Source organism: Liolophura sinensis, chromosome 8 (genome assembly GCF_032854445.1).
Source record: "Liolophura sinensis isolate JHLJ2023 chromosome 8, CUHK_Ljap_v2, whole genome shotgun sequence".
NCBI classification, from domain to species: Eukaryota; Metazoa; Mollusca; class Polyplacophora; order Chitonida; family Chitonidae; genus Liolophura; species Liolophura sinensis.
In genome coordinates this window covers 7,245,420-7,381,543 of record NC_088302.1, presented here as the reverse complement: position 1 = coordinate 7,381,543, position 136,124 = coordinate 7,245,420, and the positions used below count along the sequence as shown (strand labels likewise).

The following is a 136,124-nucleotide window of genomic DNA, read 5'->3' as shown; positions in this document are numbered from 1 at the left end:
ATCTGAGGGGGTATAGTCCCTGAATGTTCAGGCAGCCTGATAATACCTGCCCATCTGAGAGCAGTTAAGACAGTACCGGCCAACTAGACAGCCCTGGACTACAGTTATCACTGCCCATCTCTTGGATAATTACTCCAGGCTGGAATCTCTAATTCACAGCAGGCCAGTCAGTCTATATCAATTTAACAGCCTCCCTAGTCCAGGCTTGCCTTCAGTTCTACACTTCCTACTTTTATTACCCCTTCCAATCAGTCCAGAGAGGCGGGTGGCCTAGATGGCCGGTGGCCAAGGTGATGGAACCATCCTTTACTGGCATACTCTCTAACCATACTGTTGGTGATGGAAGAGAGCCTTTTCCACCACAATCTGCTGAAATTTATTTTACTTTTTGATTTGGCCCCATTAGTAAAATGACAAGTTTTCTTCATTTAGCTCAAGTGTAAGTTACTTTGAAAATCATGATTTCCCTTGAAATCAGCTGATAGCTGAACATTCTCATCTTGGAATATCACATGTACAGCACACAATGGAACATATTTTTGCTCAAATACTAACACTGTTAAAGGTTTTGATACTCTTTCAAAAGGGAGGAACCATAACTTGCTATCAACCCTCAATGGTTCCTGTTCAGACAATTTACATAGAAGAATATTGTTCCAGCTGTGCTACATGATTTTATGACAAGAATAATATTATTTGTTGGTATTCTAACCCTACATGAGTGCTCACAAGCCAGCATGGCGCAATGACCCAAGAGCCTCAAAACCAATGCAGTCGCTGAGAGTTCAAGTCCAGTTAATGTTGGCTGTCTGCAAGCAGCCTGAAGATGGTCATGGGTTTCCCTCGTGCTCTACCCGGTTTCTGACCACAATGTCAGCCGCCATCGTGTAAGTGAAATATTCTTGAGTACAGCGTACAAACACCGATCAAATCCAATCTAAGACTATCTGTACCTGTGTTTAGTAAGCCTCATCAGTGGGAACACCAACTATTTTGTGCAGTCTGGTTTGTCATGTGCAGTACATGTACATAACAACCACTGGTAAAATGACATAGTCCACAGTACTTTGTATAGTATACTGATAACCAAGGTACAGTACATGTACAGTATGTCATGCTTACAGCGGACAGTGCCCACCGATTTGATACAGGATTTCATAAAATAGCCAGATCTGACAGAAAGTCCTAAAAATATTACAAACTGTACCCAAGACTGGTCATGTGTGAAACTACTGAAGTCTAAGTATGTTTTACATAAATTGGTTTCTTGGGGGATGGAGTGATACCTATCACTTCTGACCATGACCTATACACAGTCTGTGGACGTCCTACACACACCTGTACTAAGTCCAGTGATAGTTACGCACTATATCACATGTGCACAGGCCAGCTTATCCCTACCACCATGACCAACAGCTGATTAAATGTACCATCAAGCTCCCCAAGCTATACACAGCCACACTGTATACATGTCCAAGGTACATGTACATAGGACATGGTCTCTGGACAACACATGTTCATTTCACACATGCATTTATAAGCTATGGACAACCATGTGAGCTTTCAATGTGCATGTTACAAACCTTGACAATACGTCCTCTTCACACAAGCCTCAAGACTTGCTAATGTCAACATTTTTTAAAACTAGCATGCCTTAACATTTACACACAATTATAAACTGAGATGGAGTTATGCTAGATCAGATTGACAAACATTTGCAAATGACAATAAATTTACATAAATTTAAATAAATTGCAAAACTGATGAACATTATGTATGTATGGTTTGAAATTTCACTCCTAATTTACACAGAGCTGTCATCATTGTGCATGCATCTTTCGTTTTTCAATTTTTATCTGACATTATGAACGTGAATTCCCGCTGGAGTTGAGTGCTTTTAAAACAATGAAATGCATACAATGTCACGAACATTTATTACTTAATTGATTCAGCTGCTTAATTAGTAAACCATAAAATTAGAATGGTGCATGCAATCTACATTATAGCCTTCCTGAGCATATGCATCACTAGGTATATTTACTTCTTTGAGCGACAGTAGACATTAATGAATATTAACAAGGAACATTCAGATGCAAAAAAATGCCGCTTCATAGCATTAACAAACCATTTAAATGCTCTTTTTTCATTAAGGTAAATGTACATCAAGCATGTCGATTTGGTCAAGGCAAACTTTTGAATCTTCACAATTTGTTGGCATTCATCTATTGCACAAATGATCCACATAATCTGAACTGGAGAACTTGCTGCAAAAAACCTGAAACTAGACATTTCACTGATGACGGTAAGTTGCAACTGAGAGTCCTAACTTGAAATTTATCGATGGACAAGTACAATTGATGGTTTCACACTATAAAGCATACTAGCGGTATGTCTCATTATGTACAAGCTGTTATAACGTGTGACTTCAGATTTATGACTTTGAGTGACTTTTTAGTGAAATGGGGGCCAGACGTTAACACTCATGCAGATGCAGTTCATGCTGAAAACTACAGGAAAACAAATCAAGAGTACATGAATAATGTATATCATCAATTACTGCTGCTCAGTAGGAGCCCAGATATGATGATCTCAAGTATGTAGGTATGCAAGGCAAAAAAAGACAGCTGTATGCCTAATACACATACATCAGCACAGGTATCCTGTGATAAGCAGTCTTACACAAAACATCAGCCCATATACAGTGTAGTGCATAATGAGCTGTGTTAAGTAAAACATTACTTCATTTAAACTTTAATATGCAAATTTAAAGCAAAACATTACCCCATGTAGAATGTTACTGTATTAAGCAGTGTTAAGCCAAACGTCACCCCACAATGTTCATTTAGTGTGTAATTGGCAGAGCTGTGCACTAAGTGGAAACAACATCACTTCTATGTCAGACTAATGAGGGATGACGGATGTGGGTAACAGTTCATTCCATACAAATTTTGACAAGACATGTACGTGTAGGTGAATGATATGTTCAACATCATCATTCAATTTTTGTCAAATTTATCAAAAATTTTCTTTCCAAACTTAACACTGTTCAATGCAGCAAGTAGGTCATATATATTTAGTATAAAATCATGAAAATATATACATATGAGATAGATCTAGGTACTGAAGATTAACCTGAGGATATACATTGTTCTTTTACCTTGATGTGCTAGGTTTGTATTGCTGACAAAGAGTCACATGTTTTTCTCACAGGAGCCATGCTGTTTCCATACCCGGCTTCGTTAGTACATCCACATCTTATGAGGCTAATCAAGCCATATCACACTGTTGCTGCTGAACTCATCCTTCCTGTCCATGTCACATTAGCTGAGGAAGTGCGAGTAAAATCCACACCACAGCACTTGACACTTGGTCAACTGACCGGGAAGAACAACCACACAATACACTGGTATGTCCACTAAGTCAGCCTGGACATTGTGTGCAACTAGGACTGCATGTAGGTGGAGACCACAGAGATGTAGTTCACACTTTACCAGACTGGGCACTAGAGATGTAACAGCTATGTGAGCTCAGCTGTAGAGATAACACTCATGAGCAGAGTTCAGTATTGTGAGAGATGAAGATAGCTGTACTACACAACAGAGACTGACAGGGCTGCCAGCTGCCAGATCCCACAGTACTGGCCTGCTTGGCTGGCTGTAGGCTTGTGATACTGCCCACTGATGTGACCTCCTTATGGCAGCAAAATGAGTATCTGACTGAGTCTCTCAGGCAGTGGAAGAGGGCTGGCTGGCTGTACAGTCAGTCACACAGGCTCACTGTAACTGTGACCCAGCTCAGGCAGTAGCGCTCACAAAGCAGTCTTCTAGCCCTTGCCATCTCTCCCTTCAACCATCATAATATAACAGCAGGTCTTGCACTTTGCCTTACACAGAGGGGCGAGCTAAGTCTGACAGAAAGGTAAATAAGAGCTGCAGCGCGGCATGGCCACAGCTGGCAGGTTAGCTGTGTGCCGAACACAAAAATATGTCACAGTCTATGTGGCAAACAGCATTTGCATAAAATTTGTAATGCTGAGGACAAAAAGGAGAGAAAACGAGTTTAAAAAATGGATCGTTGCTTCATGAAGACAGGGTGGAAATGGAAGAAAAATGTGTGCAAGAAGAATAAATATCAATAGCCTGAGTGCATTGCAGAGTGCATGCAGCACACAATCAACATAAAAGTCTTCTGAAGAATAAAGGCAGTGTGTAAGCCTTTTGTTAGTATGTCTATGGCAACAGGGAAACATTTTGGTTCTTTAACATACTACCACTAGTATACAAACTGGTATATGCATAAATGAACAGATGTTTCAATGCTGAAGTTTCAAAAAATTAACTTAAGATGTTATTATATAAAAACAGACAAAAATAATAATTGAAATAAGCATCCTTTCAAAACCTGCCTTGCAAGAAAATGGCAATAGAATACTCTTAAGGTCAAAATTTAATAGCTTGTGAAATGTTTCAAACTGAAATGGCAACAAAAATTTTTTTGGTATCTTGTCAATCATTAGTATGATGCCGTGATCCATCGTCAGAAAGTTCACTAATGAATAATCATCAGAAAGTTCACTAATGAATAATCATCAGAAAGTTCACTAATGAATAATCATCAGTTATTGCTTTTCTAAAACTACTGTCTGTGTCCTTTGAACAAACACCAATTATATGAAATTCTGCAATTTTAATCATCTTTTCATCATTTTTCTACATTAGCCATGAGATCATCTAATTGATTTACTTGTATGACACAAAATGAACAATTCTCTTTACCCGATGAGCAAAATTTTTTTAGAATACTTCTATGATGAAAACGTTCTTTTTTTCTCTTAAAATTTCATCTTCAGAATGTTCTTTCTTTGTTACAGGATACTGATTAACGTTTTAGATTCCACAAATGATCAATTTCTTTACTTTTTTTACAATGTTAACTTCAAAATTGGAGACTAATATGTTAACATTTTTCTTATTAGATTCTGTGAAATATTGTTTGACATGCTACAATTAGACATTACAAGTATATATGTATATAAGCATAAGTCATCTGTGCTTCTTCATTTAAAATGACCCAAACTTCAAACCCACAAATGCTCAATACAAAACACATTAACCTTTGGTCATTGCTGTTCATGCAAGCATCACCAGTTGTATTGCTTAACTGCCTCACACCCTTGTTTTCTCAACCTATCCCCATAAGGCCTTGAACACATTGCATAATCTGATTATTAAGGTAAACACTGGTGAGACAACAGTGATTATGTCCCTGTGATAATACCAGCCAGCAGGTTAAGTGGGATCACCCTGAGGTATAGAGGGATAAGTATTGATACAGCCACTGCTGGCCAACATCATGATCCACAAATAATACCCAGTCACAGTAAACAAGCCCAGCACCCAATACTGACTGACCACTGGGCAGATACAGAGACTGTGACCAGTATAGCTATCAAATGAGGAAGCCTCAGAAGTAGTTACACAATCAGATCAGAGGCTAGGAATCTGGGGGATTGCCCCTGGGTGTTCTACAGGCTGCTCCAGGACAAAGACAGAAGCAATCAAGTGACAATAAAACTCAATGTGCCCTCAAATGAGTAAATGGGGAGAGCTTGATGCTAAATCCTAGGACTAAGCTTTGACACAATTAAACACTATGGTTATAGGGTCAGTAAAGTTTCTGCTCTTCTAGCAAATAAAACTCATGATTATTTTTTCAAGTGAGTCCTTGGGGCTTCATCTTGTTGGGTAACAGGTGCCATGTTAAGGGCAGTTGATCATTCAAAGCTCCTGGCATTAACTATTACCTGGAGGTCCATGCATGCCCAGAGCAATTACTTGCTCATGCATCTAAGAAAACCAAAACTTTACACACTCTGAAATCAATCTTGTTAATTTCTGTTTTTATGTAAATCATGAAGGCTTTCACTACACACATCATCATTACATGTAGGATGTGAAACACTGAATAAGCCCATGCTGTTCAGGGGGTATTATATCATTCAGAAAAAATAAGCGTTTGCCTGTTACAGTAAGAGAATCAGCAAAATTCAGTGAAAACAAAAACCCTCTGAAACATTCACTAAACATATCACAGACTTTCCACTAGGCCTCACAGATCAGGTCCTTAATAATCAATCAGATACAGCACATGCTGAATACAAAGCCAAGACTTTGATCTTTTCAAAATTATGTTTGTCCATTTCACAAAGATATTCAGGTACAACTCCATACTTGATATATGATTTCCAACAGATTCACATAAAATAAAAACTAAAAATTGTTTTCCCATTTCTGATTACTAATTACCTTGGAAAAATAGATTCAAGTGTTTCATATCCTTTATTAAAGTTGTTTACATGGAATCCTAGAAATCTAGACTTCTTTGCATTAAAACCTTCACTTGGATCAACTGTCTTGTGGTACTATAATTGAACAAGATTCTGATACATTTCCATAAAGCAAATATACAAGAATATATGCAAAATATACATCAACATGAATTCACTGAATCAATGGGTGTCTGCAGAGAACACCAATCATCAGACTTCTAACATTGATTGTAAGTCTAGCAGTCAGAGGGTACATGTACCGCTTAGTAATGTGCAAGAAGCTATAGCATCAACACTGAAGAATCTTTCGTTGTTAAGCAGAATATGTGGAAGATGGCATGTGGTTTTCGTTGAGCTATTGGTTACTAAGCAAATGTCAGGGTTCCCTTGGTAGTTGTTTAACAGTTACCTTACCAATGTTACTGTATACCAGGGCAAATTTGTGAAAAAAACTTCCTCACCCAGAGATGCCACAATTCACACAAGAACAATCTTTTACCCAAGAGGCTCGCTCAACAATGACAAACAGGATGGGCCCTGCTAGTTAATGTCACAGATTTACTTAAAGGATAGATTGCTCCCTAAAAAGTGTTAACAAGACGGCTAGTAAACAATGATTAGCAGAACAATAATAATGGCAAGGACAACATGGCACCCAAAAATGAGGAAACACAAATATCAAGGAACCTCTTTAACGGATTCCACAAATGCAGAAGTATACTATTTCAATGTTCGTCTCTGCAGAGATAAAGATACCTAGCAGTTAAGGAAACAATTTGTGGACTGTACCTACCACTATAATGTATTCAAATACAGCAAAATTATTGAGGACCATAACTGCAGGAGTAATAAAATGCTTCAACAGCCAAAGTACTAAAAGTACTGTAGTTACATGTTTAATCTCTACCTGCTCAGGATGACCACCTTTTATAAATCATGTTTCATTACTTTAATAGACAAGTGCAAGTATGAAATTTGCTCCTTGTCAAGAATGACAAGTGATTTTTGAGAGCCTTTTTTCTTCCCTGCTGTAAGCAACAGCCCACCCATGGTGATCATGTTGACAAGGTGAATCACTGTGACATGCTTGTTTACATATAATGATAATTCACAGGCCCACACATAATTACTGTATGGGCTACTGTCACTATAATGTCTCAGTTCACCTTGAGCAAGAAAATTTAATTTTCATGTAATTAGAATAGCTTTCCGTACAAAAAAAAATTTCATATCTGTTTTACATCTTTTTTCACCTAAAAATTCATGTTCATTTAGCGGTCATTCACACATAGGATAATCTGCATTGTGAATACATTATAGTGTATCCCTAATTGAAATGTCACCAGATATGGCTTCCAACAGACTGATTTCATGGCCTAAAGTTGTTAAATGATCCACAGAGATTGACAACATACGCCCAGATGACGCCATATAAAAAAACAAAGGGAGACACCTGACCAGTCAACTGTAAAAGCCTGTGAAGCCTTTGGGAGCGTGCTTACAAGTCACTCCTAATAAGCCTCACTTTGATGATAGGATGTCAGATTGTTATGTTCATGTTGTAAGGCAACCTATAGATTTATTGCTTTATGAAACATAATTTGAATTATTCATTATTTTTATCTTTGTGTAGTTTGTATATATGAGCCAAAAGATATACAGAGAGATTGATAATGACTGTTATTCCAGATAGTGCTGTCTGTTGAGTTGTTAAGGACTGAAATCTGACACCTATAACATTCATTACCACAGCAAAATAGTACACAATACAACTTTTATCTGGGAAAAATAAAAAGCTGAATAGAAAAGTGTTCATCAATATTTGTAATCACCAGTTGTAAGTCATTTATTTCACACTGTGTTATTTTGTTGGGGAAACTGCCTGGCTTAAGTGTATAAGAGGTTGACCCCTGCAAAAAAATTCTCCGAAATTCTGGCTCAACTTGATATTATGGGGATTTTAGCTATTTTTGTACATTTACTAAGAACGACCCATTTAAATCAGATTGTCCTCAGCCTGATACAATGTGATGAATCAGAACACAGTAACACTGCACCTTTTCCTTCCTTGTGCCCCCTACATGTAGGGAAGTTATATATTACTTATCTGTACTGTCTCTCATAATGAATTTGCGTGCGGGCATCAGGTTTTATTTTAAGGTTTCATGCATAAAATACACCCGAACCTGTGATAGAGCTACCTGTCCGGGGTGATGACCTATCCGGCTAGGTTATCATCACATCTACACGTAACCCTTCTACATGTACACAACACACCACACTACATCTAGACATACACACAGGCAGGTATTCATCACAGAGGATGTATTGTTCACCAATCTGACCTAGTTAACTCCAAACAAAGCCAGAAAATATTGCTGCAGTGAAAGCGATACTAGACACGGGTGTGAACAAATTATTCCAATATCAGAGCATCTGCTTCAATCAACAGGTAAATAAGCTATATTAGCCAGTTGACATATTAAACTTGCTCCATTGCATCTGTCTGTCTGCTTTCAGGTTGTTGGCAATTAAGGCCTAGCTTTAGGGTAGCCACATCTTTATGTGCAGACAACAATATATAGCTTCATATACAAGATAACTTTGACATGTGTTGGCAAAGGATCTTTTTTCTTTTTTTTTCAGGATTAGCATGGAGCTAATTTAGATTAGTGAGTTAATACTTTTGTATGTTTGAGGTTTCACAAAAACCCACAGTAAAAAATCAGTAGTATATATATATATATATATTATAAAAAAGAATGCACTACACACAACTCAAGCAAACCTTATGTACTGAAGTCACTGTATGTTTTGCTGGAGTGTCACTGCCTCCAACAAAATCAGAAATTTAATGCTACTTTACTGAAGACTGGTTGTACCAGTATTAATCTCATACAACATACTGAAGACTGGTTGTACCAGTATTAATCGCATACAACATACTGAAGACTGGTTGTACCAGTATTAATCGCATACAACATACTGAAGACTGGTTGTACCAGTATTAATCTCATACAACATGGGAATACACATGCGTATAGATATATGCACATCATTTGGGGATTTGTGTATTGTTGGAAATAGATTAGAAATAGAACCAATTTTTCGAAAATCATATAATCATTTCATCTACCATAATTCCTCAACATTTTCAGGTATGACAGAGCAACTTTCAGTATGATTTATTTACCTTTTTTTACACACATTCTTTTTAGAAATTTCTGACAATAAGCAGTGTCAAATTAATCACTGAAACTGTGAATTTCACTTCTTTAGCTATTTAATGGTATAAAAGGTGATATTTTCAAAAGGTACAGGTGGTGTGCCCTACATGGACACAGGACAACTGTTTTATGTGTATACAATTATTTGATTTATTTATTTGATTGGTGCTTTACGCCGTACTCAAGAGTATTTCACTTATACAACGGCAGCCAGCATTTTAGTGGGTGGAAACCGGGCAGAGCCACGGGGAAACCCACAACCATCCGCAGGTTGCTGACAGACCTTCCCACATACGACTGGAAAGGAAGCCAGCATGAGTTGGACTTGAACTCACAGCGACTGGATTGTATTCATACGAGAAATGTTAAGAGAGATACATGTTTTAAGCCATGTCAATGTCTTAGAACATAGTTTATAGATTAATCTTAATTACTGATGGTTCTGAATATGTTGTATATGTATGTTGTTTGACAAGGATTAATTTAAGCCTTTTATTGTTGTGTAAAGTTTGGTAAAAAAAGCAAATTTGAAGATATCTGAGGATCCAGGAGACTCCTAAACAGAGCAAATCGTGACAAAAATCATCTTATCAAATATAGTTCATTAACTTCCCAGTTAGGGTTGAAGAAGTTGATTTCATGCCTTGTATCCATTCAAGGAAGCATTACCACTTTGAAGCTATATACTGCACACATACTGTAACAAACTTCAGTTTTGAAGTTTATCCTGATTTCCCATCTATATATCCACACAGACACTACCACTTACAGCTGTTTCCAATCTTCGCCTTGTAGTTTTTTTTTTATTCTCTTGGTGTTAAAATCCATACTTAAGAAAACAGATAGGTACAGTATGTCAGCCATTAGTTGAACATACGTGTTCATGAATGCATTTTAACTGAGATTCAAGCCAAGACACATTCATGACGTTGATAGTAACTAGCAGGTGTTTTCAAAGCTATCTTTTTCTCATCTTAGTACAGAAAGGTAAACAAGCTAAGGGACACTGCCTCTTAATTTCCCACATAACTGGTGCATGCTACGTAACAAAAAATTTCTTCCTAGTTCTAGCATTTATTTGGCCCATTACTCCTATCTTTTCTGGCATGCAGTATATATCAGTTATGAACAGAATCAAAGGGTATTTTACATACATGAAGTAACCATGCAGCCCTGTTATTCATCTCACAGGAAATGCGCCATGAAACAGCTGGTATATGCCATATAACAAGCTTAACACTTATAAATCTCAGAAAATAATTACTCTATCCTTAAATATTTCTAAGCAAATTATGTCTGTACTCCTAAAAAAAAAAAAACATCCGAATTGTGAAAAAGGGTTGAAGAACTTAAGCAAAAAACAGAAGTCATAATCTCTTAACTCAACTGCCTTACATCTAAATTCCATACACATGCTGTCAAAACCAACATCAGACAAGATATCCAAATTTTAAACATCATGATACTATGTAATGTAAACTGTTGGGTCAGGGGTTATGGCATGGAGGTCACAGTCTAGATAAGTATGTATACCCTGTCTCACAGGTTATGGTTATGTGCCGACAGGCCTGGCTTCAAACCCTCTTACCCCTACAAGGTAGTGTTTATACACTGGACTGACTGATTGAGCTGATTAATCGGTGTTAAGACATGTACTCCATCAACTTATAGCCATGACATTGTGACTGTGTTTATAGGGGAGAGTTTTAGGGCTTTTTTTTTTAAAACACAGACAAACCACTTCATCTACAAATTTGGCTAAACAGAGAGGTTTTCTTGACACTCTACCTAACCTCCAAAGGGACAATCTGGTCCATTGACAAATTGTTGAGGAGGTCCAGATTGTGGGTAGGGTGTAAGTCAAGCCTCTTTAACTCCTCATTCCTGAGGTCAGACAGGGCTGCGCCCCTCAGCTGAGCCCCTGGGCAGCCCGGGAGAGGTGTGGGATCAGTGTCCACCACTCCTGACTCTGCATACAAAACCTGGCCTAACCAAGACACATCAGCCACCTAGCTTAACTTCTCCCTGACAGAAACCTGTACAGTTTCTCACTTTAAAAGTTTGTTTAAGCAATCATTCTCACTTTTCCAGATTTGGAGCCATAGAAAGAAAAACACCAGCCTTTAATTTTAGCACATAGGATGGGATGGTTCTCTTGAAACCTGAGGGCTAAGGTGTTTAGTGCCTCAGCAGTGGTCACACCTCATCTACCCTCCTCCCACTTCTGTCACCAGGGCAATGCACTTAATGGTCTCTTTCTGGTGGTGTGAAGTAGAGATAAAACAGATAAGAACTTGTCCCATCCTGTCAGCCAGGCTTTAGGTATATACCTATACCCTGGGCAAGCCCAAATGAATTACACTTGAAGGTCTGGTAAATGACTTGACATGTACAGTTTGTCGGCATACAATACATCTTTGACATCATAACTTTATAAATATTGTTATTCAAATGTTTTAATTAAACTTAATACATGACCAAATTTAGGAAGCTCTGACACAAAACTCCATATTATATGTAGAAAAACATTAGAGTGGACAAGCTGTCCATTATACATACATTATTAATTGGATTTGTGATTAAAACTGTGATCAAGAATTTGTCAGTTCATTACAGAGGCCAGGTATATGTGTGGAGTAACCAGAGTGCCTGGAGTAAACCACCACCCCTGGGCAGCTAGCAGACAAACCTCCTAACCTGACCTCTTGTTTGAATCCAGCGAGATCTGGATACAAACTGACAAACTTAACAGTGAAGGGAGTGACAGTCGCAATAAACTGTATCAGCCGCTGATGATATATGTACATTTACGTACTAAAATCAAAGAAATATAATAAACATGTAAATACATAACAATCACACCTTACCTGCATGTGAACACAACGTAGCCGTTTACCTGGTCATGATATCCTACTGATGATATCACACACATGTAGTATCCTCGCAGTCACAATTTGTCACATATATTCATGAATATGAAAGCTACACACCTCTGACACATCCTCAGCTCTAGTCACATGTTAGAGAAATACAATATTGAACCGTGACACGTATTTCGTAACTTCTCAGTATGGCTTATCAACTCCTGACTGTGTCCCCATTCAATCCCCACAATTCTCTCCTATGACAGTGCAGCTAACAAGGATAAGGTCTATATCCTGCATTCGTTCTTACCCCCACGTACTCTGACTGCTGCCTCAAAGATCATCTTTTTAACACTTACACCAGCCCACTCAGCTAGGATATATAAATAGGTCAAACAGGTATTTACTGATGATGGATCAGCTTATAGAGGTCCGTTTACAATAAACTACACACCATCTGCATATAGTTCATAAAGAGAGTAAAATTTCCTTTTCCATAACATTTATCACAAGTATAAGAGGAAGAGGGATCTATTACACAAAACAGCTACCTACACCTGTAACAAAGGTTAAGAGGTTTAAATGCACCTCAGTCAGCTTATACCTCAAGATTCAGGATGATGAGTGACATGAAAGATCTCTATCTATTCAAATGTACCAGTATCTATGTTTACACCTTTCTTATTCATGTGGTATCCAATCTTTTTTTAACAACTGTCCCTATGATAACAATTAGATTCAAATTGATGATTTCTAATTAATCAATACATTTCAGATTTACAGCTTACAATACAAAAAGTGTAATAAAATGTAACACAAACATTTTCTTTCCAGGCATATACTTTGTTTCCTACCAACTAAAAAGAGAATTGTCAACATTCTACTTCAATCTTTAAATCTGATAATCTGAACACGTTTGCTTGAATTATCAAATTGCCTTGCTACAACAAATTTCCCACATGGGATAAAAAAGTGCACTTAATGTTGAAAACAGCGTAGCTCTAGATAGTGATCAAGTTTTATGATTCCCAGCTCATTATCGGCGTGTAGCTATCTACTTAGTGAAGGGCTGGCTCCATTTCAAGGAGTTATTGAGGAAGTTAATGAGGATTACTACCGCAATGGCACCATTCTGAGAATCCTGGCGTAAACACAACTGTCGCTGTCTCCACAGACAGTTCCTTCATAGGTCATGTGCATGTCAACTAGAAATGTAAAGATCAGCAGGGTCTTATACAAAAGTGCCACCACCCTGGTCACCAAGTACATGTCTATTAATTTGTGCATACATAAAATATGTACAGGTCAGAGAAATAATCGTCTATGAAATATTAATGATTATTTTTAAAAATTATTTTCTTTATATGAGGAAATGTTGATAATATTTTATAAATGTTGATAAATGTTAAATAATATTTTAATAATAAGTGCGTGGAAATTCCGTTTAATTCCACAAAAATAAATTTACTGGATACAAGACATTTCTTTCATATTTTGGCACTCAAGTTTAGAACTGTTTTATTCCCTTGGAGTAAAAAAAATTCTAAAATATATACTGATATATATATTTCATTTAAGAGTTTTCTTTGCTTTTGAGAGACTTTCAAAGGCACGTTTTCAATGGCAGTCTGACTTCAACCTCGGGCCTTAAAGTCTTTCCCTTCCCAGCATTCATCAAATTTAATTTTGAGTCATGAAACACCCACCCGCACAGGTATAAAGATAAAAGCTTTAAGATGCATCTGGAAAAATCCCTGGCATTCAATAATGACAGACATGTTTGATATTGAATTGTAAACATGGAGGGATATTTCTTAAATCATGATTATACAGGGCCATACTAAGTCATGACAATTTCCTAAACATGGTAGCACTTGGTTATCTGAAATATCTGGAAGTTTACTCTGAGTGTCACAAACCCACACAGCTCAGTTTGATAATGGCAACCTGTTTATCATATAACCATTCTACCTCATGTTTGGCTTATAGTGCATCACCTCAGTATGTACTTCTGTCATGGTAGACTAATATACCTTCTGTGATTGGTGGCTTTGTTTGAAATTTAAAGCCACTGTCAACTCTTTTTGATTGCCATGTTTCATACGCGAGGTAGGGAGTGAGTGCTTGGGGTTTTAATGCCGTACTTAGCAATTTTTCAGTCATGTAACGACTAAAGAGTCCTTAGGGTGCATGTACGTATAATGTGCCTCCTTGTTGGAGGACGGATTTCCACCACTCTTATATCTAGTGCTGCTTCACTGAGATGGCTTACCGAAGACAAGTAAGTCTTAGGCGTGACCCAACCCAGGATTGACCCTGGATCTATCGTTCCTGAAGCGGACGCTCTACCAACTGTGCTATCGGGGTGTGTCATTTCATACTTGAAACAAACAGGTTTTTTTTATGTGCTTCTGGCCAGTACTATATGCATCCACCACCAAAATACAAAAAGAACGCAGAAGGCCACACTCAAGGTTTTTTCCCCTTAGGCAATTGCCATCATTGTAAGGGATGAGGAAACCAGAGTGACCTGGGTGAAATAATGACCTTTCGCAAAGTACTGCAAGTTAACTTGCAGTTTACAGACTAGCAACCACAGTGGTGAAAGACAAGTGGCCATCCTCCAATGAACCCAAGACTGTGCTTATAGCCACATGAGTGCCACCAACCACACAGTGTCAGGAAGGCCCCAGGAACAAGGGGGAAAGAAAGTAAATCTTTTTGGTACTGATATCCACAACCTACTTTCTAGTCACCTGTCAGGTAATGATACATCTTAACTCACTAACGACCGCCATTTCCTCAATAAACGGTACTGGAAGATCCAATTTTAATTTACCTTTCTTTCACAAAAAGTTAGCAACTTGTTTCCAAGTACTTGGATAACACAGGTGTATAAAAATATGATTTGTTTTTTCTCACTAACTGCAAACTCACCTAATACATAATAGTAGGCAGAATGTTCAGTTCCCGGTCAGATGAACAGTCCAAGAGTCTACATGTATGTGCAAGTGCAATCTCAAACTTTACAACATCTAGTTGCAATTCAAATGTATGTATCTGGGTTATTAAACTGACCTACTTCCTGGTTACTGTATGGATTTGATCTCTTCTGAGGACAAAACACTCTGTTTAAAACACTTCTGTTTTAATCAGATTGCTTTAATTCATGCACATCAAAATGTCAAAACAATTATTAATAAGTTGTAAAATACAGGCACAGGGCAGAAAAATTTTCAAAGAAACCTATGCAATATATCATAAGCACCTGACTAGATATCCTGCAAAAACAGGTCAATCATACCCACACGCACACATCCAGGGTGCAACATGAGTGTGACCAAACACTTTTCTAAAGAGATGTGATATCAGGCGGTAAAGTGTCACTAAGCAAATAAGTACAGACATGTTAAGGTACATGCCTGCAGATGTATGGATTGGGATCCGACAAGTACAAACATAATAATAGTCTATGCCATTCGAAGGAGGCTCTTGAATAAAAAGTTTATTTTTGTGGCATAAGGATGTTTAAAGGTAAGACTGAATTTGTGGGCGTCTGACACATCATTCAGAAAAGTTGCTGGCATATTAGATTATGATAATATTAATAAATCTCAGATTTAAGCAGATTTTAAAGGCAAAAGCTATCACCCGTGTATAAATCATGTATAAATGTAAACATTTTACAATATCTTTTTGATATCCAAAAGCTACTTTTAGTGCCCTGAATAAATGAAACTTTGATGATAAAAAATAACATATTTTAGGTTTGGTCCATTCCAACTCTTAGCAGAAATGAAGAATATTCATGTCTGGAACAGTCTGATACCCTCATACAAAGTCACCAATTAATGTCAGCATGATAAGACAACAAGAATTAGCTTACTATTGCTATATCCACAAACTTCCTGTACATACTAATCTAACACAACATACATCATACTTAAATAGAGATCCCCAAATCTACATACGTTATGACTCAAGCATAACGTGGGTTACTTGTCACTTGAGCTGCAGTGAAAGATGAAAATCCACAGCCATAAACAAGATGAATATCTTGAATCCCCAAAACTGCCTGTTTACAGTTATACAAAGCAAAGTGCACGGCCTTGGAATGGGCGTTGCCTTGTTAGACAATAGAGTTTAAGAAATGGTCGCATGTATAAATTGTTTGTGTAATATGTAGGAGACAGATTCCAGAACCATGGCCCTGATAAGGGACTTATCGCCCAATTTCGTCTGCCGATAGGGGACATACCGTCTTAGCCAGCTTCTGCAGTCTTCAACCTGAAGACAGGCCTGTTCTCTCCCTCTAACACAGGCCATGTGGCTGCCCGCCAGACAGTATGTTAATTTCCCAAGTCATAACCCCTGATAACTCTTTAAGATCAAAAAGAACGAGTGATGTATGCCGTGACTAATCATATACCTCCTGTGTTACGCTATACATGTATAAAGTACAGACTGAAGACTAAATAATATACAATTTAAACTGCTAAATTAAGTGTCACAGCTAGTTGACTTTTAAACTGAAACTTTAAAACTCTAACTGATCCATCTTTCCCCTCCAATGTAACAGATCTAAGGTAACTGCATAACTAGTGAGGTTTCAACCTTTTAATATACAAGATCTTGAAAATCTGCCTCTGAAAAAAACATCTGCACTCATTTTTCTAAATTCTGACATGACAAATAAAGTTTCTGTTACTAGAGTCAACAGACGGAAAACATGACAATCTGAATAGCATAAACATCTATGTGTTTTATAAAGCTGTCCGAAAGTATAGATTATTAACATGTGAAAAGACTGAACATTTACGGTAAAGTCTACATTTATAATGGGGAAACAGCAAGAAAGTCGTCGCCATTTTATAACTGTTACATACTCAATATTCTGTGTTACTGGTATTCTACGTACTTGGAATTTTAATACAACCCTACAAGAAAATGTCCTTAGATTTACCACAGTTGTCTCCAAATCAAACATAACAATCAGAACAACAAGGAAGCAGAAACAATGTGGTTTTAGACTTCGATCTCAAAACAATGGTGTAAATTGGAGTTTCAAATTGCCTGACCCTAAAACTCGGGACTGGGACATTTCTTTTGCATGTGTGAACATACTGATCACCAGGAGCCGGATTTACAAAGCAGTCAAAAAATGCACCTGCGTAACTTCCATGGCAACAAATATTGAACAGATATGTTACCATGGTAAATGCTTTTGGCACAACGTTGCGGCAGCTTTGTAAAATGGGCCCCATGACCATGAACAGAACACCAACTGACTAAATGACAATTTACTATAAGCCATTTTACCAAGCTTCAAATCCAGGAACTTGCATAACATCACAACTATACGCAATAGGATCTTGGGAAGCCTGAAGTTGGTGATCACCTAAAGCAGGAAGTCAGGGAACCAAAACAGAAATCTGTGCTATATGTTTCAAGTTGACACTCTCTATGACATAGTACACTGTGAGAGAAGTGTCTCAGTTGACACCTGTGGTGATGGTTGGTTGACAGGCCATGCAGTTCCATCATTTGTCTGGTATTCAGATACCCATGAACTCTGCACAACAGGCTACACTGTGTGTTTGGTTACACAGATAAACCATCATACTGAAGTGAAGACATGCCATCCTCAACACTGCATGCTGGGAACCACATGTCCTCTCCTGATATACATATAAGTGACTTACTGCGAGTGGCAGATGAAGATGAAGATATGTGTGACAAAGACAATGACTTGTGCCAGAACATATTGGCAGATGTGAGGACATGCAGACATAGACAGATCTAGTACCATGTACCAAGGTTAGCAAAAAGAAAAAAAAAACGCAACAGAAAAATAAAAAAACTGAGAATGAAGTTGTTTCCATCACAGCTGAAACTAAAGTTCCAGCTGATGTGACACTTTGTCACCATGCAGCCACATGGTCCTGGTATCTAGTACTTAACTGAAGTACTGAATAATATAGAAGACTACAGCATAGTATTGCTAATAGCGAGAGCAGCCACGACAGTGTAACAGCTGGGAAATGGTCACCATAACCAGTGAAATCAGAACTACAATTTACTTGCATGTATAATGACAAAAGAAAATAAGACACATAAGTCTGAAGGTCTGTAAAGATATCAGACTGTCTTCTACTGCAGAGCCAAACAGTTCCAGTTTGTCTTGTCTGTTCTAGGAATGAAATATTATAACATCGTGTGTTCAGATCAAAATATCAGTCTGCAGTATTAAAAGGAATGATCCATACCTACCATCCTAAGGCAGCAGATCAATGTATTCCATTGTGCGTCAAGCATGTCCAAAAAACAACAATACCTAACAACAATTTTAAAATTATTTAGCATACATTTGTGGTTCATCTTTACCGCAATAAAAATAAAAATTAATGTATATGTAATTTGCAAAGCACATTTATTTTAAAAATAAATTACTATTTCACAAAAGAAACGAAGAATCTGGTAAAAACCAAGATTAATTATCTTTTAACAAAATAAACTTTACCATGTAGACTTTACATGTCTTGCAGCAAGAATGCCTTTCAGACATATTATAGTTTATTTAAGAATTTAAGACATCAAGGACCTGTATTATTTAAACATTTTCAAGTCTTAGAGTCTTATCAGATTGGCCACCTAGGCAGAGGGGTTATTTGACAAAGAACACTTGTGGACTGATATCAGAGATAAGCATGGGATCACCCCAAGGAGGCAACCTCACAAACACCAGCTACCCTTACCTCAGTTACCAGTCCTACAGTTTCCAACATGCACACACTTTGAGGGCTTCACTTGAGCCTGGCGGGTGCTTGTCTCAGCTCATGGCCTTAGTGCAGCGTTTATAAGTAAACCTATATATGTATAATATCCCAAAACCATTCAGGGAGACAACTTGATTGACCTGCATTCAAGATGTTATCAGGTTTTAAACCTACGCCAGTGAATGAGGGTGGCCCTGAGTCCATGCTGACTAACAGTAGCCTACCACAATCCAGTATAAAAGACTACAGTGCTGAGTGTAAAACCAGAGCAGCAACAACAGATCTCTTCTTTGCCCTTCATCAGAGATATGCATACTTGCAGTTTCTTACCCTGGCCTCTTTTATATTTTCTAGACTGTGGTAAAACAGCCCTGGGTTCTGGTTTCCTCCCACCATAATGCTGGCCACCGTCATATAAGTGAAATATTCTTGAGCACAGTGTAAAACATCCATCAAATAAATAAATAAATAAAACAGCCCTGGTTGATTACCTCACTACACTGCAACAGACGTAAATACAGTTTTAACACACATTTCATTTCTCTCAACTCAGTGAAAGGCACATAAGATCTTGTCCAACATTCCTGCCTAAAGGATTGACATTCAAAAGGGCAATCAGACAGCATGGACACCAGTTCACCAGCATGTGGACAACATCAAGCTGCAATTGGACACCACAGGCCTTGGTCTTCTGACAAGATACTGATATTAACGAGTGATTGTGTCCTATATCCTCTAGAGAACCCTGCCAAAGCACAAAACCAGTAGCACTGACATCTTTATCAATGTCTGTCCCATTGTTGATAAGAATGATGAATGGGTTCCACAATATCTTTAATATGGGTCATACTACATATACAGCCTAGCTTTCAGCAAGTCCTTAAATCCTGCCCCTATACTCACTTCCAATAAGTGTAACTGATATACTGTAAAGATCATAGTAACAATATGACTTATATGCAAATGTAATTCTGTTCACTAGTGAAACAAAGAGAAAGCCAGAAGTCATCATAAGAAACTCTATTTTCTGTAAAATTCTTCTTTAGATGGTTACATGGTCCATAAGGAGATCTTTTTTTTAAACAAACTTTTTTTTATATAACCTAGGGATGGTTTCATGAAGCTCACTTAGTTAAGTTTGCCCTTAAATACCACGATGATGTATGTTGTAGAGACATAAAGTGCACTTAGCTATTAGTGCTACTTACCACTAAGTATGCTTCATGAAACTGGCCCCAGACCACTTTTGAATAATGAAGCATTATTGGGTTTGAAAAACCAACTAACTAGTGACAGGTACATGTAAAATAATTTGATAAGAAGACTCACATTTCATGTATAAAAGTGATGAAAAAGTTTCTCCTTCATGCATGCATGTATTGACTAATGTACTTTATTCGCATCCACTGTTGTGCATGGAATACAACAATGCTATATCTTGAACTTCATAACCCACAATAATACAGTACTCATGAAATATCTTGTCACAGGAATCAATTAAACAAAGTGATATATCTGGAAACACTGTATACTACAGTATAATCTGATTAAGTTTATTCTTCAACCATTTCACATGTTTACAAGATGTTTATTGAAGCATCTTCTGAAGACATTCTTCTTTGTAGACTGGTAAAATTACACTTTTTGTGAAGCCCTTAAATTGGCTAACCTCACCAATGTCATTTTGCTTCCAAAATCAAATAAAAAATGTGCATAAATAGCACTAAAGGTTGAGGAATTAGGGTACCGACAAAACATTTCATGCAAAACGGTAGCAGTTTTCTTGAACTTCTACAAGGACTAAGTCTTAAGTTAAGTCTAATTCCATTCAGGTATAATTAAATATCTGTTAATCACTGAGGGCAACATGGCCATCTGGCAGTAAAACACACCCTCACTCACCATATTAAACACAAGACACTGGCATTCTGAATCTTTGTTGGCATCCTATAAGCCACATTCGCTCAGCCATTCTTCATTCTTGATCAGTTTTTATCAGTCTGTCAACATTTGCACCACATGACTCGAGGGAGAACATTTTTATGAACAAAGAGATATGGAGTGGTGAGATCTGGACAATACCCAGCTGGGGATGCAAATCTTTGGGGGACAATAACTGCCGATGGGGAACAAGGGATCAGGCCAGGCTACTTGACACAGCCAATACCAAAACCTGAATCCTAACCTCAATTAACAGCCCTGAGCATTGTGACAGCACCATGCCAAGACAAAATTTGATTTCTAGGAGCTCTGGACAACGTTTTGACCCCACCCACATGCAACAGACCTGGAGAAGGCAATACTGGGTATCCTATAAAGACATGGTGCTGTGCTCACAACCAGGGCCCCAATCTGTGAGGTTAGAGGGTTATCCTGTCTACAAAAGGAGCCTCGATTAATGAGTATAGCTGTGATTTCGTACATTAATCCAAAGCACTGTATTAGGTTCTTTGTCCTTCGGAATAAGCCTTATGAATGCCCTAAATTGTGTATTGGAGTGTTTGGCAATTACAAAACAGTGATTTCAACATGAAACTATATGTATATATACAATAAAACTATATGTATATGTATATATACAATAAAAGACTTAAAAAACCAGAGCAGCAATGACAATAGCTGGAAAATGGCCTTACGTAACCAGCTAAACAGGGTCAATTTACATCAGTTAGGGTTTCATTCAACAATTCATGTAACAGCTTACATAGTTACATGCATCCATCTTTGTTTAGTATGTCCAGGCAAGTTACAGAAGGTCACTTGTTACTTCAAAGAAGCAAAAGCATCTTTTAGAGAGAGTCACATACCCTCTGAAAAATCAGAAAGCTCTACATGAGTCCAATTCCACAAAGCTGTTTCTGACTTTGGTCAAAATTTAAAATCTCATCACAATGCTTAGTTTTTAGTACTAGAAGTTGAAATTTTGACACATTAATCTGAAGATAACATTTATGAGGTAGTCAAAATATTAATTTGTAGGGTCTAAAAACAGCCTCGAAAATTGAATTTCAAATGTTGGCATAGGTCACAAATTGCATTGTGGAATTGACCCTCAGGTCCATGTTGAATTAACACAAAAGCGAAAGGCTCTTCGCCAGTCTTCAACAAGTAAATGAACAAGAAAATTTGACCACTGTTCCAAAAAAACTGAAAACTAGAGCTACAAGCCATTTTGCATATATGACCCCAAGTCGCCAGGCTCATTCAGGTTATGAAAATAACAAATATTTAAAATATTTATATCAATATTTTTGGGACATTTCAGAAATAACCCAGATAACTGAAATTTCTAACAGATGTTTACCAATGTGTTCAAATAATTACCCCAGATAAACAATGTATATGTGCCTGTACTACACATGTATGAAGCACAAATGGGATATTTATGTAAGATAATACATGTATAATTGATCTTGTGTCAACTTAAACCTGACCCCAGGATCACAAAGCAATCTTAGACTTAAGTCAAAATTTTATATCACTTTAAAATTGTTATTCCTTATGGACCAATGTCAAAATATTGCTTCACAGAGTAAATTTGTGTACAGTTATTGTACAACAAATTGCAGCTAAAATAACATAAAGGAGCATACGAAATTCAATGAATGAAAAATAAGTAAATACCAGTACTGTAGAATCCTTCAAAATTCTGACAAAATAGTAGACTATATCTGGTATGATTCCAAATTCATCAACCAGAAAAATCTGTGTGAAGGCGATACAGTGGTGATATCTTTGAAAGTTGTCAGAAAGAACACTACAAATAATAACAAGGGTATCAGAATACATGCATGTTTACCATAAAACTGCATGTACATCATCTCACAGCCAAGTTACAGCGAACATACACATGCATCACGCATACAAGGGGCTGCATGTCAATCTCTGCTCCAGGAAGACTGTTTTGAAATTCCCGTGGGCTGTGACAAATATTATTGGAGGTTATAAACCCACAGAATATGGTGTTTATGGCAGAAGTAATGGTTCTCATGATGTAACAGACAGCATGGCACCTCGTCTGACCGCTTCTCAACATACCCAATGCAGCTTGATACATCCAATTGGAAAAAATAACATTGCGTGAAAGGTCTCATAGCCCATAAATCAAAACTTGGTTTGACCTTTCCACTTTCTGCAGCCTTACAGTTACAGTGTAATCTGCTGGTTATCTGAGAGGTTAATACAGTTGTGTTCTGCACGAAAACATCCCTGTAACACTTGATCCGCCTTGCTGTACTCCTATTAATTCACATCAACGGTTGAAGTGGCCCAGATCTCTTGTTATTGGAACATAATACATAGCATTTTCACCAATCTCCCTTAAAATGTCAAAACACCTTCTCATTTATCTTTCGTCTCACATCATCAAATTCAAGCATCATTTAACCTGTGAGGAACATCACACCATGATAAAGTGGGTCTGATTTGTACTAACTGGGTAACAGCATAAACATTCTGAACACATTCCTCAGAAATTCCATACTGAAAGATAGGAGTTTTCCTTATCTTGATCCGAAGCTCTTGATTTGTTTGAAGATGCTTTAAAGCAATATGTACTACATATGCTGCAAATGTATTGCAAAAGAAATCACACCTGAGTATTTAAGACTACAATGAAACATATAATGGTGGGAGGAAACAACATTTTTTAGATAAGACCTTAGTCGTTATGACCAAACAACATAAACTAAACCCCCTCTGAGGTTTGCATGTGCAAAACAACTTGTCTTACTTCTAAAAATATTGAAACTTGTTAGGGATGACTGACAAAAAAATACAGAGGAATTTAGGTCATCAACTTAAGATACACTCTCACAACCCTCACAAGCCCATATCGCATATCTCAGTTAAGAACCATTTTGTTATGCCACATTAGAGAAGTTGGCATTTTTCCGCAGTTACATAAGATACTTATGTGTTAGATGTATAGCTATGTTCAGTTACTTCTTGGTCTAGTCGAGTTGCACTGTTCAGATAATGAGTAAAGAAAAACTTGCGAAACTTACGTAAATTACGATCATGAGTGAGTCAATGGTGCTTTCTCAGAAATTTAACTAAAATGCTACAAGAGACCTAGCTCTTCCCCCCAAGACTTACTACCAAAATTAAGAATCTACAAAAGGAGGCTCAAAGTGTGTTAACTTCTACTTTAGCTTTTAGCTTTAGATAAACAATGACATTCTGCTATAATTTTAGGCAGCAAAACAAGCTAATGTCAAGTCAAGAGTTTACCACTTCAAAATCAGCTTAACAGCATGACACCAGGTTTGAAAAAAAGAAAGACAACAGCGACACTGCATGTATCATAATGCTTCCTCAAAATGGATCAAGAACAAGAACTGCACAGCGAACCCATGCAGGGTCAATTACTTAAACCCTCACTGATCTTCCCTAAAGCCAATACAAGCAGCTGTTTCACTACAAAATACCTACAGAAAAACAGCAGTTAAATATGAAAGACCCAATTATTAAGAGGTCTCTATCTTAAATTTGATGGGACTTGGGAATTAAGACCAGCTGCTTTGTGAAGAAAATTTAGTCTTGAAACAAACATAACACCTCCACAAACTGGACTCAATTACTGTGCTAAATAAAGACAGAAGAAAACACGTAAGGAAATAAGGCATGTTGTTATTCTAAGACACAGCATCAGTTTTCTCCAAGGTAACCTCTAAATGAGCCACCTGTCATCCAAAAAAAAAAAAAAGAGAAAAAAACCCCCAAACAAACAGAAGGTGGCCAGGCAAAACAGCATGACGTTCACTAGCTGCTAGGTTATTGCCGATTTAGAAATCTGCTTATGGCAACAGCTGTAAATCACACTGGCAAACGCAAATCAGTTATAATGTCTTCCATGCTAGTTGCTAAAATCATTACATTCAGATGACAAGCAATAACAATATCTAAGCTCTCATCAATCTCTTTATACTAACGCATATCATGGAACCACAAATTTCTTAAGCATCAGAGCCCTGACAGTAAAAAACATTGTCAGAAAGGATCATTAGGCTTGAGTAGCAATCTAGGTTAGATGGCACTGACTGGATGTAACCGAATTTATCACATTTATTGTCCTTAATATAGTGGAGTAGATAAGGTCTTACATCTGATCTCCATGGTCATTTGTGGTCCTCTATTTCCATCCTATGCAATGCCAAGTATCTATACCTCATGGAGTTCAAATAACAATATTAGACATTAGCCATTAATTAAATAATCACATTAGGCAACAAGTTGGTAATATGCTGCAAACTCGCACTGATTCTGTCTCCTGCAGAACAAACTGTTTTACTACATATGGTTCCAATTTCCACACACATCTTGTTGTCTAGAGAGGCCAATAAATCTACATGACCAAGGTTCTAAGTGATAAAAACTGACAGCATGAAGCAACAGAATATCAGATAGAATCAAAGTTGGTGCAGAAACTCTCCAGGATGTTAAAGAGCCCAATTAAAGTGCTGGTTCTAAGAGAGACGATAGATGACAGATGCGTTGAGGTTTCTCTAAGATTGCCTCACTGGCAGTATGCTGGACAAGGTACTATGGGTTTTATCAAAGTCAACTGACTTGTACTTCTGTCATCAGAAAACATCCATACTCCCATGACAGAGTACTCCAGAAACAGCTTCCACAAGGTCATGTTTTGCGCTCACATAGGCCATCACTGAACATTAACCTTAACTCTATCAATGGTTATTATCTTGTAACACAATATCATAATGAAATATCTCGCCTAAAGGCTGGTTATTTTATACCTACAGTGATTATTTTTGCTGAAATATGCCACAAAACACTGGCAGGCGCTACAAAAGATCCCTGTTTCTGAACAGTTCTCCCACAATTAGATGTGAAACGTTCCTTTTTTTTTTTTTATTGTATCACGATGTGCATCAAACAAGTTTTTGGGAAGTATTTGTATGTTCAGTTTTTGCATACTGCGCTCCAAATTTGAATAAAATAAGGCTGAAGAAATACAAGGAAGGGAAATATTCAAAAATGAAATTCCCTCAAAACGACTGCAAATAAAGGTCCTTTTTTTTTTACTTTGAGGTAATCGCAGTATGACACATTTTGAGAATAAAAAGTAATTTTTAACAAACAATTCCTGTGAATGGTAGCCCAGGAAATCATCCGAGTCCATCAATGTCTATCAACCTTTCCTTCATAAGTACAGGTGAAATATTCTACAGAAGAAAGTGCTATGATCAGTCCAAACCCCAAAAGTAGTTGCAGTGCCTGACACATGACATTGGTGATATTCTAACTGTTGAAATAACATTTCCCTAGAAAACCTTTAATCTCTTTGGACAAGAAACAAACAAACCTTGTCCGAAACACCTACTTTATCTCCAGGGTTTTCCACCCCATCTGTCCTGACTCGTGCTGTCTTGAATACCAACTATGTTATTTAAGCTCAGACTGTACACATGTCATTGTTGCTCAACCTATAATGGTGAGAGTATAGCCCATTAAGGTGTTGTTTGGGTCTGTGAGTAAGGATAACAGCATCCAGGTAAGGTATTTATCCAGGTATCACGAGAAAGCTCTGTAAAGCATTGAGTCTCATTAGAATAACACACAAATCATGCTATCCTATCTACCGACATGCACCAAACTCTATGTCATGGGCTCCTGTGTTTTTTTTATTCCCTCATGTCAAGAAGAGCTACTGTTTGTCTTGGGTTACCCACTAGCTTGACTAGTAAATTACATGGTAATCTTATATGATGCTTTGAGCTGTTCGCCTTGCACACAAGGTTAGCGTATTTTCTTACACACTAATTTAGTCCTAGCAGAAATATTTTTTTGGAGAGTAAGACGATCTCAAGCTAGTTCTTTATAAACATCCCAAACATCCAAACTGTAGCTCACTCAAATACAGACCATACACATGCATCTGTGTTTGTATTAAAGCCCTCAACCAAAGCGCAACTAGAGTTTTAACAATTAATATTAATAATATAAAAAAATCAAAAATAGAATAAAATCAAAAGGGCCTTGTGTAAAAATACATTTAAATATACATGTTCTACTTCTGTTACTGCATCAGACAAACTGCTTGAATGAACACAATTCATGCAACACACTAAACTGACAGGCTCACAGTTTTGTCGCATCACAGCCACATTAACTGCTTTCAGTGTAATTTGGATGGTTAACTCAAAAAAGTTACCCCAGGTATTCATTAATACTCAAGCATGTTATGTTAACAGTCAGGCGCTACAGTATAACTACAGTAGGATCTGATAAACACCAACAAAAATTGCCAAACAACTTTCTTGAAGTTACTGTGGGGACAGGTTATGGTAACATGGTTAAGATACATTGCACTCGCCTTCAAATCATCCAATGAGTTGTTTAATCCCATACTACCCTAATTCCTCAACCTTTTCGTATATGAAAAAACAACTTTCAGTGCTACTTATGCACATTATTAATTTGATTTTTGAGACAAAACTACATTGGTTGGGTTCGCCAATTTCAGGGCTTCACAGAAAGTATAATTTTATCAGTCTAGACAGACTAATGCCTTCTGAATATGTTTGAACAAACACCTTGCAAACAACCAAAATTGTTGAAGAATTACATCAAGACAGAATTTTCAAGATTCAATCCAGTGCTTCCAATTTGTTCTCAGGATGGCAAGCAGTAGTCACATCCGCTCCATGCCACTCCCTTGGGGGTATTCTGGACCCTCCACTCTCCATCTCTTATAAAACTGTCTCCAGCTAAGCTTGTCACCAGTTAGCACTCAGCCATTGTGGCCATTTGTTTCTGTCAGCAGCCCTTGTCTAATATATCAGCTATAATAAATGTACCAGTTTCAAATGTGTGCTTTGTCAGTCAGCCATCAGCCATTTAGTCTTTAACCTTAAAGATCCAGCTGATGATATACCATGATGTATGAGAAACACATGTACAGGACAGTCAATTACTTACTGATATATCTTAAATAAACCACAAAACACATGTCTAGGCAACACTAAATAACACAAATGTCCCCAGTTTTGAGAAGTGCATACATGTTAGCAGGGTTTATATAACAGCATGATAAAAATGCATCTGTATGTAAATTTACAATTAAAGGCATACAAATCAGAATCAAACAAAACATCTGGATTTAACAGTCCACCTGAAACCCTGACCTAATATTTACTTGTAACGTAAAAATTATTGTAATACCAGAAAAGGCAATCTTAAGATGCAAGAGATCATGATATAGCGACCACCATGAAAATGTGGGAGGTCTGTGAAAATTATACACAGAGATCACCAAATTTATTGTGAGAAACTGACAAGCTCTGCTTAAGCCAGACATTTAACATTTTCCGAATCAGTGGATCCAATGTCACGCAAACCATAAACACCCCACTACTGTTTCAATAGGGATCTTGGCTAAGAAGTTAAATGCTACCAGCTCCACTAATAAGATTTAAGTTTGATGCTCCCCAAACTATCCAAATCCTCTTCACAAAGGCCATTAAAATCTAATAAGGAGATTGAAATCACTCGTCATCAGACTTCCTGTATTTTCCTCACAGAACTTTGAAGTCAACCCTGTGTGGTCCTTGTATCTTAACACTAGGACTATGGTTTGGCTCTGAGTCAGGCTAGAATGCTAACGCAGCACAAAAACTTAGGGGCCTATCACCAATGCAGTCCAAGTTCAAATCCAGTTCAGGCTGGCTTCCTCTCATGTATGTACATGAGAAGGTCTAAAAGAAACCCCTCGGGCTCTGATCATCTTGAGCTGAAACTTAATTGTTCTGGGTCTATCAACATCAAATTTTATTTCAACGCTTAATCTGTATCACCACAAAGTAGTCTTCAGTTAAACTGCATTGTATGTTATCGACCACATCTTTATCTTTCCCATTAACTTTACACTCAAGCAAAGTAAAGATAACAGATGAGCACCAGGTGCATGACACGATGCCTAGCTGCTAACCCTGTAGATCAGAATTTCAGCACTCATCAGTCCCACCACTCTAACACGATCCAGCACAAACCCCCAGGGAGGGATTTACACAGGGATTAGGGGCTTAACTCTGGGTATATTTTGAATACTTGCTAGATAAGTTTTCGATGCACCTGTCCACCTGTCTTGAGAACCACAATGAAAAATACCTGAAAAACTCTAACAGTTACTTTTTTTTTTACAGGTTTTAATCATGTCTGTCTTCTTGTCTTGACAGTCATTATATCAAAACCCTTTTACTGCCCCCTGTTTTAAACATGTCCTCGTCGCGATATGGCCAAAATATTGCCAATGTGGGCTTAAGCCATAATCATTCATTCAATTATTCATTCTTAAAGTTATTTAATAAATGTGCCTTTTGTTATGTCAAACTCATGTACAACATGGGAATATCACAAAATGTGAAATCTAGCTGTCAATATTTCATCATGCAAATATTAAACTAAACTTTAATGTTTCCATGGAAAACCTGTTTATGCATGTGTCTTAGCTGCGACTGTCTTTGCCCAATTCCAGTAACTATATGTACAATTATGTTATGTTATCAGCACCAAGTCCAAGATTGCTGTGAAGCAATCCTCTCATCCCAATGGCTGTAAGAAAAGTCAATGACCAATGAAATCTTTCGACCATTCAGAGGGACACGTGTCACATGTGCCGTCCTCACTCAGTATAATCTGACTTTGCAGTGAAAGGCTAAGACCGGCAATTCATCAAAGCAACCCTCTTCAGCTTTAGTGCCATGTCCAGTAATGAAAGCTTTGCGGGCCTAAGTAGACGTACTTTTTTTAGGCCGTAATATCGGAAGTAGATCTAACATCGTATATGTCATCGCATTTTGTCAGACTATCAATATACATGCACATAAAGCTGGAGGAGAAGTTTTAAGTGCTTCCTGGTATCCTAGGTGTAAGTCCTGGTACATTTAACTTGAATCAGACACAACTGTATCAAATTTAAGCAAACAAAAAAATTCATTCTAAATTAATAAACTTAAAATATAAGAATGAACAGCATACCTGTACAATCATCTCCTGCACAATGTTGGCATCAGTTGATCTTGCACCTTTGCTTCCTGTCTTTATATGTTAACTAATGCTGGAAAGAAATAAAAACAGTCTTATATATGTTATGTCAGAAATCCATGTAATACCATACCCCACCATTTCTTTCTGAAAATTGAAAAAAATGTATAATTTTCTAGTTTGCGCAGGGAACAGCAGGCATGATATCCAGTTTAAAGGTAGGAATCTCTATCCCAACTGCTATTTCAACAATTACACATTCTAGTATCAAAGTTTTACAATATTCAATGACGCTCTGGATAGATCAACCCTCAAAGCAAAGTATTGACAGAATGTGGAGAATGTTTCAATATGTAATACACCGACTGTCCTTGAAAAAGAGCACATTAATTTTTATATCTTCTGATATTTCAGCCCACAGATTTAAATATCTCACATGCTAAATAAAATTAAGGGTCCACGCTAGTTCCTAGCAGGAAACCTCTTGAAATCGTTCGGATTATTATTACTATTATTATTAATGAACTCGTAAAATTGCAATATCTTGAAAACTATAAAAGGTAGAAAAACCAAAGTTTGGAGTCTTAATAAGGAACATATGAAGCAACTTTTGACGTTTTGTGCTGTTTCACCAGTCACATGATTTAGCGGCCATTTTGAATTTTATTGATAAGCTAACCAATGAAACTGGCTCAAAAGCAGGTCAATTTTTACAACTGTTTAACATCATAAAGGAAATACACTATCTGGTGTTCCTTGACATTACGGTTATAAATCTGCAAGAATTATATTTGTACTTTGTGTTGTTTTTATGTTATGACTAAAAAAAACACCAAAAATTGGACAAAATCATCCTACGTAAATAACACGGGAGCTTTGTGTGAGACTGCATGAAACCATTGACTGCAGTTTACTGTCGGAGTGGGTGTCAGCTCTGCAACAATGTATTCTTTCTGTCTTCCGCTCTGGGGCACCAACTTCACAACAATGTATTCTTTCACGGCCTCCGTGGTCTTTTGGTTAGCACACTAGCACAGCGTAATAACCCAGGAGCCTCTCACCAATGCGGTTGCTGTGAGTTCAAGTCCAGCTCATGCTGGTTTCCTCTCTGGCCATACGTGGGAAGGTCTGTCAGCAACTTGCGGATGGTCATGGGTTTTGCCCGGGCTCTGCTGAGTTTCCTCCCACCTTAATGCTGGCTGCCATCGTAGAAGTGAAATATTCTTAAGTAAGGCATAAAACACCAGTTAAATAAATAAGCAAATGTATTCTTTCTGTCTTTTGTCCTTGGGTATCAGCAGATCAAAGCCGCCTAATCTCTATTCCAGTCTTCAGTAGTTTGCCAATTGTAAATGAGGCTTGGCAGTGTCGGGTTAAAATCCAGTATATTCCCTGACATTTTTTTAGTGTTTTCTACCATTAGACAACAGCTTTAATTATACCCAAGAACAGTTTACGACCATGGCCAGCATCATGGTGGAAAGAAACAGAGCAGATCTCGGAGGGAAAACCTACGCATTGGAGGGCGACCATCTCCAGGTTGCTGGCAGACCTCCCCACATATGGCCAGGGAGGAAGCCAGCAAGAGCTGGACTTGAACTCACAGCGACCACATTGGTGAGAGGCCCCTGGGTCATTGTGCCATCCTGGCCACCTCGGCCCCTGGCTACATCTACATCATCATTCAACATTAGGCTATAATTCATCAGTTTATCACATCATTAAGTGAATTAAGAAGACAAATTTTCTCAAATAAAATTATTTAATTACATTAGTGTTCCGTACCCAATATCAAGAATTTTTTCAAACTATCATAGCAGTTAAGTATTGCGAATGAATCATACATAATTGGGTTTGGTCCTAATTAAGCGAAATTCATGTAACTTTATAAATTTTATTTGATTGATTTGTAACCCAGTAGTCAATAATTTTTTCATTTATGCATGAGTTACCACAACAAACCACCACCCATCACCAGCCAACATTTCATGAATTATAATAATGCAGCCAAACCACCATCAACCGGATTTGGGAGCGTGTGAGAGTACTGGTCAATGGTCAATACACTGTGCACTGAAGAACAAAGCTTCATCTGAATGATGTATTTGATTTATTTGCATTTAACTCAATCCTCAACAATATTTCATTCATGCACTGGAAGCTGTGGACCAAAAGAATAATATACAGGAACAATACTGAACAGTGCTGTTATTATAGCAGCTGTGTGGGTGACAAAGATCATGGAACTGTTTCCTCTTCATGAAACTTTTATGAAATCAGTCAAAGCATCAAAAATTTAATATTCCTGATGTATTCTGGGCAGATTTATGAGATTGGAATAGAAGATAACTTCTGAAGAAAAGTTTTGAATTCTGGGATATTGTCAGATCCCCATGTTAATACACAGGTACAAGTAGTCCATGAGCTGGTAATAAAAACATGATGGTGTAGTCCTGCTGAACGAATAATACATACATTCTACACATCAGCAATAAACCTCATAAAGCTGGTCCATTTGACTGAAAAATGATCTTTGTCATCATGCAACTTGCTGTCATACGTAAAAGGAGATATATGCTAGTCCAAAAGAGAGTAATTGGATATAACTTTGATTCTACATCTGCCTATGACACCTGTGGTAAGATGTGTGACCCCCTCGGACAAGCCCAGCATGAGGGGCACGTAAAGGAACAGTCTGACTCTCTACTGACAGCTCTCCCCAACTGGCAACCACAACTTAATTTTCCCTAATTAACTCCAGGGTGGCTTGAATTTTTTGAAACACTTTAGCTTAGAAGAGAGTCTGCCATCATTTACTTCGAAATATGATTTGAAGTAACAACTTTTTGGTGTAATTCGTAAAAAGCACATATCTATTTTCAAAATGTGTTTAAACCATGTTCATACAAACAGCCCTTTTATCATGAAAGACATTTTGTGAATAAGATACCCAACAGGATTATACAAACATTCTACCAGAACGCCAGAACAAGAAATCAAACTACATGTACATGTACATTTGTGTATAATTAAAAGCCGCCTTATTGTTGCAAATTTAGTGAAAGCTAACCTAGACACACATCAACAGAAATGTTGTTAAAATAGCATATGTACATGCCCAGATGTTTGATAAATCTGAGTGTTTATGTAGGATGGAGTTTGAAGACTGTGATAATAATCAAGCTGCGTTGTGTGTGATGCCTTTAAGGACAGGAAGGCGGGAGGCCTCTATGGCTGAGTGGGTATAATGCTGGAGCTGCAGGAGGGCTCAGGCAAAAGCAGTCCCTGTGAGCTGTAAACCACTAAGTCCAGCTCATGCTGGCTTCCTCTCCAGTTGTAATGTGAGGAAGTGTGGCAGCAACCTGCAGATGGTTGTGGGTTTCCCTTGGGCACTTTCCAATTTCCTCCCACCATAACACAATAAAACACCAATGAAATAAATAAATAAATTAAACTACAGAAAGACTACTGCTTTACAGAGCACAGATGCATTAAAGCAGTGATATACTCAGGGCTGAAGTTCAAAGCTGCATGTGCAGGTGAATGTATCATTATTTCAATAACACCTTGATAAAATAGGACAAGGCCGACAGAGGAGATCAAAGAACAACTCACACCTGGCCACATCATCCCCGTTTCTTGCTGAAGTCACAAAAGCATTAAAATGTACACTGTTAACATAAGATTCATGCAGATGTAGTAAGGATATTCTAAGGGTTCGTTTAATTTCATGCAAATATAATTAAGTCATTTATGAAGCAATATCCCCTGTATTTCCACATGAATGCCTCCCTTTAAGTCCTTGATACCTCCCAGCCCATTTGGTCTAGCATGTAATTTCCAAGAGGCTTAAATGTCAACAAAATTTGCGGATTATTTCCTCTCCAGCAGGCCTGGCTGTAACCTTGTCAGACATTATGTTGTAGGTGGTGAAGAGAACTTGGGAGGATGTGAGGCTGGAGCCTGGTGAAGGAGTCTGGGTAAAGACAGGAGAACTATTAAAGTCATCCCAATAAGCCTGACACAGCAGCACAGAGACAGTAAAGGGAGTATCCAGCAGGGTGGGGTGAAGAGAGACAAGCCATATATGTCTCCCTCATGAATAATTACAGTCAAGAGTTGGAAAAGAACAGGTCATAAAACTGTGCAACGAACAGAAAGTGATCAGTTTTTATTAGTGTCCTATGACAATTGTGATCTTAACATACAAAACCATGTGTGTGTATTCAAGGGAGAGTGCAGGTATCAGCTAGATGGGTATGTACATGTTTAGGCCTGTGAACACAACTTCACACTTTCACATGTTACTACACATTGCATGTTAATACACGTCACATGTTGATACACATCACATGCTTCTGCCAATACTTATTCATGCAGATACTGCATGTTCTTGTTGCTGTTTAACTGTCATATAAATGACCAATGGTGAATACTACATGTGACACTCAGCCGAAAGCTGAAAACAAAATTTCTGTGAATCACAAATGTTTGCTAGTGCCAGAAATCAGGCAGATGAAGCAAAAATTATGTATAAATAAACACAAACTTACATGTATACTGTTCCAAATAGCGCTAATAAACTGAAAAGGGTTTTTGGGACAGGGACATTAAGGCCTCATCTGAGACAAGCATTAATAATAACAGCATTCATTAAATCTGTTTTGAAAACTACTGTAAATTATCATGTTGTGCATAAAATAATAGAGAAAAAAATCGACAGCCTTTCATAGAATCATACTGCTTGTACAAAAACAAATCTTACAATCTTTGGGCTGTGTAAAATCAATTATGCCGCTGCTGAAGTCGTAAATTCACACAGGAAGTAGAAGACACGATCCTTTTGAAATGTCAACAGAACAATTCCTTGTTAATCTTGAGTTAACCTCTGATTCCTTGTTTGTACTCTCTGAACAAGTGTCCAGCTTAGGGTCCTCCCAAACACTGACATATCAAACCGGATGAGATCCTTAATGCTGGACAGTACATTGACAACAGGTTTGTATCTTCTGGGCTTCAGTCCTTGCGTCTCTGGATACTAGTATTGGTTGGTTTATCTACTGTCTAAATTTGGCCCAATTTCTTAACCATTTTGCAATACAGATTAAGGTTCTGTAATATGAATTACACAGCGATAAGGGTTGTACAAAAATATGTAGTATCCATCAATAGGAATAACAAAACACAGCACAATATTAACAATTTCTTTCATTTAACAATTTGGCCTGTATAATTTATCCTTCCATGCCTTTTTGAATTTGGAAAACACACAATGTCAGCAGACACCAAATCAGAATACTGAAAAAGGCAAAAAAAGTCCCCTAAATGCATTACAAACCCAAATAGGAAAACAAAGGCAATACATAGGCCTACACTTGCTCCTTCCGATTGGACCCAATAATTAAGGTGAAATTTCAGTGCATGAGAATGGTTCATAATGAATGGTGTTATATATATGTATGCTGCCTTGTGCAGATAAAAGATAAATAGCATTTAAAACAATAGGGCTCTAATCAGCCTTTCACTGTACGTTTCACAGGCCAGTGTACATAGTGTATGTGATAATAATGACATGATCTGCAGATCTGCCACCAGGACAACCTACCATACATTAGGTTACCTCATACATGTAAGCATCGCCTAACGATGGTATATGTATCTAGATATATTTATACAGACTGTTAGACAGACACAGACTAAAGGTTATGGTAACACAAACAATGCAGTATCTCTATGAAATGACTATGCTGAAATGCTATAACACTTTGACATTCAGCAAAGTTGTTACTGGTGGTGGTTTTTTTTTTTGGGCCAAAATAAATGTTTACACACTGCCCAAGTCCTAGACTATAGGTGGCTGAGGATAAAATTAAATACAAAAGTTTTCTCTTACAAATGTTTGTTAATGTATTATTTATTCTTAATATTACTTTCCTGATACACATTTTATAAAGTCCTGACAGTGCATAGGTAACAACTGATTCAAGTGATTCTGGCCAAAGGCTTAATAAACCTGCTCTACATACATGTACATATGTCCATTAAAGGACTGTATACTTCATCTACTGTATGATGGTGTATTTCAGTCAACCTTAAGAGTTCACAGAAAACACCATATACATTTACATTGTTGCAAAGTTTCAGGTTTCTGTGAACTCTTTTTTGACCATTATAAATTCCATGAACAGGACTTCTAGCAGCACAGAAATCCTACAGGCTTTAACAGCTTATCAAAAATTAACTCTCAAAAATAATATGTTGCTTCAATGTGTTTTATTTACTGATCTGACGTTTAACTCCATACAGTGAAGAATAATTAAATAATAGAGCAGCAGTGAGGCCGGTTTACGTGTGAAGGAAACCATAATTCAACATTTTCACAGGATTGCAAGGTGTTTAATCAAGCATAGCCTCAAGGCATTATTCTGTGTTGACTGATCAAATTATACTTTTTGTAACTCCCTGAAACTGGTCAATCCAACCAATGCAGTTTAGTTTCCAAAATGTGTATAAATTGCATTGAAAGTTGCTCTTTCATATGCCAAAGGGTTGAGGAATTAGGGTAGACTACAAACCTTTGGATATTGACATAATTCCCATGTGTAATACACACATGTACATTTCCATATATGCAAAGCGAGCTCAATCAAGACCTATGCCATGATGGAGAACCTTCGTGCATAACCACATGAATGGCCTTATGAGTCCTTTCGCCAGTTAATTAAGTTATTTTTGCTGCTTAGACGCCCAAACTTACCAGGAGGGGGATTACCAGGAGTAATCTAGGGACTGAAAGATTGCATAAGATCTTCCAGGATTCTTTCATGACCTGGCCTGGTTCTATTAACGTGCTCTGTATCTCCATTTAACCACAGCTGGCAGATACAGTAAATGTTTAATATATTGTATTCGTGCAACTCTTAATTGGTAACTGATCCCTTCTTGTAAAATCAATCCTTGGATTTCTCAGAATAAGAACTTTGCCTTATGTGTCAGCTATATATACAGCAGGGAACATAAATTTGAACTAGAGTGCAGATACCTGTTTCATCCTTCACAGGAAACAAGGCAATGCCATTGAGGCAATAATGACAAGGGCTACGTCAATGTAAACCATTGCCCTCCAGATACTACATCTGGCATGCGGGAGGCTCTAGAGATAATAAGCACTAGAGTATACACCCAATAGGAGAATAAAACAATTCTCTAAACTAAACATCCGTTGCGCAATGGAAGTCTTAGTATCAGAAAAATGTGCTCAGTTGTGAACATCCACTGAACAGGTTCATCTAAATAAAGGATGCATATTAAATTTGTTTTTTTACAGAAAATAAGTCACTTTAATTTATGTCTGATACTTAAAACTTTCCTCGGTCTGAAATAACAACCATTTTAATGGCACCATGACCAATGTTGTCTGTATTATTATGTTTCACGTATATTTTGCTGTCCTTCCCCAGTGTATAATTCCTTTAAACAGGATGCATTCATCCTGCACACAGTTTCAAATTGCCATGTCCATCATGATCGAAAAAATAATCATTAGCAGGACCAGGTGTAGAAAATAATGGGTTTTTTTTCTTGCCATTTTAAACTAGCCAGACCACCAAGACCTGTCTTGTTAGTGCAAATCCAACAAATGCACAGGACCGCCTGCAGCAAGTCAACAATTAATGCTGATCTGGAAATGTACCAGTAGTAAACCAGTACTTAATCAGTATTACATCTGTGTGGAAACGAGCCAACTATTCCACCATCTTGAAGTTATTCCCCTTTGGTTTTAGCACGTACATGTAGCCATTATCTTACATAACCCATTACCGGAAGGAAGGAAACATCCTCTTTGATTGCCAAGTGGCTCTCTATAAATACTGAGTGCACTACACCACCAGGATTCGGTTGAGAAAAACGAATCCACTTTGTGAATTAGAAAAATGATCATCAATTGCAGGCATGACAGGGCAAAGCTTTACATAGAGCAGGGTGTGTAATGTTATCCTGCCGAAGACGCCTCATCTTAATGATTCTGATCGCTATCATGACCCAGAATACAGGTTTGAATGGATTGCACTTAGTCCCCTTGTTACCTCATTATCGGTGCTGGACAAAAAAACCAGTACACTTATCGTGTACTGCTAAGGAGAAGACGTCATACAAACCAGACATCCTTTTCCTCTAATTATTCACATCACACTAAGCATAAACTTTAATAATTGAATCAATTAATTTTAATTTAGCAAAATATGTACCGAGAAATTCGAGAACGCATGATACGTATGATAAAATTTTTCACAGCTTGACCCATAGAAATTATAATGTGTGAAAAAAGGTCATGTCTTCAAGCAGACTGTCCTGTGTAAACCATTCAATCTATTCCAGTTGCAATCAGGCATGCATGTACATATGTTCATCCAAACTGAAAACATGTAGACATCTACATGCACATGCACATGTTTGTAGTTTCATACCACACAAAAACAAAATCAGCTTTTGAAATGGTAGGAAAGATCTCTTCATCATCAGCGCATTCGTTGGTTAACTCACTTAGAAGTGATTGAATAATTTTGGACATTTCAGAGATCAAAGGGTAATTGAAAGAATGTAATCATTATGCTCCTGTACAGATTCACAATAATGTTTCAAAAATAGAACTGTTTATATTGAAAGTATTGAACTTCACTTCCACGATCTGCGTGAATGAATGAAACCTTTATTTAAAGAGGGTAGCTCTTTTAAATTTAACAATTTGCTCTTCCCAGAGGCTCTCCATAACAATACATGAACATTAAACAAGTGCAACCAGTATATATAATTCCATTTTTTAAAAGCAAGAAAACAGTCAATAATACATCACTACATATACGAGCTTATATGAATTTACTGGTTGAAATAATTTTTCAAATAACGTGACTTAAAAAGCAAAAGTGATGGCGCTAAACATGCTTTTGGTGAATCAAGCACCTTTCTTACCTTTGTCTTACCTTTGATAGGGAACATGTTAAAATCTGCTCAAAAAGTTGACACATTTTGATGGCAGCTGATTAAGGGTAATTGCCCGCTGAAGAGAAACAGGCATCTTAAGCCTCTAGCACTCTCCATTTTAACACAAAAAAAAGAGAGGAAATTGAACTAAATTTCCGCCATCACCTTTTGCAAACATGTCTTCGCTTTTTTTTTTTTTTTTAATCTGAACAATTAGAGGTCAACACTGGATACAGGGTGGAAACATGCCAACCTGGAGCAGTGCCTGACATCTATATATTTATTCAAGAGCTAACAACCTGAACATTAAGACCTGCTCAATGAAAGCCTAAATAGCACTGTCATTATTTACCAGTAATACCCATTATCCAAGTCCACATTATGAAAAGTGTTTACTCATAACGTTTATAAACAAACTTTTTAATCTACTGATTCAGTAAGAACTTATCTATTAGACTCTTTCTTTATTCTGGATGAGTTTTCTTGATACAATGTTACTTGTGCTAGGTTAATGATTTTCATCTGTTAAACACATATAGACAGGTTCCAAGACAAATATCAAATATTTGTCTTAGGATACAATTAAAATCAGAGCTAACTTTGGTGACCTTAAATTCGTGAGAATTGGGTCATCTACAGACATAAACATTCATCCTCTGTCAACGTTTTTTTTCTTGAGCAAAAAAACAGGAAAACAGAAATATATTTTAGCAATTACTTGAGATTTGTATACTGGTTTTAGGTTTTGCTTCACTAACCCTAAAGATGAATTCCTTTATCATGGAGACAAGCATTAAGTATATAAAGGCAACAGCGTCACATATAAATGAAAGTTTTCCCTTACAAATGCACATACTTTTATATATGTGCACTTTTATCACGTTACTAAAATGTTGTTTGGAGATGAATTTGCCAGCAGTTCTGTAAGCTGAGGAATTGCCCCTTCTATCTGATTTAACTCATTACACTATTGGTATATGTACACTTTGTTTTGACATATTTTATGTCAACCAAATGTTTAAAATAAATTACCCTTTTACTTAAAAAATGCAGTCCTCTAGAGCCATTTCATAACATTTGCAATCATTCTGCAGGTGTAACTTTTATTTATTTATGTATCTGATCGGTGTTTTACGCAGTTCTCAAGAATATTTCAGTTATATGACGGCGGCCAGTATTAAGGTGGGAGGAAACCGGGAAGAGCCCATGGGAAACTCACGACCATCCACAGGTTGCTGGCAGACCTTCCCACGTACGTGTTACTTTTATATGAGCTGACAAGTACATGTAGAGCTAACCCAGTGAAACAAAGTGTGTGCGTGTGAAAAGCTGTCATCTGCAGTATTAAAGAGAAGAGCATCAAGCTTCATTACTCACAAGAAAAGGCCTAGAGAAAAACGTCTGCGATAACATCAACACCAACTTCTAACCTCATCAGTGAGATGTCATCTGCTTTACCACGTTACAAAAACTTGAAAATGTCACTTTGCGTTAAGTGCATAAGTCCCTTTATGAAAGGATACTGACAATAATGAAAGGTTCAAATGAAACTGCTCACAAACTTACATAATCTATAATGATGATGAAAAACAAAAACAAAGAAAAAACAAACACAATAGTGTAATTTAAGGCTAAAAACAAAGAAAAGACAAAACATAAACCCTCATCTATAAGTATCTTACAGGTACTTCTACACAGGCACAGTTAAACATGTCATTTGTGTCAAAGTCAGTACAACATTTATAAACATACATGTATTTTGTGCTAAATTTCACACTACAGCTGCATGTACATTCACAGCATAACAAACATCCTTCTTGTATAAATGTCCGCCAGGACTAAAAGGGATTATGCCTCATTTCCAAATTCCAAATTAAATCTCACAGAACAAATCCAATAAAGGCAGACTGTACACAGCGTTCTGCATGCTGTAGAATGATTAGATGAAATCTCATAGTAGATATACCTCAGTTTCCCAAAAGAATTCCCCTGACATTGCCTGTCCTGGGCATCACAAATGAACAGGAATTGAATCTATGTGCATTTCAATTAAATTAAGTGACTCTGGTTGATCACTTCCAGGGAGAACCGACTGGAACAGAATCTGATGAGATGCATCTAGGAAGCTGATAATGCGTGGAGGATATACAAGTCCCACAAACGAGACTGTGGAAGCTCCTTGTCTTAGTCATGGCATATCCCATGTTAACACACTATTTCCTCTTGCGATTGTGGGAGGGAGTTAATATATAAAATGCTTGGTTTTTATTTCTCAATATTCAGTTTGGGATGTGTCCAAACAAATTAAAGTACAAAAAAGGCTGACTAAGCTTTCTTCTTGGGGCATAGAGATGGGTTTGAACTACAGTATAAAATTTATGAAAACTGATTAACGAAGTCTTGTGAAAGACTGTGTAGTAAGAGGAGACATGGATCCGGCCTGAGATTGTAAACTACCTGTAACACTAATGATAAGGTCTTGTATACACTCTGTAATTTTTAAAGTTGTCCACAGTCTCCAACAACTTATCTTCTCTCAGTTCTCTTTCTTCTTCATGTCCCACTTACAAACTGCTTAATTGCCCTAGTAATGCTTCATATTTATGCTAACTGTAGATCCAATTACACAACGGCAAGTTTTATACACCAGTCTTATATAATGCATGTATACCAACAGAAACAAAGTTCCATGTAATTTCATCAATTAAAATGAAAATGACAGCATGATATATTTATGTATTTGATAGTTGTTTAATGTCATACTTAATTAAGTATATCCACTCACAAAACAGATGTCAGTTTACGAGTGGATGAAATTGGTATACCTGAAATAAACCACTCGCCTTTGGAAAACTTTACCACATGTGAAATGAAGATGTATGCACAACATATCAGTGGAGAACAAGTGATTGTCCTGTGTGCGTCAACCACTAATTGTCATCCCAGTGAATAACGAGAGAGAGGAAATTGACAACTTCCGTGCCCAAGATCGGGTTTGAACCCACACCCGTACCATTAATGGAGAGACAAGTTCTGGCATTCACAGTTTTCATAAAACAAGACTTAAGTGTTTTTGCATGTAAATGTTGAAAATAACAGACTAATGTAACAACACTTTAACATTTGTGGGGTACCCTAGGGTGAACACTCATAGCAACCCACCATAGTCTTAGTGAACTTTCTATGTGTCATGTCAGACTATCAGTGTTGCCACACATGTTGATGTAAGCTATACCTAGGCTATGTAAAAGGTTAAACAGGCTTTTCCCTTTGATATTTTCCCTGTGTGTCATATACCTACTGTGACAAAACACTGGGGCACTTCCATTTACCTAGTTCCTGGAGAGGGTTTATATGTACATCCTTGTGGTAGTCAGATGTTTTCGTATGTGCCATTAAAATCATTTAGTTTTTCAAAAAAGCAACACTCTTTCAAGATGCACATAAATGTATCATAATTTCTTTAAGACAGTAAAATATAGTAGAATGTGTTTTTGTACATACCTAACTATTAAAACTTAATAAAAGACTGGAAAATTATTATCTGAATTATTATCTGAACCTTGAGGGCCATATATGATGTTAAAGTCACTTTCAATGTCCAGTTTCTTCCACCCATACAAAACTATGCTGACTATAATTACATATGACAAACATTCTAACCAATGGCACAGCTTACAATACACCATACAAAACACTCACTAAAGACGTCAAGTAAATAATGGTTGCATGTGTACATATGTACTGGACAAGCTTACACACTCATACATTTACTGGACAAGCTTACACATACATACATGTACTAGACAAGCTCACACACAGATACAAGTACTGGACAAGCTCACACACAGATACACGTACTGGACAAGCTCACACACACATACACGTACTTGACAAGCTTACACACAGATACATGTACTGGACAAGTTTACACACATATACATGTACTGGACAAGCTCACACACAGATACATGTACTTGACAAGCTCACACACAGATACACGTACTGGACAAGCTTACACACACATACATGTAATGGACAAGCTCACACACAGATACATGTACTGGACAAGCTTACACACACATACATGACACTTAACAGTATCCTACTTGAAATACGATGTAGAGTCAAGTATATGTACTTAACAATGCACAGTAACATGCCTACAGGTACCATATTCTTTAACACCTCTTGTTATGTATACATGTTTGTATCAGTTTTGGAAATCTATTGAGAGGTTTTATGTTACAGGGAGACTAAGTTTCCTTCTTGTCATAACCTGAATATCCTGCACATGTAAGCTGGATGTATATGGAGGGACATTACCATGCATTCAATCAGGGACCGCGCACATTTCAACTGCATGTATTGATCATCTACATTTCTCAACATGCATACATGTGACATATGTACCAGAACTGACAAGCAAACAATATAATCAATTCAATCTGTGCATTTTGCAAGCTGCAAAGCCACTGTGCTAGGCTATGGTATAAATCTATATTCTCCCCTGTGTTTAATTTGGACAGCCGCTTGGGTCCTTTCTTGACAGCAATCTCGAAAGAATGAATTACTCAGACCTTCCATTACTCAGCGACCATCCACAGGTTGCTGCAGACTTTAATTCCCATGTCCTATTGCAGACCAAAAGGGAAAGTCTATGCAAAAGCAGAAACTTTTCTCCACTGCACCAACAGCTCGAAACTTAAGTCAAAACACAAACAGGACACATGAATGGCAATTAAAACTAGCTCATTTTGACTTGCCAAGGTGCCCCTGCCAGCCTGCATGTCCCACCTTGAAGCTGTAACAGTGTTTACATGTAATTCAAACAGAAGAACCTGCATCCTTGCTTGTGTGTGCATGTGAGCAGCCTGTATAACTCCCGGTTTGAATCACACATTTCCTACATGTCTGCCGGCACAAGCAAAGAAAGGACACGGAATTGACCGGGATAATCCCATGCTAGGCCCCACATTACTTTGGCAAATCCTTACGGAACAGGAGAATTGTTTGGGACCAGCCCTGCACGGTGTTGCGCCACCCCTGAAGCCTGAGTCTATAGACTTAAAAGCCCAGTCAATATTATACAGACATTTCCTTGCAACTTTGTTCTTTATGAAACTGCAGCGGGGGAAACAACCCCACATGGACAGGCTGCCAATGCGGCTTAAATGCATGCCCTGTCGAGATTTTTCTCCTTGTCTTCCCCAACACGAAGTTTTCATTCCAAGGAATCATAAACAAATCTCTAATTTTCCATTATAGCCTCGTTCTACAAACAGAAATGCCCCAGTTCAAACACTTCAGCAGAAGAAGGATCTACTGTTGAAGCCAAATGGCCACATGATCCCGGCTTCCAGTTTACAACAGTCTTGTATCAAAATCTATAGAAAGCTTACACATACAGACCTGTATAGATTACATAACCACCCACAATCTTTACTGTGCACATTTTACGTCTTTGGGGCCGAGTTCCACACAGTTATTGTTGGTTATATAGGTTTATTGTTACCATGGCAACACATGGTATTTATGTACACTTGGGTTTTTATGTTGTACTTAACACGCTTTCAGTCATATGATGAACACATGGTTGTTAATGACATGATTATACCGAGGTCAAATTAGGCTACATTTAGGAACAGGTACCAGATCTCCACATATAGTCCACAACAACAAAATATAAATCTAACAAAAGCAAAAAGACAACAATGACAAAATATTAAAATTTCTTACATGTATCTGCTCATATTTGTGGGTAATATGTAGATTATTACGTATACCTGTAAATTACATCTCTTGGCTCAGAGTACCCAGGACATGAAGTAAAGTCATGCCTATCTTTTTTCAGCTGAAACAATTCTCTTAAACTGAATAAAACCAATATATTTAACCAATACAACACTCATGAGTTAATAAGGAACTGCATCAGGAAATGAAACATGAATACCTGAATGCCAGTCATCCCTGTGTCTCGCACAAATACATGTATTTCCTGTCAAATCTATATTTGCGACTCTGACAATTTTGTTGCTGTCATTCCAGAAAGCATCACCCCGCCTATACCTACATGTTGTGGATGTTTTCATTGGGAGAGGACAACACACGTGTCGCCAGAGTTCACCCATAACAGTTTGTATTGGGATTTGCACGGCAGATCCTGACAGAACGTTTGCATATTTTATCTGTCATTTCTCTGTCTGACTTTGCTGACCTTGAACTGGTTCAATACTTTCACCTAGAAAGAATCTCTTTGCATTGAAGAACATCTCAAAGTGGGCCAAACTTGTCTATTGAGCATTACACTGTTTCCCACTAATAGCATATTTGAGGACCTTCTCACGTACGCTTTCACCAGGGTATATATATATACTCTATGTAAGCATATCCAACGGCCCAACATTTTAGACTGTGGGCTTCAAATGCCCATCTTTGGATTCCACAAACTACAAAGACACATAACACAGACAAGTCATATTTTACAAGATCATATGGTGATTGAAACATGAATATGCATGGCACTTTTATGGTAAAAAAGAAGCTAACTTAAAAATGACCATCTCTTTGGCATTATTTAATGCCACACTAGAACAGACCAAGCACTCTGTACACCTGAAAAATGATGCCGGAAGTCAAAGCTACAGGGTGACAATTCCCACAAAATTTCATTGCCTGACTTGATACCAGAACTGCCTGATTAAATTTCATAGTCAGCATCTCAGGAAGATTTCAAAATGTATGCATCTCAAATTATCTATTGAGCAGAATAACATGATTTTTTTGTTTTTTTGACATTTCAGTTAATTCATTTTCCACTTGCATATACATGTATTTTACATTCTCTTACAATTTTAGGTCATTTTGTCTTTACACTGGAATGTCTTCTACAATTCACCTTGGCCATAACCATTAGTCTTTTCACACAGTAGTCAGTAAGCGGAACACATGGGCACGAATTAGGGTGCAAATAGCATGTGGGTATAGAATGTGTCCTTGTTGTTGAGTCATCGTGCTTGACTTTTGCTCCCATAATCCAGGTGAGACCCCTAGAAGAGGGCTTGATGGCTGTGGACAGGCTTTGAGTGTTGATCTCGTTATGACCAGGTGTGACCAGGTACAGCTCCAAGGTGATCAAATGGTGGAGTTTGACCAGCCTTACCTGGAGATAAGACTAGACACACATCACCAAGGTTTTCGCCGCCGGTAATCTGTTTGGTCAGCCTCAGGCCTTACGTCTGCTTGAACAGGTATTACCCCAAGGGGACAAGACAACGCCAACAAGTCAATGACGTGTATAGGACCATGACTGTTCCAGGAGAACAACAAGAGTGGACAGATGCAGGATGATGGACATCCCGCTTTGTAGATTGCCATGTGTCATAGTGCCTGGCGCCAATTTATTAACCAAGCCACTTCTGTCCAAATTTAAGACCTTATCACCAATGCTTAGTTTTTTGTACCAAAAATTTGAAATTTTGAAATTTTGAGATAATACATAATATCTAGTAAAACTAATTTGAAATTATATAGAGCAAAACCAAGCTCTAAAATGTTATCACAAATTTTGATTTTTAATCAGATATAGCTTTGTGGAATCTGTCCTGGTTCTGCAAATCATGGTAGTTCTACAGGAGAGACCACTGGCGGCAAGCAACCACACTTAATCGTCATTGCAGCATTTTTGAACCTTGCCCAACAATATCAATAAAAGAAAAAATACTTTACTGCCAACATGTTAATTATGGTATCTCTTCCATCATATTTTGTTCTGACGTGCACGCAACCTGCCACTGAAACTATAGATCTTAAAACGTCAATGGTTAAAACAGGCTTAAACCCAATGATCATCACATCTTGATTGGTGTGTCATGCCGTACTCAAGAATTGTCCACATCTACATACATGACAAGGGGTCAGCTTTATGGGTTGAGGAAATGGTATTCATCTTCATAATCATCCTATTTATTCGGTACATTTGTAATTCAACATGCCCTTTTCTTACGAACAGTGTAAAGATAATTCAATATAATTAAAAAAAAACCTGATTAAAACAAACTTTCTGAATGACACCTACATGGAAGTGTGATAAAAGTTCCAAGATAATGAATTTTAAGATGAACTGATCATATTTCTGAGAACAGAAAGCTCTCTGAAACTTTTAGAAGAAATCTTGAAGTTTTCCAAAACAGAATCTTTTGCCCCAATATGGAGAAAGCACAAATGCTAACAATTTGTTAAATTTCCTGCAACATAGTAACACGAACAAGTTTTAAGATCAGGAAAAGGTTTTGTACATATAAAGAAGAACTATACAGACAAAGGAAGTGTGGTAAATTTAGACTTTATGAAACATCACTTCAAATATTTTCACAGTGATCTGCAAACACATAGCCGGTGGAGCATTCCACTGTCTCGCTTTTTTTCTCCGAAAAAATCGACAAGATAATCGTCTTATAAACAGTTTCTCGCACAAAAATCAATTTTTCCCCTGTGGCAAGGATAACATAATCCGAGGAATGCAACGAGATCCATCCGCTCTGTTCCTTGTAAAAAGCTGCAGATGCCACAGAGTTATGTTGCCTTAGTTGCAATGGACAGTACAGAAAACACATCATCCAATAAGAAAGGCCGGACACATAAGAAGATACGCACGGGATAAGTAGCTTAAGGAGTAGGTGTAAACAAGCTTATTTCAGGTGATCGATGGAAAGAATTGCAGACACATACCTGTGCTGCCAGTTCAGTCAACAACACGGAACAACACTTCAGAAATTTGCACCCAGAATACCATTCCATCTTCACAGGCATAGATTTTACAGTACGTACCACCAGAAGGCCGTGTAATTATATAACATTTGGTGAACAGGCTTTGTGAAGTTGACTGTTTGTCAACTAAGCTGCAGATAATCATAATTGTTTGTGAATAAAGATCTCTCTTTAGGGTAGCACAGTTTGTTCCCAATGGGATATGCTGATGATGCATCACACTGCCAGATGTGACATTAATCAGAAATTTGAGTAATTCTATAAACCGTGCTATACCCCAAGAATCGTAACCTGAATAGAGTTCTGAACTAAAAAATACCTCTTACATTTTTGAAAGAATGGCCTCGCTGTCTTTTGAAACAGCAAAAAAAATCAGCTTACTGAGGCTCAGAATTAAATTCTGATGAGGGATTGTAGTGTAGAGTCTAGAAGTCCCACGTGGATAGCGGAACATGTTTATATAGGGGGGCCTCCGTGGCTCAGTCGGTTAGCGCGCTAGCGCAGTGTAGTGACCCAGGAGTCTCTCACCAATGCGGTCGCTGTGAGTTCAAGTCCAGCTCATGCTGGCTTCCTCTCCGGCCGTACGTGGGAAGGTCTTGCAGCAACCTGCGGATGGTCGCGTGTTTCCCCCGGGCTCTGCCCGGTTTCCTCCCACCATAATGCTGGCCGCTGTCGTATAAGTGAAATATTCTTGAGTACGGCGTAAAACACCAATCAAAAAATGTTTATACAGTATTGGACTCTTCCAATCTAATTCTTCAGTCAATGTTTTGGAATTGTGCCATTACCTTATATTTAAGTTTAACAACTGAAAGCCAAATAAAGATTTGCAAATGCTTTCAAACTTTCATGACGCTTCTGGTCAGTCAAATTGATTTTAAGCACTATAACAAATTATTCATAGCCTGGAAGATTACACTGAAATTTTCTTTTCATGTATCATACAATGAAACATTATACAGAAACAAAAACTTGACTACTGAAATCTTGAATACTGTTGAGGCAATTTTCTATACAGTAAGCTGAAATGACAAACCAAATAAAAGTTAGAAAGCCACATAGATCAAAATCTTTGTGTTTGAAAACATTACAACAATCAAATAATCCTCTAAAGTTACACAAAAAATGGTCACACAGGAGTGCTTAGCACGTGTGTGATGGATAGACTTGGCATTTTCTGAAAGCCTAAGCCAACAAAGACAGGACGGTGTGAGTAAACTAGTAGAGAGACCATTAATTAGTGCTTCTGTCCAGCCCTAGGCGGCCTCTTCAATGGTAAAGCCTTGGTCAACCTGTTGTCAGTCTCTTCAAACAACTGATCCAATTTACACCAATCTTTGTGTAAATCCAGGCTTAATCCCTGTGCCAAACATCTGTGGTGACTGACTCGAGGTGGTCATGGGGGCTCACTGTTATCAGCTCTGGGGGATGAGACACTGGTCGTCATTCCGGCCTGGGTCACATGCCAGACTCACTTGACTTGTCTCCGTTTTCTGACGGCAACCAGAGACACGTCCAATTCTACCTTTAGGGAACTTAATCCATTGTCCGATATCTCCAGGTGTAGAGTATTTGAAAGAAATGGAGGGCATGTGGACACATCAGAAGAAATAGTTCCTTTCACATTTACATGTAAGGTGAAATAAACCAGAATCATGCAACGGCATGTACTTCTGGTGATCCAAACTTAATCACCATGTTCATAAATGGTGTTCATGAAATGTTCTTTATACATGTACTGCAATGTACTACAAACAAAAGTTGAACACACATACACATTTATACCCATGCGCTTAATGATGTTTAAATGCATGTAAGCTTACAGTGCACCAATAACCCATTATCACTGAAACGAAAGACAAAAGAATTCTGAGATTAAGTTGATTACAGGCCAATTTGAAATGCATTGCATGAGTATGGTTGACTGTGTACAATGTTTTAAAGTGTGTCATACTGAACAGATGCACTCAGCAATATTTTGTTTATCTATTCTTGATCATTTCTGACAAGTTTTAATCAGAGTATGACTATATATAAAAGGGGTTGGTTTATTTATTTATTTATCTGATTGGTGTTTTATGCTGCCAAATACATGCAAATCTCATTTTCAAAGGACGAATACAAAAACTGGATATCAGGACACTCTGGGAATGACACTTCCTTATCACTGCAGACAGAAGTCATTATCATTCAGCACATTTTATAATGTCCTTCATCATTAAGACTGGAAATATGCCATATAACCCATTCACAAACTTCTGTTCAGAAAAATGCTAAAACCTTGGATCATTTTAGCACACAATGGTGTAAGATTGTAATCTATAAAGGCAATTAATTAGCCTGCAGCATACATAGAGGAGGCTGAATGAAAGAAAAACAATCAGCACGTGGTTTATCAGTTTTTGCATATGTACTGACACTGGTAAAAGGCATGTAATTCAAGGCAGAGGTAAAAATAACCTGAAAGCATTTAAAGTTTGCATACTGTATGCATGTAAACTAAGTATATTTACATACATGTGCACATACTGGTTCACAGATACCATCAGGTCATATGCAAAGGCACAGCTGAGCAATTTTGTAAATATTTTTTCAAAGACAGAATCCCAAATTCTGAAAAGGAAGCTGCCTGAAAAGCTTTGGACCTAGACCAAATAAGCCAGAAATCATTAAGACCTGACCTTTCAAAACTGAAGGACGTATGGCAACTGCTCATGTCCAAGTTGCAAATTTTGAATGATTATGTTTTGAGGTTTGTTTGGGAGGTAGGTTACCCTAATACTTCTCATTTTTGAGACAGATATTAGTAGTGTTGAAAGTAAAATATTATATTTCTTTACCAGCCTTTTGGAAAAGTAAAAATATGAGTAAATGTATGTTGTTCATTATATGGTCTTACCATGTGAGAGAGAAAAAAACAGCAACTCAGTATTCCTGCCACAATTACATATATATTGGCTAAAATGAGCAGACCAGGTGTCCCTAAAAATAGGAAGAAATAGGGCAATTAATGTTCTCTTGGAAAATAGTTATATTTTAGGACATTGATTTGTCTCTAAAAATGCATTTTTGGGGTAATATTTGAGGTGAATTACTGTACATTTTAAGACTGTTAGACTGACAAACAATATGTCACAAGCTGGACAAAGAAATTTAATCCAGGTGAATCGTTGCCAAGGTATCAGGAAGATCCTTGCTGCACTTTAAAGTCCTAGCTCTGTGAGATCACAATTACAATTGCATGCAGGAACAACTACAACAATTAATATGGTAACAACTACCTTATTTCTGAGTCAGCAAGGGAAACGATATTTAGAAAAGTTTAAATTCCTGGTGTAATGACAACAAATATATACATGTATGTATGCATGTTAGCAAGATGAGCACATAAATTCACACTGTGCATGTCATATCCAGAACACTTTAAACAATTTAAGTACACATTCCCTTTGAGTAAGTGACGTTTCTAGTCTGATGAAGATGTGACAAGGAACATGTAGCAAGGCGGGTGAATCATGCTGCAAGCAAGCTAGTTAATTGCAAGATCATGTGAGACACATTGACGTGATATACTTCGAGACAGATCGTGTTCAAAAAGTTGTTGAACAGAAATACAAAGATAACACTGTGACATCCCTGGGTGAATACATGTACATGTAATCACAACCTCATCAGTAAGGGAAACACTTTGACAAGTTAAAACCTTCCAAGGTCACAGTTTCTAAAAGTCACAGCTCAAGGTCACTACAGGTTACTGGAAAATAGGAAAAGTGAGAGAAATATGAGGTGTGAAAGGTGATGCCCAATGGGTGTACAAAATGGTGACTTATCACTTCAGTGATCCAGCACATGTTTTATTATCAGGCACCAGGAGATAAGACACCCAGCAAGTTGTAAAAAGCTTGTTAAATTCCCACTTTTCCCCTTGACAAGTGGATTTGATTAGGAGCCTCTTGGGTGGGAAGAGACTACGTGGGGAGAGATCTGGGTGTTCCTCAGGACAAACCTTACCTTTTAGCCTCACCTCTGAATGTGTTGATGGTAAGCTAACCCTCTAACAAGATTGTACAGACATAAATACTGCAGTTTCAGACTGGTGGGAACAGCTGAGAACCTAACTGATAGAACCCAAGGTTAACTAGATCACTGACACATCAGCGTTTCTTACTCATTATAAATGTATACTGTCCTCACACAGAACACGAACATCATACACCCAACTTGTCTACAAGTGAAAAAAAAATCACTTGCCCCATTCAAATGAATGTTTTTAGTCAACTTTGTTGCATAATGCCAAAGACACCTAACATTGCAAAGAAAATCAACCCAAGGTAACAGCAATTTTATTCTGTGTTTTATGGGTGAGCTGACAATTAAAAAACATCCAGATGGAATAAAAAGTACAATTACATGTTCATGTACATCAGTCTGACCAACCTCCAGGAAGTTCTTACCGTTGGTACTAACAACCTCCAGGAAGTTCTTACCAATGGTACTAACAACCTCCAGGAAGTTCTTACCGTTGGTACTAACAACCTCCAGGAAGTTCTTACCGTTGGTACTAACAACCTCCAGGAAGTTCTTACCAATGGTACTAACAACCTCCAGGAAGTTCTTACCGTTGGTACTAACAACCTCCAGGAAGTTCTTACCAATGGTAATAACAACCTCCAGGAAGTTCTTACCACTGGTACTAACAACCTCCAGGAAGTTCTTACCAAAGGTACTAACAACAGCCAGGAAGTTCTTACCATTGGTACTAACAACCTCCAGGAAGTTCTTACCATTGGTACTAACAACCTCCAGGAAGTTCTTACCATTGGTACTAACAACCTCCAGGAAGTTCTTACCATTGGTACTAACAACCTCCAGGAAGTTTTTACCATTGGCACTAACACCCTCGTCAAACATAATAACACTATGACCCTTGGAGTAGTGTTACGTCTTATACCAAAATTGCCATCCAACCAGAACTATAGCATTTGTGGTACATTGAAGTTCTACATTCATGGGCCTTTCAAACAAGAAATGACTAAATAATGCTCACGAAAAGTACATAATACATTCTAATTCTTCAACCTTTTCAACTGCCACCATTATTTTGAATCATTCCGAGAGAACTATGGGGCGTAGAGAAACAATTTACAATGTAATGAAGCTTACATGCATCTTCAGTGACACAAACAAATCCTCATTTTATCGTCATTTATACAACAATTATCTGCATAAATTCCACTGAAAAGAAGAGGTCGAAAAGGTTGAAGACTGACGGCAACAAGAATTCCACTAAATAATGCTAAGCTGGTGTTCAAAAAACTGAAACACATTACGCCATACCTACTGGTGCCCAATTTGAACCTAACAAACATCATCAAAAAATTATGTACATGTAAGAATCAGTTGTAAATATCATGTCAGCACAGAAGTGTTGCCCCGACAGCACAAACCACACATTTATTAACCCATATATTAAACAAACGTGTTCAGTAACTTATCACAGCAAAGACATGTACAGTCCCATTGGGATTCCATTCACTGCAATGAAATAGTGAAAAGAAACAATACAGTCTACAAAATCTATGCAAAGGTTCAGGATTTGAAATCATTTAATGAAAGAAACTGCCATCCCCTTCAAAATCAAATGTAAACATTGATGACAATGCATTTACGTCAAAGAGATAACTTGAATGTTTACCATGTTAAATATTCATTGTTACGTCTGCATCAGAGAGAACATTCACCTATATCACCAGTAGGCAGTTGGCTTAACGAGATAAACTTCATCAAACACCAAGAATTTCAAAAACATGTGGTTTACCTGAATCACAAAACAGTTCACCCTTTTCCAGTGAACAACCTGCACACACATGTACACTAAACATGTACCACTTTACATGCGTGTGAATGTGAATGACTAAACCTGTCTTTATTCCAACTTACGGCAAATTTAGACTAGTAATTGGATGCTGACAAACTGAAACAAATTAGATTTGTGTGCCAGTGTGCTGTTTTCCAAACAGCCCACCTTGCCTAAGGCGTGAACTTGTCTGCTGACCTGGCAGTGTGAGAAACACATATGAGATCTGTGCACACACTCACATATACAGTACTGCAGGTCTACAGACAACAAATAAGGTACAGATATCACTACACTTATTTTATGTGTGTCACAAGGTAAAGATAAGGCAAACACATCTCATAACCTTAAATTATCCACAGCTTAATTTCTAAAGCCTCCTCTCAATCTCCCCCCCCCCCCCCCCCCCCGCAGGTAAACCATTTGATGAGGTCCAATCAACAAGTTTTGCCTGAGTCTGATACTCCGACCTTTCCCTCACCTGTCTATCACTTTCATACCCACAGTGAACATAAACTTGCCTAGAGGGTTAAAAATGAATTAATTCGTTTGTATCTGTACATCTGAACTAATGAAACTCACACACTGAAATGTACACCTAAACTGTAATGCACATGTAGGTTCAAGTCTATGTATATTGTATTCAACTCTATTAGCATGCAGGTGTGTGATTAGATTTGTCCTCTGTGGTCGGAACATTATGTGTAATAGGTCAGTAATGTAGATATTTATATGGACACACTATGGACACTTCCTTGTAAATGGCATACATGCAATAGAGATCATAATTAAACAATCAAATCATTGGTGCATATAAACCATTTACATTTAAATAAATGTCATAAAAGTCGGCTATAAAGTCTTCACAAATATATAATTAACACAATCACATACTACATGCGATGAATTCCAAGAATATACAGTGTAATAGAAATGTTCTTATAATAAAATGCCTTAAAGGAAATTTCAATATAAAAATCAGAAAGCAGAATTCCACATTTAACCCATACTGCCATGATACAAACACCTGTAAAGGGCTTTCAAAGCATAAACTGGCGCGGGTGCCAATTACAAGGACGCGGCAAAAGCAAATTCAACTCATGACTTCTTCCTACAAACACAATGCAGCATAAGCTTCAAAGTGGTCAGATTTGCTTAAAGCCAATTTTGTGGACAAAGGCATCTGTACGGTGGGGCATTGGACTGTTGACAGAGGGGCACTTACTTGACTTCAGAGAGCTGACTTCAGGTAGGCAGATACCGCAACACTGTTTGTTCTGTTATGATAATCCCAAATCCCAGTTAGTACAGTCCTGATATCAAACTACAGGTCAGCAGCATGCACAGCCAGGCTGGAGACTGCCCTCATACAAGTCCGGAAAGAATGCACGTACTCTGGTATGAAACTGTCCACTACGTCCGAAGGGACATATAAGTAAACACCAATACGACAAGACGTCTTCCCTAAATGGTTATGTCCCCTGTTCATATTATAATACACCATGAATCCCATCAACTTCTGGGTCACGTATCTATAGTTATTATCTATGCCAAATCAAGAAATACCACGTTCATGAGCCATCCATAGAAATCCGGCCAATTATCAAAGGCTTTTGACACAAGGCTTTTACTCAGCCCTGTCAAGGGTCAGAAATGGTGAATCAGTGGAGTATATAGGAGACTGGCCAGGAAGTTTAAAGGCTATTACAATAGCTACTGCGGAGTCCAGATGCATTTGGAAAAGGTCACTCTGACTATATCTCAACCTACCTATCCAGATTTCTTAGAGAACTGTTTAACAATGGCCTAGCAAGTATTACAGACAGCTGTGGAAGGCGAAGACTCGTCTAAGAGAAGAAGATCCCCGTTGATTATCTGCTGTATTTATTGCCTGGCAAGCAACATTGGCTCTCTCACAGTTGGCAAACACAAACTGTCAATACAAAATGGGAGAAGGCTTAAGACGGCCCCCCTGGACAACGACAACACTAAATGGCTTAAAGATACCTTGATGCCGCTCTCCTCAACTAATCTAACTAAGCGATTCTGCACCACGCTGCTGGGTAGCCAGACACCCTCACCTGGGTGTTATCCCTCAGCCCCTGTCCCCATGCTAGACCACATCCTTATCCATAGTCCTACATGCAGATCAGCAAACCACCTTTGTTAGCTAACGGCTTTGTAATTACCCCAAAATTACACTGGCGCTGCTGGTCATTATCAACGTTTAGTCTAGTAGAAAGTGGAATGATAGTAGCTACTATTTCCATGCTGGAATTCAAACATGAGGAGTTTGGTGCAAACAATCTTACAGTCTCCAGTACTGCAAACACTCAGTCATTTTAATTACACTTCAAAGACATTCACGCCAGCTTAAATGCTACACACTTTCACGCAGATGGCCAAGGACTTAAGTACATACATAATATCTGAATTTACATTACTTTCCCTGACAAAGATCCATGCATACAGCAGCCATAAAGGTTTTAAACAGAGAAAAGTGCCCTTCTGGAAACATGCCAGTCTTCCACTCTCCATCCCTTCACATCTTCATTCTCCATCAATTATAGACGCCTGTACCTCTATAATATATACATGTACACATATGTTCATTATGTGGTACATTCACCCTGTATATATCTGGACTTTCCTGTCACAAGTTTACTGAATACTGAACATAGTGTCAATAAGAAATACTGATCATCAACAACTTGCACAGTGGCTGAGTCGCTCTACCTTGAAAAGACTTTCAATATTATAGAGAGAGACAGATGGCCAAGTTTCAGGTTTGAACTCACAACAAGAGAATGTATATATATACACTATGTATGTGCCAACAGATTGTTTGCTCTGATCGGGGGTCTCATACATTTTGTGCAAATTCTGATATGGACTGATATGGAACGTGACTGGTTTAAATATAAGAATATATACATGTATATGTACAGCAGCACAAGGAACATCACTAGCTTGTCACACATGTGCACGACGATTACAGATGTACAACTGAACAAAGATGTTCGTAAGAACAAGTTACTTGTCCAAGTATAAAGCTGGGATTTGAAAAACAAAGAGATCAAAGTCAACTACAGACAACAGACTGGGAGAATAAATTGATTTGGTCTTACCTCTGTACCGAGAGGTTTTCAGACATCCAATCAATACCAGCGTACCCCATGATTGTTTGGAGAGATGAGACTTAAGACAGTGTCGGGAATGTGCAGGTAGAGGCATGTAAACCTCTACCGGTTCACATGTACTAGTCTCCTCCACCCCTGATGCCCAAAGAGGGTACATGTATATATCTGTGCAGTATGGACTGACCAGAACTTGTACTCCTAAGTCATAGAGCATAAAGCGGACTTAAAAAAAAGCCTGGTAATATTGAACTGGTTGTGGTGAAATTTGCGCAGCTTTCCATACTGTCATTTGGCTTGACTGTGTACATTTATATGTATTGATGCTGACAAAGCTGCTGTTGTATGCACAAATTAAAAGCAAGCCTTCAACCCTCGCAAAAATACATTACAGAAGTTATATAACAACCCTTAATTCCACCAGCCAAAAACGACTGGCGAAAGTCATTGAAATATTTGGAGACCTACATTTTATAGCTGCTAGCAGTTACATCCATATACTCATGCATGAAGACCATTTATCATACCAAGCCAACAAAACATAGCTTCGAAATATGCCTACTGAAAAATCTTAACCTTATTTATAGGATTTCATGTTGACAGTTGTAGTGTCATTTGCATGTAGATCTCTTCTTATTTATATGTTGATGAAAGTGGGCAAAGCTCTTGGCTCAGTATCAGGCAACTCTCTCTTATAATGGTTAAACCAAGCCCTAGCTGTTTTTTGCAAGATTACTTCATGCTGGTTTAGAATAATTATTTAATTGAGCCTGACTGTGCTGGTTAATCACAATTTCCTCTGGCATGTCTAGTAAAAAAAAAAAACAGGAAAAAGAAAGGAAAAAACCCAAACTAATTTTCCAAATGTACATACATGTGTCTACACCTGAAGACACCCAAATTGTAGATATTAGCCATACCAAGCGTAACAAATATTATTATATGAAAAAAGATGGGTTTTTTTTCTTCATATCCTCTGCAATGGAGGTGGTAAATCATTTACATTTCCTAATTCCTCGACCTTTTTGCATATGAATGCAACTTTCAGTGCAATTTATGCACACATTTATTTTGATTTTGGAGACAAAACTACATTGGTTTGATTTGCTAATTTCAGAACTTCACAAAAAGTATAATTTTATCAGTCTGCACACATATATATATTATCTGTATCTGCATAGTCCTGGACATCATTTCCTGCCTACATCTGCCCAGTGTCTGCCTGCCCACCTCTCCCTGCATGTACAACATCCAGGTGTGGGGAACATGTCCACTGACTTATGTGTATCATGTAAGCTACTAAACATGATCTGTTGGTTTTGGCAACTGTTTACAACTTGGCCACTTACTACTATAAACATGTACACCCATCTAGCCACAGATGAAAGCGGCTGGTTTTTGTCAGGAAATGTGATCTGCAGACTTAACTGGTCAGTGGTCAGTGGTCAGTGAGTGGTCAGCCTGGACTGGTCAGTTTACTTGAGGAAAACCTTTGATGTTTTACCATTAGGAAAGGTGTACATGTTGTCCTTGACCAGTAGTTTACCTCCAAAGTGACCAATCCAGCTAAACAAAATCTCCAGCACTGGTCACTGTTTAAGGTCAGTTAACCAACAGTGTTGACTTGACCATGTTGACTGGGCACCGATAATAAACAACATGCCTCAAGGAAAACAAAAAAGCATCTAGGTTTACTACAGGCTCAGAGATCTCAACTCTCACAATGGATCAAACCCAATAACCTCCAGGCAAATGGATTTTCCTTAAATCCAGTCCCCTATTTATTTACTTCCAAGCTGCTGATTATATACATTCACATGTGACTGTCCCTTAAAAGATGTGCATACATGTGCATGTTTGTAACACACACTTTATATGATATGAACTACATCTACATGTACAGGTGCATGTTTGTAACACACACTTTATATGATATGAACTACATCTACATGTACACGTGCATGTTTGTAACACACTTTACACAATAAGAACTACATCTACATGTACATGTGCATGTTTATAACATACACTTTGTTAGACATGTACTACATCTACATGTACACGTGCATGTTTGTAACGCACACTTTGTACGACATGTACTACATCTACATGTACATGTGCATGTTTGCAACACACACTTTGTACGACATGTACTACATGTACATGTGCATGTTTGCAACACACTTTGTACAACATGTACTACATCTACATGTACGCGTGCATGTTTGTAACACATACTTTATACAATATGAACTACATCTACATGTACACGTGCATGTTTGTAACACACACTTTGTATGACATGTACTACATCTACATGTACATGTGCATGTTTGTAACACACTTTATACGACATGAACTACATCTACATGTACACGTGCATGTTTGTAACACACACTTTATACAATATGAACTACATCTACATGTACATGTGCATGTTTGTAACACACTTTGTACGACATGTACTACATCTACATGTACATGTGCATGTTTGTAACACACACTTTATACGACATGAACTACATCTACATGTACACGTGCATGTTTGTAACACACACTTTATACAATATGAACTACATCTACATGTACACGTGCATGTTTGTAACACACACTTTGTATGATATGAACTACATCTACATGTACATGTGCATGTTTGTAACACACTTTGCACAACATGTACTACATCTACATGTACATGTGCATGTTTGTAACACACACTTTATACAATATGAACTACATCTACATGTACACGTGCATGTTTGCAACACGCACTTTGTACGATATGAACTACATCTACATGTACACGTGCATGTTTGTAACACACACTTTGTACGATATGAACTACATCTACATGTACATGTGCATGTTTGTAACACACACTTTGTACGACATGTACTACATCTACATGTACACGTGCATGTTTGCAACACAAACTTTGTACGATATGAACTACATCTACATGTACATGTGCATGTTTGTAACACACACTTTGTATGATATGAACTACATCTACATGTACACGTGCATGTTTGTAACACACTTTGTACAACATGTACTACATCTACATGTACACTCATACAAATATTCACATACCAAATCCGGTAGATCCAGGACATGTTCAGTCCACAACTGCTTGTGCTATCTGTATATTTAATTTCATGTGTTATGAGGCTATTCTCTATCAAGTTTACATCATACAAATTTACACAAAACTTTTTTCCAAGCATAAACCGAACTGCAAGTTAGAACACTCATAAAGCCAATCCAGAGTGTACACATACGTGATCACTTTGAACTTCTGCAAATGTATCAGATGGAAATGTACATGATTTGTCATGTCACAAACCTCAATCTATGCATTTTCAGAACACGTTGCAGATGATCTTTCGGTAAACAGTTTTCATACATAAATCATTGATCATAAAAATGCATTCTGAAGTCTATGTATTATCAGATGAAATACATGTATATATGATTCATACAACATTGTTGTATAATTTCAAGACAATTTCTCTTTTCAATAACATGTAATCAAGGTTACAATCTGCATGAGTAGCAATTTGTTTCAGTATTATTATCAACACAGCTTTTATCAGATATTTTGTTTCAGACTTTCAATTACCTTTGAAAACCAGAGCAAAAAGCTGACATGAGTAGTCCCCCTTTATTCCGTACAAGAAGGATTTCATTCAAGCTGCCAATTCCAATATTATTAAATTCTTCAAAGTCGTAAAACTTTACACAAGTGTAAAAGTCCTTTTTTCAAGAGTTTATGGAGCATCCTTCATTTGAGATGAATCAGCACAGTCAGCTTCCAATTCAGGTGCATCATACATTCACCAAATTTGGTGAATTTTCAGCACAAAGCAATCATACATTTAGTCAGTCTTTTATGCAGCTACATGTACGTATTTTGTCAGGACACCCAGGGCAACCATCAGATATTGGGAACAATAATGTCAGTAAACTTTAGACTAAACGACAGGTAGTGGTAAATAGGTACACATGTCAACTTATCACACAAAATCGCTGCAGAAACCAACTGAAAAAGTTATTTTTCTCTTAATTTTTTGGATTAGTTTTTTTTTTTTTTGGGAGGGGTGTGTGTTTTTCTTGCCTTTTAAATGGCAAATCTGGGGAAACTTGCTAGCCCGAGTCAAACCACTTGAAAGGTAGGACTTAAGTATAACCAGCTGGAAGAAAATGATAAAAAAATGTCAACAATGATCTGCCTCAAAGCTGGCTATATGCAATTAATTAATGTGTAATACAAAAGTAAAATAAAAAAAATGAAACGAACTTACACTTAGATTTTAATTGCAATGTTCCATCGCAAAAATGTGTGGGTTTACCGAAAACAAAAAGGAGTCATGCAGTTATATATAAGCATGCGTGGGCAGGATTAAAATATGAAGTCAACAATAAGAATTTATACACTGATCATGAAGCATAATTCTGTAATAAGGATCGAAGAGGAGACATTCCTAGTCATGTAATATTGCACTGAACACCACCACAGGCAATTCAAATTCCACACTTTGATCTCGAGCACTCTGACACAAGCACAATAAAAATCTCAGCCTAACAGCTACATGTAGGTTCTGATATAAATAACATGCACATTTGCGTAAGACAGACATCCTCCTCTAAATCAACATAAACTGTCAGAATACTGATCACAGATTTTTTTCAATAATAATTATTAAAAACAAGAACACAGGCACAACTGGTCAAGTAATTCAAGGTTTAATCAGTTAATGACACACCTGAGTTCTAACTTGGCTAATTAAAACTTGAGGGGGATTGCTGATGGGCCGACAAAATGACGCAACACAGGATACAACTCCTGAGCCACACATACTTTTTTGTCGAACAGGAAGAGTTAATAATAGGTTGGAGATAACCTTAGGGTGTTATCGTACAATCAACCTGAAATATATATAACAGTACGCAGTTACAAATGGCCTACATCAACTCCGACTGCATACCATATTTATCATCAAATTCATCAGCAGAGAAAAAATCCAACAAGCCTGGGGGCAGAAAGACCTTCCAGTTACGAGGAGGGCATACGACTATGCATACCTGATGTTATTTCTACAGCCTCATTCCCTATCACATCTAAATACACAAAGCCACCAATTGATTCGGGCACACACACACAAAAAGAAAACATATCTAAAATTATTCCGTATTCAATTCCCTTCAAATATTGAAGGTTTGGAAATAATTAATCACAAAGTAGACAATGACATGTGTGAAATAATCATAAGAATATGTCTCTATCATCTGCAGTCATCTGAAGGGCATTTTATCTAGCAAGACAAGGAAGGATTTTCATTGCGACAAATTAATTATACATGTACATGTAGTCTACAAAACATTATGTTTTGTCCAATCAGTGATTATTCCACCATCTGCTAATAATACTGGACTGAACAGCAAAAAAAAAAAAAAATAACAATGCCAGCCATACATGTAGAAAGCTCGGAATAACCAATACTGATGTATGAACAGGGGTGCAATTTCTATGTAAGTCACAAACTAAATGTAACTTGGATAGCATTCACACTTTATGGCCTCGGGTTCAAATACTAATTCATAGGGTCTAAATCAAAACTCAGTTTATTAATTGAAATCTGCCCTGATATTTCCATACTCTTTAAAAATACCAGGAATCACAACACAACACTTCTGACCAACTGGTTTACATCTTGTGAAAGTCAGGACAGCTACACCTGGTCTAAGCAGATGCATTTCCGCATATGGTACGTCTCTTGAAGTTCTACCAGCTATACAGTCACCTTTGAACAGGGGAAAAACTGTCTACTGTTTCATTAAAGAAGGAAACACTTTGAAATGGTGTAAGCTTGTTATATGTGCATGTAGCTGTTAATGAGAATCATTATTTTTTTTACAGATACTGCAAACAATTATTAAACCGTAATGATTCATGATAGATCAGAAATTAGTCTTCAAATATAATGATCTGATGTTTATCATGAAAATTACATGAAATGACAAAACAAATGGTACACGAAATGTATATGTACACTGCACCTACAGGTACATTTTTCCACTCTGTCTACATGTTGATCTACTTGTCTGCTATTTTGGAATGACAGAGTGATTGATTAATGCTTTTTATAATGTGTTTTAAACTCCCGAGTAATCATGCCTGTAATGATGATAACTTATAATGCCCTAGATAAGACAACTGCTCATGATACTACATGTAATTTGGTCATCATGCAGAACCATTTCCACAAAAGCATTTCTGATTCAACACAAAATACAAAATACATTTTCAGAGCACATTTTTAGGCCCTAGAAACTAAAATTCTATCATCTAATAAATGTAATCTTAAAGCAAATGTGTTAAAATTCCAATATCCAATACTAAAAACTATAAGCACTGACATGAGGTTTTAAGCTTTGACTCGATGGACCCTAGACACGTCTTTGTGGAATAGCACCAGGAGCATGTCAGAAGTACACTGATATTTCTAAATTCATTATGCAGCACACCTGTTGCACGAGAGGAATTCGTTGTGTCATGCAAACACACCCGGTAAAACGCACGCAATCAATCAGGAAGAAGTCATCATTGTCACCCATATCTTTCTCTTCAGATGACTCATATAGTCTCTTGGCACACAGAAGACATCCTGAAGTAAAGCTAAGTAACATGAGCATAACCACATGTCAAAAGGTTCACTTATCAAAATGTAAACATGCATTACTCTGTCATCACTCAATCCTGCTGACTTTCTAATGAGTGGGCTATGAATCTATCATTACATGGACAAATGATTACATATACCTTGACTGTACAGTCTTTGCTTTTTTTCTAACTTGTTCATATAATATGTCAATCAGTAGTGCTATATATACATATCACATGTACATGTATATAGTGTCTGCAAACAAACTCCATGGCTCATATCCTGAAATTCCGTCTACATAAATATCATTTTAGCTCCCCACCAAAAGAAAATAAAAAAAGAAATACAAGAAGCCCAAGATACTACAAAACTTAGGAGGAGCACTGAATACACATAGCAAAGGTAATAGGCAATATTTCAGTAATTCACATTTAGTTCTCTCTCAAGTTTTTAAAAGTTTTCTTTCTGACCTTTCATAAAAACATGCATCAACTACATGTAAACAACAGACATGGTTGAGTTTAGAGTTTTCTCCCATCAAAGAATGCCTGTCTGCTTTTATGACATCAAACCAGCCACCCAGCTGACATTATAAAGCACTTTTAAAAAACTGTTCATGATGCCATTTTTATGTGCATTTACTTAATAGCGAAAAATTTTACTTTTTTCGATGTTTTTTTTTAACAGAATTTTTTGGTTCTCTTGTTTTGTTACGTGAATACATGTGAATCTCTTTTATCAGATGATCTTACAACCTTACTACTGATAGCTTAGCCTTTCCTTGTAGTTTGTTAAAGAGAAAAAAGTAGTTCCAACAGAGGATTATACCCAGCCAGGAATAACATCATGTATATTCTTATTCTTAGTACTAATGTTGCTGTTTGCGGTAAGATGTGAAGGCTAAATATTTACTACAAGCATGTTCATCCTGACCCTGTCATCATTTTAAGTGATATTTTGTCTAAAGATACATTACTGCAAAAAATATGTAAATATTTCACTTGTAGAATTATGTTGCCTGATTGTTTTCTTTTCAAGTTTATTAAAATTCTGTTCAGTTATACTCCATGAATTCCATGGGTGAGACAGAAAGCCAAGGTGACAAACTACACGTACATCATACATTCCTCAAACAAGTTACCAGGACAAAAAAAAAAATACAAAAAAAAAAAATACAAAAAAAAAAATCTGAAGCAATACAATTTAATGTGAGTGGCAAGAAAAAAAAATCATACCGATTTCTGAAGCCCAAAAAAAAAATTAAAAGCACCCTGGCACTGGAATGTTCATAAAATACCATATTTCCAAGTGAATGAGACCCCCACAGTAGGTAGGAGCAGATCTGTATCTATCATTAAGCACAATGCTAATCTTACCCAAGGGCAATGGGAAACAATAGAGCAGCATTTCTGTATATTCTTATAGATTGTTATCGGGTCATGTCAGCTGGTACAGTATGTTAAGGTGAATGATGGAAGTGCTCTCTGGATACACCATAAACACTGCCTTAATGGGCCGAGCTGTATGTGATCTACATGGACAGTGCTACCGTAATTCTTAAAAGTTTTTGCATGTTTGTAAGGTGTTTATTCAACCATATTCTGAAAACATTATTCTTTGTTGACTGATAATATTATATCAATTCTGTGAAGCCCTGAAACTGACCAATCCAACCAATTTAGTTTCGTCTCTAAATCAAAACAAAAATGTTGGTCTTTCACATGCGGAAAGGTTGAGGAACAACAGTATTTCTGGTAATGTTTTGGGTGTTTTGACACTATAGACAACTCACCTGAGATATTTATTAGTGCTCACATATTGCAATGTCTATAGCAGTTCTTTTTTCAACAAGACTACAGCAGTTGTTAAATAATAAATTTGGGTCTTGATTATACTTCACATAAAAGTACACTGGAGAAATATGATGTTGAAAATAATAACTCACCAAACGGATGTACATATAATACATTACCATACTTATACTATCATTGAAAACGTCACATTCTTCACACTGCACATTTTGTCTTCATATCCTTCATCATTCATAAACTTAGAATTCAGAGAACCAAGAAGGCTTGCTGGACTCTTTCCAAATCAAAATGACCTACCACAACTTGTTTTTAACATTCACTTGCCAGAAGGGTTAAGCATCGTGAACATCAGCCACTAACAGAGTTCATGGCATATATTAAACTGATATTAACTTATGGAAATGCCATGTTAGGGTTGGTATATTCATTGCTATTAGTTGATATGAACAACTGAAAAAAAAAAAATTAATATAAAATTCTAATCAGACAGTGGGCCAATATAGTACTAAAAACACCTCTTCCAATACACACACAAAGCTAATACACATCTGGTGCATACATAACAAGGTTGGAATCAATAAGCTTACATGTGTGTCTACATTGTACTCCAGGACAACATGAAACTAATGACGCGTGCTCCTAGGCCTAGTGATTAACTTATGAGCAGGTGAGAGCAACAGTAGTGGGTGGATCAGTATACACACCTGGTTGGCATCTTTAAAACAATTAGGTCTATTGTTATTTTACCACATACTGCCCCCAGCATTATGATTGGGCTTAGTATGCACCTCATCATTATCTATCATGTACACAGATGATCAGCTTAACTTGAGATTCATCTGGTCTGCCTGAAGTATAGATCACACACACACAATAACACAAGTGCCATATAAAGTGCTGCCAATAAAGACGCTGTTATCCCTGTACGTTGAGGGGAATATTAATTACCTTATAAATCAGCATAATCTGAAAATCATTTCTTCTCTAACTGCAAGACAATTATACGCATACACATGGACAATGTATTTATTTTTTCTCAATACAGAAACAGTGCAACTACACATAATTATTACATCATTCTTTATAGCATTCAATCTCCTCGTAGCCAGAAAGGATAATTTGAGTTTCAACTCTTTTATCGCTGTGTGAGCCTGTCAATAATGTTAGGCAACTAAATTTGATCACATTTACTATAACATGGATCTCTGGAAAAAGGTTCACAAGAGTAACTTAGAGAGGATGAATGACTGAGAAAAATGAAGATCGATCTGACCATATGTGAGCTTGAGAAGTTCCACTGGCATTTGTACCTCTGGAACATGACAAGACTGGTGACTGGTAAATTAATGCCAACAAAGGATGCCTAACATTTTTCACAAGTCACATGATACAGACGGACTGTTATTTACCTGCAAACAAAGTCCAATAAGTCTGTCTCACAGGAACCCCTTGGAATCCAATATGCTATTCCAGTCATTTTCTTACAGGCAATAGCGTACACTGACTGTAATAACTTTGTTTTCTGTTAGGTGTGAGGCAGCCAGCATTATGGTGGGAGAAAACCTCGCAGAGATCAGGGGAAACCCACAACCATCCGCAGGTTGCTGGAAGTCCTCCTCGCGTACTGCTGGAGAGGAAGCCAGCATGAGCTGGACTTGAACTCACAGTGACTGCATTGGTGAGAGGCTCCTGGGTCATTGCGTCACGCTGGGATGCTAACCACCTCAGCCAAGGAGGCCGGAGTGGAGTTTTTTAGACCATGCTATCTTAACGTGTTTCACATTATTTTGAATGACTGAAAATCCACTAAACCTAAGGTAGTTCAGTAGCTGATAAAGAATAATCCTAAGGAAATTCTGAGAAGACACACATGAAAATGTGCGCGACACATGTAAGTATGTTCCCTAGACAAAAGAGGTAAGAAAGAGATATATAAAACTCATAAATTTTAATGTCGATTTGTGAATAATTAGAGTTCATGCTATAACCATGTACATATTGTACCCACAGTCCATTAAATAGGATTGCCATGTACCTGCCCATGGCGGGAGCAAGTTTCTTTCCGGTGATCAGCAACTGAACTGTGTCTGTCATCAAACCAAACAAGAACTTTTTAGGAAGAGCTGAACAAAAATAACATCACTTCATATGTTCAAGCCTTCAGTAAAGCCCATACTCTCATACATGTACATGTTGTGTATGTTATTCATGTATATTATACACTTAAATTATTTAACCTCCTTGTCCTGTTCAATACTGTAGAAATATGAAAATTTTATTAAAAAATGACATTCTAACAAATACTACCTAGAAAGATAAAATGCAACAGTCCCTCATAAACAGGATCTTATTCTGACATAATGATGATTATCAGTTCTCATTATCATAGTTCTCTTTCCTTTGACTGATCAGTAGTAGTATTTACATCTACATGTGCGTGTACAGCAACAGTCTTGAAAGTCAATACACCCGAGTGGCAGTGACTACTCCACGTCAATGTGATCAGGTAACTTAAATTGCCTGTGATCTGTGTCTCTCTTCAGCCTCTTCCTATATGTATATAGCCTTAAGGTTGATTTACAGCCACTTTAAGCAAAAAAATAGGCCTTAAACACTTACAGGTAAATCGCAAATTTTCAGACCTTGTTTGCCAAGATATACCATCACACAATTATCCCTAAAAACACTTACCTGTCCCCCAATCATTATCAGCTAGTAAATATCCAGAGGGATAAATGTCCACTCAGCCTGACCCTAAGCTTAGATGCCCATCCACAGCTGCCAGGTACAAAAACCGCAGCCTTGAAAACACAAGGTGCAAAAAAGAAAGAAAATGATCAACATCAAGTGACAAAAAGTGCAGTACATGTTGTATATTAATTTAATGCTACACATTTCTGTATTCTCCCTGAATTATGCATTCATATTCATAGAACCATATCCATGTTAATGTACATGTATGTTTGCAATTTATCCACTTGTTGATAAACAAAACATAAGGTGTACATTAAATTAATCTGAATAAATTTCACACACTTTCAGCCTGCAATTTTCGTCACTTACTGCACATTAGAGAGACAGAGCAATGAACTAATGTTTGGGGAAAAAAGAAAAGAAAATAAAAAACAAGCCAAGTATAGAAACCCATCTTTCTTACAAAGTAGGTCTCTACCTATGAACATGTAAAGTACAGTGAATAGACTGTCAAGAAAATGTGACACAGTAGAGTAATATTAAGGAAGGCTAGTGCAGATGAATGGCAATGTATGGAATATCTGCACATAAAGCATTTTTTTCAATTCATGACTAAAAGTGGGAGGCAATGTTTAGGTAAAAAGATATAGAAATAGAATTCTCCTGAGGATGACTTCATGCCAATCTGTCAAACGCCCAGCAGTAGAAATTTACACCCAATTTTCTTGATGCCAAACTTTCGTTTCCAAGCTCATCTTCATAATGTCACCATGAGGACAGAATTCTGTATCAGTATATAAACTAATACATTGCAACACTGTAGACAATAATCATTTTTTTTTTTGACCTAACAATGACTTGAGGTCATTCTTCAGTATAAGGCCAGCTTACTGAATTAAAAGATATACCGCCTCCCCATTAAAGTTGAAATATTAACATCGTAAAAATGAATTTCTTCAGTTACTTTGCTTATTTATTATGCTAAGCTGTTCACTATCAACTACATGTAGACAAAGACATGGAACTCTAGTAAAAATAGATGGATGGACAGATAAAGATATTTTAGTAAGAGATTAATAGCACTCAAACAGCCTGATTTTTTTTCAGTGTCCCTCTCTCCTATATTTTAGTCCCATAAAACCCAAATTTTAATGTGTCTGTTGTTAAAAGGCATGTTTAGACACTCATGATCAATGGCCGAAAAATACTAACTACTGTCTCCACGTAAAGTTGTTACCTGTTATTCTTCAACCTTTCCACGTGTTTGCAAGGTGTTTACTCAAGTATATTCTGAAGGCATTACTCTGTGCAGACTGATAAAATTATACTTTTTGTGAAACCAAAATTGGCCAATCCAACCATTGTAGGTTTGTCTCCAAAATCTAATTATAAGTATGCATGAATTGCACTGAAAGTTGTTCTTTCATATGCAAAAGGTTGAGGGATTAGGGTAGCTGAATTCTACTGAATATCAGAAACTTTAAACATAGGCTCAAGCACGTGTGATAAACAGCTTTTCTTCTTATCGATTTAAAGAAAAATCAAGAATTTTCAGTATCGGATTATGTTTCCCAGATTCTCTCATGACCTCTCTCTCAACACCTGACCAACAGCAATTCAAAACTACTGTTTTCACTACAGTTCACTATTGCACTACGGTTTAGTGTTTTTCAAGTGGCACATGTTGGTTGAATGTAAATGATTCATACACCTTAATTATTGTACCACTGAAGAGTTTTCAGTGTTTTAACAGTGAAGTTTGATTCATTTCTTATCAGAAAAATTTAAGTGTTGACATCAAGAGCATCATTTTAAGGCCTTCACCAGCTTCAGAAAATGCACTTTTACCTGCCAAATTTCAGGTGAAATAAAGTATAGTGTGTCAATTCATTGAAGGACTGGCTTTTCACAATGAACATCTAAGAAGTACGTCAACTAATGAAGGCATCAATCTTGTCTTTTCAACTGTCTATGATTGGCGCAACAGAAAACCTGGAAATATATTTATTTGTTTATTTGATTGGTGTTTTACGCCGTACTCAAGAATATTTCACTTATACGACGGCGGCCAGCGTTATGGTGGGAGCAAACCAGGCAGAGTCCAGGGGAAATCCACAACCATCCGCAGGTTGCTGCCAGACCTTCTCACTTACGGCCGCAGAGGAAGCCAGAGCCAGACTTGAACTCACAGCGGCCGCATTGGTGAGAGACTCCTGGGTCATCACGCTGTGCTACCACGCTAACCAACTGAGCCATGGAGGCCCCCCTTGGAATATAAAATGCCATACAATCACGAGTTGTCAAACTGGAGTGCATGAATGACTGAATCAGTTGATCAGCACATTGATCGACCATGTTGAAACTTACAAAAAGTTGAAAAAGAAAGGCAGAAAAAGTTGAGAAAACGAAGTGTAGGCTGACCTTGAAAGACTCCAACTCCTTTTCTTATACTGGCTTAACATCGTTGAGGTCTCAACGCTCATAATGTTAATTTTGTACTCAATCCAGACCAATTGTCTTTGTTATCAAACAAGTCTCGTGCAACTAAAAGACCTGCTTTCCACACCGCCACCATATGTCCCTACTCGATTTAGAACAGATTTATTATAGTTGTGAAGGATTCCGCGCTGTACGGTCCTCAGTGACTGCCGCCATGTTGAGCAGCTACATGCATGTCCTGTTTCATAGTGGAGTCGTGAGAAGATGACGACATCTGCACAGGAGCATGTACCGTGTAAACACTTATGGCTATAATAAATCTATTTGAAATCAAGTAGGGACATATGGTGGTGGTGTTTTGGGTGCAGAAAGCAGGTCTTTTATTTGTGCGAGACTCACAGACAATCTGCCTGGACCATCACCAAATACGAAATTAACATTGTAAATGTCTAGACTCCAATGACGCTCGTCCTGTATCGTTCACACGGCCAAAATTTAAACCGGATCAAATCTGAACTGGTTTAAATCGAAGCCAGTTGAAAAAATGCGCGCAATCACATGACCATATGACCGAGACGGTTGTAAGCAAGTTCAGAGATTTGCCCGTTCACATGGTCACACTTAAGCTGGTTTTGTAATTATGAAGTCATCTTCACCTCCACGTACCTGGGGCAATTAATCCAGTTACCATTCACACGGCACAGAGAAACGCTCAAGTCCTGAAACTGGCTTAAAACCAAATCGCAAGCTGGGGCAAATAAATCAGGTTACATGCCCCACTTTGCATTCACATTGCCATTGTGAAACTGGCTCAAAACCATTTTCGCAAGTTAAACCAGCTTAACTTTACAAGTGTGAATGGGGTATACAAAAAGGAGTTGCAGTCTTTCTGGGCTAAGTGTAGGCCTACTCTTTCACAAATTAATACAGAGAATTCAAATATACCTTTCACAAGCATATTGCGTGTCACAATGTTTAGAACACTTCACAAAGAACTGCATACATTTCCAACATTATTAATCCAGATATTCTTCATGCAGATTTATCACTTTCAGTTTCTCATTCAACTTTCACCGCCGAAGTTCTCTTGGACATCGAGTTCGAGGACGACAGTAACTTCCGTTAGGATTGGACCAATCAGAACAACGCTGTTGAAAAGGCAAGTTTTTGTAGCCCAAATGTGGATACATCGCCTGTTTTACTGTATTAATTCTTTAGTTTTGATCTTGAAAGCACCCACAAACTATCTTCCGGGCTATTTCAAACTTAGACAGGTCACAAACGCTGCACTGTTCCAGTGCTCTCGGCATATCGTCCCACGACGGAGTTGCGTTAGTCGCCTAGAAATAAACTTCCGCATACGCACCGTAATTTCAGTACTTGCTCAACGTAGACTTTCAAAGAACTCGTGGTGTTAAAAAGTAGGCCATACTTAATGCATAAATAATTTCATTCTTAACCGAACAGACTTGGGATGAATAAACAGTATTGACCAAGAAAAAGATACCTTGACACATGAAGACAACTTTATTAAAACATAAAAGAGAAATGCGGATTGAAAGTAGTGCGTCACGGGCTGTATTCGTCCATTGGCCGGGAACTTTGTTCTTTCTTTCTGTCAGTATCACCTCGTGCCTGCTCTGAACCGAGACAGCAAACATGTACAAGTGCAAGCATTCGTAGGTTGACAGTTGTCGTGGCAATTTCTGTTGTGTATAAAAGTGATGTTACAATCCACGAACAGTGAATTAAAACGTTGTATTAACTGCATGTGGACCTTACCATAGTTCGTGAACACAGTGTGCCGATAATAGCCAACTACGTGTAGTACCGTAACAGATATGTACATGTGGCATACATTTAAACTTTAAGAACTTTATACCGATGCTCAACTTAATTTTAGAAATGATATAATATCGGTCTTTGCTGTGGTAAGCAGGTTGTCATGCTAATTAAGTCTAAGTTAAAGTGTATATCCTATTAAGCTGAAATTTATAGCTGTCCATTCCATCCGAAAGATCAAATTAAGAGACAAATTAATATTTTACTGAGTGTGCCACTCAGTATTATTGGTATTATTGGTACCGTACTGCATAATTACAGGGCAGTAGGCCCCCTACATACTGTTTAGCTGCTGGGCAGTATCACGCAGTTTATTGCCGTGTGTTTCCATGAGGTGATCTGTCTGTCCATTGCCATACAATAATCACACCATTGTGCCACAGCAGTTAAAGCCTTCTGACTGAAAGCTAAAGCTGGCAGGTTGATTTATCAAAGCGCAACCAAAGCTCAACGGTTTAATCCAGGGAACCATATCTCTGCTGTTAACCAATCAGTATCGATTTAGTACTCCTTTAAAGCCATTTTTACACCCAAGAAGAAAACTGAGAAGCTTGTTTGTATGTTTTAATATTATGCCCCTTTCTACACTCCATATTCAGAAATAAAAACTAAGCGTTTGATGTATCCATTAACTGTTTACCATAAAAGTTTTTACCTTTTTTTCAGCCTGATTGGTGGAGATGGTGGGATTTAATCTCAATGCTACCTTATATGTAACACACACCCATCAGCATACCCCATCCACTTTCATATATGCATATGTACATTCTTACAATATTGATTTTTGTGTCAGTTGTCTTGTTTGCAATATTGATTTTTGTGTCACTTGCCTTGTTTACAAGAGTGATTTTGTGTCAGCTGTCCTCTTTCACAATAGTGATTTTTTTGTCAGTTGTCCTCTCTCGCAATAGTGACTTTTTTGTTCGTTGTCAGCAGTCCTGTTTACAGTATGTGATTTTCATAGTCCTGAGTGTCTCTGTTGTGTTGGGTTATATGGAATTGTATTTGTGGACCCAAAAATTCACCAACCATATCCAAATTAGATTTAAATAGATCTAAATCAGATTTTCTACAACAGTGTTTTGGACTTACATGTACTTTTGAAGTGCAGAAGCCTGTTTGTGATACTCAAGAGCTTTATGCATGCTCGATTGGTGAATAATTCCTTACCCTTAATACAGAGCAAAATGACTTGAAAATATTTTGTATGTGAGGAAAAGTTTTTGCTTCATTTCCTTTACATTTTGTCAAATTTTAGACAACAGTAATATCATAAATAAGGATATAAGGATAACATAGCTTATATACATATAAATATCAGCCTACATGCTTATCATCTTGTTATCAGTACTTCAGTCAGAACATCAAAATATTTGCATATGCAATGGGAAACTTTTTTATACTGTTTGAAATTGTGGAAAACATAGCAGATAAGATCATAGCACAGCATTTCCTATGGCCATTGGTAAGGCAAAAACACTAAGTAATTTGGAATCATTAATTGTGATGGGGTTCAAGACTGTTACGATTTGAAGGATGTTGAAAATAAAGTGAATTAAACCCTTGTATTATTTGAAAAAAAAAATTATATTTATGTGTACATTTTTTTTTTTTTTCATTTAAGGTTTATAGCCAGATGAAAATGGAACAACAGATACTTTGGTTCAGTATTTATGAAAAAGGGTGAATTCCAAAGAGAATATGGAAAATTTAAGCAATGGCCAAGCCCTGCAGCCAGACAACTCCAGGCGTGTCGGCCTTCCAATGTTAGAGAATCCTAATAGTGTGACGCCATTTTCAGGATCTTTGAGTTGCCAGCACTCACAAGCTTCACTCTATCAAGGCTACAACTTAGATCCTTCTCAGTTTGTGCATCCTGAGTATGGGAGTCTTCAAAGGTATCCGCAGTCATCATTGCTTTCCGGCATTCAAGGTTATCCAAATTTACATTTCACGGCTTCAGACAGAACGTCATTGTCCTCATTCAATATTGGTACCCATACTACACAAACAAATCCCTTAATGCTCATAACTACGAATAAAGCAGGGAAAGAATCCAACATGTCTGCCAGACATCAAACCCTTCCTAGCTTCAGCTCTGTATGTGACTTTGCTGTATCCAATACACCCTCTCTCCCCATGACTGGCATCTTTCATGACCCGAGAAGATGTTTTCCCAGCCAGTGTGATTTCATAGGTGGAAATACAACTCCGGTAAATGCATTAACAACCATATTACCAGTGGAAAAATCTGGCTTTCCATCCATCTCAAAACCTACATGTAGCCACAGGTTACCAGATTTGGCCTCACCAGCCATGAACAGCAGAGTCTTTAAGAACTACTCAAACACTGACATGACTGGTGAAAACTGCTGTGGATACCCTTCAGAACACGTCATGGTTTCATGGATTTGTGAAAGTTCAAACATCAGCTCTTCCTCCGCAGCCCAAGCTAATGTAACAATAAGTGAAAACAGTGGCATGAAGAACTCCAAGATTCTACAAAACAAGAACCTGGAGATGTCCACAATTCAATCCTATGATGTGCAGTCTGGTTTGATGCTCAAAACTCTACCATATGACAACCCGCCAGGCCTTTTCCATCATGCCATGACTCACGGTGCAGGTGTCTCTTCAGCACAAGCAAATTCAAATGGACAGGACAACCCCTTGGGGACAATGGGTTCAAGGGCCTGTTCACCTACTTGCAGAGCATCATGCTCTACTTCTGATGATATGCTGCAGGTGCAAGAAACCCTTCAGTCGGTGAAACGTAATCCTAACAACCATCAACATTTCCAATCATTTCCTTCTTTCACAGACTCCGAACCCGATTCAAATAGTATTTCTCCAAGATTACATCAGGGAATGATAAGTCCAGATTTGAATGTAGCTCAAGAAAAACCGTTGAATTTCTTCTTGGGAAGACAAGAAAGTAAAAGTACAGAAGTGAAACAGGATGGTCTAAATCAAGGTGAAATTGGCAGTATAAGGAGGCATTCTCTGTGGCATCAGAACATGACCTCTGGGAAACCAGTTACTGATGCTGATACAAGAAGAGAAAACTGTGTTTATGAATCACCAAATGAAGGTCAAGAATTTGATGAATCTATTGGAGGAAGTTATAATGCAGACACTCCTGTACAGACCAGGACTGCTGAGTGCCCAGGTGATGAATTTTGGAGGGACGCTGGAGATCCTTCAGTCGAATGCTCGTTGGTAGGGGACATGGTGGAACACGTATCCACTGAGGACACCATGGCCTCCACAGACTCCACACTACCTCTGATAACTTCTTCAGACAACGCCAGCATCCCCTCAGTTCCCGAAAGCTCTGGGGGGAAGGCTGAAAATGAAACTGGTACGTTGCTGGAGGAATTGTGTGGCAATGGTGTTGAAAAAAACAGTACATCTGCTGAAAAGTTTATGAATGAGAATATGCAGGTAACCTCAGATGCACGAGTTGTCAATGCAGAAAGCTCTGAACCAATTCCTCAAGAAGCTGAAAGCACCACAAAAGGTCTCGTCAAGAAATCTGTAAACAAAGTTAAACGTGATGTCCAGATTGTGATCGACAATTCTCAATTTGTCATGGAGGGTGACAGTAGGAGGTGGCAGTGCACACTGTGTGAGAAATCTTACACGACCAAAAACAACTTGGTGATTCATATGTTAGATCATCAGGGAGTGAAACCGCACAAGTGCTTGACCTGTGGTCAGTCCTTCAGACAGCTTGGCCATCTGAATACGCACATCCTCACCCATGACAACATTAAACCTCACACCTGTGAGACGTGTGGGAAGAGTTTCACCCAGGCCTCCCACCTTAAGAGACACCAGATCGTTCATGGACGCACATCAAATGTCTGTGACAGATGTCAGCGAACATTCACATACCCCAGTGATCTTCAAGCGCATAAAAAACGATATGGGAAGAAACCATGCCTTCCTCAATGCTCCCATAGGATCTCTGCTGTACAGGCGCCAGCTTTACCTGACCAGCACAGATCAGGGCAAGATGTTAGGCGGGAAGTTCAAAGTTGTAGGCAGTGCGATCAAGTTTTCAAGTCCACGAATGATTTGAGGCGTCATATGTTGTCTCACGGCAGTGAACGGCCATATGAGTGTTCTGATTGCGGATTGAAGTTTTCAAAGGTGCATTTATCTGTTTTTGCCCTTCTTATTGCCCAACACTTGTAATTTGTTCACTGGAGTTCAAATTCAGCAGAATATTCATAATCTGCTTTTATTCAAGTTGAAGTATAGATGTCAATCACATCTGATTCCTGGCTCTGACCATACATGGGAGGGTCTTCCAGCAACCTGTGGATCGTTGTGAGTTTCCATGGGGCTGTGCCCGGTTTCCTGCCACCATAATGCTGGCTGCCGTCGTACAAGTCAAATATAAGTGAAAACTTTTGGAAACAATTTGTTCCTATTTTGGCATTGTAAGCGTATATTCACTTCACCTACATGTATATATGTGTTTCCCACGACCATAATGCTGGCCGCCATCTTATAATTAAATGAAATATTCTTGAGTACAGCGTAAAATACCAATCAAATAAATGAATTAATCATTTGGTAAAATGTTACTATGAATTAGCATGACACACATTAACCATTGAAACTCTCTGCAGGATCGTTACCTGAGAGCCCATCAGCTCACTCACTCTGGAGTCAAACCATTTAAGTGTGATGTTTGTGGGCGGGGATTTCACCAGAAAGCCAACATGGAGAGACATCAACTAATACACAACTCCAGCCGTGCCTTCGAGTGCGAAGTCTGTCGCAAGAGCTTTACACAGCTGCAGATTTTGAAAGCTCACCAGGTCACCCATAGCAACAGGAAACCTTTCCGTTGTCAACTTTGTGGTAGGAAGTCAATCCATTCTACATTTATTTTCTTTATTTAGTCATATTGTAGCTTGAAACAAAAGCTGCTGAATTTGTCTTGGATACCAGTGTATAGGATTACCGGCTCATTCTGTGATCTATCTGGAATTATTTTTTAATTATTTTTTCAAGAAAATTATTACTTTCATTGTTCATTCAAACATATCTATATCTTGATAACTTCGTCTACCATTGCAGTTCTCTATTTCATTTGTCATTGCTGTTCTCAGTTTCATTCCGCTACTGCAACATTCCACTTTTCAGTTTTATCTAGCATTGCAGTTCTCCATTTCATCACTTGGTACAATTCTCTGTTTCATATATCATTGCTGTTCTCAGTGTCATTTCATTCACCACTTTACTACAGTTCTCAGTTTCATTTCACTATCGCATCATTGCACTTCTAAGTTTCATCTATCATTGCAGTTCTTCTTGTCGTCAGTTGTTGCATCCCTAGGTTTCATAGGTCATTGCTGTTCTTAGTTTTTATTTGTCACATTATTACAGTTCTCAGTTTGGTCTGCTACCAATTGTTGCATTTCTTGGTTTCATCTATAGTATCAGTTCTCCCTGCTATTTAGTTTTGCATTTCTCAGTTTTATTCAGCTATTGCATCTTAGCAGTTCTTTGTGTCATATTTTATTACACTTCTCAGTTTCTTCAGGTCATTACATCATAGTAGCATGGTATGCTGAATTTCTTTTGCAGCATGTTTATTTGAGAGTAACTATATTCTTTCATTTATTTTATTTTAGTTTATGTTTTTTGTGCTTTTACTGTTCTAGGGAGGGAATTTTCTCGACTTTACAATCTCCGAGGACACATGCATGTTCATGATAACTCCAAACCTTACTCCTGTTTTTGTGGTAATTCCTTCACTCTGCGAGGTAGGTGTAAAGCTTATTTTTTAGTGACATGGTACACAGTATAGCTAAGATATGATTTTGTGTTTGTGATTAAGGAGTAATGTTGTGTTTAACATTTAATGATCTCAGCTTAAATGCCACACTTTTTATTGGTGGAGGAATCCAAAGTGCCCAGGGTAAAGTTCATCTTTGACATGGAAACAAGTGGCAGATTTGTTGAGATAACTTGAGATATTGTTGAGATAACTTGAGATATTGCGGAGATAACTTGAGATATTGTTGAATTCCTAATGAATAAGGAGCATACAAGAAAAGCGCGTGGAATCATTTGAATAAGAACAGTTTCTTAGAAGCTCTAACCCCATCATATAGTCTGATTTTGCATGCTTTAATTCTCTGAGTACTGCTTATTCACTGACTCTTTAACATGTTTTTTTTTGTTATGTAAAGCGTGCATACTAGTGGACTAAATTAATACCAGAAACTGATTGGCTCTCCATGTGACTTTTAACATTGCAAATATGTGCCTGACAATGGAATAATAAAAGCTGAAATATTGAATGACAAAATGGCTTCAATTCTCAAAGTGTTGCATATTCAAATTCGTCATATGTTGTTTGACCATTTTCAGGAAACTTAACCCGGCATAAAAAGGTGAAACACGGACTGGATGAAACCACTGAAAACATGGAAGAAGAGGCTGTACAGTTGTTGAAGTCTTTCTCAGAAAGAGCCAGAGAGGAGCAGAATCCAATCAGCAACAATTTGAATGATCTGACAAATGTCTCGGAAGACAAGGACAAAAAAGCTGAGGCTTGCTTGAACAACGGTGATTCAAGCAAAATTAGTGTTTCACTTCTAGAAACAGAAAATGGAAGTCAAATTTCAAATGGTAGGTTAAACTCAAGGTGTTTCACTAAAGGTGTTTTAGGGTTGCGAGAAATATCCCCCAGTAACAAAATGGAATGGTCCATGTGTGGTAAAACGGACAGACGACTGAGTAACAACGTAAATGTGATCTTACACATACAAACGGACAGACGGAAGGCAAGATCTGGAGAAAGAAACCGTCTGGAAGGCAACTTTATAAGAACGGAGTCAAATGGCTCGTCAACACTATCTCAGTCCTCACAGCTAGGTTCTGAGAAGAACAAATTAAACGATCAATAATAATTTGTGTTCGTACATGATCGGCTTTGTTTCCCTCTGAAATTTGTTTTGTTTTTTCTAGTATAAATTATCGGAAAATAAGGTTATTTTCATGAGGTGATGCTCACTTTTATTTATTTGTTCATTTATTTCTTTAGGATACATCTGTGATAATTTTTAGTACCACTTCGCAGTGGTATCAGTAAACAATCAACAATCACTGAAAAACACAATGGAATTAAAACTGTGTTTTGAACTTTATTTACCTCTGATAATTGTTTTGTTCTGTTTTTCGTTATGTAACGGGATAAATAAGGCATGAGTTATCCTGAGTTCATATCATACTCACTTTTATTTATATGTTTATTTATGTCTCCATCATGACACATCTATGATAATATTTAATACGTATTGGTATTTATCAGTGGTTTGTTACTAGAGCGTTCATTGTACTGATAATTCAGTTACCTATTTTCTGATGTTGAGATTGATTGGTTTCAGTGCAGTGCAATTATTGCAGACATATGTTTGACTGCTTTGGAGCTAGGCTTCGCTCCTTTCAAATTGCTTACACGTAGGCCCTAATGCATCAGAAAAGTAACTGCCATAAGATCATGTTATTTGTAGGAAAGCAGTATTTTGTGAAAATTTAACTCAAAGGATTTCTATGTCTTCAAGGTACAGCGGCATGCTTATAATGTTCCTAGCATGGTGATGTGAACAAAACCACTGAGCACTATTTAAATCTTCTGATTCGTTTTCCTTTATCTCCTTCCTTAGTACAATTTGCTCCATAAGTTGTATTATATTGTAAGGATTGTTCAATACATATCACTGGTTATCTTCACACCTCTGTTAGTTTACTCTGTTTGTTAGCATTTGGTTAAGGACTCTTGATTCCTTTTATCATCCTTTTTAACTATTTCTTGGAAAATTGATGAAGGCAGCAGAACAAATTTTCATTTTCCATTATCAGAATTTTATGACAAAAAAATTTACAACGGTATTGAATTCTGATGTGGGGGGCAAAAGGACTTTAGTGGAGAGAGACAGGAAACAGGGATGGAATCGAGTGTGAATGGCCTTATAGGCTACATGTAGACTATGCGTACCTTGAAAAGTTTCCATGAAACTTTGTGAAAACAGATCATGAGTAAAGGAAAATGATATCAGGCTTTAATACACATAAACAGATGCTCAATTGGTTAGTGCACTAGTGAAGCGTAATGATCCAGAAGCCTCTCACCAATGCGGTTGCTGTGAGTTCAAATCTAGCTCATACTGGCTTCCCCTCCAGCCATACGTTGGAAAGTCTGGTAGCAACTTGCAGATGGTTGTGGGCTTTCCCTGCGCTCTGCTCGGTTTCCTCCCACCATTATGCTGGCTGCCATTGTATAAGTGAAAATATTCTTGAGTACTGCATAAAACACCGATAAAATAAATAAACAGAAACACTGGCATATGTGAATGTATGAATGCCTTGACATGAAGCCATACAAAGGGAGGTAATTTGTGTAAGGATTGTGCAAAGCTATATTTTATCTTTGTAAATGCTCTTGCTTGAACTACCCTATTGATGTGGCTAGTTGCATTTCACATTGTGTGACGCGATATTTTGTGGATTCTACGTCTGTACAAGAACGTGCATCTGTGGTCAGTTCTATTTGTCAAGGAAATGAGCAGAGTTAGGCTGCATAACAATTTCACTGGCATGTCAAGAAAGAGTCCTTAGTGTGGTTAAAATGCATTTTAGTGTATTTCACCTCAGGCAGGCCTCTGTAGGCATAGAGAGGGATAGAGTATTTTCTTCTCCAGTGAAAGTAGACTCGTGCATACGTGCAAGGTTTCAAACAGGGGAGGTAACCGACAATTTTATTCTCCGCGAAAATGTGGTTGAGAGTTACCGCCCGTAGACGGAGGCGCCACCATCTCACACTCAACTTGAAAATGGCGGATGTTCTTGATGTCGAAGAAGGAGCTGAAGAGTTTGAAGTAGACGATGAAGGCGACCGTAAGACCTTTTTTTCTGTTTAGACTGCAATAAAACATTGGCTATAGTTCGTAATTTTGCCTTCTTGGTCCTCTGTACATCTAGTGAAAGGAAATTCCCAAGCTGTGCTCAGCATGTGCGTGTCGAAAACTGGATACCCAATGACCCCTACGTGTATTCGTTGTGTATACTTGTACGGAAATTTGGAGACGGTATCAATCTAAGATCTACTATCCGGCAGTTGTTCGATATTTACAGACTTACCGATCTTCATAGCATCTGTCATTATTCCGGTGCTCTTCCTTATCTTGCCCTATTTTGGCCATCTTCATTTCTTGTGCATGTTCTCTTGTTTAAATTGCTTATCTAACCTATCTGGTCTAGCCCCACCAGCATCTGAGGTCAGTATAGCGAAACGCTATACATCTACCCGACCACGTTATCTTTTTCTTTGTTGTCTCTGGTTATGTAATACCTTTCAACCAGGTAAACACTCTCAAACCCATTACAAATTATTGTTTATTTCTCTACAAAAATATCGCTAGTATCATTCAGAATAGAATTATCTTGTGTAATGTGCATGAACATCAATCTGATCTGATTTTTTTTTTAGTCTGAAACCACTCCTAGGTTATAACATAGAGGTCCCATCACCTGAAGAAAAACAATTTTCTATACCCCTTAGCCACTTTCTCAGAAAGTTACTTACTTCAAAAAAGGCTGTTTTTTGTAGTTAGATCTGACATAGACGTACTCGCATTCTGTGAGAAACAAAACATTTGTATTTTCAATGGGGCCATATATGGCGGCATGTTTCCACGAGGCTAGATACGAGAGTCTGGCTTTCATATCACTGACTTCCCAACTATGAAAGGAGGTCAGTGCACTGAAAAAGAGGAGATTTGACAAAGTTTAACCCAAGTTTAAGGTTACATAATATGAATCATAATTGAAATGAACTGTTTGCTCCTAGCTTAACGAAAGAATCGTAGATTTCCCATACTGATACAGCAACTTTGAAAGTAATGTTAGGAAGACCACTTTACAAAACAGTGCACTGAAGTCGGCAGAAAATACGAGGAAAGACTTCATAATCAGACTGTGCAGCATTAAAGGACACGCAGGATCCCATTTAACTCCACAAGAAAAATTTCACTGATCCTTGCACCTTGAACTCGTCCGAATATATTTGGTATATATTGATGCCCTATATCGTCAAATGTGTAGACATGTCAAATCCTGCATTGGTAAACCATCTTTAAAGGGTAATCAAGGGGTGACAGCTAGTCTGAGTACACAGACAAATAAGATGACTAGTAAACATGGCTGATCATCTATGCCATTCTTTGTCATACCAAAGGCTTCAAAAATGGTACTTGTAGCTGCCACCCGACACTTAACACTGAGAGGTTAAAGCTGGGTGTTGTGTCATGTCTGGTTTCTTCGGCATAACACTTCAGTGGCGGCAGCACTTTGGCAGTGTGGACTCGCCCAGCCACAAGAAGAAACAGTGTGTTTACACACACCTAATGACTCATCATCATCATTGGACTGAAAAATTACGAAGTAAAACCCCAAGCATACATACATTTTTCTCCACAGCAAGTAATATTTGTTAGTGTTACAATGAAAATTGACTACAATCGAAAAAAAGTTTTGCTGAGCAATATGGCTCCCGGCCCACAGAAATCTCCACCCCTGGTGTTATTTATTACTAGTGTGCTTGGGCTTTTAAACATGTCTACTACAGTTTCAAGCCCCTGTGTCCCAACACAGACAATCTGTTTTAAAGTACAATTGTGCAAATGATAGATGTTTTATTTGTGTTACAGAGGGTCTCCTCCGTCTCAAAGAAAAGGCCAAGAAGAGGAAGGGTCGTGGTTTTGGAGCAGGTGGTAAGTATGAATATGTAGATTGTATCTTTATCCAAGTCTCCACAGGGCCATGCCTTCAACAAACCTGCCCCCATTTGTAGTTCATCAGCGAATCACTGATCAGATCCATCCAACGTAAACATTGGGATGAAACTGTATGTAACCCACAGCCATGTACAAAATCTGCTTGATGCCCCCTTCCCCTCACAAGAAAACAAAACAAAAATTCTTGCAGTTCTTGACGAGTGTTGAAGTGTGTGGTGCAGACCAAGTGTATTACCTAATATTGGTATGTATTTTATATTTAAATTTTTAACCAAACTCAGCAGCCAATGTAATGTCAAAGTATAACAGCAGCAGTTTTAGATCATATTAGATTACACAATCTTTTTCAAGCTAAAAATAAAATTGAAGACTTCACTTAAAGGATAAAAGTTGAATCTGGTATCCAGTACATCACTTCCATATCACCTGTTTGTCATATTAATGGTCTTCTCTCAGCTTCAGGCTTTTCTGCTAAGCATCCCATGACTTCTGGATTAAATTGAAGACTCCAGGTTTCTAAATTTTTAGATTTATACTGAAGTGGATAATGTGTTGAAATGAGTGTTGAAGGATGTTGCGTTTAAATTATTTGTTTTAAAGGAAACAAAATGCTAAATTATTTCCAGCCTGTAGACTTGGGGTTTTCTTTATCTACCACTTGGACGTGTGAATTTTTACCTGAATTAGGAGTTAAGATTTTGTCTAACCTGTACCTTTTTGATGTAGCTGATGTGTGTATTGTGTGTTTCAGAGGGTCCCACAAAGAGTGGTGTGGAGGATTATGAAGCCATGGAGATTGAGCAGGAGGATGTGGGCCCTGGACCCCAGAGATGTAAGACTCAACGTGATCAAACCTGTTAATGAACGATGAATCTACGGAGATATGTAAATTTCACAGACAATTCTGTACCACTTTGTCTTCCTTAAATGAAAGGTTTTCATAGGTTAATTTTTGTTATGAATTAAGTGCCTCAGAGTGTACACTATAATTTTGTTAGGCTGATTCTTGCAGTATATGGTGTTGGTTTAAAGTAGGTTTTGTACAGGTAATCGGTTCACTACCTTGTATGTATGATACTGATAAAAGGTCAGTTAAAACGAAAATACCTTGACCTGTGTGATGGTGTATTTCAGCGGTAGAGGGCTGGATCCTGTTTATCACAGGGGTACATGAAGAAGCTCAGGAAAACGACATCTATGATCAGTTTGCTGAGTACGGAGAAATCAAGAACATTCATCTAAACCTGGATCGACGCACTGGATTTTTAAAGGTATAATTGCCCTTATGGGGCAGGAAGAAATGAATTTTACTCCTAGCCTCCTCTGCAATACATCTTAGCCACGCTGTATGATGTACAAAGGGTTAAAGCACTGGCATGCTGCAACATGCCATACAAAGATTGGAGCCAGCTTTTGCTGTTTCGACTGCAGCACCAAGTCAAGAAGTTGGTTAGGCATCTGGCGAATGTTGGTGGTTTACTCCGAAGGCTCTAGTTTTCTCCGCCCATAATCCCGAATGCTGTGATATAACTGAAAAATTCTGGAGCATGGCATTAACACCAATACTTCCATCTATCAATCAATCAAGCAATCAGTAAACCATGATTTGAATGTGAAGCTTTGTCTAGATAACCATATTGTCATATAGCTGAATGGTTAAACCTTCTATTTTTAAGTGAAACATTTCTTGTTTACAGGGATATGCATTGGTGGAATATGAGACGTTCAAAGAAGCTCAGAACGCCATGGAGAATCTCAATGGCGCGGACATATTGGGACAGAAGATCAATGTGGATTGGGCGTTCGTGAGAGGAGCTCGTAAGAGCAGGTAAGCTGTTGCATGATGTAGGTATTCAAAGTGTGTATGTGAAAAGAAACACTTATAATGAATTGCTGTGATGCACCAAACTACATGTACATGTATTTTGAGAAATATTTTTTGTTTCGTTTACTCAACGGTGAACCAGTTTTTTTCAGGTACATCTCTGTGCATAACATGTATAATCAGATTACAGAATAACATTCATGCACACCATCCACTTTATAGCGATGATAAAATGGTATCAAAAGTACTGTTTTGGTTTGCTTAAAAACTCCTATGTTATTGTTTGATCATTTGTGGACATTTTAATTTTTTTTAATTCTGTGGATAATATTACCTTGCTTTTACGAGGGATAATGCTTTTCTGCATATATAATCCTCATTAGCGCTACATGCTTATACGTGAAATGTTTCTTAAACATTTATCCTATTGTCTTTTCAGTCGTGGGCGTAGAGACCGGGGTGATGACAGAGGGTCAAGACGACGTTAAGACAGACTCCAAGCTTAATCGAACCATCGCATAGCTGGGTTAGTCCAGTTTTTATTCTGTCACATTATATCACCTCGGTGTATCCATCATGTCATTGTTTGTTGTCAACAAATCTGTCCTTTGTTTGTCATGTCGTGTACAATTTTTATGTTAATAAATCATGATATTTTAATAACCCTATGCAAATGGCTTGACTTTGTATATTATATGGATATTTGTGGAACTCCAAAATCAGATTCAGTATGCACAGACTCGGAATGAGGCTGGTCTAGATCAGTCCCAGACAAAGTAATTGTATCATACATGTATTATGGTATTGTTCAATTTGCATGTAGTACCCGATTTAACATGAGCAATAACTGATTTGAAAAACTGTCCTGAACAGGGCCACTGATCAGATAGTAATGCTCTGATTTGGTTCAGTCAGTAAACTGCCCTACCTGACGGAATTGGTCCAATCAAGCATGAGCCAGTCAGCTTAGTTTTGTGTACAGTGATGGTGCACATCCAGACTTCAAACAAACTCTAGCTTGTACCAGAGCATATATCTGATTAATTCTCTATGGTCTGGCCTCCGTGGCCGAGAGGGTTTTCATGTCAGCACAGCACAATGACACAGGTGCCACTACCACTGTGGTCGCTGTGAGTTCAAATCCAGCTCATGCTGCCTTCCTCTCCGACCGTATGTGGGAAGGTCTTCCAGCAACATTCGAATGGTCATGGCTGCCTGGTTTCCTCCCACCATAATGCTGGCCACTGTCGTATAAGTGAAATATTCTGGAGTTCTGCGTAAACACCAATCAAATATGTCAAATGGTCTTCAACTCCAACTAGTTTGCAAGAACTGCCACATAAGCTTCGTCGTTGGCCTACTGTTAGGCAGGCCCCACATAGCGAGACCTAGCGACTGAAATACAACTTTTCTTGGGCATGAGAAAAGTATGAAAGGCCCAGCAAGATTTAACTTCTAAGCATGATTAATGGACCTTAACTCCTGCCTGTTGATCAGTCAACTAAATTCAGGCAGCACTTGTGAAAGTCACAGTACTGGAATCATAACACTGGGACTAGGAATAGCATTCTTTTTAGAAACGAAGTTGGAAACGAGTCTGGATCTTTCACATTTAATATTAATAATTCAATTATTTATAAAATCAATGGCCCAAAAATATCACAGTCAGAACATGACAGAATGCTTGCAAATGCTGCAGTGTGAAGTACATATATGAGAAATGGATGACGATACAGTGTCAGTTAACTACTCAGGATGCCTGTCTGGGAATTCTGCCTCATCACCAAGATAGGGGTTCGGGGGATGGAGGATTCAGCCTGATAAAAAAGAAAAAACATTATGGTTTTACACTGAATAGTGTTTTAAATACATTCTTTACAAGTAAAACAAGTGTGCACTACTTAAGTCGTGCATGAGGGTGAACACTCATGAAAGTTGTCCTCCAAACAATAGATGATGTCATGCACCACACAGGGGGCATACAAATGCCACAGAGACAGCTTGTAATCACAGGGAACTATCCATACATGATGAAACTCCATATAAAGGGTGCGAAATCTAAGTGCACATGTGTTGACTTTTAGCATTTCAACATCAATCACATGTACATGCAGACATGAATGTATTACTGAAAGTACTCTGTTTGCTAAGGGTTTGAATTTTACTGTATCCATTAAAATTACCACTCAGCAAAGAGCTATCTTTGGTACTGGTTTAAACTGTACTATATTCATTAAAATTACAACATGAGTAAACAGCTAGTGCTACACTTTTGCATATAGATATACATGGCATCCAAAACAATCTGCAAGTAAGTAAATCAAAAGCACTACAAAGTTTAATAAAAAAAAAGCTATCACGACACCACTAATATTCCATGTGGAACTCCAGAACAACTATCTATTGCCACACGTCTGAGTAACATCGAGAATCTCATTAGAGGAGCAATTGCACTGCTCGGCAGTTATAGTCTTCGATCAATCAGGTATCATGCTCTATTTCATCTCTGACTTGATTGGCTGTGGCATTAATCAGCAGGTGTGTCAAGTAACTGACAAGATGTGTTGGTTTCCTACACATTGGTTTCGCACACATCAGGAAATGTTCTTGACAACAACATAAGGATCAATTGAAAGTATCAGAAATGTTAATACTAGTCACCAGGATGTCAGCAATAAACACAGAAGATCTGTCTACTCATATATTGCCGAAATAAATTATTCACTAACACTGCAAACATATTGTCATGCTACAAGCAGAGGAAGATAAGTACCATGCAAGGGTTACTGTATTTCACCTACTGTCTAGTACTTTTAAGTGACACATTTTTCTTTTTTTTTTTGTTTGATTCATTCACCTTATACATGTAGAGTTACTTAAGAGTGAAGTTTTTTGTGAAGTTTGATCAATGTATTATAAGAAAAAATTAAGTGTTGGCATCAAAAGTGCCATTTTGAGGCCTTTATGTGCTTCTGAAAGTGCATTTTGACATGTTAAACTTTAGGTGAAATACAGTACACAAATATAGGAGAAAAGTACATGTACTTTTAAAACTAGTACACAGAAGTCTGGCATAAACTCTAACACACAGATATGCATGTATACATATAATAAATACACAGATGCACTTAGGAAGGGCATGTATGTAATACACTACATGTTAAAGCTGCAAGCATTTGACTATTGCGCACATTCATTTCACCTTCTGTGGTCCTACCTCTGCCAGTGTCTTTCTAACAAAGTAACAAATGCAATGAAATATGACAAACATATTCAATAACAATCCTCTACTATTTGATACTGTACAACATATATGGAAGCCTAAATATGTCACCATTTGCTACACACTTGTAATTTATTGTGAAAAAGCGGAGAAAAGCCAAACACTGGTTTGTTTATGCCGAGGTACGCATCCGATTAATACTGTTGATGACTCCATATTTAAAATCATGAGCAGGAAACTTAACTTCTACATAACAGTATGGTACCCTTATTTGTGAGAAATGGTGCTGAAAAAATATCCCTGTCAAAGGCCTAACAAAATTTATGTTGTGTGGATAACTTTCGCCGTTGATAAGTTCAAGGTGCGTAAAGCATGAACTCCATATAAAGAGCACCAAGTGTTTAGGCTAGTTTCTTGGTGTAATGTACTTGAAACCAGAATGAGATCTTTGAACTTGTTTTCAGTTGAAATATTAACCCTGAGTAACATTTACAATATATATGGGTCAATTATAAAAAAATGAACACAGGGAGATAAATCTGCTTACAAGTGACGACTTTGTTGAGGCATATTTATCAGTTAATTATAAAACTGAACAAATGAAAGTGAAAAACGAAGGGAGATAAATCTGCTTACAAATGATGACTTTGCTGAGACCAGCAACCTTTTGTTTCTGTTATCTCTGATCTGGGCCAGCTCTTTGGTGTATTGACTCCAACGACCCACTAATCGACTCTTCCTGGCAACTTGCTGAATCATCCTGAATACAAACAATACATGACAAAATCACTGAACAATTCGGAAGATCTTGTAATGGAAAAAATTAGGGAAGAATACATGACATGACTGACTACCACCGAAGATTTTTCAATGAAGAATTCTGAAGATTTTTCAATGAAGAATTCTGAAGATTTATCCAATGTACAACCAAATAAACAAGGAAGAACATGTTTTGGCACCCCTTCTGGAAAGTAATCTGTACCAGTCACTATCTGAAAACTCTCCTCAACTACTGTATGCTACAAAACAGGTTTCCTTTAATCCCCTAATAATTCAGACTCACTCTGCACAACCTAGTTAATGGTGAATAACAAATACCACCGCATCATCAACTGGCACATCAACACTAAACAAACTTTGTTGACTGAAACTTCCGAATGAAGTTGGTTGCTTTCACCATTGCAAACGGCATAGCTTGGAGAAAGTGAAACTTGTGAAATGTTTTCATTTCATGTAGAACGTACACCATTAAAAAGGCCACATGTTTGAGAGTCTTAAGTTATTCCTAATAAGCAGAAGCAACAAGTAACACTTATTGTGAAGAAAGTGATCTTAATTTAGTAGGAGTAGTCAAGTCAAGTCTGTCAAAGCCAACACAGGAGTCAATGTACTGCACTAGAATGCTATTAAAATACTAGTCACATGAACTAAAGCCCAAATTACTCTGAGATAAAAATAAATCTGCTTTGTGCTGCGTATCGTTGCAACTGAGTTCCATGTTAGTAAGTGCTCCTGTTCTGATTGGTTGATGTGGAAATAAGCTGGGGACATGGCTCACCGACTTCAGGGCTACAGCCAGCCATACCTTGTGTGCATGAGGACCTGTACTTGTGTGCTGGCTGTACTTGGTAACACAAATGGCACCTCAGGGTTCTCCATCTGCCAAAACTTATCTAAAGTGGGAAATGATCGGAGTTGGAAGACAAACACAGATTTGTCTGTGTCGGGCATAGTGTCATCCTCACATTGTGGGTTGGTATCTGCTGGGTTACCTGAACTCAAACAAAACAAAGACAGTCACCACATTAGTTCCTAACATCCGTATGTACAAAGTACTTGGACAGATGTGATATGATGTGAGCATCAGTATGCTATAATATAAGAAAAGTAGACATAAAAATGAGTGAGTGATTGCCTGGACCTTAACATCGTACTTAACAAATTTTCAGTCATATGACAACGAAGGAGTGCTTAGAGTGCACACAATGTGCCTCCTTGTTGCAGGATGGATTTCCACCACTCTTTTATCTAGTGTTGCTTCACTGAGATGACTTACCAAAGGCAAGTAAAATGACTTACCGAAGGCAAGAAAGCCACTCTGCCCGAGACATTACACTGATACAGGTCAACCAGTCGGTACACTATCTCCTTCATGCTAAGCGCCATGCGACGAAGCTACAACTTTCTCTATTAAGGTTTAAGGTGTGACTAAGGTCTGCCCATGAAGCAGAGGCTCTACCAACTGAGCTATCCGGGCCAGTAACATAAAAAGAAACTATGCATCAAAAGACAGAAAAAACAAATTGTCTCATTTATTTATTTGCCAATTTTTCTGACTGAATTAAAAATATTTAAATTGTTGGATTCTGTGGAGGTCCATTTATCCATAACAGAGTCCACTGACATCTCCAGACAAGGTTTTGTTCTAACCACCTTATAACACTGCCCATCAATATTTGCAAAATTATAATTAAAAAAGGAATCAGAGCATGTATCATACTGGACGTAACTTGATTCCATCATGGTCCTAACAGACACCCTTAGAGCCTAATAGTTTAAATACTTTCACCAGAGTCAGAAAAGAATATTTCTTACTATTTCCCTGGGCAGTTTTTCATTCTCTTTCCTTTGATGTACATGTACTTCATTTTTATGTTTACTTTGCTTTTAAGAAGCTATTTTGTTCTGAAACTACGCAAGTCTTCCACTTGCTTTCATTGAAAAAACCGGGCAGAGTGTGGTGGGAAACCCACGATCATCCACAGGCTGCTGGCAGACCTTCCCATGTACAAGCTGGGTATGAACTCACAGAGACCACATTGGTATGAAGTTCCTGGTTAATTGTGCCATGCTGGCACCCTAACCACTAGGACATGGAGGCCCCCGTCTAAGAGTACTGGAATCTGTTTGTTACCGACATGACCTAGAGAACAGTGGATGGTGGCGAAACTCCAAGGCTGAGAATGAACACTTGCTTGTCTACATGCCCATACTCAAATCTTCAGTCAGGCCTAAAAACAGTATGACAATATCTACTCACTCGTCAGCTGAATACTTGTCACAGTTTTGTACTAACTTCAATGGCCCACATTGTTCTGCACCGAATGTTGAGCTTCCTCTGTACAGCACTGCATTTACTAATTGCAATTTCAAGAAGATTATGCAAGTTTCTGAAAAGAAACTCTAGAATTCTGTCTCAGAGCGAACATCATCACAGGTCCTTTCATTACCTTTGACATACATCATCTTGCCTCCACCTCCAAGGGCTATGAGTGGTTGCCAGGGTGTTGCCATGTCATGTGACTTGGGCAGGGTCACCTGACAGATCAGCTGACCACTGATGACATCCTGCAGATAAATGCTGCCATTTCTCAGGACTTGCAGAACCTAAATGAATTGTTGGCCATGGTTAGTTAACGAGTTCACAAAATAACTAAACTTCTCATGTTAAACCCTAATAAATAACAAGTGATAAATTCATTATGTTTTCAATACCTGTATGTACATCTGATCTGATAGACAGAAGTAGTCTGTGATCTGATTGGTCAAGGGTAACTAGTTTAGTTATCTGACTGGTCATGAACACGTAGTCTGTAACCAGATTCCACACTTCTTACCTCTAGTAAGAAGATCTACTAACAATGTATCTTACCAGTCTAGGAAGAGAAGTCAATGGTTTCAGAAAGGTGACTGCCTCTCCATCTTCAGAACTGCAAGACAAATCAAACATACATTCAAACACTACAACATCAGCCTACCTAATACAGGAACATGAACATGTAGGTGGTTCCCTTCACCAAGGTATCCAGCTATACATGTTACACATTGTACCATTCTCTCCACCATGGTCTTCCACATGTGCACACAACACAAGACTTTGGGAGCTTTCCACTGGTCACACATAAAGTCACATTGGTTGAGAGCACATGTTTATCAAGAGGGGTGTCCATATGTCTCTGAGACACATTATTCTGAGAAAATTAACATGAGAAAATTTGGACACGAGACAACCTGATTTCAAATTCTGGTTGAATCTATGGTTGAGAGTGTCCACCTCCGGCCTCCACAAAGTACAATTTTCTGCTATTATTAAAAGATTAAGAGTAAAAGGAATCAAACTTTTCCTAATTAAACATGGTGTTATTATTCATACAATTAATGTCATTATAGTTTGTTCACCTCTGTGTTAGTTGCACTGGCCTGGAGACTTCACTGAGAGCACCGCCACACCGCTTCAAGAACACCGAGCTGTTTGCACACAGCACCAGCAGGTAAAACGCTGTCTTCTTCCCAAACACCACTACACCATCAGTGTTCTGAGGACAAATGGACGGCTCCAGAAAGTGGATTTGTTTTACAGGAGACGATGATATGTCCATCACTCCACGCTGAATGCCTAGGCACAAACAACAGCAAAGACATGTTATTAATTTCAGTTTCAACAGTCAAGTCTACAAGTTATTTCTGAAATTTGTAACAAATGGCCTCAACAATCTGGAAACAATATACTTTATAGCAAAGTATGACTTGGGGCCATACTATATAAAACTGCACATTCTACAAAACATACCGGTAGTGTAACAAAACATCTTACACATAAAAGGGAACATGACACTTGCATATATGCTCTACATTTAGGATTTCTTCAAACTTGATTAATGAATGAGACTGGAAGACTGAAAATGTTGTCCTGAGTACTGTGCAGAACACCAGTCATCTAAGTAAATAAACAAACATACATGTACGCACCTATACACAAGTCCCAGATGACAATGTTCCCATTATCTAGCCCTATAGCCATCAGTGAGGTACAAGGGGAGACGGCAGTACTGGTGATGGCACAGGAAAAGGGCCAAACAATATCAGCCTTATACTCTATATCTGAAAAACAAAAAAATATATATATTTATTTACCTAAAAAAAGCAAAAGGAATACATATCATCCTTTCCTAGCCCAAATTAATTCATAAATAAGAAACAAATTTTCACACAGTCTAGAAAAAGACCTTCACTGCCACCCCCACAACATCCCAAAAATAAACAATCTGAATTTATTTTCATTATACTCAGGAGCATAAAGATGTCCTTATAGCATTTTGGCTATAAATTAGCGATCTACTTAAAATTTCGTCTAATTTCTATAGACCCACTGATATCTTTTATCGTATAATCATCCATACTTGCATGTGAAGGTCAGATTAGCTGTAGAATACACATGTAGCTGTGTGAGTGGCTTTACCTTTGCCTCCCTTGAGAAGTGCATAATGATACAGCTGTGAGGTGGCTGCCCACCAGACGCACACAGACAAACACCGGTCTGTCAACAAAAAACATAAATTAATGATGAGGTCTCTGTTAAACTGCCTCTTTGCCACGATCTGTTGTTGAAATGTGTATTGAAAATTAAGCCCCACATGACATTTAGTCTTGGCAAAAAAGCCAAATGTCATAGATTTGTATTAAAAAGAGAGTGGAATTAAGAATCATGTCTTGACTGCTCATAATCGACCAAATCTCCATGCTGTCTGTAGTACAGTCTCAAGTCTCAGTGCCAATATATTTTATGCTGCCTCGATGGAACATCATGCAGAAGACACCAGTCATGATGCCCCACAAGGGACAGCATGCTGGCACCAAGATAATCAGTATTATTTTGCTTCATATCTGTACATGCAAGAGGAGAAAATGTGTCTTTTTTACCTCATAACAACCAAAATATAGCAGGCACAAGGATTTAAGTCCATGTTTCTTGCATACCAGTAAGAAGTGTAAAAGAGCACTTGCCTGCCTGTCCAGTTTGCTCTATACCAGTGGTCATCAACCGTCCCGCATTCAAAAAATGAAAGGTGGGTTGTCTGAAGCAACACAGAGAATCATTAACAATAATGTTACAGCTGAGGATACTTAACTTTTGCTTCCTACAGTTGTCTCCTATACACTGTTTTACAAGCTTACAGTGGAGGATCATATGGTTGTCTCCTATGTACTGCCTTAAGAGCTTATAGTGTACTCCTATGTACTGCCTTACAAGCTTATAGTGGAGGATCTTGTGGTAGTCTCCTATGTACTGCTTTACAAGCTTATGGTGGAGGATCCTGTGGTTATCTCCTATACACTACCTTACAAGCTTAAAGTTGGGGATCTTGTGGTTGTCTCCTATACACTACTTTACAAGCTTACCGTGGGGGATCCTGAGGTTGTCTCCTATGTACTGCCTTACAAGCTCAAGAGTGGTGGATCCTATGGTTATCTCCTATGTACTGCCTTTCAAGCTTATAGTGGGGGATCATATGGTTATCTCCTATGTACTGCCTTACAAGCTTACAGTGGGGGATCATATGGTTATCTCCTATGTACTGCCTTACAAGCTTACAGTACAGCATCATGTGGTTTTCACCTCCGTAATGCTTCATAATCATTGGGCATTCTTCTTTGCATTGTCTTATAAGAATAATGGGAGGGATTCTATGCCCTTCTCAGTAATGCCTTCCCACCCTATCTTGCAGTGCACTGCCTAATATTAAAAACTTACGGCGTGACAGCTGATCTTCTCCCAGCACATCTTTGCGCTCTTGACATAAAACACTTCACCTCTTCGTGACACTGCTCAAACATGGCCTGTCTCTGGTCTAGATGCTGCTGACTCAACAAATGCTGAGTGCCTGTTCCGATGACATCAGGATTGTCCGCAGCTTTGCTCGCCTGGAGTAGCGTCAAACCTGGTGTAGCTGACCCTGCAACAAGAGCACAAGAATTGCCACTGTGTACCTTTGTACTCATACTTCATATATCACAGTATCCAGAAGAGGATGAAACACTACAAAGAGAATGAGTATTTGGAAATTTCCATCCTCTTGCACCTTGACACTGCAATACATGGGCTCATCATCACCCAACACATCCTTCTTTTAGTTCATGGCTATCCTCATTTCTCAACATGTGAAATCAATACACTGATATATGTTATCCTATTCTATTCTTTTTTACCATTACGTTTTAGAAATATTAAATATCTGATGTGTGACCCTAATTACTAAACCTTTTCGCATATGAAAGAGCAATTTACAGTGTGATTTATGTACCTTTTTTATTTCATTTTACAGATATAACTATAATGCTTGGACAGACCAATTTCAGGGCTTCACAAAGGGTATGATTTTATCAGTCTACACAAAATAATACCATCTGAATATGCTTGAATATAAACTTTGCCAACATGTTAAAAAAAAAAGTTAAATAATTACTGTACCACACAAAAAATGGTCAAGGTTAACTTCTGAAAATTTATTTATTTATCTGATTGGTGTTTTACACTGCTCTCAAGAATATTTCACTTTCACAACAGAGGCCAGCATCATGGTGAGAAGAAAATGGGTAGAGCCCAGGGAGAAACCCACGACCATCCACAGGTTGTTGGCAGGCCTTCCCACGTATGGCTGGAGAGGAAGACAGTATGAGCTGGAGTTGAACTCACAGCAACCGCACTGATAAGAGGTTCCTGGTTCATTACTCCGCAACTTCTGACAATGATGTATGGCTCTCATATACATCTCAAGATGTAGAGCCAATCTTAACTCTACAGTGAAGTGCACATACAAGAAACTGCCCACAGTCAAGAATTCCATGTCAATGAGTCAATGTGCATGTTTAAATATCAGGAAGTACATAACAATACAGGGAAACTTAAGTGCATCCTTGTACCAAAATCTACATTTACATAATAATGCATTTTCATGTAACAGAGTACAGGAAATACGATCTGATACATTTATACAAAATAGAATATGAACAGCTACATGAATGATACCAACCATCTACAAGATAAGTAATACACCACATCAATAATGCGATATCTGGTTTAGATACTGTAACAAAAAACATAAACTACATGACTTCCCACTTGTCTATAGTTCAATGTTAACTCCATTTATCATTAGACTACAGACCATAAATGACCTACATGTAAGTGGCAAATACATGTAAATGTAACAACATTAGCATTGGTGCAATACCCTACATTATTCCAGTAGAATATAAACTTCCAAACAAACCTTAAAATGATATTCTAAGAGGAACAGAACTCTCAGACAGAATTGGGCAAAATGTGCATCTTTCATGGGCAAAATTTTAGATCACTAACCATAAGTGTTATTCAATGTGATATATGTATCAAGGTTTTCTATACTTTAAATTTGTTTTTTTCAAAAATGCTGGATAATTGATCATATATGCACTTTTACATGTATTTAAAGGATGAAAATGAACTTTAAAACAAGATTAGGTATCTATGTCAAATGAAGAAAATTATGCCCCAGAATTGTTGTTTAAAAAGAAATTCATTTTGGTGGTATTTTTATACCTGTTAATTTCCCCTCTATATTATGCCTATTTTTGGTCAGTAGTCGGGTTTTGTCAGAAATGACGTCATTGTTGATCTTGCTTGGAACTGGATGAACTCCCTTGAAGTGCCCTGAGCTCGGTGAACCATGTCAATACAGTGTGGGCAAGGTGACATGTACACAGATACTGCATGGCTTCTCTGGACCAGCTCAGTGTCTCCTCCGTGCCCCTACACTCACCCTGTGTTCCCCACACCCCTGCCCCCATTCAGCCAGACCCATTCAGTCTGTCCCCCACAGAGTTCTTTTTAAACAGGAATCATCGTTGACATCACTGTTGTAAGCTACTTAATTTCCAGACCAGTTTTCACCCCCTCCCTCCCCCACCCCAAAAAAATGAAAGCTGAAAAATTTGTTTGTACTGTTATATGTTATTACACATGGCAACTGCGCATTAAGAAATAAAACCAAAGCACTTCATTTATCCTATAAGACCTCCTGAATATTTATGGTTTAAAGTGGAACTTTCACATAAAGTTACAGCCAAAGACCTTTTGATTCCACAAAAAGTGTCTTGTCAATAGGGTTAGTTTCATTTCATTTTGGAGGAAAGAGTACCATCCTGTGAATGTATTGAGTATTTCTAATAGGCTGCATTATGTTATTATTAGCATGTACATGATAAAGTACACATAAAATCTGAACAAAAACATGAAGCAAACAAATATCTAAGAAGCCAACCTCACCTGTTGAACAACATCTGCACTACAACTCAGGCTAAACAAACAATGAACCAGACAGGCTAACAAAGACAGAACAAGAACATGCATGCAACATTTGCAAAACTGCCAAAACTAAGAGTACTAATCCTACAGAATTGAAAAGAAATAAGGCTATGATGATTCGAAACACCAACCCTTCCTTAAGCTCACACTTGGTGCGGTTTTGATGATAATTCCTGAAAAGAATTGGGACAATTACATGAATATATGACCCATCTGATTAAAGTTTTATGTTTTAATATGTATGAAACCTATTTTCTTTATATACATGTCATGCATGTTGTAGGCACTTTCCATAACTGCATTCAGTTTGTGTTGTTTTTTCATAATTCAAGTTCATTACTGGTGCTCTTTTCATATTACGGACAACTGTCCTACATGTACAAGTATGTACAAACCCTAAAAGTTTACATTACACCACTGGGTTGGTTATATATTTATTTATTTACCTGATTGTTATTCAACACCATACTGAAGGATTTTCTAATTATATAATGGCAGCCAGTTGTATGGGTGGATCAAACCACTGACCTCTGACAAGTTACTGATGAACACACACCAGCATGATGTACTTTTACATATGTGTGCACCACACTGCATGATGGTATTAAACCAAGAATAAACAATTTATTTCACCAAGGCACCACAAACAACTTGCCCCGTTTATCATTACAAACTTATCATTGAAATTCTTTCTCCTATTAAAAGGCAAAGACCCCCTTAATTTTCTATTCCCTAAAACACTTGACCTATTTATGAACTCCACAAGCTTATCATTTGTGTTCATTCCCTGAAGCACCTTCTCTATGTAGGACCTCCACAAGCTTATGATTTGCGTTCATTCCCGAAAGCACCTTCTCTATGTAGGAACTACACAAGCTTATCATTTGTGTTCATTCCTGAAAGCGTCTTCCCTTTGTAGGACTTCCACAAGCTTATTATTTGTGTTCATTCCCTGAAGTACCTGCCCTATGTAGGACCTCCACAAGCTTATTATTTGTGTTCATTCCCTGAAGCACCTGTCCTATGTAGCAACTACACAAGTTTATCATTTGAGTTCATTCTCTAAAGGACTTTCAGTATGTAGGAACTCGACAAGCTTATCATTTGTGCTCTTTCCCTAAAGCACCTAAGTAAACTTCTGTTTGGTTAATGACAACACATATACAATGTACATGTATTTTGCACCTTGAGGAGTTTTATGTGCAGTTACACAACAATTATTCTGTCAAATCTGCACCCAAAAAGGCTTACTTTTCATAAATATCATCTCTGATAAAGCTAAAATCAGGAATACGAAAATGCCAAGATTATTGAAGCACATGGTTAGCTTCAATTACATATGCTTACAGGTTTGCATTTCTTAATGAGGTAAATCTTACCTTGGGGATCCACAGGAGGTTTCACCTTCAGTACAATTGTGGGTTGTGAGAATTTGATGGAACCTTCTGCCGTAGCCAGATTGGAAGGAGCAGATGCAATACCATCAGCCTGTAATTGCTGACAACAGGACACCAGTACATAAATTAATAACAATTGTAACACATACATGTAAGAGTCACAAAAATCATATTTTAAAAAAAGACAAAACAATAAAATACCATACATATAAGCAAAAAATAGTAGCATGAATTCTGACACTTTTAATCTGACAAACAGCATGTTTACTAACAATAAGTCAGTTACACATGCTGTCTGTGAATTGCTAAAACATTCTGTTTTTAACGGACATGTATACAAATGGCTTTTCCCAGAAATAGCCTCTATATACAATTCTACATATTCACACTAACAGGCTACATTTTACTTCGGTTAATAAATCTAACTCTACAGTGTACATATGTGTACTATGACTATGATAGCACAGCTTCACTGGCTCAATGCCTCACTACAGCATCCAGCACAAACATAGTGATACCTCAATACAGTGTCCAGCACATGCCCAGCATTGCCTCAATACTGCACCCAGCACAAGCCTAGTGATACCTCAATACAGTATCCAGCACAAGCCCAGCATTGCCTCAATACTGCATTCAGCACAAGCCCAGCATTGCCTCAATACTGCATCCAGCACAAGCCTAGTGATACCTCAATACAGTATCCAGCACAAGCCCAGCAATACCGCAATACAGCATCCAGCACAAGCCTAGTGATACCTCAATGCGGTATCCAGCACTAGCCCAGGGATGCCTCAATACACGATCAAGCCTAATGATACCTCAATACAGTATCCAGCACAAGCCCAGCATTGCCTTAATACAGCATATAGCACAAGCCAAGCACTGCCTCAATACAGTATCCATTTCAAGCCCAGCATTGCCTCAATACAGCACCCAGCTCAAGCCTAATGATACCTCAATACAATATCCAGCACAAGACTAGCAATACCTCAATACAATACCCAGCACAAGCCTAGTACTTCAATACAGTAACCACCTAGTGATACCTCAATACAGCAATAAGTACTAGCCTAATGACACCTCAACAAGGCAACCAGCACAAGCTTAGCGATACCCCAATACAGTAATCAGCACAAGCTTAGCAATACCTCAATACAGCATCCAACATTAGCCTGGCAATACCACAATAGAGCAAACCAGCACAAGTCTAGCAATACCTCAATACAACCACCAGCACAAGCCTAATGATATATGCATATCACAACTATCATAGCACATCTAGCTGTAACTACAACATGCAAAAATTGCACTGCTATATCCAGGTACGTGTATACACTGATGGAAATCAAATGAAGTACTAAAATGCTATTTTTACTTGAATTCCTCAACCTTTTCGCATATGAAACAACAATTTTCAGTGAAATTTATGCACATTTTTGATTTGATTCTGAGACAAAATTACACTGGTTTGATTGACCAATATCTGGGCTTCACACAAAGTATAATTTTTCAGTCTGCACAGAATTATAATGCCTTAAGAATATACTTGAATAAACACCTTGCACACATGCAGAAAGGTTGAAGAATTACAGTATACTACACTATTTTAGCAGCAATATAATGGTAAGTACATGTATGTGAGAATTATACACTACTAGTGTATTTAATTCACTTGCTACAAGCTATTGCAAGCTGCTATTATCTTTTTGCTGTATAAAATAACACCTAATGTTAAGGAAAATACAGCATGTATATAATCAGCACCAAATGATACCTTTTTATCTTGTGTCTGTGAAAAGAATGAATCAATGGACAGATATCACTTTATATTGACCAATTATCTGGCAAAACTAAAATATATTCATGTTGACAGTGACATGTTGGTGTATTCATATGCCCATTGCCCTCTTCCAGGTATATGTAAATGTTTCCTGTCAACTATGGCTACAATTTATTATCACTTAATTAATACTAAGTACTCTTATACCATTTATCGCCACATGGGAGATTTTCATCATTTTTGTCAGAATAATAAAAAGTGTAAATTACATGTTTACCCTTAATGACCATAAATTTCGTCCATGACTAACCTGCCCCTTTTTCCCTGATTCTGAGAGCTCTACAGATTTTTCATGTTTGCTTGGAACATGGAATGTAATTCTACTGGAAAACTGTAAGCACCAAAAATAACATTTTGTGACATTTATTTGCCTCTAAAAATAGACTTTTGTGGATGGACTTTTAGGTCATTTAGGTTACTTGTTTTAGGTTACCACAAACAAGAGTTATTTTATTCTGAAGACCTTATGAAATTATGAGCCTTTATATACTTTCTCCTATATGTAGTTTACAAGCAAATATGTAGAAGATTACACAGTCAAGATGCTTACAGATCTTTTCTTGTTCATGGTTGATGTTGGGCCCAGTGAGTTACGCTGAGAAAAGACAATTGCTCTTGAGAAGATTTATAGCATACAAAGACTTGTTTTACTATTTACAGGCATAGCAAAGAATAAACCTGTTGATATATGCTGATTTACTTCTTACCATATTACTGTATGAAAATATCACAAAATTTAGGACATCATCCAGCCAGGACACTAAAATCCAGAACTCTTTTATCTTTAGAACAAGTTAAACTATTAAGCAAGTCAAGAGAATGTATAAACTTTTGTTCATATTGTTGAATTTAACATAAATTCCATGAAAAAAAAATGACAAAAGTAATATGGTATAAAATAACAAAATCTTTTCAATCTCATACTCAATGTCTAGTCAAAAAATAACCGAAGACGTAGTAGACACTTTAACTGTTCAGCGTAGGACATGAGCGACACCTGTACTTTGCAAGGTAATAAGTCACTACATGCTCATACATCGTGACTGTACAACTGAAGCCATGGAAATACAGACTGCGAAAGCCAACATACTGAAAATTTCAATGCCGACATGAAATGTATAAAGCAGAATATCTAAGCTTAATTACAGCAACTTGAGCATGCATAAAGCAAAGAATGAAATATGATATTTATCTGACGATGATGAATGTATAAGGGCAGAGATGTGAAATTTATCTGTAAAATCGTTTGAATTATAACTACGTGTTAGATAAAACATACAAATGAATAACTGTTATAGTGTTATGCACAATGAGTTCTTCTGGAATTTATGGTCTTGTAGTTCATCAGCACATTAATTTCTGACAAAGAACATAACTCTGTTATATTTCACTAAGACTAGAGTAAGTGCAACAAAATTTTTGTCTTCTACAGCCAAAATGTACATGTAGCTGTGATTGAAGTCAAGTAAACACAGGTTTCCCCTGGGTTTCCCACCATCATATAAGTGAAATATTCTTGAGTACAGCCTGAAACACCAGATAAATTAATAGATAAATCAAGTAAACACAACTATCTGTGTATGAATTCATTTAACAGCTGAATTAAACCAAGCAAATCAGCAAGTAATAAACAAAACCAGCAACACCATAACATATGAGCTCACATCCAATCCTTTTGCTGACTTGTTTCTAGCTTTAGGCTGATGAAAAGCAGAAGTCAAAACATTGGTATCCCATGAAATAACTGTAAGTTATTGATTTCTTTTCTCAAGCATAAAGCACATAAATAATAACATAAACTTGTCACTCACACAGAGGCGAAATCCAAGTCAAGGAAATTGTCGAATATTCAAACAATACACATGTAAGTTGCTGCTTTTCAAATTTGCTCAGACGTTACACAAAATTTATTAAATATGAGGCAATATTTAGAGAAGCTATTACACCATGGAAGTCAATAAAGATGCAAAATGTATGGGCAGGATGGGCTGGTTGTCACACTTGATCTTAGGACCGTGATGTACTCAGCGTTGCCAGAGAATTTTACGATGCACCTTTGAGATATGAGCTAACCTATTAAGGATCCACAGATCCATGGAGCCACAGAAAATGCAGTTGCTATATACCCCTATCTTTTCAAGACGATGGAATAATACTCAAACGTTTTTCATAACCTGACAAATACTCATTATTTTTGTCAGAATGTGGTGAAAAGTCTTAACTACACACAAATCATACCTCTGTTATACCTGCAGACTTTAAACATGATTGGATGCTTAACATGAACTTATTTGCAACAAGTTAGTGAATGTCTAGTTCTTTAATGTTACATGTACTCCAAATCTTCAACCTTCTCCACTTCTAAAGTTCTTATACTCAGTGGAATTTAAGCAAAGAGTTAGTATGAAAATGACTCTAAAATGATTCCTCAAAATATTGTTTGTAGAGGTTGAAAAGGTTGAAGAACTTGGGTAGGCTACCCAAAAAATGATAATACTGTACAACCATAATGCTTACAGATTTCCTCCTCTTGGTGGGAGATGTGTCCATGGAGTTACGCTGAGAAAAGAGAATTGCTCTTGAGAAGATTTTTACTGTACATGATCATGTTTCACAATTTATAGGCACACTAAAGGATAAAGCATTTCCGTTAAATCTGGATCTATTTTCACTGTAGTACCACACTAGCTATTATTTAGCCAGGTGGCAAAAGTCCATCAATCTGTTATCATGAATGTAGAAACTTTTGTCCATATTCTTGAATTTAACATCTAACATAAATCTAACATAAATTACACAACCCACTGGCAAAAGTAACTGGGTCATGCAAATGCACAACTAAACCATATGGAAATACCAAATGAAAAAGCCAACACATGCAAAATTTCAATGCAGCCATTAAATGTACAAGGCAGAATATCTAAAGCTTAATTAAAGCCACTAGGGCATGCCAAAAGCAAAAGATGAAAGATGATATTTATCTGAAACTGATTTATGGATAGGGACAGGAGCAAAAGGGTGAAATTATCTCTTAAATAGTTCCAATTATTTGCATTTGCTCACATATGTGAATGACTTACTTCCTTGTTAAATAATTGTTGCAGAGCACATTTTGGCAAAACACTGTCATGAAACTGACAAAATCTGTGAATCTAATAGTTTATCAGAAGATTAATTTCTGCCAAAGAACCTAAGACGTAGTACATTTCACGAAGACTAGAGACGGTGAAACAAAATCTTGTTGAGCTGAGTTATATCTTCAACATCTATATGTACCTCAAGTAAATGTATCTTCATAAACATGAGTAGAAAATTGCATGACCAGCTGATTTATTTCAACCTTGCACACTGTTCCTAAGTGAATATTTGATGTATAACATACAGGTATAATAAACACAACCAGACATGCCAGAAGCATCAAAACATATGAGCTTACTTCTGTGCCTTTGGCTGACTTGGTTCTGGCATTAGGCTGATGAAAAACAGAGATCAAAACATTGGTATCCCAAGACATAACCAAGAGAGTTAATAAGATTTTTAGCAACCAAAAACCAAAATAAATGATAAAATAAAAATCTCATTATTAAATCCAAAGAGTAACAACACAAAATAAAAATCTGCAACTTTAAACAACCTGAACAAGACAGATAACAGAGCTCAAAAATTAATCAACCATCCTAATCTCTCTGTCAACCAGGAATTATGTCTTTACTCCAGTACTACTGTCAGATTGTAATCATGGTTGATATTTCTGGGTGAAATATCTCTAAGAAATTACCTTTTTAAAAGACAGTAACATCAACATAAGTTTCACAGATAGATTTGCAATAAGTCAAGAACAATTTAGCAATGGAGGTATGGGATTATACCCTATATGCTCTATACATGTAGATGTATAGTCAACATAAAACTAAACTTTAGCCATGTAACCCACTTTTTAATTTTACTAAATCACCGTACCAGAAAATAACAATGAAATGTGTTATAATATATCTGTAATTCTAGAAGACCACACATCATGCATGTGCTGATGGAATGTCACATTGCTTTCAGGGTATCAGGACTTGAGACCTCATTTTGGAACTGGTTCCACAGCCCCCCGATGTACCATTATGCACACCATACTGGTAGAAGTCTAGTGGTTTTCACTGAGCATTAAACAGAGCAAATGGCCACATGAGCACCATCAAACAGTTATTGTCACCAAGGCCCCACTAGCAAAGAGAGCAGCGGAATACACAAAAATTACTGTGCAAGGTCATGTATGACTCAACATGGCCTTATTCATTCCAGCAATTGTAAGGCAAGCTTGTATAATCACTAGACCATGGTCCACTCAAGAAAAACACAGGATGAAAGATTATATTTATGATAAACTGAAGAATGAATACAGATGTAAAATTTATCTCTAAAATGGTTTGAATTTTATGGGTTACTCGAACAACAGATTAATTTTCTTCTTCACTAAATAACTGGAACATCTTATTGCAAAATGTGTCCACTTTCAGAATTTGTGGACTTATAGTTTATGAAATGGTTAATTTCTGTCAAGGAATTTGCAGACTATCAGAAAGAAACTAAACATGTATCGTACATGTATTTCATTACATTTAGGGCAAGACTACCACAACAAAATCTTAGTAACCACATTTATGTCTGCTACACTGACATGTACCTCAGGTTAAAATTCCACTAAATGCACCTATCCGTGCATTACCAGCTGGTCTAAACCACAAATTTGTAATTGCTGTTGCTGAGTGAACATCTAATGTACAATCTACATGTACTAAATACAACCAGAAGAACCAAACATACGACCTTACTTTTGAGTCAATTGGTGACTTGGTTCTACCCTTAGCCTGATGAGGAACAAAGGTCAAAACGTTGGTAGGTTATGAAAAAAACTATGAGTTTTAAATATATGATATATACAACAACTAAAAAAGCCTCGCTCACATGAAGGTACCTTGGAAAAGTAACAAAATAAAGGAAAATCTGTAACTTGAAATGACACTGAACAAAACCATCAAATTGACCATGACAATAACCTTTGTCAACCAGGAAGTGTATTTCCTCGAGTATTTAAGTAACCATAGATGACATACAAAGGCAATTACCTTTTTTAAAAATGTAAACATTTCTAATAAGTTAAACCATTTAGTAATACATGAGCTCAGGAAGGACTGTATTAAATCGAATGTAAAGCCAACATAACTTCCAACTACATCACTTCATAATTCTACAAAATCTGTCGCAAAATAATCAAATGACAGTACATGCAAATTACAAACAATTACAGCAGTCCATATAGAAAGAATGCAATCTGCCTTTGTGGCAATCTACAGCATATTGTTTATAGATCTGTGAACAATATAAGTTAGAAAGGGGCAATCACTGTCAAGAATTCAACAATGTTCGAGCTATGAAGAAGCTTATGTTCTGTACTTTTCACTCCTTCCATACTAAACTGTCCAAAAGATGAGGAGTGGAGTGAAGACAGTATGGAATGTTACGTATGGTCATGGACTTCTGGTAAAGCTCAATGTATCAAATTCAAAGAACTAGAAGCACAAGGCTTACACTCCCTCTGGTAGGTGACCTGTTTCTACTGCGAGACTAACAATAACGAAAACATGTCCAATATAACATTCACATGGCCCAAAAAGTTTCTCAGTAACTGAGATTAAATTTTTTTCCTACTTGCACAGTGTATTTAATAAAAAGCCACAGTTATGTCTAGAAAGACTATAGACTAGCTGTGGAATAACAGATTAGTACAGCTATAAATTATATGTATTATTGATATTTGTGAAAGATATACATATAGTATTAATGTGTACATGTATATGTTATCAGTTTTAGCAGTGCAAACATACTGTACATGCAAATAACATGAGCCAATCAATGTAAATCATTTCAAAAACCTTGTGTATTCTACCTTATATGTTTAATAATTAAATGAATCAATACATCCTAAATCCGCTAAACATTTATGTGTCGTAGCTGGGAAGATATATGTAAGAGGCTTTCCATTATTCTGGCTTCATTCTAATCAGAAAGGACAAGCCCTTGACCAATGAGGTCACTTGCTTGAATTTATAGTTTACTGGTGTGTGAGAATATCATGAACAGGCCATACCCTGATTTTCCACTTCTTTCATATTCAGTATTATCTTATAGATAATTAACCTCAGGCAAAAAACTGAAATTTTTCCAACCTGTACTTTGTGATGGAAAAATTCCAAACAGCACATTAAAAAAGTGGGGAAATCAGGGGTAGGCCTGCACTATACTTGTGGCAGACATAAACAAACACTGTGACACCAAAGGACTCACCCCAGGGGATCTATTACTTGGGTTGTCTGGGTCTTCTGAGATCTCCACAGTGATGGGGGAGTTATCTACAAGTACCTGCTGCAAACACAAGCAGGACGACAAACCATTCAAATTTCTCAACTTCAATCACTTTTCTTCATCATAAGCACATAGTAACATAATGTACAAGGACAAATTCTATGTCAGTTCGCCAGGATATACAGTAGATTCTGAAGTTGGCATTATCAGCACAGTCTCGGAGACAGTCAAGTACATGTACTGGTCAGTCTGGTGCAAGTTACTGTACCCAAGCAGGGCTTTCATTTAGAATTGGAGAAGGAGATCGGAGTTCAAAAGTAGGCTGCTGAATTGAAAGTAATTATGTCACAATTACTATTGATTTACTATTACAATTACTACTGCCAAGGACGGCAGCAGACAGCTGTCTGCAGCCTGCTACTTGCCCTTTTTGAACACCCTGCCAAGGATTTTTTACTTATGCAATGGCGGTCAGAAACTGGTGTGTCCAGGGTAAAAGTGACCTTTGCTAAGTTACTGACAAGCTTTTCTATTTGTGATGTACATATATGCATGCAATACTGGTGAAAGACAAGAGGTAAGCAAATGCCATAACCACAACACCACAACAGCTTACTGTCACGAAGACTCCATAAACAAGGAAAAAAAACCCAAAATGCTATCAACTTACAGTCCTGTTAAGGTTATCTTTTATATCTTGCATCTATCATATATGACTTATGGATATGATCAAACCTGCATTGACTGGGGCTGATCTAACTGTGTATTAGAGGGTTTCTTTGGCACTGCACTCTCCAGCTCTTTGATCCACGCATCTTTTGGTAAACGATGAACCTCTAGCCACAAGTCCCCTGAAGCAGAAGCTGAAAGAGAAATTTCTCTGAACTTATTACCTCTACAAACAGCAGGCAGGGTAAAGGAGGGTATCACATAGAATGACTGAAAACCTCAAATGAAACTCGCTACACCATATCTGAGCAAATTAGAGTTGACTAATACAGATAAAGACACAAATGTTATTGTTTAACAACCACATAAACAAACTTCTCTTGGTTGTTTGTAAGCATATTTTATCACCACCTGTACTATTTTGATGTTCATCAGGTATGATTATCACTTATAGATGCCATCAACCCTGACCATTCAAAATAGATGACAAAGTATGTATATGTACAAAGTGCTTACTTTCCAACACCACTCCCACATAGTCTCCAGCTTGTGATGATTCACACTGGCTAGCAATAATCTTACTTGAAGTACTGTCCTGTAAAATATGTGAAAATATAATTACTGTATAAGGTGAAACATCTTAGGCATGTTGAAACAATTCATATAATAATGTTTTCCAAATGAATATTTCAAGGTGACTGTAGTCCAAATTGTGATATGTCAGACCAAAATCAAAACCAGACTGGCACTTAAATCAACTTTGTCTATCTGATCAGATAAAAATGGCCTTGTGGATTCAAACCCTGGCTGGCTTTGACAATAAGTCTCATTAAACCATCAAATATTTGTATGTACATGTAAAACTTATCAAAATATTTGTTGCTAAATATTACTCTACTGTGGCCTCACCTTTTCATTCAACAGCTTCAACAAATAGAAAGATTCAGCATGGTAAGCAAACAATCTTGCTAAACCTACAAAGAAAAAAAATAGAATTTGTTTATAAATTATTGAGTTGTAAAACAAATTACACAGTAAAACATTAGTGTGTTCTAGTTTAAGATTTGATTTTGTGTTCTGGAAAATTAAATAACCCATACTAAATATCCTAAAATGAAACAATGAGCTGGCTAGTATCAACATTTACACCATTCCTCAGTATTCTTACATAATGAATCAGAATGAGGAATTTATCTATATTTTATAACACGAATTTCACAACATTCATTGTGCCAGTGAAGAGATGTCCAGCAGCATGGTAGCAAAGATGAGTCAGTTTGAACATGCAAACCCAGAAGTACATATACACATGGGAATCTTACGTGGTACAGCTGTTAGTGCAGCTCAAGTGTTTGCTATCTCAAGGAAGGAATTAACTAATTTCTGTTGAAATAAGTAATACTCAAGGTAAGAATAAGGTCTTGAAGAATTTGGACTCAGAAGTATGGCCATCTTATAACCCTAACCAGTGTTCAATATTTTTGTGACCCAGCTATAGCTTATTGCCAGCTACATTTCACAAACCATAAAAAATAGTGATAATTTTGTATTTATCTAGTATTTGGAGTGCAAATGAACTATATCATAAACCACAACACTTACATGTAAGCATGAGAGTGTCATGGCAATTACATGTAGTCATGAGGTTTGGTGGCTGCACATTGGCCTTCAACATGGTGGGACTTTGGAAAGTGCAAATAATATACCCTAATTCCTCAATCTATTCGCATATTAAAGAGCAGCTTTCAGTGCAATTTCTGCACATTTATAAGTATACTTTGGAGACAAAACTACATATACATTGGTTGGATTGGCCAGTTTCAGGGCTGTGTAAAAGTATTATTTTATCACTCTACACAGAATAATGCCTTCAGAATATGGTTGAATAAACATCTTGCAAACATGTAAAAAGGTTGAAAAAATACAGTAGGTTTCAAACTATCTCTGTTGTGGAAAGTTTAGCAAATCTAGAAAAATATGTTTTTAATCACAGTTCATATATAGCTGTGCCATGTGAGATTGACAATTTACTTGTACTTTTACCATTTACATGTACCTGTACTTTTAATGCAGATTCATTCAGACAGAATAGCAGAAGAGGAGACAATTCTTAGTCTAGTGATTCTTGTTGATTGGTTTGTAAAGTACAAGTTTTCAGTATATGTGTGTCAAAACACGGCATTTTATGTATCATATCATACCCATGTCATCTATGGTTGAAAGAAGGTACATGTTAGTGGATAACAAGGATGTTTTGATCTGGACAATTTCCACACTGTCATCTTCCCATGTGGCCAACACCTTCTGACTGCTAGATTCTATAGCTGCTAGTCCAGTTGGCAGACCCGCAAAAACAAACTGACCATCTTCAGTGTTGGACAAACAAGTGGCTTTGGCCAAAGTCTGGAAAACACAAAGCAGAGACATGTATTTTCCATGAATTTGATATGTACAATACATTCATGACCCACTGCATGCATTTCATTACTCGATGTTGTTCTTCTTACAGTACCTGAATAATTACAATCTACACTGAAATTAATTGATGAAAATAGTAATTGATTAAAATGAGGTTGCACATAGCAAAATATGCCTTTATTGTCACATATGACCCAATGTATGAAAGTTATAGTTGCAGATTGTAACTCTGAAACTGACCAACACAAGGTGTTAAGAGAGTTACAGGGAATGATTGCTTCTAATGTGTCAGGTTGACGGTCAGCCACATTTACTGCATCTTCACACATGCATTAAATCTTCCTTAGCATAAACCGATGTTAACCAAGGGGTCCCCATAATCAACTAACCCGTTCAGAGTATCGCCGAACCAAAAATGACCCGGTAAATGTGGTTTACTGTTGATCTGACACATTAGAAGCACTTATTCCCTGTAACTTTCCCAACATTTTTTGTTGATCAATTTCAGATTTACATTCCGCAAATAATGAAAGTTGTAGCTACAAACAAATCACGGTGTATATAAATCTACATAATTACATATTTTCGGGATTTATTTTCTTGTGGGAACTATAATAGGTAGACAGTATGCTCTCTTTCGATGCTTTTGACTTAGAACAGAGGTATAATTCTATCTCTATGGATTAGGCATACATCTGATTCAGCGAGTTAAATGATCTCCCTGCTTCCTTAACACTGGATTTCTTACGTTTACCTTGTCGGTCAACCCAAATGAACATTTCTTAATTAGCATAAATCAAGCCATATTTCCATAGTAAATATGATTATTTTTATTATTATTAACAGCGGCCTTTTATAGCCTGATCTTTCTGGTTATTTCAATGGTAATGGTAAAAATGTAGTCACATCACATCTACACAAAATTAAATTACCGGTACTCACTTTCAACTGAACTGAACATTCATAGCATGGAGGGCGGAGCAAGTTGCTTTCTGCCAAACGTTCATCCTCTCTGGCTGCGATCGTCATCCAGACATCATCCAGAATGTTTCCCAGCACTTTATCCAACATGCGGTAGGGCTGGGGCAGTGAGTCGCGAATCTGCTCAGGGTCTGTGATAAAATCATCGTCGTTGTCGTCGTCACCTTCAAAATTTTTCAGCGACGGGGGAGTGTAACTGATATTTTTACGAATGTAAACTGGCATTTTCAGGCGCTAGTTTCTATCAAATTACCAATATATATACAAATTAGTATTTTGTTACAAGCTTTGCACGTGTTTTTCACTCATTTTCTGTCACAAAATGTAGAACACTGCCGACTTCAACTGAGGACCAATTTACTTTCCATGTCTTGTTGTCAAGTCGTCCATCTTTGACAACAACCCAAAACGAGGCTGTGAACTTTGACCCGTGACAGTGCGTGGAGATGCAGTGGCATTGAGAAAGACTTTCTTGTGTTGCAAGTAGATCGCGTAAAGCAAAGATGAGTGGAGATTTTGTGGTTGATGTGATCAAATTCAATGCTCAGACTGCCGGAAGGGACAAAGTATGCAGGTGATGTGTTGACTGGTTATAAGGATGGTGACCCGTGCCAGAAACAGCTAGCGTCCCACTTTATGACATGCTCGACTTTCATTTTTCTTGGCTTCGTCATTCAACATTAGATGTCATTACCACACCAAAAACTACTAGTAGTGTTCATTGCAAACAGCACCTTCTTTAATAAATCGTTGTCACTCTACCACTTGACAACAACATCAGCTTAGCAATTTTTGGAACTTCTTGGCCTAAAAGCTATATGTTGCTATATGGCTTACACGGCCAGCCTCTTAATAGGAAAAGTCTGCAGCAACCTGCGGATGGTCGTGGATTTCCCCCGGGCTGTGCCCGGTTTCCACCCACCATAATGCTGGCTGCCATCGTATAAGTGAAATATTCTTCAGTACGCCGTAAAATGCCAATCAAATAAATAAATAAATCTTAATAGGAAGATGTGGGTTCAACCTGGTTCTCGTCAGGCAAAGATTTTTAAATGGGCATTTAATACACCTGTATCAGTACCTGTATGTACTCAGTTTTTGTCAGCATACTGCATACAGTACATATGCCTACAGTCCCTTCAGCTGTCAGTAGCTGTCCGACTGTGGAATCACTTACAGTCTGCATGGTGTCTTCAAGCATGTTGTTGCACTTAGACCTGTTGTAGTGACCTGACAGAAATAATGGTGAAAGCCAGTTTGGTTTATGGTTTACACATTAATTTAGTTCTTGCTTGTAGCAGAGTCCATGAAGACTGGAAGCCATGCAGTACATGTATAATGATGTGGCTTAAGCATTGTAGTTGATGTTTTATGGTGTTATCCATTACACTGGATATGGTGCAGTGACCAAACAGCTAGGCTCCAAGAATTTATTCACTTTATTTATTTGATTGAAGGTTTACGCCATACTCAAGAATCTTTTACTTATATGGCAATGGCTAGCAAACAGAGGAAACCATACAGAGCCCAGGAGAAACCCACAACCATCTGCAGGTTGCTTGATAGAACTACCCACATATGACTGAATATGACGCCAGTTTGAGCTAGACATGAACTCACAGCGACTACATAGGTGAGGAGCATAGGGATCATTGTGCTGTGCTAGCATGCTATATGCAGTCATGGGACTCTGACCCTAAAGGTGAATGTGGGTGGATCTTGGGAGAAGGAAAGATTTAAATGTGGAGGACTGTTAGGGTGGGAGGTTTCTAGTGCTTATATTGTGCATTTAGTTGAAATCACACCTGTTTCCTTTCACCTGCCCAGGTGTATTTTACCTCCCGCATTTCCTTTTTTGCTGCAGATTGTCACGTGGATGTGTCTTGGGGTAGGGGAGAGTTTAACAGGTGGAAAATTCTGGAAGGAAAATTCATGTATTTGTAGGCTAAATCTATGTATACATTGTCTTGCGTGTAAGGCAAGGTTTTACTTATCTTAATTATACAGATTGATCCAGTATGGAAGCAAGTTCCTGTGGTACAGACTACAGCAAAGTCACACTCATGAAGAGCTGCTGCAAAAACTGAAAAGCCTGGAAAGTGCTGTCAGCAATACGAGAAAATGTTGGTATTGTTTCTTCTGATCTTAGCAAATTTTGCTGCATATCTCACCTGTCTTACAGAACAATAATATATTCTGCTATTTTAGTCAGCCATAACGGGGGCCTTGTTGGCTCACTGGGTTAAAGTTCTAGCGAATTGTGACTATCAGGTTCTTGACCAATGAGGTCGCATGTTTGAATCTAGCTCGCTCGTATGACTACGGTTTCAAACCAGGTTCGTCAGTATAAAGGTTGATGGTTAACCCCAGGCACTCACTCTGATAATCTCTCACAAATTAAGGCAATTTTCTGTCCTAAACTTAATATAATTAGCCAATCAGTGTTGATTCTGTATTCCTTTATGATTCACATCAAGAGGAATAGTACATGATACATATATACAAGTAGGTTCCTGTTTAAACGAGCGCTTTGTGTGGGGGGTGAGGGAATATGACCTGTTGTGTAAAAGCTACATATAATGGAAAATGAATTTTTTTTTCTCTGTTCTTCTTGTTTGACACAGTGCTAAGGTTTGGAAAGAGTTTTGACTTCTTCCATGGAGCTCTCAAGACGCTGCATTTGTCTGACGTAGTTTTACGACTGACGCTCACCTTGTCAAAGATCAACCAGGCTTGCTACCTTCTCATTGATCACCTGGTTTGGATGGGTCGTGTCGGGCTAGTCCATATAGACATGAAGAAATGGTTAGATGTATCAGCGCGGTTCTGGCTGGTGTCCATCATGTTAAACCTTGTACGGGATGTCTACGATATCATTAAAGTTCTGACTGAAGCAATTCAGAGTCGTAAAGCAATGCTAAGGAGAAGCCAGTACAATAACGGAGACACACAGTACAAGGACAAGGAAAAGAAGGTGCTGACAAACATCGATTTGGTCGTGAGATGTGTCTCTGAGAATAAGCCTTTAATGTTAGACTTTTTGAAGAATGGGGCAGACTTCTTCTTACCTATGTCAAGTCTTGGACATATTCAGACATCGGCAGGTACACAGGGTATCCTGGGAGTCGTGTCATCTGTCATAGGTGTTCTAACAGTTTGGAATCCACTTCTCAGATTGGTGCCTTCATAAGATAATCGTTAATATTGAATAAGTGCTATTCGACTTTCAAGGAAATGTCACGAAAGCCACATGATTTTACGATTATGGGTAACATATTTTAGGAAGGCTTGTCACTTCAAACTGGATTTGTGAGAACAACAGTTGCAGTTTATTATTTATTTTGTTTTTGCAGTCTAAATTTAAAATTCATTTAGCACTCTGTAGACATTTTCAAATGAAAGACAGATAAATTATCATCCAATGTTTTTTCATAACTGCTGGTAAGTTCAATTTTAATGAGTCAAACATAGTCCAAAGACAGGAATATGTTACTCTTTCTTACTTGGAAAGTGCGTGGCTCTTAATTAGTTAATGCAGAAAATGAATGCTAGTGATTCAGTACATGTGCTTGGAAGAAAGTGGAGAGATTGACTACATTTACACAAGATTTGGTAATTCTTTTCCATAAGGCTCAGAATAAATATTAAAACCTATGTACACAGGTTATGTTCATTGGAAATATGTATATTCAGAGGTTTTATTATCAGCAAATGAAATCAAGGTGTGATATCAGTTTTGCTGCTGGTTTGTTAGTACAAAATGATTTTGTTACATTGTTGTTGGATAATGAGGTAAGTTAAAAAGTTTTAACTGCAAACTACTTTTACGTTGTGTTTAATGATTTTTTAAAAATTTAAATGTTGATTGTATGTTGTGTGGCAACAAATAGCAAGATATTCAAGCTGAATTTTTATCATTTCTTAGTCCCAGCATCCACGTATTATACATATACAGTACATATATCATTTTATTACAAAGTGTTGCATTGAAAGCTTTGTACAGTTGGATATAAAATACTCTAAAAGGCAAAGAAAACACTAACGCCGGATGAAAGACAATTGAAGTCTGTCTGAAAAATGGTTTGATTTATTTTTTTAGAACTTGGTAAAATGCATTTAGAACTTGGGATTTTATGGAGGCTTTCTCTTTTTTTTATATCGGGACTAGTGACCACATCAAGTTTTTGCCACTTGACAAACGCACAGACTGCTATATTTCATAATTCAAAACGCATATGCAGATGGATCTTTTCACTGACTGAACTTGAAAGCGAACTGTTTCAAGTAAAAATATGGCTGTGATGTGACATCATTGATACCCTCTGGGTCGCTACAGACCACCGTGGAATCTGGATGTGACATCATTGATACCCTCTGGGTCGCTACAGACCACCGTGGAATCTGGATGTGATGTCACTGATACCCTCTGGGTCACTACAGACCACCGTGGAATCTGGATATGACATCATTGATAGCCTCTGGGTCGCTACAGACCACTGTGGAATCTGGATGTGACATCATTGATACCCTCTGGGTCGCTACAGACCACCGTGGAATCTGGATGTGACATCACTGATACCCTCTGGGTCACTATGGACCACCGTGGAATCTGGATGTGATGTCACTGATACCCTCTGGGTCACTATGGACCACCGTGGAATCTGGATGTGATGTCACTGTTACCCTCTGGGTCGCTACAGACCACCGTGGAATCTGGATGTGATGTCACTGATACCCTCTGGGTCACTACAGACCACTGCAGAATCTGGATGTGATGTCACTGATACCCTCTGGGTCACTATGGACCACTGCAGAATCTGGATGTGATGTCACTGATACCCTCTGGGTCACTATGGACCACTGCAGAATCTGGATGTGATGTCACTGATACCCTCTGGGTCACTACAGACCACCGTGGAATCTGGATGTGACATCACTGATACCCTCTGGGTCACTACAGACCACTGCAGAATCTGGATGTGATGTCACTGATACCCTCTGGGTCACTATGGACCACCGTGGAATCTGGATGTGATGTCACTGATACCCTCTGGGTCACTACAGACCACTGCAGAATCTGCATGTAATGTCACTGATACCCTCTGGGTCACTATGGACCATCGTGGAATCTGGATGTGATGTCACTGATACCCTCTGGGTCACTATGGACCACTGCAGAATCTGCATGTGATGTCACTGATACCCTCTGGGTCACTATGGACCACCGCAGAATCTGGATGTGATGTCACTGATACCCTCTGGGTCACTACAGACCACTGCAGAATCTGGATGTGATGTCACTGTTACCCTCTGGGTCACTACAGACCACCGTGGAATCTGGATGTGATGTCACTGATACCCTCTGGGTCACTATGGACCACCGCAGAATCTGGATGTGACATCACTGATGCCCTCTGGGTCACTATGGACCACCGCAGAATCTGGATGTGATGTCACTGATACCCTCTGGGTCACTACAGACCACTGCAGAATCTGGATGTGATGTCACTGTTACCCTCTGGGTCGCTGCAGACCACCGTGGAATCTGGATGTGATGTCACTGATACCCTCTGGGTCACTATGGACCACCGCAGAATCTGGATGTGACATCACTGATGCCCTCTGGGTCACTATGGACCACTGCACAGTCTGGATGTGATGTCACTGTGATGTCATTCTTATGTTAAAAGTCTTATGTTAAAACATGATAACAGTCAAGTGGGAGAGGATGAAAAAAAAATGCGAATTTGTCAGATTCTCAGTACATGTGATAGTTCCAACCTCTGATACCCTCTGGGTCACTGTGGACCACTGCAGAATCTGGATGTGATGTCACTGTTACCCTCTGGGTCACTACAGACCACTGTGGAATCTGGATGTGACATCATTGATAGCCTCTGGGTCACTACAGACCAACGTGGAATCTGGATGTGATGTCACTGTTACCCTCTGGGTCGCTACAGACTACTGCAGAATCTGGATGTGATGTCACTGTTACCCTCTGGGTCGCTACAGACCACTGCAGAATCTGGATGTGATGTCACTGATACCCTCTGGGTCACTATGGACCACTGCAGAATCTGGATGTGATGTCACTGATACCCTCTGGGTCACTATGGACCACTGCAGAATCTGGATGTGATGTCACTGATACCCTCTGGGTCACTATGGACCACTGTAGATTATGGATGTGATGTCACTGATACCCTCTGGGTCACTATGGACCCCTGCAGAATCTGGATGTGATGTCACTGATACCCTCTGGGTCACTACAGACCACTGCAGAATCTGGATGTGATGTCACTGATACCCTCTGGGTCACTATGGACCACTGCAGAATCTGGATGTGATGTCACTGATACCCTCTGGGTCACTATGGACCACTGCAGAATCTGGATGTGATGTCACTGATACCCTCTGGGTCACTATGGACCACTGTAGATTATGGATGTGATGTCACTGATACCCTCTGGGTCACTATGGACCCCTGCAGAATCTGGATGTGATGTCACTGATACCCTCTGGGTCACTACAGACCACTGCAGAATCTGGATGTGATGTCACTGATACCCTCTGGGTCACTATGGACCCCTGCAGAATCTGGATGTGATGTCACTGATACCCTCTGGGTCACTATGGACCACTGCAGAATCTGGATGTGATGTCACTGATACCCTCTGGGTCACTATGGACCACTGTAGATTATGGATGTGATGTCACTGATACCCTCTGGGTCACTATGGACCCCTGCAGAATCTGGATGTGTGTCACTGATACCCTCTGGGTCACTATGGACCACCGTGGAATCTGGATGTGATGTCACTGATACCCTCTGGGTCACTACAGACCACTGCAGAATCTGGATGTGATGTCACTGATACCCTCTGGGTCACTATGGACCACTGTAGATTATGGATGTGATGTCACTGATACCCTCTGGGTCACTATGGACCCCTGCAGAATCTGATGTGTTAAAACCATTTTACTCTCCTTTTTCTTTACAAAAAAGTAAATTGAACAATTTTGTTGGACAGTGATAAATGGTCTTTCATCTGATATATACTGCATTTTTGTGCATTCTTTAGCTTTAACCTATAGATTTAATTATCAGATTAATGCTTTATCATTTACATATAATTCTGACACATCAAGTAGTTTGACATCATCACCCTGCAGTGAATGAGTCATAAAGATAAAATGACTCTCAAGTCGGGCAAAGTGTAATCATGAAATAATCCAACTCAACAAGGCCTCCTAATTGTTTTAGCAAAGCATGCATAATGTATATAAAAACAAATTGCTCAAACTTTTTGTCTTTACTTTGTTTAGCATGTGGGTGTGTTAGGTATGTAACAATACTATGGTTCCTGCCACAGCAGTGACTATAGAGTGCAGCACTACATTGCCAGTTGGCCTGATGCTATGTATTTGTTGACCTATTTGATTGGATTACATGCCGTACTCAAGAGTATTTCACTTATACGACAGGAGTCTGCATTATTACACGAGGAAACCAGAGTGGGGAGGAGTTTGGAGCGGGGAGACCCACAATCTTCTGCAGGTTACTAGCAGACCTTCCTACATATGACTGGAGATGAAACTATCATGAACTGTATATGAACTCACAGCAACAGCATTGGTGAGAGGCTCCTGAGTCATTGTGCTGCACAAGCTGGCTAACCACTAGGCCCTGGTTCTGTATTATGCAAATACATGCAGACAGTTGACCTTTCACATTGACACTACAGATGGGGAGCCAGATGTTTATTTGATTTGATGTATGCACGATGGCCATCACTTCCATCTTGGCATAAGTCATTGTCCACCCCTTCACCAGAAAGCACAGAAATCTAGAAATCGTATTGTGCATGCTAGTTCAACTAGCTGATTTAAAATGATCACCTTCAGTGTACCTTACAGGGAGCAAATGAGTTATTCCCCTTCATGTGCTTAAAGTGGGGAGTTATGCCCCTTGATCCTCGCTTTATAATGAACAGGACTGATTGATTTGATTGATTGAATGAACTATAACATGACACTCAAGAATATCTCACTTATATGATGAGAGTAAGACTTATCCTTGGATTTTTTTTTTTTTTTTTTTTTTTTTGATTGGTATTTTACGCCGTACTCAAGAATATTTCACTTATACGACAGCGGCCAGCATTATGGTGGGTGGAAACCGGGCAGAGCCCGGAGGAAACCCACGACCATCCGCAGGTTGCTGGAAGACCTTCCCACTTACGGCCGGAGAGGAAGCCAGCATGAGCTGGACTTGAACTCACAGCGACCGCATTGGTGAGAGGCTCCTGGGTCATTACGCTGTGCTAGCGCGCTAACCGACTGAGCCATGGAGGCCCCGACTTATCCTTGGAAGAAAATGAAGTGCACGAAATACTAGTAAACCACTGGGTGGAGGCAAATAAATGAACTTCCCGCCGTAACAGATCCTCACCTGGGCAACAATATTAACACATTGAAAAACCATTGAGAAAGTTGTGATCTTGATTTTATTTCTTATGTTAAAACATGATAACAGTCAAGTGGGAGAGGATGAAAAAAAAATGCAAATTTGTCAGATTCTTAGTACATGTGATAGTTCCAACAATGTGTCCCTTGGGTATTTCAAAAGTTTACAAGCAACAAATACACTATTCTCATACAAGTCGTACATTAACACTTGAACAAAAAAACAGAAATGAAATGCTGAAACTATGACAAAAGCATCTAGGTTCATTCATCAGACAGGAACCACAAGCTGTAAAACTCTATTCCTCACTTTCCATCACTGCCAAGTGCATAAATCATAATCAGAGACTTTCTTGGCAAAACAGACATCTGCTCTGGACACATCTTGACTCTGCTCTAAAACGGTCACTACTGTGTTTTTCCAATTTCAAAACCAAAATCTGTTGATGGTGTTTCAAGACATCACTTAATTTTTTTGGCTTTCATGAGTGTAGATACCCTCCTCCGGTGCAACTTCCGTAGCCTACCCCAGTAATAAAAGCTATCTGGGTCTAGTTCTGACAAGTCAGGGGGTTTTCTATCTGTCCGTAAAGTCCACAACCAATCTGGATACTCCGAATCAGGTTTTAACTCTGGGTCCTGTCCCGTCACATATATGTTTGCTCCACAGCAATATTTCACAAGTTTTTCTGGGTCAGTTTCTACTTCCATCTCAATCTTTGGTGAAATACTGGTGCCTGCTTTCCCTGATCCAACTGAAAAAAAAAAGAAGAGAGTTTAGGTTTTTTGCAGCATGCTGCAGTTTTAATCAGAAGTCGCTCCATTTAGAATGATTAAAGAGATTCCATGTGTATGATTGCATATGATGGTCAGTAGTTCATGCACACACAATGGCATGTACATCTACAGGTAAAAGTGAAAACGGAGAAAACATTTCAAAGACTTTGTTCGTCAAAATAGCATTTAACATGAGCTGACCTGGCAAAAAGAAGACCATACCATTAGCAACACTGTCTAGAAACTCTTAATCATTTTACATGGAGCAATTTCTGACCACTACTGCAGCTATGCTTATCACTATGCTGCTATGCTTATCACAATATCTGCTGTAAGTTCTAGTCACAAAATTCATATTTATTAAATCATCTATGGCTGGCTGCATTAAGTATTCCTGAGGGAAGAATCTTCTGTATATTGACAAACTGAAGATGTCTACATGTAGGTTCATGTGATACACTACTGTATGGAAATGTTATGACAATGCTAATTTATCCAATAATCCAAAATAAAACCAGGGCAACAGAGATTACCAATTGTCTATTAAGAGAATTAAATTTGGATGTTTTGAGTTGTTCTCTCTTTACAAAACTTGTAAATGAAATAATAGAGGCCTTGTTTCAATAAAATAGTAAAGATGAAAATCAAATTTGACAGTAAAATTGAACGGGGGGGGGGGAGTAATAAAACAACATGTTTCCAAACCCCTAATTTACCCCAAACTGCAAATGTCATTGTCAGTCACAACTGACAGGATTTCTACTGCAAACGACGCACTACACATTTAGAACACTTCCTGCAATAGACAAGGCAATGACATCTATGTCTTAGAAACAGTATCACCCCTAAGAACTTCGTAGCATCATACTGTGTAAGTTCGCCAGACGAACTGTCTATCAACAGAAAATGTCAGTACAAAAATGAACAAGGAAGCGAAAACTGAGCCCCTTGTAATGCCGCCAAATATATAACTTGAAGTCACTTCCTTTCACGACTACGAAAGAGCTATCAATTGGTTCACAACAAGTAATATACCTCCGATCTTTTTGGCATAACCGGCACTTGATGTCTGGAGTACACAACCTAGTCGAGACATGACACCTGAGCTTCTTTGCCACAGAGGAAAACACCGCGCAGCCATCCTTCTGTCAGCTAAACACTCTCCACACAGAGGTTTAGATACTGAAGTTCGTCTGAATTCAGCCGACCTGCTCGGAGACTCATGCAACACACGTGAGAGATTCGGCTGCTGTGAATTGACAAGCGAACACAAAACTAGCACTGAATGTTTTCAACTTCTTCAAGTTGATCGAAATTTAGCAAAATCCAACGTAAGCTCGTGAGGTTAGTAAAGCACGAATAATTGATTCAGTTAGCAGTAATAAGCCAGCTGATTGGTTGTTAATGAAAATGTCCTTCATTAGATAAATCTGTCACTAAATAAGGCACTCTAGTTTAGCACCTGATGTGTACATATGATGTTTGCATATATGCACGTTACTTAAGGTTGTAGTTACCAGGTCTCCATGATTCAGAAGTGTTTTTCAAGATGTATATGCAAACATGGAATTGAAACTTCCCAAAATAAAATGTATTGTACAAGTGTATACATACGTGTACATGTAGACCTACAAAAGGTTGACAATTTGCTAATGCACAGGTGTACATACAGGCCTCCATGAGGTTGATACATGTAAATGAGGATGACAAATCCCCAATATCCAAGTGAATGAGGATGGCAAATCCCTGATGTACATGCAGATACACAATTAATGATAACAAATCTAGTATACTAGGCCTTGGGATGCATACACAAAGTTGACAGTTCTGTAATATGTATAATTCCAACACAACCACAGATTGCCAAATCTAGAACTGATCATTGCTAACTTTTGACAGCGTAATAACAGTCAGCCTGAGCCAGAGACACACTCTCCCGTGTTAACAGTAAAATTTTCTTATGTGTAGAGGAAGATCACCATGAGCAGTTTAACCCTGGAGGTGTGCCCCTGTGAGGGGACTGACAGAGGCACCCAGAGATGTCGCCTGGACGTGGAGTACATGAAGATACTGAAGGCCACACTGGGAACGTTTGTGAAAATTTGTTATGAGAGAGACGTTTTCATCTGTACCTTGTGGCCATCAAAGCAAATAGGGGATCCATGCGTTAGACTAGATAAGGTTGTCATGGTAACAGCAACAAAAGACGAAGTGCGAGAAGGAGAAACAGTACCAAGCATTGAAGTTATAAATGCATCACCTTGTACATACATTAAAGTATCTGTGATAGTGAAAGAAATTTCTCAGGTAAAAAAGTTAAAACTTATGTTGAAACGTGTGGAGAAGCATTGCAGAAACTGCTTGTTAAATCTGTGTGTTGTGTTCAAAGCAGAAGTCAACATGGAACATTCCAAGCTTGCCCAGTGCTATGGTTTTTCTGGTTTTGTCATTCATGCGTGCAGTTCCCAAAGAAACACTGTTGCCGCAGTGGTGTCAGAAGACACTGAAATTGAAATCTCTGAAGTCTTAAGCAAGGAAAGGTTTGAACTGAGAAAAAGTCGTGATTTTTGCAGATTAGGAGGTGTTGACAAACCAGTGAGAGACCTAATTGAAATTGTGAAATTGAGCGAACGATATCAGGTTGTCAAAAGCATGTTCATGGAGTTTCCTCGTGGTGTTTTGTTGCGTGGCCCTCCAGGCTGTGGAAAGACAACTCTGGTGAAACAGGTGGCTTGTGAATGTGATGCTTTCATTGTGACGATAAACGGACCAGAAATCTTGGGCTCGCATCCTGGTGAAAGTGAGGAAAATCTAAGAACTATGTTCGAAAGAGCTTGTAATTTGAGTGAAGAAGGCAGCTGTATTTTGTTCATTGATGAGATTGACAGTCTGTGTCCAAAGAAAGGCTCTGGCATCAGTTCTGCTGAGTCACGCCTGACCTGTCAACTCGTAGCTCTAATGGACGGTATACAGTCAAGATCACGGTTAACTGTTATTGGAGCAACCAATCAACCTCATCATCTGGACCCTTCTGTCCGCAGACCAGGGCGTTTTGATAGAGAGGTACGCTCAGCTCTGATTCTGGCGATTACAGCCATTGTCAGTTAATTTTCACTTATTATCCACCTTCTCTGGTGAACAAAAATGAACATATGTAGATGCACTGCATCATGGAATTGAAACATCCCTTATTCAAATTAATTGTAAGTTAAATGAGTTGTCTGCTATGTGTAGGAGCAAGGGGGCCTCCTTGGCTGTGGGGTTAGCAGGCCAGCACGGCACAATGACTCAGGTGCCGCTCAAAAAAATGTTTGCTGTGAGTTCATGTCCAGCTCATGCTGACTTCCTCTCCGGCCATAAGTGGGAAGGTCTGCCAGCAACCTGCAGATAGTTGTGGGTTTACCCCGGAGTACTGTGTAAAACACCTATCAAATAAGTATAAAGGAACAAAGATGAAATTGTTAGCATTATGAAAACTACCTCCTGTACGGTGTAAAACACCTATCAAATACGTATAAAGGAACAAAGATGAAATTGTTAGTATTATGAAAACTACCTCCTGTACGGTGTAAAACACCTATCAAATAAGTATAAAGGAACAAAGATGAAATTGTTAGCATTATGAAAACTACCTCCTGTACGGTGTAAAACACCTATCAAATAAGTATAAAGGAACAAAGATGAAATTGTTAGCATTATGAAAACTACCTCCTGTACGGTGTAAAACACCTATCAAATAAGTATAAAGGAACAAAGATGAAATTGTTAGCATTATGAAAACTACCTCCTGTACGGTGTAAAGCACCTATCAAATAAGTATAAAGGAACAAAGATGAAATTGTTAGCATTATGAAAACTACCTCCTGGATTTTAATTTTTCATAACTGATCATAATTTTGGTACTGTTATGTTATGAAGTTTGTCCTGATAAAGGGTACTTTAATCACCATTTATTTTTTTTTCCTCTCTACCTGAAGGTATTGATTAACATACCCACTGATGCAGAAAGACTGGATATCCTAAAAGTCCACAGCAGTTGTCTGCCCCTGGATGAGAATGTAGATTTCAGGCAGCTGTCAATCTGGACAAAAGGTTACGTGGGTGCTGATTTGTCTAATCTCTGCCAGGAAGCTGCTTATCTGGCTTTAGCAGAGACAAAGGTCAGCCAGGTACTTGTATATATCCTTTGTACTCATTGGTCCTTGATGATATGCATCTACTTGTATAGTGGTAAAATTTGTACAACGTGCTTTTTATTGAGAGATTAACTGCTCTGTCTCAGAATTCTACAATATGACTTGTGCACATCAGCGAATATTTAATCTTGCTTCAGAATTTTGTAACTTTATTTTTTTTACCTTTGACCATAAGTGATGTATATACATATTCATAATCAGTTCTTTAGTATGGCATTGCTACAACAATCAAATAAATTTATTTACTCAAGTGTTTTTTTTGGTGTTTTACACCGTACTCAATAATATTTCATTTGTATGACAGTGGCAAGCAATATGGTGGGTGAAATCCCAGCAGAATCCAATGGAAACCCACGACCATCCACAGGCTGCTGACAGACTTTCCCACATAAGGCCGCAAAGGCCTTATATGAACACCTGCCTTTACAAGACTAATATGAATAAGAAACCATAGAAATGAACATTACATAAACGTAAAATAAAATATTTATGATAAAAAAAAGTGCATGAAAATTTTTAAATATTTTGTTTCCAGAATGATAAGGAAATAACCAGAGTGGCAATGAAGCATTTCAGAGAGGCTTTTGGGAAGATTGTACCATCCACACAGAGAGGATCTGATGCACTGGTGGATTTAAAACCGGTCAGCTGGAATGACATTGGAGGGTTGGAGAAGGTCAAAGGTCAGATTATGCAGGTGTGTGTGACATTGTTTAGATAAATAACTGTATACATTTGCTCATCTGAGATGATTTCTCTACCTGTACATCACTGCGAAATGCATATATGTACTATTCATCAGAAACATGTAATCTTTATCACAAAGTTTATGAGATGTCCAGCTAGGGAGGATTGTTTACCCAAGTCACTCCATGTAGATGTATAAGCTGCTGTGATATAATAGAAAAAAGTCCCTTGTATTCCATCAAACCATTAGCAAAATAAGTAAAGTAATGATCAGCAGGGAGCATTCCAGTAAGACTTATTGAACTTGTGGTTTGTGACATTAATAAAAAAAGTGTGTGATAAAAGCTAGAGCACCTGCTTTTTTCCCCCTTAAACTATTAGATAAAGTCTTTGTGAATATCGTAAGGCTCATTTTATTTTGAACCTATCAAGTGCAAGCACAGTCAAGATACTAGAAGGCCTCAGGAATTAAATGTTGCCATTTTTTCACATATTAATTCTCCATTTTATCTCAGTATCTTCCCTGTCAATTAAGGATAAAGCCAAAATTTGAATGTTAAATACCTTCAGTTTGAAGAAATCTCATACAAACACCAAACATGTGTGACAACACCATTTATTAGTTTAGATAGTAAACTATGTACTTAGTCAATAAGTTTGTGAAAATGTTCAAAATTGGTAAATTGGTAAAATTTGCATTTTGAAAAACAAAAATTTTGCAGTTTTTTCTTATTTTCACTAAAATGAATATTTTGACCTAGACTTGACAAAATGCTAAATTTAGCTTAAGGTACACTTTATTTGACACATTTACCTAAAATAACTTTCATGTAAAACTGCATTTTTTCCCACATTTGTTATGGATCTCTTACCTGTGTATACAGGCTGTGGAATGGCCGATGCGGTATCCAGATGCATTCAGAAGGATGGGTGTTCCCCAGCCCCGGGGAATCCTCCTGTATGGACCCCCAGGCTGTTGTAAGACCACCCTGGTGAGAGCAGCAGCTACAGCTTGTCAGGCCACGTTCCTGTCAGTCAGCAGTGCTCACCTATTCTCTCCCTTTGTAGGTGATGCTGAGAGAGTGGTGTCTGAGGTAAGGTGCCTTGATATGTTATGGCAGAGTTCATGGTAGCTCTTGTTCCACAGGAGGTGTTACTTGATTTGTTTATTGACATAATTAAGTAACTTGTCTCAGTGGTAAAACAGCATTAAGCGACACCAATTTTATTTTGTGTTTATCGTTGGTCCGACACTAAAAAATCCCAAAATGAAATAAAGGCAGAATTGAAAATCCATGATTTTATTTTGCCCAATCTTTATATATTTATTATATTTCCTGTTTTTCAAGGCTTTCAAATGATGGAAATATGCCTTCAACAGGAAAATATTCTGGGGCAATGCACTGAAAAAAAGATCTATTCTGCAATAATTGAAACTGGTTTGGCGTTAACCAGAAGGGGTATTTATACTGTCAGTCTGTTAGACATGATCACTTACACCTTACATGTACTTTAGGCAGGTGAACTTAAAACATATAAATCTGGATAGAAACATGCATTGCGTAAATATGCAACCAGCAGTCTTGTGAAATAACAGAATAGCTGAAACAAAAACTTGATAAATTTATGTCTCAGTCTTGTCCGGGACTTGTATTCCATTTTTTGCCACCTGCAATGTGTTACATGTACATGTTAATGTTATCAAGCATGTGAATGTCACAGCCCAACATGAGAAAACAGCTTCAGTGTCACTGGTTTTCCCAATGAACAGTTACTAAGTCAGGTTGATTTATTTCTTTGATTGATGTTTTAAGCCATGCTCAAGAATATTTCAATTATACAAGGGCTGCCAGCATAATATAGGGATGAATCTGGGCAGGGCCCAGGGAAAACCCACAACTATGACACATACAGGTGGAGAGGAAGCCAGCAGTAGGTGGACTTGAACTCACAGCGACCACATTGGTGAGGGACTCCTAGGTCATTGCACTGCACCTAGGTTAGGTGGGGATGTGGATATGGTCATGAGACTTCATTGTAATATGTGTACTGCAGAAGGAAATGATGAAGTTAAACTCTTTTGGCTTTATAGGGTAATGTGGTAAACATTATTATTGTAGTTTCACTACAATAAAATTTCACACTAAAAATGTTTTTTTGGAGGCAGTAGTCATATACTATTACTTCTGGTGTGAAAGTTTTCAAGTAGAATATCATCCTACCGTCCAAACGCAACACCTTTCTGAGATCAATACAACTCTCAGAGTTTGGCACAATGAGTACTTTAGTGGTGGCTGAAAGCTTAGGTCAAACACTGATAGACTAACTTGTGAATGGTATAAAGGCTTAACTTGCAATAATGTGGTTTCCATCATCTAAATGCAGTAGCCTAATTTTACGTAAGAAAAAACTTTGATTTTTGCGACAAAATATCATTGGTTGGATTAGCCATTTTCAGGCCCTACTAAATAGTATAATATTATCACTCAACACAGAATAATGCTGTCAGGATATGCTTGAGTAAACACGTTGCAAGCATGCGAATAGTTTGAAGAATTACAGTATATGTTCCAGATAACTAAAGAAGAACTTTGTGTGTCAAATGTGAAAAATTGAAATTGTGACTGCATACACAGGTGTTCCAGAGAACAAGAATGGGAGCGCCAGCCATCTTGTTTCTGGATGAAATAGATGCTGTTGCTGGGAAGCGCTCTGAGGCTGGCAGACAGAAGGGTGTGCAGGAACGATTACTCTCCACCCTCCTCAATGAGATGGACGGAGTGGGCGTGAGGGTGGATGACAAGGTCACCACCACCATGGGGCAGCACCAGCGGATTGCAGAGGGTCAGGAGGCTCACCAGAACGAAACCATGGTAACCAGAGTGAAATATTGTGAAGTTAGTGAACAAATCTGTATAAGCCCTGACCAGCTAACCTGAGTGTTGCAGGATTGAATATACAATCTTAGACAGCGGTGTGTGTCGACTCTCCAACAAAGCAGTTGGTAGCTAACATAAAATCAAATGTTTTAGCTGTGTTAGTTTGTGGGAGCCCTCACCTTATCTCGCCTGAATCTGCTTGAACTCAAAAGACTTGTGAAAATTTCCCCAGTTTACTGTGTTTGCCCTCAAAATTCACCCATACATTTTTAGACACAAGTGAAAAGGCCCCAAAATTATTATTTTTGGTGTGGAAGCTTACATTTTCCCAATATATCATCCTGCCTTCCAGTAAAACTTCAAAACACTTTTTTAAGATCAGTACAACTCTCAGATATACAGTAGTTTACACCAATGGTATACACGTCAAACTGGTTTTAAGGATACATCAAAATTGGATTCGATCCTTTTGCAGAAATGAAGTAGATCCGATCTGATGCATTATGCCATATCTGGTCTCGTCCAGATGAGGAACCACATCAAATGAATTTCAATCAGGTTTGAAGTCAATGAATGCTATGTACATGTATTGGGTCTTAATTTCCAAACAATGGGCACAATCCTGGAAGAAATTATCTTAGAATAAGTTTTTAAAAAAGAAGAGTGTATTTATTTTCCCATGAACCCAGTTTTAACAAACTCGACCAGTTTGGAAGAACTTAATGGTAAGATTTAGTTGCCAGCATAACTGTGCCTGTTTTAACCTGACAGGGTCCTGAGACACCAGTGGACAACAGCAGTGTTCTAGTTGTGGCTGCCACAAACCGTCCAGATCTGGTGGACGAGGCCTTGCTGAGACCAGGCAGATTTGACAGAATAATTTATGTGCCTTCTCCGGATAAAGAGGTAATGTAGTCTAGGATTCATGGTGATTAATTGGGATTTAATTCTATTGCTGAAAACTGTAATGTTCACATATATATACCTATGACAGTGGTGGCAGAGTGGTCAAAGAGGCTATAGTAGCGATTTAGGCTAAAAATCAATATGTGGAAATCGAGTCAAATTTTTATTATTACTAAGAATATTCAATATAATTACCTTAAACAATATATTCGACCCTTCTGTGCATGTGTTACTGTTCAAAAAGAGAGAAATAAAGTTCCTAAAATTTATAAAGAAGGTCGCATTATACCTTTTTCAAACTTTAAAATCATTTAACACGGTAAATAGTACAGGTATGAGTCTGATATTTACTAAAAATCAATAACTCAAGCCATTTTTGGTAAATACAGATAATTTCATTTGATTAGAGAGTATTTATTTTTTAGAAAGAAATTCTCCGTATAAAAAAAAAGACACTTGCTAGGATACATTGGATGGTCATTCAAACCCAGCCTGGGTAGGGAGTCGAGATTACCCAGCATTCATTGATCTCTGCACCTTGCTGGCAATAAGCAGATCATACAAATCGTATGACTGTTCTGGTAGTCTTGCATGATCTGGAGATCATTTGCCTTCCACGAATAACACACACATTTGTTCATTGCATTGGGGAAAGTTCATCATTTACCTATCAAAGGCTGCTGGTTTATTCTGGGTACTAAAGCTTCCTCCACAAAGAAAACCCCACCATACTGTAATTGTTCAGTTTTTTCAGCCACCTCTGCAGCCAATATGCTGAAACATTCTGACAGAACTGTGAGACGTAGTGAAATAATTTGCACCCTTAACGATACAGACAAATCAGTTTTGGTATGATTTTCATACGAATTGTATGCATAAATTCCACTGAAAAAAGTGTTTTTGTGGTTGAATAGGTTAAAGATTTATGTTAAGTGAATATTTTTCATAACAGACATATCCACGACCCTTGTTTGTAATGTAATGTAATGCTCTTGCTAAAAGTTGTGTGTTGTTTGATAGGCAAGGCAACAGATTCTGGATGTACACATGAAGAAGATGGCAACGTGTGATGTGAACACTGAGAGACTGGCAGAGCTGACTGAGTGGTACACAGGGGCAGATCTGGAGAACCTCTGCAGAGAGGTAAGGCTGGTCACTTACTTGTTGACCTCTTCGGTGGCTAATGGTTAGAGTGTCCACATCAAAGTCTGGAGACACAGGATCAAACCTGGGTCGGGTCGATTGGTGTGAAGCACTGAGAGGTTAGAGCAAGAAAATCAGTATAATATAACTGAGTGGGATGCCATGTTTACACCATGATGCTTCTGTGGCAACAGCACTTCTGCAGCATGGGTTTGGCCTGCCGCAAGAAGACAGTGTATATACACACCTGAGGATATCCATTGTGTTGAGTAGGGCATGAAACCTGAAGCACACATACATACATACATACATACATACATACATACGTACATAGTTGTACGTGATACGAGTGTATTTGTTAATGCCCACTGCCAATAGGTTACTTCCTGGTTACTCGTGGTAATGGGGATTTCACAGACTAAACCTGTCCAAGCTGTGAAGGAGATGAGTAGAATTCACATCTCTGCAGTCGCCTAAATCAACACCAACAGTTGCAGATTACTGGAGGGACCACATTGTGTATTTGTAGTAAAACCCTGAGTTTAGAAACAAACCTTCATCTGTTAACTCACAGAAAGTTCCTACAGTGGTTTGAATGAAATGAGAGGTAATGCTGTTTTTGCTTACAATTTTTTTGTTACATGTATGACGAGGAAACAATTGTTTAACCCTCATGGTTTTTGGTGTTTGTTTTCAGGCTGCGCTGTTGGCTCTGACCCAGGATGGAATAGACGCCGTTAAGGTCACAGGGAATCATTTCACAGATGCCCTGAAGACAGTGAAAGCTTCTCTAAATGAGAGTTTGGTCAAACAATACCACCAGCTTAACATACTTTCTATAAAGAAAAAATGAAAATATATTAAAAATATGCATAATATAAGAAAATGCTCCATTGTATTTCATCTGTCTGTATCAAATGACTGTACTGGGATTTTACCTAGTCAAATTAGTGTGTCGGGCCATTCACTTGAGTAGTAGGTGTTCTCTTTGGAAGAACAAGGCAAATTTGGACCTCTATGGGGAATGGCGAAATCACTGAACTTATCCTAAATGACCTAAAATTTCGCCTGTAATAGGGCATTTTTTAAAGGTGAATGAATGTCACTAAATATTATTTTTGGTGCTGAAACTTACATTTTCTGGTAGAATATCCCATGTTGCAAGCAAACCTCAAAATCTTTCTAAAATCAATAGAACTCATCTTTCTAAAATCAATAGAACTCTCAGAATCAGGAAAAATGGGCAAGTCATCCATGGACGAAATTTATGGTCATTAGAGAAATTAACTTAAGAGTTATTTACAAGGGAAGCCATTTTGATAAGCTCATTGAGACTGTATTAGGACGAGTAGTCCCCCCTGGCATAGACAACCGGTACTGTAGCAGCGTTTGTCACGGGCATTGCAAGGGTCCCGATCATCAAGATGTAAGCTTTTCTTCACTTCCACCAAATTTTGGACAAAATCTTAACACAGCAAGCCCGTGTGGACAGGAAGTGGTGTAAGAAAATCATGAACTCTATCTCAACATTTCTTTACGTGAGTTCTTGATACGCATGTTCGTATTACTTGTTACCCAAAGAATGCGCAACATGATTCCAAAAGACAATCAAGGAAAAGACAACCAAAACATTTTGCTGATATAATGTTCAACAACAACAAAAAATATTGATGTGCGGTCAACAACCGCGACGCATGCGCATTTTACAAAATGTAACCCATGATCAAGAATATACAGAATTAATCACAACCTTTTACGTAGACGGTCTCATCAGTTTGGTGGTTGGGGAATATTTTCGGTGAAGTCGGATCATTGCCCATGCAGTGTGCATACATACACTGATCCCGGTTCGATACCGCTTTTTAAAATCCCGTTTCGACGTCCTGTCTGTTGTGTGTAATGTGTCAAATTTACCTGTATAGGTTTAAAGGTTAAATACGTCCTAGCACCAAAATTGTTTTGAAAATCTTTTCAAGATAGTCGCCAAAACAACGGGTTATTTATGAATGCGAAATTAACAAACGCGGAGTTACACAATGTTGAACATCATCGGTTGTAATAATCTGCGCATTGTCACTTGCAAGCGGTAAAATTAGGGTTTTATTCTAATTGATTCATTCGATGGCGCTCTACATTCAATCTGGTGTTAAAACTTTAAAGATACCTTAGCGGATACATGTTTTATCTGAACAGTATATGTTTTTCAACCTTCTAAAAACCAGTTTCCTAACGAAAGCATGTGTATAATAAACAATCCTATTATTATATGACATTGTTAATGATAATGTTATATTATATGAGACTGAACAGAAACACTTCTAAACTATAAAGAAACAAACCGTATTGTTTCCTAACAGTGACGCCGGTTAAAATTTTTATTAGCTTATTGGCTATACTGCAGACAACTGCAGGCTTAAGGTCGCCAATAAGCCTATATCGATAAACACTCATAAGCCAGCGTCGAATCTTCTTCATTATATATTCTAAGCTTACTAATGGTTTCAATATAGATAGACTATCCAGACACCGCATTACACGAAGTTGTATGTGTTTCTTGGCGACTATATAGACGACAATCAACTATCCGTAAGCCTGACAACTGTTCAGGAACAGTTTTGTTGCGTACATATGTTTGGGAGCATTTAATGAGTGTATATGAAACCAGATATTAACGGTTATTGGTGAGATGTGTTATTGTTCAAAAGGAACAAACAAGAGTGCAGAAACGGCCTTTGATGCGTTAGGTTTTGTACAATTTGAGAGAGCAATACGTTTGAAAGTTATTAGGGTTAGGCACAAATTATTCTCCAAGTCGATATCCTACATGCCATAAACCACTTGATTTCACGTTGTCTTGACTTTATTAACACACTTAAAGTAAAAGAAAGCAAAAATGTGAAGTAAGGTTCATCATACAGACAACTGAAAACTATGTGTGAAAATACTTTCATTTATTTTTTTTAGATTTCTTTAAGAGTGTTAAAAGGTGATCAAATATTTGAATAGTAAGGTGGGCTGTATGAGCCATACTGATGGTACCTCTGACCTCACATCACCTTTTTCCTGATGTTCACCGGAAGGAAGGAATTTTAGGGAATCTTTTATCAGTAGTCTTTTACTCGGGGGTAAAAAGAGTTATTCCAACATTCAGTGTTGTGATTAAAGTCGGAAAAATTTCCTGTGACGTCAGAATTTCCTAACTCTGATAGTATGGACCATGAGGCCCACCTTAGAATTCAAATGATTGAACGCCTTTAACTGTTTTAAGTGGTCTGTTTAATGATGCCTACTTCAATGTTTAGAGATCTTTTCCTTTAACAATATGAGAACAGTCGCAAGCCAAAAAACATAGAGTGCAAGCTAGAAATATAGAATTCAAGCCAAGGTTTAATGTGTAGTTATCACAGACCAGCGCAAAGGAAAATTAAAAACCAAAATGGTACATATGTTCTATATTTATAAGGAAAGAGGATGCATTCCCAGTTTAGTCATCTGTCTCTTTTGAGGGGTGGGTCGTGGCCAGATTAGACTTCCGTCGCTACGGCACACGAGCTACAGGGTCAAAATCGGTCTTGGGCAAAGAATCTGTGGGTTCATCTCTGATTGCACGCGCATGGGTCCCTGAGGGCACAACAAGTGGTCGATGATGCTCGTGTGACCGTTCACCCAGTTCGGTCTAACGTTTATTGTAAACCGATCGTCTTCCACCAGTACGGTGTAAATATGAGGAGGCCAATGTCGCAAGTGGTTAACTTGCTGGCTATAGCATCGTTAGGAAAGTGACTTGTAACTTGCATCATTTATTTTGCAACATACTTCTGACTCTTCAAAGATACTACACAAATAGGCCTGCACAAACTTACAAGGATGTACAGCTTCACGGAGAACACTAGCTTTTAATCAGATATTTGGTAATATTTTTCTAACAAATAAAAAACTGACACTCTCGCTCCAAGATGAATCTCCCGCCATATTAAAGCGTTCGTAGAAAATTCAAACTGCTAAACTATTTTAGTTCATTTATTTTTATGGCTAAAATTTTGAGAAGAGATCTGCGTTGTCTGAAAGATGGAGTGAACTTGCTTGGGCCAGTTGGGAGTCCAAAACACAATTTGACAGTGGAAGCTTTACCCAATAAAGAAATTGATTAAAGGAACATTTTTTACGGCAGTGTGATGTTGACATGAATGGAATACGATACGGCAGTGTGATGTTGACATGAATAGAATACGATACGGCAGTGTGATGTTGACATGAATGAATACGGCAGTGTGATGTTGACATGAATGGAATACGATACGGCAGTGAACTATTATTACCGCTCATTCAAGCACAACACTCGGTAGTTAGAGAGCATCAAACATTTAGAGCGTTGATGTACTGATTGTCTACTAAAGAGTCATTCGTGTTTTTTTTTCCGATGATTTTTATTTGAACTATAACTATTACGAACAGCTTTAATAATAGAATAAGGTTGGGTGTCTGTGCCAGATTGCCGGAATGGCTGTGGCGGAAAGATCTGCAGTGAAAACACATGCATCAAAGCATGAGAGCTTGAGTCTGATAAGGAGTTTCGTCGTATCTTTCATCAGTCCCAAAAGCAAAACTCGCTGGTTTTCCACTACAATGTGGTGTGCATATCTGTACCTTACTCGTGGGTGAAGTGTGTGTGTGTGTGTTTGCTTGGGGAAGGGGGGGGGGGGGGGGGGGGGTAGTAGTTTCGCCAGTAAATTCTCGGTAGTTTACCACGGGCACTCCGTTTTTCTCCAAACTTCCATCTTCATCGGATGAGTGAAAACTTGTTAAGCATATAGCGACAACAACAATCAAATAAATAAATAAAATGTAGTGCAAATTATAATTCGATACTGGATTCGAATTTATAAATATGACTGTCCTAATCTAGATGATAAAGTACACAAATATATATGTGACACATCTATGAACGTTATCGACAAATGATACTCTCAAAAAATAATAATTTTTTTGGATTTTGACTGAAGGTCTGTTATCTGAGTGCTTCTAGAATGTAATAACATCATACGGTATCACAATCAACATATAGTATCATGTCAGCTAAATACATTTTTCATGTCACAATCTGCTGCAATAACAGAAGACATTCTAGCATCACTCAGCCAACCAGATTCTGTTAAATTTAACACATTATTTTTGGAGAGTACTCAAATTATATTCAGATTCATGGCAGTATTTGGTAATTCGGAGTTTTTATTACATGTTCTCTCATTTCACTTTATTAGGTCTTTAATTTATTACTATAGACAAGCTTTAAATGAAAAACTATACATCTACAGATGTCGCATGTTTTCTGTGACAAATGAAATATAACTTGTTTATGCAGCTCGATTTAACATTCTAGGCCAGTTATTGATTTAAAGAGGACCTGAAATTCTGAATATTGGTAATTTAAAAATTTATTCGTCGATATTTAGGAACAGGTCATCGACTCCGTTTGCAGCTGCACTTATACATCATGTATATGTTAGTCGATCGGTTCGTGACATTCACTTGAGGAGAGACCTGCAGTGAAAGAGTACATCGACATTTGGCGGGACGTCGCTCTCGTTCTTCCGGCAGCCTGGATCTAAGTGACCCACTTGGTCGTGCAGTTTCTCTGTATAGACCTGTGTGTACATGTATTATTGAAAGAGTACATATATATTATACAAATATATATTGATATCTTCTTCGTACCCACGAATGGTCGTGGGTTTCCCCAGGGATATTGGCACGAATAATTAGGCTGAACATCTGTTGCCAGTTTTGCTTCACACACGACGCCGTTTCTTATTAAAACTGCAGGTGGTGTAGAGACGCCACATCATGCCGTAGTGTGCAAAAATTCTCTATAAAATAAATGTGGCTGTATAAGAGTGAGTGAGTGAGTGATTGGGGTTTAACGTCGTACTCAACAATTTTTCAGTCATATGACGACGAAGGAATCCTTAGGGTGCATGTAGGTGTAATGCGCCTCCTTGTTGCAGGACGGATTTCCAC

At 37.9% G+C, this 136,124-nt stretch overlaps 6 protein-coding genes and 1 long non-coding RNA gene across 10 annotated transcripts; 4 read left to right on the top strand and 3 right to left on the bottom strand.

Moving 5' to 3' along the window:
• Positions 1 to 30,194: 30,194 nt before the first annotated feature.
• On the bottom strand, positions 30,195 to 71,633 carry LOC135472258 (uncharacterized). Its single transcript, XR_010444514.1, has 3 exons — positions 71,502 to 71,633; positions 68,115 to 68,224; positions 30,195 to 30,275 (listed from the first exon to the last, which is right to left on the bottom strand). It is a non-coding gene; the product is annotated as an uncharacterized LOC135472258 (long non-coding RNA).
• A 2,466-nt stretch (positions 71,634 to 74,099) lies between these two features.
• Positions 74,100 to 79,330, top strand: LOC135472497 (uncharacterized). Its single transcript, XM_064752022.1, has 4 exons — positions 74,100 to 76,553; positions 77,039 to 77,273; positions 78,080 to 78,181; positions 78,792 to 79,330. Exons 1-4 carry the CDS (start codon positions 74,100 to 74,102, stop codon positions 79,328 to 79,330), a joined length of 3,330 nt encoding a protein of 1,109 aa, XP_064608092.1.
• Positions 79,331 to 81,238: 1,908 nt separating this feature from the next.
• Positions 81,239 to 85,711, top strand: LOC135473960 (RNA-binding protein 8A-like). The gene is made up of 6 exons (XM_064753932.1): positions 81,239 to 81,320; positions 83,132 to 83,194; positions 83,970 to 84,050; positions 84,353 to 84,489; positions 84,916 to 85,046; positions 85,483 to 85,711. The coding sequence occupies exons 1-6, from the start codon at positions 81,257 to 81,259 to the stop codon at positions 85,529 to 85,531; spliced, it is 525 nt and encodes a 174-aa protein (XP_064610002.1). The 5' UTR covers positions 81,239 to 81,256; the 3' UTR covers positions 85,532 to 85,711.
• Positions 85,712 to 86,646: 935 nt separating this feature from the next.
• Positions 86,647 to 111,435, bottom strand: LOC135472204 (WD repeat-containing protein 93-like). 4 transcript variants are annotated; one of them, XM_064751591.1, is made up of 23 exons: positions 111,011 to 111,435; positions 109,852 to 110,053; positions 108,560 to 108,624; positions 108,167 to 108,245; positions 107,717 to 107,844; positions 106,964 to 107,041; positions 104,064 to 104,099; positions 103,145 to 103,186; positions 102,292 to 102,327; positions 101,178 to 101,222; positions 98,770 to 98,887; positions 97,522 to 97,563; positions 94,799 to 95,000; positions 94,051 to 94,121; positions 93,506 to 93,583; positions 93,016 to 93,147; positions 92,446 to 92,662; positions 91,919 to 91,976; positions 91,497 to 91,653; positions 89,852 to 90,038; positions 88,903 to 89,026; positions 88,261 to 88,276; positions 86,647 to 86,860 (listed from the first exon to the last, which is right to left on the bottom strand). In XM_064751591.1, the coding sequence occupies exons 1-23, from the start codon at positions 111,272 to 111,274 to the stop codon at positions 86,856 to 86,858; spliced, it is 2,382 nt and encodes a 793-aa protein (XP_064607661.1). In that variant the 5' UTR covers positions 111,275 to 111,435; the 3' UTR covers positions 86,647 to 86,855. The 4 variants fall into 4 exon arrangements, with proteins under 4 accessions (XP_064607661.1, XP_064607659.1, XP_064607658.1 ...); XM_064751589.1 differs by lacking the exon at positions 88,261 to 88,276; XM_064751588.1 differs by lacking the exon at positions 86,647 to 86,860 and having other exon boundaries at positions 86,940 to 88,276.
• An 85-nt stretch (positions 111,436 to 111,520) lies between these two features.
• On the top strand, positions 111,521 to 115,441 carry LOC135473802 (peroxisomal membrane protein 11B-like). Its single transcript, XM_064753696.1, has 3 exons — positions 111,521 to 111,623; positions 113,057 to 113,172; positions 113,674 to 115,441. Exons 1-3 carry the CDS (start codon positions 111,553 to 111,555, stop codon positions 114,237 to 114,239), a joined length of 753 nt encoding a protein of 250 aa, XP_064609766.1. The 5' UTR covers positions 111,521 to 111,552; the 3' UTR covers positions 114,240 to 115,441.
• A 2,293-nt stretch (positions 115,442 to 117,734) lies between these two features.
• LOC135472496 (large ribosomal subunit protein mL54-like) lies at positions 117,735 to 121,436 on the bottom strand. Its single transcript, XM_064752021.1, has 3 exons — positions 121,331 to 121,436; positions 120,046 to 120,273; positions 117,735 to 117,856 (listed from the first exon to the last, which is right to left on the bottom strand). Exons 1-3 carry the CDS (start codon positions 121,434 to 121,436, stop codon positions 117,735 to 117,737), a joined length of 456 nt encoding a protein of 151 aa, XP_064608091.1.
• Positions 121,437 to 121,548: 112 nt separating this feature from the next.
• LOC135472494 (ATPase family gene 2 protein homolog B-like) lies at positions 121,549 to 130,959 on the top strand. The gene is made up of 9 exons (XM_064752019.1): positions 121,549 to 121,639; positions 122,264 to 123,358; positions 124,273 to 124,464; positions 125,027 to 125,188; positions 126,063 to 126,272; positions 127,815 to 128,051; positions 128,838 to 128,963; positions 129,984 to 130,106; positions 130,804 to 130,959. Exons 2-9 carry the CDS (start codon positions 122,276 to 122,278, stop codon positions 130,957 to 130,959), a joined length of 2,289 nt encoding a protein of 762 aa, XP_064608089.1. The 5' UTR covers positions 121,549 to 121,639; positions 122,264 to 122,275.
• The last annotated feature ends 5,165 nt before the right edge of the window (positions 130,960 to 136,124 follow it).

Bases quoted from the DNA above. Each gene is read 5' to 3' on its own strand.
- LOC135472204 (XM_064751588.1), bottom strand. From the start codon at position 111,274: ATGCCAGTTTACATTCGTAAAAATATCAGTTACACTCCCCCGTCGCTG. The intron at 102,328-103,144 runs GTAAGCATTATG...GCTTTTCATCAG, and splicing joins CCACCAAGAGGAGGAAATCT to CCTAAAGCTAGAAACAAGTC. The intron at 94,122-94,798 runs GTAAGTTTTTAA...GTGTTGCTTCAG, and splicing joins AGAAGATCAGCTGTCACGCC to ACAACCCACCTTTCATTTTT.
- LOC135472497 (XM_064752022.1), top strand. From the start codon at position 74,100: ATGGAAAATTTAAGCAATGGCCAAGCCCTGCAGCCAGACAACTCCAGG. The intron at 76,554-77,038 runs GTGCATTTATCT...AACTCTCTGCAG, and splicing joins GCGGATTGAAGTTTTCAAAG to GATCGTTACCTGAGAGCCCA. The intron at 77,274-78,079 runs GTAGGAAGTCAA...TTACTGTTCTAG, and splicing joins TTTCCGTTGTCAACTTTGTG to GGAGGGAATTTTCTCGACTT.
- LOC135472494 (XM_064752019.1), top strand. From the start codon at position 122,276: ATGAGCAGTTTAACCCTGGAGGTGTGCCCCTGTGAGGGGACTGACAGA. The intron at 123,359-124,272 runs GTACGCTCAGCT...CTCTACCTGAAG, and splicing joins CAGGGCGTTTTGATAGAGAG to GTATTGATTAACATACCCAC. The intron at 125,189-126,062 runs GTGTGTGTGACA...CTGTGTATACAG, and splicing joins TCAAAGGTCAGATTATGCAG to GCTGTGGAATGGCCGATGCG.
- LOC135473960 (XM_064753932.1), top strand. From the start codon at position 81,257: ATGGCGGATGTTCTTGATGTCGAAGAAGGAGCTGAAGAGTTTGAAGTA. The intron at 81,321-83,131 runs GTAAGACCTTTT...TTTGTGTTACAG, and splicing joins AGTAGACGATGAAGGCGACC to AGGGTCTCCTCCGTCTCAAA. The intron at 84,051-84,352 runs GTAAGACTCAAC...GGTGTATTTCAG, and splicing joins GGGCCCTGGACCCCAGAGAT to CGGTAGAGGGCTGGATCCTG.
- LOC135472496 (XM_064752021.1), bottom strand. From the start codon at position 121,436: ATGGCTGCGCGGTGTTTTCCTCTGTGGCAAAGAAGCTCAGGTGTCATG. The intron at 120,274-121,330 runs GTATATTACTTG...TTTTTTTTTCAG, and splicing joins TTATGCCAAAAAGATCGGAG to TTGGATCAGGGAAAGCAGGC. The intron at 117,857-120,045 runs GTAGGCTACGGA...CATCACATCCAG, and splicing joins AGATAGCTTTTATTACTGGG to ATTCCACGGTGGTCCATAGT.
- LOC135473802 (XM_064753696.1), top strand. From the start codon at position 111,553: ATGAGTGGAGATTTTGTGGTTGATGTGATCAAATTCAATGCTCAGACT. The intron at 111,624-113,056 runs GTGATGTGTTGA...TTAATTATACAG, and splicing joins GGAAGGGACAAAGTATGCAG to ATTGATCCAGTATGGAAGCA. The intron at 113,173-113,673 runs GTTGGTATTGTT...TGTTTGACACAG, and splicing joins TGTCAGCAATACGAGAAAAT to TGCTAAGGTTTGGAAAGAGT.